At 48.9% G+C, this 142,847-nt stretch overlaps 3 protein-coding genes, 1 long non-coding RNA gene and 1 other non-coding gene across 8 annotated transcripts; 3 read left to right on the top strand and 2 right to left on the bottom strand.

Annotated features, from left to right (window-relative positions):
* The first annotated feature begins 26,969 nt into the window (after positions 1 to 26,969).
* LOC116940795 (uncharacterized) lies at positions 26,970 to 72,695 on the top strand. The gene is made up of 48 exons (XM_032950999.2): positions 26,970 to 27,081; positions 27,906 to 27,959; positions 29,119 to 29,163; positions 32,625 to 32,678; positions 33,027 to 33,080; positions 34,725 to 34,778; positions 37,063 to 37,116; positions 38,747 to 38,800; positions 38,930 to 38,974; positions 39,999 to 40,052; positions 41,299 to 41,343; positions 42,620 to 42,673; positions 43,819 to 43,917; positions 44,464 to 44,508; positions 45,571 to 45,669; positions 46,286 to 46,339; positions 47,683 to 47,790; positions 48,704 to 48,757; positions 50,606 to 50,704; positions 51,416 to 51,469; positions 51,965 to 52,063; positions 52,663 to 52,716; positions 53,309 to 53,362; positions 53,712 to 53,765; positions 54,028 to 54,081; positions 55,011 to 55,055; positions 56,074 to 56,172; positions 56,902 to 57,009; positions 58,210 to 58,263; positions 58,370 to 58,423; positions 59,204 to 59,257; positions 59,411 to 59,464; positions 60,707 to 60,814; positions 60,924 to 60,977; positions 61,262 to 61,315; positions 62,000 to 62,161; positions 62,519 to 62,626; positions 63,861 to 63,968; positions 64,862 to 64,915; positions 65,203 to 65,310; positions 66,206 to 66,259; positions 66,667 to 66,774; positions 67,348 to 67,401; positions 67,856 to 67,963; positions 68,945 to 69,158; positions 69,651 to 69,838; positions 70,400 to 70,633; positions 71,680 to 72,695. Exons 1-48 carry the CDS (start codon positions 26,989 to 26,991, stop codon positions 71,824 to 71,826), a joined length of 3,918 nt encoding a protein of 1,305 aa, XP_032806890.2. The 5' UTR covers positions 26,970 to 26,988; the 3' UTR covers positions 71,827 to 72,695.
* Positions 72,696 to 80,518: 7,823 nt separating this feature from the next.
* Positions 80,519 to 116,420, top strand: ANKIB1 (ankyrin repeat and IBR domain containing 1). Of its 4 annotated transcripts, none has more exons than XM_032951000.2 (21): positions 80,519 to 80,634; positions 92,580 to 92,689; positions 94,977 to 95,243; positions 95,391 to 95,667; positions 97,614 to 97,802; positions 98,317 to 98,434; positions 99,961 to 100,148; positions 100,564 to 100,649; positions 101,660 to 101,804; positions 102,129 to 102,283; positions 105,816 to 105,904; positions 106,622 to 106,752; positions 107,682 to 107,816; positions 108,346 to 108,432; positions 109,709 to 109,775; positions 110,131 to 110,270; positions 111,264 to 111,439; positions 111,829 to 111,880; positions 112,473 to 112,581; positions 113,227 to 113,348; positions 114,315 to 116,420. In XM_032951000.2, the coding sequence occupies exons 3-21, from the start codon at positions 95,056 to 95,058 to the stop codon at positions 115,062 to 115,064; spliced, it is 3,204 nt and encodes a 1,067-aa protein (XP_032806891.1). In that variant the 5' UTR covers positions 80,519 to 80,634; positions 92,580 to 92,689; positions 94,977 to 95,055; the 3' UTR covers positions 115,065 to 116,420. The 4 variants fall into 4 exon arrangements, with proteins under 4 accessions (XP_032806891.1, XP_032806895.1, XP_032806892.1 ...); XM_032951001.2 differs by lacking the exon at positions 80,519 to 80,634 and adding an exon at positions 83,353 to 86,649; XM_076066220.1 differs by lacking the exon at positions 80,519 to 80,634 and adding an exon at positions 86,903 to 92,387.
* An 850-nt stretch (positions 116,421 to 117,270) lies between these two features.
* Positions 117,271 to 120,295, bottom strand: LOC116940798 (uncharacterized). Its single transcript, XR_004402595.2, has 7 exons — positions 120,166 to 120,295; positions 119,199 to 119,237; positions 118,509 to 118,540; positions 118,276 to 118,304; positions 117,998 to 118,057; positions 117,613 to 117,660; positions 117,271 to 117,398 (listed from the first exon to the last, which is right to left on the bottom strand). It is a non-coding gene; the product is annotated as an uncharacterized LOC116940798 (long non-coding RNA).
* Positions 118,383 to 118,470, bottom strand: LOC116941159 (small nucleolar RNA snR60/Z15/Z230/Z193/J17). Its single transcript, XR_004402647.1, has one exon. It is a non-coding gene; the product is annotated as a small nucleolar RNA snR60/Z15/Z230/Z193/J17 (small nucleolar RNA).
* A 7,567-nt stretch (positions 120,296 to 127,862) lies between the features above and the next one.
* Positions 127,863 to 140,687, top strand: LOC116940799 (lysosomal thioesterase PPT2-like). The gene is made up of 8 exons (XM_076066219.1): positions 127,863 to 128,146; positions 129,880 to 130,033; positions 131,645 to 131,740; positions 131,881 to 131,985; positions 134,762 to 134,845; positions 136,956 to 137,040; positions 139,586 to 139,640; positions 140,309 to 140,687. Exons 1-8 carry the CDS (start codon positions 127,958 to 127,960, stop codon positions 140,450 to 140,452), a joined length of 912 nt encoding a protein of 303 aa, XP_075922334.1. The 5' UTR covers positions 127,863 to 127,957; the 3' UTR covers positions 140,453 to 140,687.
* Positions 140,688 to 142,847: the final 2,160 nt, after the last annotated feature.

Genomic DNA, 142,847 nt, shown 5'->3' with positions numbered 1-142,847 from the left:
AGTTTGTAGGTGGGGGAGCTGATAGTAGAGACAATGGGACGAAGGGGTGTATCTTCTTTGTGTATCTTTGGAAGGCCATATAATCTTGATGGCCTTCCAAAGATACACAAAGAAGATACACCCCTTCGTCCCATTGTCTCTACTATCAGCTCCCCCACCTACAAACTGGCACGTTTTCTGGCTGATATACTGCGACCTTTCACTGGAAAAACCACCTCTGCGGTACTAAATTCTACTCACCTGGTATCGACAATCAAAGACATTTCCCTGTCCCCAAACGACCTGCTTGTCAGTTTTGATGTGGTGTCCTTGTTCACCAAAGTCCCGGTACCTGACACCATCGCTATCATTGAAGACCTGGTTCATCAAGGACTGCATACTGATGTACCCCCCCTGGTGAGACATTGCTTAACCAACACATACTTCACCTGGAATGGAACTTTCTACAAACAAACTGAGGGCACCCCAATGGGCTCCCCCCTATCTCCGGTTGTAGCCAACGTATTCATGAAAAAATTTGAAACTGACGCCATCCAGACTGCCACTCTACGCCCGACCTTATGGAAGAGGTACGTTGATGACACCTTTGTCATCTGGCCACATGGCCAGCCTGCTCTAGACCAATTCCGCGACCACATCAATTCCATACACCCAGCCATCAGATTTACCATGGAGGTCGAAAAAGATGGCAAACTACCCTTTCTGGATGTCTTAATTAAAAGGAGACATGATGGTTCAATGAGCCACTCTGTCTACAGGAAAGCTACCCATACAGATGCTTACTTGAAACCGGATTCCCACCACCATCCATCCCAGAAGAACTGCCTCATCAAGACTCTATACCATAGAGCCCAATGCATTTCCGACCAGGAACACATTACCAGTGAACTCAAGCACGTACACCAGGCTCTCAGGGCTAATGGCTACTCCGACTACACAATCCGCAAAGCCATCACTCCAGTCATGAAGAAGGATCCTCTTGTGGAGCCACTCAAAACCATCACCTTACCCTACATTGCAGGGGTCACTAAAAAGATCTCCAAAATCCTGAATAAACACAAGATCCAGGTCCGATTCAACACAGTACACAAAATCCGTGATTTAGTTCCATCTGTAAAAGATGCTCTTCCAGACATACAGTACCCAGGCGTTTACAAACTAAAGTGCCTCTGTGGTAGTAGCTACATTGGAGAAACCAAAAGACATATCTCGGACCGCATCCGCGAACATAAAGCAGACTTGAAACACGGTAAGACGAACTCCTCTGCCGTGGCAGACCACTGTTACAATTCAGTGGGCTCACATGACATTGACTTCTCCAAGACGGAGGTTCTTTGCAAACCAACCGGCTACCATGAGAGATTCGTTCATGAGGCCATTCACATATACAAGCACAGAGACAATTTCAACCGAGAAGATGGATTCAGGCTTAGTAACCACTGGAAAGATGTGTTAAATCATTTCTGTTCTTAATTAATTGTAATTTTACGATGTCCTTCAGACCGCAGCTCTTTCGCCAGCATTGCCTCTTAATACCTCTCACACCACGGTTAATGGTATGGTTTACAACATGGAGCATACTAGGGCCTCGCAGCTGTCTCTCTCCCCCTCCTCTGTTCCGACCATGGACGAACTCGTCCGTCTGAACGGGGCCCATAGCTATCCGTGGTACGGAAATTTGAGGGTAAGAATCCACCCATTTTTTCGCCATATAGCATTGTGATATATAACGACTTATGGTTGGTAGCTTAGCTGATTGGAGAATATAGAGTTTATTGATAACATGAAGGTAATTTATATTTTAGTTTTTATTGGTTCACTATATAGTACTGTGAATAGCTCAGATGTGTAGTCATTTCTGTGACCAGTCACTAGCAAATCACCCAGTTATTTCAATGCTAAATTCGCCTAGTTATTTCAATGCTAAATTCTCCTGTTTGATTTGTACTAAGTGCCTCGGTGAATGTGTATGCTCTGACTTCAACGTAGCTATTTCTGTAGCAGTCACAAGCGAATCACTCAGCCATTTCAATGCTAAATTCTATGCTAATCCCATTGTCAAGGGGTGCCTCTGCGGATGTGTATGCCTTAACTTAGCTATTTCAATGCTAAATTCTATGCTAATTCCTTTTAACAATGGGTGCCTCTGCGGATGTGTATGCTTTAACTTTTAACATAGCTATTTCTGTGACCAGTCACAAGCTAATCATTCAGCCATTTCAATGCTAAATTTTATGCTAATTCCTGTGTCAAGGCTCTTTGTTCCTCTCACACAGCTTAAAAGCCGTGATCTGAACGTGGCTCTCTCACTCCAGCGCTGTCCTACCAGACAGTCTCGCCCCCTTCACCTGATGAAGGCCGCTTGTGTTGTGGCCGAAACGTCGTGAGAATATTATTGTGTTATTTTATTTTATCAATTTATTATTTTATTCTCATTCTACGTGACTTTACCGAAAGAACCAAAGAAGATGAATCATTGCAGTCACGAAAGCTTTAAATCGAAATGTATATTTGATTGTGGGCAGGTCACGTCAAGAGATACGGTAATGGCCGATGGACGAGACTGGTGATGGAATGACAGCTAAAGGACAGACCGCGTCTAAGAGGGAGATGGAGCGATGAAATAAATTCATGCGTAAGGGTCAAGTGGATGAAAGCAGCACTGGGCCTTGACGGATGGTGACGGCGAGGGGAGGCGTTCATCCAGCGGTTGATAAATAACGGAAGAAGATGATGACGATGAATTCCATAATTAACATTTAAAAAAGTTAAACCTTTTTTTATTTTAAACTAAAGTGGAGTAATATAATTTAAAAAACAGGTCATACAATCATGTTTAAACTAAGATCGATTTAGTTCCTTCATCACTGCACCATCATGAGCATCCCTACCAGATTGGTAAAATCAGAAACAGCTGCTTCAGCTGCCCTGCTGGATGGGAAGCCACCCGTTCGTTCCATTAAGGGAATCCCTGCCATAAGAATGTGGAATTGACCCCACTTGATCAAGAGCAACAAGCGCGATGAGCACTGCCCAAGTCGTGCGACCGCCAGCACCCCTGCACATCCGATTAGCACGGTTGGCTACGTACGGCGCGAAGGAAGTTCAACATACACACATCATCCAACAACTAAAGTTAGTGATTAAGGCCAGCATTGATAATGAATAAAGACAATGATATGATTCTTATTGGGACACCTCGTTTGCAAGGGTGTCCAGTGTAGTGGCTTCTGCCAGTGACAGACGGCAATGGGGAAGTCTCCTCTCTCTATTTAAAGCTTTCGTGACTGCAATGATTCATCTTCTTTGGTTCTTTCGGTAAAGTCACGTAGAATGATAATAAAATAATAAATTGATAAAATAAAATAGCACAATAATATTCTCACGACGTTTCGGCCACAACACAAGCGGCCTTCATCAGGTGAAGGGGGCGAGACTGTCTGGTAGGACAGCGCTGGAGTGAAAGAGCCACGTTCAGATACGGCCTTTAAGCTGTGTGAGAGGAACAAAGCGCCTTGACAAAGGAATTAGCATATAATTTAGCATTGAAATGGCTGAATGATTAGCTTGTGACTGGTCACAGAAATAGCTATGTTAAAAGTTAAAGCATACACACCCGCAGAGGGACCCATTGTTAAAGGGATTAGCATAGAATTTAGCATTGAAATAGCTAAGTTAAGGCATACAAATCTTGACAATGGAATTAGCATAGAATTTAGCATTGAGATAGCTGAGTGATTAGCTTGTACCTGCTGCAGAAATAGAGCTTGTACCTGCTGTAGAAATAGCTACGTTAAAGTCAGAGCATACACATTCACAGGGGCCCTTAGTACAAATCAAACAGGAGAATTTAGCATTGAAATAACTAGGCGAATCCAGCATTGAAACAACTGAGTGATTAGCTAGTGACTGGTCACAGAAATGACTACACATCTGAGCTATTCACAATACTATATAGTGAACCAATAAAAACTAAAATATAAATTACCTTCATGTTATCAATAAACTCTATATTCTCCAATCAGCTAAGCTACCAACAATAAGTCGTTATATATCACAATGCTATATGGCAAAAAAATGGGTGGATTCTTACCCTCAAATTTCAGCACCACGGATAGCTACGGGCCCTGTTCAGACGGACGAGTTCGTCCATGGTCGGAACAGAGGAGGGGGAGAGAGACAGCTGCGAGGCCCTAGTATGCTCCATATTGTAAAACTATACCATTAACCGTGGTGTGAGAGGTATTAAGAGGCAATGCTGGCGAAAGAGCTGCGGTCTGAAGGTCATCGTAAAAATACAATGAATTAAGAACAGAAATGATTTAAAACATCTTTCCAGTGGTTACTAAGCCTGAATCCATCTTCTCGGTTGAAATTGTCTCTGTGCTTGTATATGTGAATGGCCTCATGAACGAATCTCTCATGGTAGCCGGTTGGTTTGCAAAGAACCTCCGTCTTGGAGAAGTCAATGTCATGTGAGCCCACTGAATTATAACAGTGATCTGCCACGGCAGAGGAGTTCGTCCTACCGTGTTTCAAGTCTGCTTTGTGTTCGCGGATGCGGTCCGAGATATGTCTTTTGGTTTCTCCAATGTAGCTACTACCACAGAGGCACTTTAGTTTGTAAACGCCCGGGTACTGTATGTCTGGAACAGCATCTTTTACAGATGGAACTAAATCACGGATTTTATGTACTGTGTTGAATCGGACCTGGATCTTGTGTTTGTTCAGGATTTTGGAGATCTTTTTAGTGACCCCTGCAATGTAGGGTAAGGTGATGGTTTTGAGTGGCTCCACAAGAGGATCCTTCTTCATGACTGGAGTGATGGCTTTGCAGATTGTGCAGTCGGAGTAGCCATTAGCCCTGAGAGCCTGGTGTACGTGCTTGAGTTCACTGGTAATGTGTTCCTGGTCGGAAATGCATTGGGCTCTATGGTATAGAGTCTTGATGAGGGAGTTCTTCTGGGATGGATGGTGGTGGGAATCCGGTTTCAAGTAAGCATCTGTATGGGTAGCTTTCCTGTAGACAGAGTGGCTCATTGAACCATCATGTCTTCTTTTGAGGGTAAGAATCCACCCATTTTTTCGCCATATAGCATTGTGATATATAACGACTTATTGTTGGTAGCTTAGCTGATTGGAGAATATAGAGTTTATTGATAACATGAAGGTAATTTATATTTTAGTTTTTATTGGTTCACTATATAGTACTGTGAATAGCTCAGATGTGTAGTCATTTCTGTGACCAGTCACTAGCTAATCACTCAGTTGTTTCAATGCTGGATTCGCCTAGTTATTTCAATGCTAAATTCTCCTGTTTGATTTGTACTAAGGGCCCCTGTGAATGTGTATGCTCTGACTTTAACGTAGCTATTTCTACAGCAGGTACAAGCTCTATTTCTGCAGCAGGTATAAGCTAATCACTCAGCTATCTCAATGCTAAATTCTATGCTAATTCCATTGTCAAGATGTGTATGCCTTAACTTAGCTATTTCAATGCTGAATTCTATGCTAATCCCTTTAACAATGGGTCCCTCTGCGGGTGTGTATGCTTTAACTTTTAACATAGCTATTTCTGTGACCAGTCACAAGCCAATCATTCAGCCATTTCAATGCTAAATTATATGCTAATTCCTTTGTCAAGGCGCTTTGTTCCTCTCACACAGCTTAAAGGCCGTATCTGAACGTGGCTCTTTCACTCCAGCGCTGTCCTACTAGACAGTCTCGCCCCCTTCACCTGATGAAGGCCGCTTGTGTTGTGGCCGAAACGTCGTGAGAATATTATTGTGTTATTTTATTTTATCAATTTATTATTTTATTATCATTCTACGTGACTTTACCGAAAGAACCAAAGAAGATGAATCATTGCAGTCACGAAAGCTTTAAATCGAAATTTAACCGCCTCTACGGGGAGGGATTCCACACATCCTTAAGATCATTCAACAGACTTCGGGATAAGAAGGCTCAACTGATCGAGTCTCTCACCTTTCTGAAGAGATGCCGCGACTCTAAGGTAATACCAACCGCATTTACACTAACCTCTGCTGTTGCAACTTCTCTCAATGCAAAACGAATTCTAGCTAGAACTAGCTTCACTCTTATCTCGGAAAAAATCAGACTTACACGCACCGAACTCGATCAGTTAGACAAGACACTCTACAAATCACACTTAAAATTGACAGCAACAATGTCTACATCGGATTGGGAACATGTAGACAATATGACTACCTCTTCGGCTGCCACTATGTCGAACAAATGTAGGGACAATTTGATTTCCAAATTCAATCACCTCTCCAGCAAAAAATCGGATCCACACACCGAAAAGATAGACGTCAACAAAGTCGTAATTAATCGCAGTAACAGTTCCATTTCTGATAGTCTGAAATCCGTTTTAGCTAAAGGTCTAAACTTTGCTGTCACACCGAGACACTTACCGGTTAATGATATCATTGCCCATGTCGACGTTGCACTCAAGGGCTTGAGTCACATCTCTGCAGACGTAGCAAGATCGGAAATCGCTGCAACCCTCAAAAACGCTAAGTTGCCACCCAGCAACATCAGCAAAGACGAACGTTTTGAATTATCTCAATTAAAAAATAGGGATGATATTGTCGTCCTCTCAGCCGACAAAGGCAATGCCACTGTCATCATGGACAAAACAGAATATAACAACAAAATTCAAGAACTACTCAACGATGGCAGCTACACAAAAATAAAAAGAGATCCCACCAACAGCCTGGTCACCAAAACGAACAAAATAATCTCTGATTCAACAGCATTAATTGATGAGATCAAACAGTTCTCGTTGAAGCCCTCTGCTGCCAGACCACCAAGATTATATGGCCTTCCAAAGATACACAAAGAAGATACACCCCTTCGTCCCATCGTCTCTACTATCAGCTCCCCCACCTACAAACTGGCACGTTTTCTTGCTGATATACTGCGACCTTTCACAGGAAAAACCACCTCTGCGGTACTAAATTCTACTCACCTGGTATCGACAATCAAAGGCATTTCCCTGTCCCCAAACGACCTGCTTGTCAGTTTTGATGTGGTGTCCTTGTTCACCAAAGTCCCGGTACCTGACACCATCGCTATCATTGAAGACCTGGTTCATCAAGGACTGCATACTGATGTACCCCCCCTGGTGAGACATTGCTTAACCAACACTTACTTCACCTGGAATGGAACTTTATACAAACAAACTGAGGGCACCCCAATGGGCTCCCCCCTATCTCCGGTTGTAGCCAACGTATTCATGGAAAAATTTGAAACTGACGCCATCCAGACTGCCACTCTACGCCCGACCTTATGGAAGAGGTACGTTGATGACACCTTTGTCTTCTGGCCACATGGCCAGCCTACTCTAGACCAATTCCGCGACCACATCAATTCCATACACCCAGCCAGCAGATTTACCATGGAGGTCGAAAAAGATGGCAAACTACCCTTTTTGGATGTCTTAATTAAAAGAAGACATGATGGTTCAATGAGCCACTCTGTCTACAGGAAAGCTACCCATACAGATGCTTACTTGAAACCGGATTCCCACCACCATCCATCCCAGAAGAACTCCCTCATCAAGACTCTATACCATAGAGCCCAATGCATTTCCGACCAGGAACACATTACCAGTGAACTCAAGCACGTACACCAGGCTCTCAGGGCTAATGGCTACTCCGACTACACAATCCGCAAAGCCATCACTCCAGTCATGAAGAAGGATCCTCTTGTGGAGCCACTCAAAACCATCACCTTACCCTACATTGCAGGGGTCACTAAAAAGATCTCCAAAATCCTGAACAAACACAAGATCCAGGGCGGATTCAACACAGTACATAAAATCCGTGATTTAGTTCCATCTGTAAAAGATGCTGTTCCAGACATACAGTACCCGGACGTTTACAAACTAAAGTGCCTCTGTGGTAGTAGCTACATTGGAGAAACCAAAAGACATATCTCGGACCGCATCCGCGAACACAAAGCAGACTTGAAACACGGTAGGACGAACTCCTCTGCCGTGGCAGATCACTGTTATAATTCAGTGGGCTCACATGACATTGACTTCTCCAAGACGGAGGTTCTTTGCCAACCAACCGGCTACCATGAGAGATTCGTTCATGAGGCCATTCACATATACAAGCACAGAGACAATTTCAACCGAGAAGATGGATTCAGGCTTAGTAACCACTGGAAAGATGTTTTAAATCATTTCTGTTCTTAATTAATTGTATTTTTACGATGACCTTCAAACCGCAGCTCTTTCACCAGCATTGCCTCTTAATACCTCTCACACCACGGTTAATGGTATAGTTTTACAATATTGAGCATACTAGGGCCTCGCAGCTGTCTCTCTCCCCCTCCTCTGTTCCGACCATGGACGAACTCGTCCGTCTGAACAGGGCCCGTAGCTATCCGTTGTGCTGAAATTTGAGGGTAAGAATCCACCCATTTTTTCGCCATATAGCATTGTGATATATAACGACTTATTGTTGGTAGCTTAGCTGATTGGAGAATATAGAGTTTATTGATAACATGAAGGTAATTTATATTTTAGTTTTTATTGGTTCACTATATAGTACTGTGAATAGCTCAGATGTGTAGTCATTTCTGTGACCAGTCACTAGCTAATCACTCAGTTGTTTCAATGCTGGATTCGCCTAGTTATTTCAATGCTAAATTCTCCTGTTTGATTTGTACTAAGGGCCCCTGTGAATGTGTATGCTCTGACTTTAACGTAGCTATTTCTACAGCAGGTACAAGCTCTATTTCTGCAGCAGGTACAAGCTAATCACTCAGCTATCTCAATGCTAAATTCTATGCTAATTCCATTGTCAAGATTTGTATGCCTTAACTTAGCTATTTCAATGCTAAATTCTATGCTAATCCCTTTAACAATGGGTCCCTCTGCGGGTGTGTATGCTTTAACTTTTAACATAGCTATTTCTGTGACCAGTCACAAGCTAATCATTCAGCCATTTCAATGCTAAATTATATGCTAATTCCTTTGTCAAGGCGCTTTGTTCCTCTCACACAGCTTAAAGGCCGTATCTGAACGTGGCTCTTTCACTCCAGCGCTGTCCTACCAGACAGTCTCGCCCCCTTCACCTGATGAAGGCCGCTTGTGTTGTGGCCGAAACGTCTTAAGAATATTATTGTGTTATTTTATTTGATCAATTTATTATTTTATTATCATTCTACGTGACTTTACCGAAAGAACCAAAGAAGATCTCCTCTCTCTCTCTCCTCAGGACAGGGTCACAAGGGAGGACGCAGCCTCTCCCTCTTATCAGGACAGGATCACGAGGGATGACGCAGCCCCTCTCTCTCTCTCTCACCAGGACAGGGTCACAAGGGAGGACGCAGCCTCTCTCTCTCCTCAGGACAGGGTCACAAGGGAGGACGCAGCCTCTCTCTCTCTCATCAGGACAGGGTCACAAGGGAGGATGCAGCCTCTCTCTCTCATATCAGGATAGGGTCACAAGGGAGGATGCAGCCTCTCTCTCTCATCAGGACAGGGTCACAAGGGAGGATGCAGTCTCTCTCTCTCTCCCTCTCATCAGGACAGGTTCACAAGGGAGGACGCAGCCCCTCTCTCTCTCATCAGGACAGGGTCACAAGGGAGGATGCAGCCTCTCTCTCTCATATCAGGATAGGGTCACAAGGGAGGACGCAGCCTCTACCTGAACTGAACAAAAACACTTTGGCAGGGATCCAGCCAACAGGGCTGACACTCACTGAGAATACGGCACCCACGTGTGCGGATGTTTGCCAATCCACTGCTGGATAAGGGTGTCTCCACGCTGTTTGTGTTGTGAAGAATGTGTGACCATACTTCACCAAGCTGGTCAGTGTGGGTGTCTGAAGCGTGGCCACTTTGGATTGGTTCAGCCCATCACTCTCCACTGATGTTGGTGTGACCGGAAATCACGTTCCCGTCGTCGGACTCGGAGCAGAGTGCGCGAACCACTGTCCCACCGCTCCCCCAGCTCACGCACTCCACGTTGAGCCGCAGATTGCCCAGCAGGCGCGCGCGACACGAGACACGGCACGAGTCGGCTCTGAGTTCAGTGGGTTGGAGTCGAATCAGGATACCAAGGAGATCTATTGCAGGAACGCGTTGTCGTGGTTACATGTTTATTCGTAGAATTAGCACAAACCCTGTCCCGTCAATGGTATGTTTTAGTGGTGTAGATTGGACGCTGTCACAACCTGCAGTGTTCATTTTAGGCGTATTTAATCCATCGCTAGGATGAATTTGTATTTTTGGTTTCTGAAGTGGCTTCATTCAACTTTAAATTGAAAAATACTACAATTAAATACGTATTCGTTGGGTCTTTCAGTAAAGTCACGTAGATAGGTTCAAAGCAAATAACAAAAAAACTACGATGTTTCGATCGCAACACAAGCGATCGAAACGTCGTATTTTTTTGTTATTTTTTGTTAATTTCTTTGGACCTATCTACGTGACTTTACCGAAAGACCCCAAACATATGAATTCCTGCAGTCACAAAAGCTTTAAGTCAAGAATGTAAACACGCATTGGGGTAGGCTGCCTCGTTTAAGATCAATAAAACTGATCCATACTCGATAGATGGGATTAGCAAATATTGACTTCATTAGCCCAGTGTTTCCTGGCCCGCTGAGTAAAATCAAGCCAGACTTCTCCTCCCCGCGCCACATGCGGAGGAGCATATTGGATGAATTTTATATTCTACAAAAAAAGCGGCAACTGCGCTTACGGCCAAACCACAAAGTGTCGCAAGCAGCCCCCCCCCCCCCCCCTTCCCCTTTTAGCGATCTGCGCCGAGAACCAACTGCGTGCGCAACTATTTCACTTTTGCGCCCTCGATACAGCGATGCATCTAAAAGCATTCGAGACGCTTGCACCTCGCACACCGTGAGCGGCGCCGCCGCACCTGGCGGACTCGAGGCCGGTGTCGTTGAGACGCGCGCCAGAAGGGGCCGCGCCGAGTGAGCGCACAACCCCACCGCAGGCTGGGGCCGTGCACCGCCTGACTGGGGCAGTGTAGCCCCTGACTGGGGCCGTGCAGCGCCTGGCTGGGGCTGTGCAGCGCCTGACTGGGGCCATGCAGCGCCTGACTGGGGCTGTGCAGCGCCTGGCTGGGGCCGTGCAGCGCCTGGCTGGGGCCGTGCACCGCCTGACTGGGGCAGTGTAGCCCCTGACTGGGGCCGTGCAGCCCCTGACTGAGGCTGTGCAGCGCCTGGCTGGGGCCGTGCAGCGCCTGGCTGGGGCTGTGCAGCGCCTGGCTGGGGCCGTGCAGCGCCTGGCTGGGGCTGTGCAGCGCCAGGCTGGGGCCGTGCAGCGCCTGGCTGGGGCTGTGCAGCGCCTGACTGGGGCTGTGCAGCGCCTGACTGGGGCCGTGCAGCGCCTGACTGGGGCTGTGCAGCGCCTGACTGGGGCTGCAAGACGCGCCCGCTGCACCGAGCGCCGGGCTGCCAGGCGTTTTGCGGCATGCGCGAGGAGCCTCGTGGAGAGAGGGGGGGGGGGGGGGCACGTGGCGGGCAGTGCTGGACACGTGCCGCTATCCTGGTGAAGCGCACAGAGTGGAGTCAACTCGCTTGCGCGTTCCTCCCAACCTTTCCTATGTGTCTCATGTGTGGAATGGTCTCACTGACTGCGTGGTACATCGTCCCATCATATTTGATTATATTTAATTATATATAAATATATTTCCCAATTTGACAAAAGTCAAACTCGGGAGAAGACAACTGAGAACTAAATCGGGTCCCGGTTAGCATCAGGGAGGTGAGACGAGCCTGGGAGAGAGACCTGACATAATTTAAACGCCAGATGGAGGAGAGTTGACGGTATGATGATATGACGGAATGAGTGGACACTCTGTGAGTGGGCAGACCAATTCTAGTGGATATGACCACGCTGGTGTGGAAGTTTGATCTCGGTCTGGAGATGGCATTCATTTTCTTGATCTAGTCGACTGTTAGTTGGTAAAAGGTGGTCTAGTCAGAGTCCAAATCAGCAGTTTATCATTTTATACACTTTTAGTCAACAGAGTTTAAAGTGTGGAGCTACATCGCAGATTTTGTGGACTCGTTGTCCACTGGTGTATCCGATCATCGCGCATCTTAAGTTTGGAATAAAGGCAACTTCGTTTTTTTTACAACTTTCGTTCTTAACAACATGGCTGAGGTGTGCATAATCTTACTCCTCCAGGTTATCTTATTTAATATAAGTAGTCACGGCGTTCCAATAATGTCTGTAATGTTTGTAGCTTCACGGTGTTAGAGATGCACAGGGCAGAGTGCACCGTGAAGCTGGAATCGTTCGGGAAATAAACAACGTCACTGTAGACAACAAACAACATCAGCTTCTACTGATGAACATTTAATGAACACATTAATATATATACATTCGCCGTTTATATTTACAATGGATATGAAAAACCCCACTATGGACATAAAGAAACCCCAAACAAAAGATGGAATTAAAAACACTACCGAGAAAACAATAAAAGATTAAACCCGTACAATGAATGCGCTGTTCTGTAGTTCGATCAGCCGGTCACGTCGATGCTGGGTTGAAGTTGAGGGTTGGAGCCCGGAGCTGCTGCAGAGCTGGGGGCGACTCGTGCCAGTGGTAGAGGGTGACTAGTGTCAGTGGGAGAGGGTGACTCGTGTTAGTGGGAGAGGGTGACTCGTGTTAGTGGGAGAGGGTGACTCGTGTTAGTGGGCGAGGGTGACTAGTGTTAGTGGGAGAGGGTGACTAGTGTTAGTGGGAGAGGGTGACTCGTGTTAGTGGGAGAGGGTGACTAATGTTAGTGGGAGAGGGTGACTCGTGTTAGTGGGAGAGGGCGACTAGTGTTAGTGGGAGAGGGTGACTCGTGTTAGTGGGAGAGGGTGACTAGTGTTAGTGGGAGAGGGTGACTAGTGTTAGTGGGAGAGGGTGACTCGTGTTAGTGGGAGAGGGTGACTAGTGTTAGTGGGAGAGGGTGACTAGTGTTAGTGGGAGAGGGTGACTCCTGTTAGTGGGAGAGGGTGACTCGTGTTAGTGGGAGAGGGCGACTTGTGTTAGTGGGAGAGGGTGACTAGTGTTAGTGGGAGAGGGTGACTCGTGTTAGTGGGAGAGGGTGACTCGTGTTAGTGGGAGAGGGTGACTCGTGTTAGTGGGAGAGGGTGACTCGTGTTAGTGGGAGAGGGTGACTAGTGTTAGTGGGAGAGGGTGACTAGTGTTAGTGGGAGAGGGTGACTCGTGTTAGTGGGAGAGGGTGACTAGTGTTAGTGGGAGAGGGTGACTAGTGTTAGTGGGAGAGGGTGACTCGTGCCAGTGGGAGAGGGTGACTCGTGTTAGTGGGAGAGGGTGACTCCTGTTAGTGGGAGAGGGTGACTAGTGTTAGTGGGAGAGGGTGACTAGTGTTAGTGGGAGAGGGTGACTAGTGTTAGTGGGAGAGGGTGACTAGTGTTAGTGGGAGAGGGTGACTCGTGTTAGTGGGAGAGGGTGACTCGTGCCAGTGGGAGAGGGTGACTCGTGCCAGTGGGAGAGGGTGACTAGTGTTAGTGGGAGAGGGTGACTAGTGTTAGTGGGAGAGGGTGACTCGTGTTGGTGGGAGAGGGTGACTCGTGTTAGTGGGAGAGGGTGACTAGTGTTAGTGGGAGAGGGTGACTAGTGTTAGTGGGAGAGGGTGACTCGTGCCAGTGGGAGAGGGTGACTAGTGTTAGTGGGAGAGGTTGACTAGTGTTAGTGGGAGAGGGTGACTCCTGTTAGTCCGTCCCGTGCTTGGTAACCCACCCGTATTTTAGCACTTTGTAAGCGGAGTTGGTGGATCCTGCGGAGATCATCGTGTGAGTGGAGCACTGAGCTAGCTACCTGCAGATGATCCTTCTTCCAGTGGTCTGCTGACTACTTAATTTGTGCGAATTAGTATTTCTGTTAACTCCTCCTGTGAGTGGTTCTAGCGAGGCACACTGACGTCTTCTCACAAGTAACATTTACTCACGATGACACATCCCATCATGACAACTGTTGAATAAGTGAATAGTGGCACTTGTGAAACATTGAATCTGCGACCAGTTGAATTGGCCAGCGGTTGAATTTTCGAACAGTTGAATGCGTGAACCGTCGAGTTGGTGAGAGAGGGTGGTAGGGTGCTGCCTGTACTGCACCCCCATCCACCCCCCGTGTGTTTTCGCGGTGGAGCCGTTTGGTTCAAAGCGCTCCTCGGCACGTCGTGCTGCCTGCCCGCGGCTCCCGCCACGTGTGTGCGTGCGGTCAGTGCGGAATGGCGCTCGCCACATTTGCTCCCCAAATGCTGCTCGCTCCCCCTAGCAGCAGCAGCGCCGCGCTTAAAGCGCCTCCATCTCCGCGATCCAAGCCCGTAGATCTCAGCGAGCCACTGTCTCTTATGCCACATTTCTATCCATGACGCTTTACAACGTCGCCTCTGTCTTCATAGAGGAGTCGATGTAGAGGAGTCTACATAGAGGAGTCTGTGTGGAGGAGTCGATGTGGAGTGGATGTCGAGTGGACGGCCGTCAGTGTTAAGGTCATCCCGAGAGAAGCCTGCACTACTGCAGCTTTTATAAATACCACAAGAACTTTAGAAACTGTGGTTTTAGAAAATGGTACTTTAATTAAGAAAGACTGCCAAGTATAATGCGCATTCTTTTCGTGTGCTCTGAGAATTATGGGTCCGAGATAGAAGATCCTGTATACAGTGAGGGAAAAAAGTATTTGATCCCCTGCTGATTTTGTACGTTTGCCCACTGACAAAGAAATGATCAGTCTATAATTTTAATGGTAGGTTTATTTGGACAGTGAGAGACAGAATAACAACAAAAACATCCAGAAAAACGCATGTCAAAAATGTTATAAATCGATTTGCATTTTAATGAGGGAAATAAGTATTTGACCCCTCTGCAAAACATGACTTAGTACTTGGTGGCAAAACCCTTGTTGGCAATCACAGAGGTCAGACGTTTCTTGTAGTTGGCCACCAGGTTTGCACACATCTCAGGAGGGATCTTGTCCCACTCCTCTTTGCAGATCTTCTCCAAGTCATTGAAGTTCCGAGGCTGACGTTTGCCAACTCGAACCTTCAGCTCCCTCCACAGATTTTCTATGGGATTAAGGTCTGGAGACTGGCTAGGCCACTCCAGGACCTTAATGTGCTTATTCTTGAGCCACTCCTTTGTTGCCTTGGCCGTGTGTTTTGGGTCATTGTCATGCTGGAATACCCATCCACGACCTATTTTCAATGCCCTGGCTGAGGGAAGGAGGTTCTCACCAAAGATTTGACGGTACATGGCCCCGTCCATTGTCCCTTTGATGCAGTGAAGTTGTCCTGTCCCCTTAGCAGAAAATACCCCCAAAGCATAATGTTTCCACCTCCATGTTTGACGGTGGGGATGGTGTTCTTGGGGTCATAGGCAGCATTCCTCCTCCAAACACGGCGAGTTGAGTTGATGCCAAAGAGCTCAATTTTGGTCTCATCTGACCACAACACTTTCACCCAGTTGTCCTCTGAATCATTCAGATGTTCATTGGGAAACTTCAGACGGGCATGTATATGTGCTTTCTTGAGCAGGGGGACCTTGCAAGCGCTGCAGGATTTCAGTCCTTCACGGCGTAGTGTGTTACCAACTATGGTCCCAGCTGCCTTGAGATCATTGACAAGATCCTCCCGTGTAGTTCTGGGCTGATTCCTCACCGTTCTCATGATCATTGTAACTCCACAAGGTGAGATCTTGCATGGAGCCCCAGGCCGAGGGAGATTGACAGTTCTTTTGTGTTTCTTCCATTTGCGAATAATCGCACCAACTGTTGTCACCTTCTCACCAAGCTGCTTGGCAATGGTCTTGTAGCCCATTCCAGCCTTGTGTAGGTCTACAATCTTGTCCCTGACATCCTTGGAGAGCTCTTTGGTCTTGGCCATGGTGGAGAGTTTGGAATCTGATTGATTGATTGCTTCTGTGGACAGTGTATTTTATACAGGTAACAAGCTGAGATTAGGAGCACTCCCTTTAAGAGTGTGCTCCTAATCTCAGCTCGTTACCTGTATAAAAGACACCTGGGAGCCAGAAATCTTTCTGATTGAGAGGGGGTCAATACTTATTTCCCTCATTAAAATGCAAATCAATTTATAACATTTTTGACATGCGTTTTTCTCGATTTTCTTGTTGTTATTCTGTCTCTCACTGTTCAAATTAACCTACCATTAAAATTATAGACTGATCATTTCTTTGTCAGTGGGCAAACGTACAAAATCAGCAGGAGATCAAATCCTTTTTTCCCTCACTGTACATTTCCACGCAACAAGCCACTTCGTTGAGCTATAATTTGCGGCCAGGTCGCTTCTGAAAAGAATCTATAAAGGTCAGTGGGTCTTACCTGGTAAAATAGAAATGTTTAGTGTTGTTTCTAAGAGGAGTTGTTTCTAAGACGAGTTTGGCAAGGAGGCGCGGCTCACCCCCTCCTCACGGAGCAGTCCGCCCGACCCCCACGAGCGCCATGTCGCTGCTGCGTGACTCCGTACTGCTCCTGGACTGCGCAACGGGAATATCGATCCTTCTAGCATCGGGAATATCGATCCTTCTAGCAACGGGAATATCGATCCTTCCAGCAACGAGAATATCGATCCTTCCAGCAACGAGAATATCGATCCTTCCAGCAACGAGAATATCGATCCTTCCAGCAACGAGAATATCGATCCTTCTAGCAGGCACTCTCGGTAGGGCGCTAAACGCTGGAGTTTCAAAAACATGGTCTATGTTAAAGTATTCATCATATTCAATTTTTTAAAGTAAAATGTTTTTACTTAATCCAGGTCTGTTTGTTGCTGTTCATATGTAATGTTCCCGATATATACTACAGGCGCTGGAATAATACGACAGGAGGGAGGTTCACCATAACCAAGCACCATAACCGTGTCTATTTCATGGCTCGAACTTTAATTTGGCTGCGATGGGGTTTCCCGTCGTCACAGATTCGAATGACATAAACTGTTCAATATGCATATGCCACGTCCTCTTCCCTTACTGCCAAGTAGCTTACCCGACACTTCTATGAGTGGCATCTGTAGCCAAGTCCCCTGCGTTCAAAGGCCACCCGCTTCTATCCCGAGTGCTTTGTTAAACCCGGCTCTCTGACCTGTACGGTCAGTCATCACTCCTGCCTGTTAACACCACCCGATGGGCGATAAACGATGGCACAGTTGCCATTTCTGCACCCCCGCTCTGATCACACTGCTACTCATTCTCACCATGCCATCACGATATTTACATAAACCTGCAATTGTAAACATGACTGGGTAACTCAAAGTGAACCACAGTTCATAAAGCTGACGGCGAAGATGTTTATTTGAATATTAACAGCGGTCCCAGCCACTGTTCACGTGCTCCGTGCACGCATTAACCCTGCAAGGTGAACTTCTTCTCAGCGGGGCATCACAGTGAATGTTAAACAGTCGATAATTTTTTTTTTAAACGCTAAACAGAGAATGAGTCGATATGCCATCGGCCTTCGTCTACGATGCGTTCCTTGAACTTAGAAGTTAAATCTCCACCGGTCTAAAATATTATACCAACATTCTATTGTACTTGACTATAAGAATTTATAGTGGGAATTGGTTCATGGGAGGGGGGGGGGGCAGTCCCCTCCCCCCCAACCACGCTGTGGGGCCGCGCGGTCCACGCGCCCCTCTCGCTTGCCACGTGACCCCCTCTCGTGCCACGTGACCCCCTCTCGTGCCACGTGACCCCCTCTCTTGTCACGCGCGACACGGGCAGCCCCATTCCCGTGACTTCGACGCTTTGGCTTTGAGAGGCGTTACTTTTGGTGTGGGACGCGAGAAGGGAATAGATTTCGCGCCGTGTTTGACGAACCACACACCTGAGATTGATTCCTGACCATGGCTAATGTCACTGATGTCTGAGTCGCGTCTGGTAATGCCGTGGGAGGGAGGGAGGCTGGCTGATCAGCAGGTGTGAGTGTGCGTGTTACCTGAAGTGGGGAGCGGTGGCACAGCGGTTAGCGCGTTGTACTGCGAACCTGGCCACACGAGTTCGAGTCCCGCTCATGGTCAACACCAGTGACGATAATCTGAACCGGTATTGGCCATCCCTATATTGAATCAGCCTCAAATGAATACCTGGCGCGATATGTAAACATCGCCACTCGGGAGACAAAGGCGGCCGAGCGTGGTGCAGGTCACCCACCCCCTCGTGTGCCGGGCCGGCCTTCTTAGGTGATCCTCGCTAACAGCACTTGCCCCTACAGTCTGTTAAGGATATACGGGGGATTTTTTCCCTTGTCTTTTGTAATCCGGAGTCGTCTGTTGTACCGGTTCGTGACCGGATAGAGCTCGTGAATGTTGGGGGCACTGCTGGTCGCCTTCCTACAGAGCACGATCCGCTCGCTATTCTTGATTTGTCCATGGCGAAGGAAGGCCACACACACTTTGATGTTGAGATGCGACAAAACGAAAATCACACATCTCAAAACAACGTCGATAAAACAGATTCGTCAATCAGTTAATATTTATGTAGACTTTTATGGAGTCAAATGGGTGATGTAAAAGATCACAGAGTTCCTAGAATATGTTGAGACTGTTCGTTTTAACTCCAGCAACGTGGCACGACGGCTGTGTCGTTTGAATCAAGCCACACACACACGGGATGTGTCACACACACACGTGATGTGTTACACACACACGGGATGTGTCACACACACACACACGTGATGTGTCACACACACACGTGATGTGTCACACACACACGTGATGTGTCACACACACACGTGATGTGTCACACACACACACGTGATGTGTCACACACACACACGTGATGTGTCACACACACACGTGATGTGTCACACACACACACGTGATGTGTCACACACACACGTGATGTGTTACACACACACACACGTGATGTGTTACACACACACACGTGATGTGCCACACACACACACGAGATGTGTCACACACACACGTGATGTGTCACACACACACGTGATGTGTCACACACACACACGGGATGGTGTCACACACACACGGGATGGTGAACAAGTATGGTGTTAACTACCGCCACGGCCGACACGGCGTGGGGGCCTTCATCCAGCAGTGAAGTGACACAGGAATATCCATAGTTATTTATTTTAAAGTGCGCAGGGCACCATACGCTGGCTGTCTGTACGGTCCCGTGTTTAACTGTTCACGTGTAGAGAAGGACGTTTGACGCGATCCACTCATGCACGATGAGCGCGCGTGTCTGTGTCCATGTAGGTGCTCGCTAACAGCACTTGCTCCAACAGTCCGTTCAGGCTATATGGGAGTACAGTATAAACACCCTGGCTGGAGCGGTAGCGTCACGGTTAGCGCTACGCTGCGCTACGAACTCGGCCATCCGAGTTCGATTCCCGCTCGCGGCCAACACCGGTGGCCGTTATCTGAACCGCTCCCGGGCCTCCCGTAGGTCGACTCAGCCTCAACTGAGTACCTGGTGCGGTGTGTAAATATTTGCCCCTTGGGAGACAAAGGCGGCCGGGCGTAGTGCTGGTCACCCACCCCCTCGTGTGCCCTGCTGGCCTTCATATAGGTGCTCGCTAACAGCACTTGCCACAGCAGGCTGTAAAGACTATACGGGGAATCTGTGTCTGTTTTGTATAAGCACCGCGCGTAGCGCTCGCCACTGCTGCTACTGGGGCACAGCTGCAGCGGTGAGCTTCTCATTTCCTCTCGCAGCGGCTTCCCCCAAGCTCGCACGACGCGTGTCGCCACAGCGAGTGCAGCTGAACACCTCGCCCCGTGACCCTCCTCGGCCTTCCCCTCGCCCCGCGGCCCCGCGGCCCCGCCGCGCCTCCCCTGCGGCCCTCTCGTGACCCCGACGCGCGCCCTCTGTCACGGTCACTGACTGCTCGGCCCTTGCACTGTGCCCTCACCATCTGCATCACTCTGTTTTGGTTACAGCTGTTGAAACTTTGTAAAGCTCATGGAGCTAAGGCGCTCTCTAAAACTATATATTATAATATATAAACTCTATATGTATTATATATAAATGACTCTACACAGTAAGAGAGACTGGCGGCCCGAGTGGTGTTGCGAGGACGGCAAGGAGTGAGGAACGCTTCTTGGAGCTCCGTTCACATCTCCCCGATCGGTAGGAGAGATCAATCGAAACGTCTCCTCGCTCACACCTTGGACACTCGGAGCCAGAGGTGGATTTTCCACATTCCCATGACGGGGTCCGCTCTGGGCTTCCCACAACTCATTCATTGTATCGACTATGCAAGAAGGATGGTGCCTGAAGTCGAACCCGGAGTCGGGTGTGAACCTGTAACCCTTCCGGTTACGAGCCAAGCGCTCTGTCCGCACGGCGGCACCCGGCTAGATCTGATGCAGTGTACACACAATACACGCGCGCGACTACAGCCATTCTCGATCTACTGTTCCATGAACCATGGCCGTAGCTTCAGCCGTAAATCCCATTTCACCACGAATTCCCAACACAGTAAGTGCTCCTGCTTCACTCTGTAAGCTCGCGGGTCATTGGTCAACTATTGAGCTTAACATTCACAGTGAACTCGCAGTTGTCACCGTGAAGTTCAAAGCTGGGCCACTGCCAGCAGGCTCAGGAAGCGTCGACCGCGCGCCAGGTGCGTGGCCGCGGTGCCGCCTCGGAGCCGGCGCGCTCGCTGCGCGCACCACGCCAAGCAATATACGAGCGCCGAGGCGGGCGGTGGGCTCACGTTACACGAGTGGGCAGGGTCAGGCGTCCGGCTCAATCGGATTGCCCTGTCGCATGGATCGGGAGGCGGGGCTCCACATATAAATTGTATTGCAAAGTAGAGTCCTGGGGTTAAAATATTACGTTAGGGGCCCGGTGCAGTGAATAAGGGTGCGTGTTCTCTTTGATGCTGGCACGGTTATCCGCAAAAAATTCTTCCCCGCAAGTGCGTGTCTAATATTTAGACATGCTCTGCTTTGTGGATACCCGGATATGGCTGCTGCTAGCGGCGTTACAAGCGATACACCTCGTCAGCGGACGGGAGGAGAACCGTAAGTGTCATCGCCTCACTCCGATGTTGTCACTCGCTCGGTCACGCGCCCGGGCCCGTCGATGCACGCGGTACCTCGGACAGCACCCGACGCCGGGCGCCACAGGTAGGCTGGGCCTGCAGGTCGAGTAGGGGGCGTGGGGGGGCAGTCGCACGCCGAGGGGAACGATGCCGCACGTGGTCTCTAGCCGCCCTCTGCGCTCCATCCGCGGTGCCATTTCATGCGACTCCGCTACCTCGCGCTCTCTCTCACGCGCGATTAGAATCGCCTCTCACTGGGTTTACAATCACAAGCAGTTGGCTAAGCTGACCGTTTTCCAAAACGGAATAGCTTATTTGGTATACGGTGCTATTGACCGTGGTTGGATGGAATCGGTCAAGTGTGCCGCATGTCAACTTAAACGCTCATTCATTGCGTCCTTAATGCATTAATTCGATCAAATATAACGGGCGCGTACGATGCTCTTCCTCTTCGCGGTTACGACGCGTGATGTGCAAGGACGTATTCTGTAGGTGTTTACCCCTACGACCGAGTTGATAAAACACATCAACAACAATCAAAAACCCTCGAGCGAGAATACTGTGCTCCATCGCGACTGGCAGCGCACGGGGGTCTCCTTCGTGTGCGGCAAGCGTCGTGTCGGGAGCAGAGCGCGACCTGCGAGGCACGTGCTCGATGCGAGTGGTGCGGGCACTCGAATCGCTCTGGACACAAACTCAGCGTCTCGATGAGCAGCAGGACGCGTGCCCACAGGACACTTCAGTGGCTTGTGGGCACGCACGCTACCCGACGATTGAAGTCATCGCGTCGGCGTGACTTTGGGACATTCGACACTCGTTACTGCTGCATTTTATTGGCCATATGTTTAAATAACGGTTTAGATCTTTACATCCTGCTCGTTATCATACACAATCAAATCTGTGGTTCAACCACCAGAGACAATCGTTTATAGCACTCTCTCGTTAAAAACGTGAACAACAAAGCACCCTATGACTGCTGCAGCAGCAGCAGGACACAAGGCGCGGGAGGACGGTGAGGCCAGCGGGGTATAGACCGAGCAGGTGGATCTCAGCTGGACACAGCGTGCACACAGCGTGCGCACAGCGTGGGCATAGCGTGTGCGCACAGCGTGTGCACACCGCGTGCACACAGCGTGGGCACACAGCGTGTGCACACCGCGGCAAGGGAGCTGCTAGAGTTGATTCTCACAACTTATACGTTGAGACGTTTAGATGAACCAACTTAGGAAAATCTATTTCAGCTGTAATTCAACCCAGTGACCATTACTGAGCTCTGTTTCCTAGCTGGAGCTGATTAGTGAGCCATGTGAAGCGCTGTGCTCCGCTATCGCCAAGCCTGCGGTCTCAGTGTGCGGGTCTGTTGCGCAGTTGCTAATGGGAGCCATTGCGCCTGAAGGTATCCTCTATGTTTGTATGTTGGACTTATTTCGCACCATATGTAGGCAACCGTGCGTTTGCGTGAGCGCCACAGTATATATACACACACACATACAACCACAGTACAGCAACTGTTAGAGAATATTTAACTGATTCACTCCAATGAGCTGTTTTCCAACAGCTTCAACTGCTCATAATATTTATTTTACGCGTGCAAATAAGCGCGGCTGCAATGACGATTCAAACTAAACACAGTTAAAAAAACAACAACCTGGTACCTTAACAAATCACTTTGCAAGATGCTATTTGGCCTCTTAATGTGGAATTCGGTAGAGGTTTGCGATGCAGCCCTCCTCACTTGTGACATCACAGCCTGCGCTCACCCACGAGGGGAGTGAACCCACATGCCCTTAGAGGCGAGCTTGCTATCCCTACATTGTCTTAGTAAAGCAATCACGTTGCATCGCGGCCTCTTAAATATAATTTATAATTCGATTTTGAAATCAGGTATCTTAAATAATGTCGCAACTTGTAAGCTAATGTAATCATAATCGTCACTAAATCGATAATTGTAATTACATCATGTTGTCATGTACCCTTGTGAATGGGAAATAGTTAATTCGGGCGATTATGATTAGTCGTTTGTTATTGCTTTCTGTGGGATTTCCTAAACTCCAGTTTGATCCCCCTGCACACGTGGCCACCACTGTGAGTCGTGTGAAGGGAAGTGATGGTTGTCCAACGGGCCGTCCAGCAGAGACTCTTCTCGGGGCAATGCCGTGAGCAGCGGTGCAGCCGCCTGCAGCCTCAACTGTGGACCCACTCCGTGTTGTGGGGAAATCAGTTTCTGGCCTCTGTAAAGAGGCTGGCCTCGATGTAAACGTCACAATGGCAGGTCCACAGAGTGATCGCCTCGCCGTCGAGTTGCTGGGTCAAACTAAAACACGAAACGATATTTATGGATTATCGTGCAGGCAAAAGATTAATTTCATTGGGGTTTGTTTTATGTTAAATCACTGGTTGCCCATCTTAAATGTACTGTGCATGTCCGAGAGGCTGATACGGAAGGCAATTATAATTGTCATTGTATATTTATGACATTTTTAAAATAAGGATGAATTACTTTCACTTTAATTTTAGTCTGAATACATTTGTCTTGTATAATGTTATCTTTTGACTTTGCCTGTTATACACAATGTGTTGTTTGCCCCGAAATGTCGAATCCTACTCCCTTCGCCTCTCTCGTATGCCTCGTCTTTACCGCACGTCCATCCTGTAAAATATACTTTTTTGTAGCAGATGGCGTTTATTTTGAAAGATAAAGGCTACGATTTATATAAAAAAGAATAAACTTTATTTTTCGATTTAAAGCTTTTGTGACTGCAATGATTCATCTTCTTTGGTTCTTTCGGTAAAGTCACGTAGAATGAGAATAAAATAATAAATTGATAAAATAAAATAACACAATAATATTCTCACGACGTTTCGGCCACAACACAAGCGGCCTTCATCAGGTGAAGGGGCGAGACTGTCTGGTAGGACAGCGCTGGAGTGAAAGCTGCGCTGTCCTACCAGACAGTCTCGCCCCTTCACCTGATGAAGGCCGCTTGTGTTGTGGCCGAAACGTCGTGAGAATATTATTGTGTTATTTTATTTTAGCAATTTATTATTTTATTCTCATTCTACGTGACTTTACCGAAAGAACCAAAGAAAATAAACTTTATCTCTCCCTATCATGATATATGCGACTTATAAATTCGCGATATCAGTTTATACAAAATTCTGTAGGCCAAAAGGACACAGAGTGGCTATTGCTCCAACGAAGTGGTACTTCAGATGCATTAACCAGAATATTAAAACATTGTGATGTGAACATTATTAACATTGTGATGTGAACATTATTAACATTGTGATGTGAACATTGTGATGTGAACATTATTAACATTGTGATGTGAACATTTTGATGTGAACATTGACAGAGATTACAACCTCAAAGTTCATTTGAATTTCTTGTGCAACGCTATAGCAGGGCAGGACACTTATTTATCTATCAGGGATGATTCATATTTGACGGACTGTAACTCATACGAGTGTGGTCTGCAGTAGTTATGATTTTTTTTATATTTCTCTACGAGTAGAGATGCATCTTGAGTGTTATTATTTATTCGTCTATGTTCACCTCGATGGCTCTCCAGCTAAGTCTACCATGGTAATATTCATCTCAAGTTAAACCTATCAAATCCTTCACGGAACTATCAAAACGTTACTAGTACAATAAAACCCGTATTTTAATCAATGTATTCTTGACCTGGGGGTTAAATTAAATAAATACAAATGTTTCCTTAATTGTAAACAATTAAAACAATTAAGTTTCACGTGGACTGGCATGAAAGCGCCTGCCATTCGCTGCCACGTGTGAGGCGTGGGTGGCGAAGAGCGAGAGGTAGAAACTTGAGCCGCGGCGCCCGTGCACCCATTCACACGATCGGACACACACGACGGCAGACATATCGATGAGTTCACCTATTTATGTATAAATAGACATCCACACACACACAATAGCAGGGCCCTGAAAGCGATGCTTCTCATGTTGCAGTGGGAGCTTTCGAGACTCGCTCGCTATTCTACAGTCAGGCATATTCTGTGAGGAGGAACTCTCCTTGTCAGCTTGTCCGACGGCCTTGCTCTGATTTTCACTTCTGGAGTGTGACCTTGCACACCGGGCTAAGTCCAACATTGCTCCCGTCATCCACTGCGATCAACAGCAATTACTCGCGAGAGAGAGTGAGAAAGCTCTTCAGAGATATTGGACCATTGCTTTGAAGATGCGATTCCACGGATGTAGCATCGTGTCCATGCGCACGTATTTTAGGCAGACTGAAAGAAAGACTGCAGTTTATTGAAACGTTGTTGAACAGATTTGAACCACAATTACAACTCGATTATTCGAGTCGGATTATACTTCCCCGCGTGGCGTTTTCTCACTGTAGGCTTGGGAATTGTACCCCCCAACATTCTCATTACACGCATTGTCATTTTTGACATTGGGAGTTATCTCGTACAATGGTTTCAGCTCGTACAAAAGACAAAATCGCAGACGTGCGGTGATGCCGCTCGTGGTTGAACACAATGTAACTCTCGTCTTGTTTGTGTTGTCCACGTGTCTCCCTCTGCCCGCCACACAGACGTAAGTAGCGTGCGCGCTGCTGTGCTGGGAGCGTTGCTGTCCGTGGTGCTGAACGAGGAGCGGGGCGCTGCGGGCAGGCCGAGTGGCCACAGCGAGACACGCGGCTGGCCGTGCCAGCAGCACGCATGGGGCTGCTGGCACTGCAGCCTGAACGTGGACGCGGTGTAGATTCGCATTGCGAATGTGCGGTAGCCACTCCACGCACATTTACTCCGCTGCTCACAGTGGGACGCACCGCCACGCCGGGCGGTGGTGGCCACGTGCGTGGGATTCTCAGGGTGCTCCGGTTTCCTCTCAAACTTAAATGCTCATTATATTGGCCGACAACACCTTAATACATAGAAGACCGCAAAGCTTGGCCAATTGCTGGCACCGGCTCAGCGCGTGGTTGCCTTCCCGCTCGTCTGTGGTTCCTCCTCGCGCCTGAGTCGTTTTCTTTCCACGACAGTGAGCGAATCCGGTGTAACGAGTTGCAAGTTGAGATTAAAAGCAACGAGTATACGCAGCATTTCAATCTAGTTGTTATTATGTGTCAATGCATCAGCTTGCCTATACATTGCGCATGTCAATTGATGTCCTGTTTAATTGAGATCATTATTTTAGTATAAAATTCCAATCACTGCATATGTGACTGTATGAATGGTGAACTGTAATTATAACAGGATGACATCATCATTAGACCTCTTTTGCCAGTACCAAAATGTAATAATAGGGTTTTTCCCCTTTTTTTCTGGCAACAAAACTGAAACCTTTTTTTTTACAAGGATTCATGTCTGCATTAACCACAATACAAGGATTCATGCAGACATGAATCCTTGTAAAAAAAGGTTTCAGTTTTGTTGCCAGAAAAAGGGGAAAACCCCTATTATTACAGGATGACATCAAGTAATGTTTAAATATATAGCGTCATACAACGTCTGTAGGTGCACGTTAAACAAAATGCTTTCTGCAATGTTTTATCAGCTTTATTTACCGATATTACACCTTCAATAAATATCGTACTCTCCTTTTGAATGCGTAAAATAATGCGTGAAAATAGAAAATCACTGAATAACAACTGCCAAACGTTTTGGGAAATTGGTTTGTAATCATAAGATTGGTCAATACAGCATCACGATCTACTTAATGAGAAGTGCTCGTGCAAAGCAAACTCACTCAGACGTAATCGCAGGCTACAGTGCAAAGTGAATAGCACAACACAACACTCTACCACGCTCCACAACACTCCACCACACTCTACCACGCTCCACCACACTCCATCACGCTCCACAACACTCCACGACACTCCACCACACTCCACAGCACTCCACCACACTCCACCACACTCCAGCACACTCCACAATGCCGTGTGAGCGGCGTGGAGGCGGCGCGCATGGGGCGACGCGTGAGCGGTGTCGTGTGCATTGCTGTGTGTGTCTGGCAGGAGAGTACAGATGACAGTCAGCTCACTCATACCATGGGCGAGGTGAGAGTCCGCCACCTACACACGCACGCGCACACGTGACGTACAAATGACACGCAACCTGCAGCACGTGTCTTACAGGATAGATATATGCACAGACAACATGCGGCAATACAGCACACAGCATGCAACAGTACAGGACGTGCAGCACACGCCAAAGGGAGTCAGGGTACAGAAGGCAGCGCGCTGCGTGCGCGCGTCGCGGGCGTGGCGCGGGTGGCTCGCTCCCTCGGCGTGTCTGGCTGGAAAGTTACATTTAGAAACGTGCTTGACATGACACCGACTTGTGATTGTGGGCTTCTCACGACAACCCAGCACGCTCCTCGTGCACCCACCACACGTGTTTCTGATGCGAAGTAATTGCATGAATGGCGCTATATAAAATGACATTATTATAATCTTAGTGACATCTTCATTAGTCCCTTACTCGTTCCCATTTCACTTCATTTCCCACGACTCCCTACGCGTGTAACCTTCAATCTCGAAGTGGGCGCATTTCCGTCCTTCATCTAATCTCCACGCCACGGGGTGGCGGATCCTCCTCATGCTGCACCCAGCGACTGCAGCAGCAGCAGCGGCGGCAGGGTTATTCCTCACCGCCAGCCAGTGTGCCCTCGTCTGGTGGGTCGTGCTTGGTCATGAACAGACGCGAAAGGTCAAAGTGCCCATTTAACCAACTTGTCCGATTCCCTGCAAACGACTCAAACAAGAGGACGTCAGTGACCTTACCCGTTGCTGAAACAGACGGAGACCCTCGCGAGTGTGGAGCACGGTCCAGGCTGGGCCAGGTCGCCCTGACGAACGCTGGCGACTCTTTGTCTCCACAGAGGTTCGCTGCCCAGTACAAGGCTCCCGTAGGACCGTCTCCTCCCGGCGCCCCGGTGAGCAATGCCGCCAGCACTATAAATATGAGTTGGACGCCACACACCGGTGCGCTGTCGCATGGTATTGTCAACAAATGGTCACGTGGAATCGATATTTACCCCGGATGAAATGCTTCCTAGGCAATGCCTGGTTGCCAGATTGCCAAGTTAACTTTAACCTATCCGATATAAAGAGAGCTGATTCCATGTTAAATACCCTGTGACATTACAAATGTCGAATAATACGTAAGCCAAAGCTTTATTTCACGGGGATTGCACGTGCATATCTTTGTTGAGTATGACAAATGAGTAAAAATAAGTTATCTTACAACAACATCGTGAATGAAATTATTTAATGTGAATGTTGTTTTGTGTTTGCGTGTGTATATCTGTATGTATTTATGGGGAGCGGTGATGCAGTGGTTAGCGCGCTGCGCTACGAACCCAGCGACCCGAGTTCGATTTCCGCTCATGGCCAACACCACCAGTGACGATTATCTGCACTGGTCCTGGGCTTTCCCTAGGTCGACTCAGTCTCAAATGAGCACCTGGTGTGGTGTATAGTAAACATCACCACGAGGGAGATAAAGGCGGCCGGGCGTGGTGCTAGCCATCTACCCCTCGTGTACCGTGCCGTCCTTCGTAGCGACTTGTTAAAAGCACTTGCGCCAAAAGTCTTTTAAGGCTATAGTGGGGATCTTTATCTTTGTAGATGTGGGTAGATGTAGCCGACGTGGCGGGACTTCACTTCTATCATGACAGCCACGGTTTGAATTCTGCCCATGACGCCCACTGGAGGCTATGGTTGTCTAAATCAGGCTTGGGCCCCCTGCAAGTCAATCTGTCCGCTATGGTCAATGTCAGCTGGGTGCCGGCCGTGTGTAACTGTGTGTAACTCTGTGTAACTGTGTGTAACCGTGTATAACTGTGTAACCGTGTGTAACTGTGTGTAACCGTGTGTAACTGTGTGTGACTGTGTGTAACTGTGTGTAACCGTGCATAACTGTGTAACCGTGTGTAACTGTGTGTAACTTTGTGTAACTGTGTGTAACCGTGTATAACTGTGTAACTGTGTAACCGTGTGTAACTGTGTGTAACCGTGTGTAACTGTGTGTGACTGTGTGTAACTGTGTGACTGTGTGTAACTGTGTGTAACTGTGTGCCCTTGTGACCGCAGGGACCCATGGGACCACGCGGACCACCAGGACCGGCCGGTGGCTCCGTGAGTACACGCAGCTCCCTGCATCGCACACGCAGCCCCCTGCATCGTACACGCAGCTCCCTGCATCGTACACGCAGCTCCCTGCATCGCACACGCAGCTCCCTGCATCGTACACGCAGCTCCCTGCATCGTACACGCAGCTCCCTGCATCGTACACGCAGCTCCCTGCATCGTACACGCAGCTCCCTGCAACGCGCTCACAAGAAACGGCCCAGCCACCATCGCGTTTGTCAGCGAAGAGTGAACGACGCAGAACGGATTTTATAATTTGTATTCGCCAGTTTCAGCAATGTTCCACAAAGACATTACAACCGGGATACTTTACTGATCCACATCCTTCTCACGAAACATCCGCAAAGCACGGGCCCCTTGGGTGAATGTGCTCTGAACGCGCTCACTATCCACTGTGACGTTACTGGCATGAACGATTGCCGTAACTGTGGAACAATACACAGGGGAGGTTCACTATGCTCAGCGCTCTGCATTTGCAGTGAACTTTTCTGGCGTGTGTCATGAGGTCACAGATCGCATGACACTTCAAACACTGAGATCGCGTTCGTTTTGGAGTTTGAGGTGCCCCTAATAGGCCGTCTCAATTAGCTGAGGGACAGAGTTTTAACTCGAAATCGGATTGTCATTGTAACCACGAGTTGACATCTCCTTGCATGTACAGGGAATAACAAACGTCATGGATCTCCTGCTTCTCGGGATTTCTGGCACTGAACAATACCTAGAGAGTTCAGATATCGAAACAATCCTGAGTGTTGTTGTGTAGAATACAAATAACAAAATAGATAAGCAGACAATATGTTAGTAGGGTGCTTGGGGAAGTTGCCTCTACATTTTCAGCTGCAGTCTTAGTTTTGTGGAATACAGTATACGGTTTAGCTTATTTGCATGAACTTTTATCGCCTACATACACTATACCATCGTTCGGTGTTCCGCCTCCCTCCGTCTCCCTTCGTCTGTCTCCTTCCCTCTGTCTCCCTTCCTCTGTCTCCCTCCCTCTGTCTCCCTTCGTCTATCTCCCTTCGTCTATCTCCCTTCCTCTGTCTCCCTCCCTCTGTCTCCCTCCCTCTGTCTCCCTTCGTCTATCTCCCTTCGTCTATCTCCCTTCCTCTATCTCCCTTCCTCTGTCTCCCTCCCTCTGTCTCCCTTCGTCTATCTCCCTTCGTCTATCTCCCTTCCTCTGTCTCCCTCCCTCTGTCTCCCTTCCTCTGTCTCCCTCCCTCTGTCTCCCTCCCTCTGTCTCCCTTCCTCTGTCTCCCTTCCTCTGTCTCCCTTCCTCTGTCTCCCTTCCTCTGTCTCCCTTCCTCTGTCTCCCTTTCTCTGTCTCCCTTCCTCTGTCTCCCTTCCTCTGTCTCCCTCCCTCTGTCTCCCTTCCTCTGTCTCCCTGCCTCTGTCTCCCTTTCTCTGTCTCCCTTTCTCTGTCTCCCTTCCTCTGTCTCCCTTCCTCTGTCTCCCTCCCTCTGTCTCTCTTCCTCTGTCTCCCTGCCTCTGTCTCCCTTTCTCTGTCTCCATTTCTCTGTCTCCCTTTCTATGTCTCCCTCCCTCTGTCTCCCTCCCTCTGTCTCCCTGCCTCTGTCTCCCTTTCTCTGTCTCCTTTTCTCTGTCTCCCTTTCTCTGTCTCCCTCTCTCTGTCTCCCTTCGTCTGTCTCCCTTCCTCTGTCTGCACGGCGTCCATCCCTCTCCAACATCGCCCAGCGTCGCCCATCTTTTTCTTCCTCTCCGTCTTTCCCCACAAATATTTCCCCCGACCACCTCCTTCAACTCATACCCTTTCACTCCTGCTACCTGGTCATTCACCTCCTTCAACTCATTCCCTCTCACTCCCACCACCTGTCCAATCACCGCCTTCAACTCATTCCCTCTCACGCCCACCACCTGTCCAATCACCTCCTTCTACTCATTCCTTCTCACTCACACCACCGGGTCAATCACCTCCTTCAACTCATTCCCTCTCACTCCCACCACCTGTCCAATCACCGCCTTCAACTCATTCCCTTTCATTTTCACCACCGGCCCAATCACCTCCTTCAACTCATTCCCTCTCACTCCCACCACCTGTCCAATTACCTCCTTCAACTAATTCTCTCTCACTCCCACCACCTGGTCAATCACCTCCTTCAACTTATTCCATCTCACTCCCACCACCTGTCCAATCACCGCCATCAACTCATTTCTTCTCACTCCCACCACCTGTCCAATCACCTTTTTCAACTCATTCCCTCTCACTCCCACCACCTGTCCAATCACCTCCTTCAACTCATTCTCTCTAACTCCCACCACCTGGTCAATCACCTCCTTCAACTCATTCCCTCTCACTCCCACCACCTGTCCAATTACCTCCTTCAACTCATTCTCTCTCACTCCCACCACCTGGTCAATCACCTCCTTCAACTAATTTCCTCTCACTACTACCACCTGTCCAATCACGTCCTTCAACTCATTCCCTCACTCCCACCACCTGTCCAATCACCTTAAACTCATTCCCTCACTCCCACCACCTGTCCAATCACCTCCTTCAACTCATTCCCTCTCACTCCGAGTCACCAGCCCAATCCATCTTCTCTTCCTCCTCTCCCGAACTGATCCATGAGTCCTTCACATTCTTCTCCTGCCCGATGTATATTTGTCTTCCTTTACGATAGACGTAATAGACGATGACGTCAGCACAGGTGTGAATTGGCGATGTGAATGCGTCGTCCTAAAGACACGGCTTGAGAAAGTCCAGCACCGCGTGGCAGGGCGACTGTGAGCCTCATGCCACCAGCGCCTGATGCGTCGAGCCCTCTGCGCATGTTCCGGAGTCTTCGTCGTCGGCTCGGCGTTCCCTGCTCGGCCACTGCTGAGGAAATCTGCCGTCTAAACATTACGGCTAAAATGCGACACACCCTCATTAGAAATGTGCTTTAGTTTGTTTATATTTATTTAGCAATTGAATTGGCTTAAACTCAACTGGTGCCAATGCGGCAGTTCGACTTTCAATTTTGTCTCCGGGCGAAACGCAGGAGGCCACTCCGCATGTTGACTTCCACAGCGCCCATTCGTTTGTCTTGAGAGGCTCCCACAACGCACTGCCTGGGTGACATCGGGTCCATCGGCTTGTCGCTTTGTGCATCGAGACGCGCGACCAAAAGCGAAATCTCTTTCAGATTTTCCGCGCGGATGGGGGAATCGATTTGGAAGTTTCACACAAGCTTCCACGTGCAGCTGCGCTGATGTGAGATCGTTAGACGTGTCCACGAGGGGAAGAGAGCGCGGTGTCTCTTCCACTCAAGATGTTACCGCCGCCGCCGCTGCTGCTGCCTCTTACTCAGCGTGATCCGTAGCACAGCGACGTGATGTCCCCACGACGTCGCGCAGGGCCACGCGGCACCCTCCCAGTTCGCGGCCTCCGCCTGCTGTCGCCCGCCGGAGAATGCACGGCCGTGATGTTCCTTTCCCTCGGTGTCCCGCAGGGTCCGCCAGGATACCCAGGCAGCCCCGGAGAGCCCGGCGAGAGCGGACCGAGTGTGAGTACGAGGCGACGCGCACGAGTGCCGGGTGTCTCGCCACCCCCGTGTCCTCCCGTGGCGCGATGTCGTCAGCGGCTGTGTCTGTCCCGTAGCCTCGCCATCGAAACCTCGGCAACATCAACAAGAGGGCACGAAACTAAATATATTGAACCATCAATCGCTCGCTAGCCACCCACAGTTCTTAAACTCAAATTACGTTAAAAGGTAATCAGTGCTGATATTCTTTCGAATTCCCACCGAATATCATGAGACGCGCGAGAATATAATTCATGGCGACGGGTGCCGATGAGAGTGAGAGTGGAGATGTTGCGGAGTGACTCGGTGCTAATGTCCCGTGGGGTGCAGGGCCCAGCCGGACCTCCTGGACCTGCAGGGCTCAGCGGCAAGAACGGAGAGGATGTACGTCAACATGGACACTCACACACACACCAGTACACACACACACCAGTACACACACACACACACCAGTACACTCACACACACACCAGTACACTCACACACACACCAGTACACTCACACACCAGCACACTCACACACACACCAGCACACTCACACACACACCAGCACACTCACACACACACCAACACACTCACAAACACACCAGTACACTCACACACACACCAGTACACTCACACACACACCAGTACACTCACACACCAGCACACTCACACACACACCAGCACACTCACACACACACACACCAGCACACTCACTCACACACCAACACACTCACAAACACACCAGTACACTCACACACACACCAGTACACTCACAAACACACCAGTACACTCACACACACACCAGTACACTCACACACACACCAGCACACTCACACACACCAGCACACTCACACACACCAGCACACTCACTCACACACCAACACACTCACAAACACACCAGTACACTCACACACACACCAGTACACTCTCACACACACCAGTACACTCACACACACACCAGCACACTCACACATACACACCAGCACACACACACACCAGCACACTCACACACACACCAGTACACTCACACACACACCAGCACACTCACACACACACCTGTACACTCACACACACACCAGCACACTCACACACACACACCAGCACACTCACACACACACCAGCACACTCACACACACACCAGTACACACACACACACACCAACACACTCACACACACACCAGCACACTCACACATACACCAGCACACTAACATATAAACCAGAACCCACACATAAATATCAAATATCTCACATTCGCCATGAGACCAACATAGTCCCAACCACACCAGCACGCCCTCCAGGCCCGGACAAACCATGTGCTGGGTGGAGGTGGACGTCGCGTAAGGAGTGGCAGAGTGACGGGTTGGTGGGTGGGTGAGTGGGTGAATGATGGGTTGGTGGGTGGGTGGGTGAGTGGGTGAATGATGGGTTGGTGGGTGGGTGAATGATGGGTTGGTGGGTGGGTGAGTGGGTGAATGATGGGTTGGTGGGTGGGTGAGTGTCAGAGTGACGGGTTGGTGGGTGGGTGAGTGGGTGAATGATGGGTTGGTGGGTGGGTGAGTGGGTGAATGATGGGTTGGTGGGTGGGTGGTTGAGTGGCAGAGTGGCGGGTTGGTGGGTGGGTGAGTGGGTAAATGATGGGTTGGTGGGTGGGTGAATGATGGGTTGGTGGATGGGTGAGTGTCAGAGTGACGGGTTGGTGGGTGGGTGAGTGGGTGAATGATGGGTTGGTGGGTGGGTGGGTGAGTGGGTGAATGATGGGTTGGTGGGTGGGTGGGTGGGTAAATGATGGGTTGGTGGGTGGGTGAGTGTCAGAGTGACGGGTTGGTGGGTGGGTGAGTGTCAGAGTGACGGGTTGGTGGGTGAGTGGGTGAATTATGGGTTGGTGGGTGGGTGGGTGAGTGGGTGAATGATGGGTTGGTGTGTGGGTGGTTGAGTGGCAGAGTGACGGGTTGGTGGGTGGGTGGGTGAATGATGGGTTGGTGGGTGGGTGGTTGAGTGTCAGAGTGACGGGTTGTTACGATGCGCGTTCATCCTCTGCTGCAGGGTGAGCCAGGCAGGCCAGGACGGCCCGGAGATCGGGGACTCCCAGGTGCACAGGTGAGACCACCCACCCCGCCCCGAGACCCAAGCACCGCACGTATTGCTCCCTCACAAAAACGAGTTGGTGAACGTGGAAGTAGGAGATCGTTGAACTAATTTAAACAGCAAGAAGCACGGTCAATACTCTTTACCCTGACGTACTGTACGTCTACTGCGTGTTCAGTCCCTTGTCTGCGTGTGTGTGGTGTCTGTCTGTGTTCACTACAGTGTGTGTGTGTTGTTCACTACTGCGTGTGTGTGGTGTCTGTCTGTGTTCACTACTGTGTGTGTGTTGTCAATGGTGTGTGTGTGGTGTCTGTCTGTGTTCACTACTGTGTGTGTGTGTTGTTAATGGTGTGTGTGTGTGGTGTCTCTCTGTGTTCACTACAGTGTGTGTGTTGTCAACGGCGTGTGTGTGTGTGGTGTCTGTCTGTGTTCACTACTGTGTGTGTCTGTTGTTAATGGTGTGTGTGTGTGGTGTCTCTCTGTGTTCACTACTGTGTGTGTGTTGTCAATGGTGTGTGTGTGGTGTCTGTCTGTGTTCACTACAGTGTGTGTTGTTAATGGTGTGTGTGTGGAGTCTGTCTGTGTTCACTACTGTGTGTGTCTGTTGTTAATGGTGTGTGTGTGTGGTGTCTCTCTGTGTTCACTACAGTGTGTGTGTGTTGTTAATGGTGTGTGTGTGTGGTGTCTCTCTGTGTTGACTACTGTGTGTGTGTGTTGTCAATGGTGTGTGTGTGTGTGGTGTCTGTCTGTGTTCACTACTGTGTGTGTGTGTTGTTAATAGTGTGTGTGTGTGGTGTCTGTTCACTACTGTGTGTGTGTGGTGTTAATGGTGTGTGTGTGTGGTGTCTGTCTGTGTTCACTACAGTGTGTGTTGTTAATGGTGTGTGTGTGGAGTCTGTCTGTGTTCACTACTGTGTGTGTGTGTTGTTAATGGTGTGTGTGTAGTGTCTCTCTGTGTTCACTACTGTGTGTGTGTGTTGTTAATGGTGTGTGTGTATGGTGTCTGTCTGTGTTCACTACTGTGTGTGTGGTGTTAATGGTGTGTGTGTAGTGTCTCTCTGTGTTCACTACTGTGTGTGTGGTGTTAATGGTGTGTGTGTGTGGTGTCTGTTCACTACTGTGTGTGTGGTGTTAATGGTGTGTGTGTGGTATCTGTCTGTGTTCACTACTGTGTGTGTGTGTTGTCAATGGTGTGTGTGGTGTCTGTCTGTGTTCACTACTGTGTGTGTGTGTTGTTAATGGTGTGTGTGTGTGTGGTGTCTGTCTGTGTTCACTACTGTGTGTGTGTGTTGTTAATGGTGTGTGTGGTGTCTGTCTGTGTTCACTACTGTGTGTGTGTGTTGTTAATGGTGTGTGTGTAGTGTCTCTCTGTTCACTACTGTGTGTGTGTTGTTAATGGTGTGTGTGTGTAGTGTCTCTCTGTGTTCACTACTGTGTGTGTGTGTTATGGAGCCCATTATGATGATCGGGTTGGTGTTGTTCACCTGCTGGCGAGTTCGTAATCTGTGGTGGCGGTGGTGGTATCAGAATCGGTATTCGTCCTGGAGAAATCTGACGAACCACGAAGCTCCTTTCCACAGACGTCTCGTCTGAGGAAGTCGTGGCCCACGCCAGTGCCGCCCGAGACAACGGAGACACACAGCGCGGGGCTCTGAGTGTCTCCGTTGTGCTTCTGTGCGAGCTCGTGGCGTGGTGTTGTCAACTTGTGGACAAGTTGGCGATTGTCCCCAGGGCCACTGATGGTGAACGAGAGCCGCTGGGGTCCAGCCGCCCGCACGCCGCTCGCTCGCCAGCCAGCGTCTTAGCGCGGTGGTGTGACCATTTATCCCGTACATTTAGATATCACGACATGGTACTCGTGACCGCAAGCGCTACCATTCACAAAGTGTCACACTATAGATTTATAAGAAATGGTGCTAGATATGATTATGATAGTATTGGTCATGTACAGTTTTGTGTATATATAAAATTGTACCTACAGATAATAAACCAACTTTTATTTGGAAGACAATGATCCTTGATTGCGAGGAAATAGCCTACGATGTTGTGGTGGTAGTGGAGTTGTAGGCACCCACTCGTGTGCCGTGCCGGCCTTCGTAGGTGTTCGCTAACAGCACCTGCCCCTAAAGTGTGTTGGCGCTATACGGGGGATCTTTGTATTTGCTGCGTGCGAGCGACCTGGTGCTCGGGGGCCCCGTCTCCTGGTGCTGGAGGGCGAGGGCTCTGTGCGTGCCTTCGCGTCTCACGTCTAAGACGTCTCTCTCATGGAACGCCACTGTCGCCGTTGTGTCTGCAGGGTCCCCGTGGATTCCCAGGAACCCCAGGTCTCCCTGGAATCAAGGGCAGCAGAGTGAGTGCCAACAACACACGGCTGCGCAACGCCACGCGTGCTCTTTCACACGTGGCCTGCCGAAGAAAACGGGAACTCTTTTTCGATTGTGGAGTTGTACTTATTTCTGAGGATGGCAATCTTATACCTGTCAGCCCCTTATCAGTGCCTATCTTATTACAGACCAATTCAGACCTTATTGGTCACCCCGTGCCCTTATAAATCTCAAGGTTCATCCTACAAAGTCCCATCACAAGGGAGAAACACAAACAGACAATTTATTTTGCCCGTATCGAAACGGCTGTACGCCGTATGGCCCTGAAAACTCAATTTCCTTGCACAAGAACACGGGGTAAACCGTATGGGTTGACGGGTATGCAATCTCAGGAGTTACATTGGAGTCAGCAAACAAATACACGTTAGTGTTGACTTCTGCTCAATAATAAAACAGCAATACATACTTCAGTCATTCCAATCAACCACTTTCTTCATATGAAATCTTTTATTTTAATCTTCAATGGTCAATGACAATTTAATATCTGATTTTCAAAGTAGTCCATTCGTGATAAGCCGGTGGCAGAATGTGGTGGGCCCATGTGATGAGGCGAATAACCTCCCAGGAAATCCTTGACGCCTGTTCTCGGCTAACAGCTAAAAGTACGCGCTCACAACAAAACAAAGCTCCATCGTCTTCACAAGGAGCCTTAAACAGGTTAAACCTATGTATTACTGTCATTCAATCAACTGATTACAGCAATCAACCAGTTAGCTTGAGAGGGCTAGACGTGAAAACAAGTTATCTTTTAGGTTATAAATATTCTTGGTGTTTCTGCAGAGCGAATTGAAATGCTGTCGTATTTGCGGCGCGGTCACACCCAATGCGTCTTGTCATTTTAAATATGAACGATTGGGAGTTGGGGCTTCGCTTCCATCGCAATGACGGCCGGGTGGCTCCTGAAGGCTCAGCCGCGTGCCATCAGGGGGCTCTGTCCCTCGAGCCGGGCCTGGTCAACACTCAGCTGTCGATGGTCAAAGGTTGACTGAACCCTCCAGGGAAAAAAAAACAAGTGGAAGTGTGTTAATTAACTGGTTATTTTACGAGAATAAACAACCCTTGTTGTTGTAGTAGTTGTTGTTTTAGTAGTATATATGAAGTAGCGTTGGCTAAAGATATCGGGCGACCTGCTGCTGTAACTCAGCCACCCCACAGCGCCGTGGCTGGCAGGGGGTGCTTGCCCCCCCCCCCCCCCCGTCACCTAAAGAGGCGCTTTCCTTTACAGCTCGGGCAGGACAGGCGACAGACGAGAGAGAGAGAGAGAGACAGCAGATGGCATCGTTGGGCTGTGACTTGTCCACAGTTTCACTTTGCCCGTGTGGCGCTCTGTGAGTTTGTGTATCGCTCCCCCCCCCACCTCCCCATCAAGCAAGGGCACACGCTAGGGGGTGCTGGTACAGAGAGCCACGACCGGTATGGTGTGAGCTCGGCTGTGCTTACAGCAGAGCCGGCTCGCAGTGTACCGCTGCTACTGCAGTTGAAGGGAACGCGAGAGGTGAGTGCGCGGTGACAGCGGTACAGCTCTACAGGGCGCTGTCTCTCTCTGTCTCTCTCTCTGTCTCTCTCTGTCTCTCTCTCTGTCTCTCTGTCTCGCAGGGATTCAACGGCAACGATGGAGCCAAGGGAGACACTGGCCCCGCAGGAGCCAGGGTGAGTGCGGCCTCTCCATCCCGGCTCACGGAGCGTGCGCACCCGTCCCACATTCATAGTGCGCTGTGTTGTTGTGTTGTTGTGTGCGCCCGGCTTGTCTCACTCACCCTGTGTGTTCACCTTCGGTAGGGCGAGGCTGGCACGCCTGGATCGAGTGGAGTCGTGGGCATTTCTGTGAGTTGTGCACTCCGTACATCGCCACCGTGCCAGTCAGCGTGCCGCGTGTCTCGAGAGTAGGCGGGGCGAGCGCCCTTTGGCGTTGGTTGAGACATCGAGAATCTGGGGCTGGGATTTCAAATGCTTTCGTTGGGCTCGTTCTATCGTCACCAATTGCAGGTCACGACCGTCATGTAACCAACACAACGGTGCTTCACCGAACCCATTTATTGTAATACATTGTTAATTATATGGAGAGAGGGGTCCACGCCAGAGGAATGAGGAATTTTCAATTTCTGGTTTAGGATCTCTGCTCAAAACGTGCATACTTAATAGCACACACTCAGGGGTGTGTATGATACCAGAGTTGACTCACATAGGAGTCCGCACACTTGTGTGGGAGGTGTGAGTTGGACCAGATGTGATCACGACCAATAGATGAGTGCAGATCTGACTACAAGTGATTGAGAGATTATGCAGCTGGTGGCATGATTGGTCGATCAGGATTGTATTATCATTTGTAATAATGTGTTGCAGACGCATGATTTTAAGTTCAAATTCATCGCCATAGTTTCGCCATATGCAAAATACTAGCGGGCAGTCCTAATCTTCTCAGCCAGTTGTATCGCGTTCATGACTTTATAATGTCACCTTTAGTTCTGTATTGTAAGCTATAACATGATGTTATCAACTACAGTACTCTAAAGATGTTTCATATTTATTTGGCGAGTGGGTGGCACCGGGCCTAGCGGCGACGTTTAGGAGAGGACAGCTGTGAGGTTTCTGACATGCGGAGCGCCGCTGTGAACCGCGGTGGTGCGAGCCACAGGCATCACCGTTAGACACACCCTGACCTTCAACACTCTCGCCGCTTCTTCACACGTATCACGCTCGCAGCGCAGGAGATCGTAGTCACTTCCCTTCACGGTACTCAAGTACAGAACCTCATACGGTCACAAATGTACGCGTTGGTGGTGCTCCGGGGCGACGACTGCGTGGCTGCGTGTGACGTGTGTCTGTCGCTCCGTGCGCTGTGCTCCAGGGTGGACGTGGGGCTCCAGGAGAGAGAGGCCGCCCCGGACCCAGCGGCCCGGCCGTAAGTCCCGAGCACTCCACGCGTTCTCCGCGAGCACGGGTTCCCCTGAGTGCGCATGAGCGATGATTGATGACGATGAAGACATGTGGAGGTATAGCAACGTTTTGCTATATGATCAGTTTTTAATACCCAGTCAAGAGCTTTGAGAGATTATTTAAAGGTAATAGCTTCTGAAGCCCTTCCTTCTAAGGGTCAGGCGCACAGCCCAATAAGCCCATCGATTTGTCGATGCCAACCCATCGTTGAGGGGACCTCTCTTGTGAAAGTGAATGTCTACATTTTCACTTACACGCTGCTTTGGTTTTGTTGAGATGCGTTGCTCTTGCAGCACACGCGTACACAAACACAATCACACGCGTACGTAAACACGATCGCACGCGTACACAAACACAATCACACGCGTACGTAAACACGATCGCACGCTTACGTAAACACGATCGCACGCTTACGTAAACACGATCGCACGCTTACGTAAACACGATCGCACGCGTACGTAAACATGATCGTACGCTTACGTAATCACAATCACACGCGTACGTAAACACGATCGTACGCGTACGTAAACACAATCACACGCGTACGTAAACACGATCGCACGCTTACGCAAACACGATCACACGCGTACGTAAACACGATCACACGCGTACGTAAACACGATCACACGCGTACGTAAACACGATCACACGCGTACGTAAACACGATCGCACGCTTACGCAAACACGATCGCACGCGTACACAAACACAATCACACGCGTACGTAAACACGGTCACATGCGTACGCAAGCACAATTGTTGGTTCTCGCCTCTCATCCGTGTGTGCCGCTGGACGGGAGGTGACGGATGGACTTTCGTGACGTAATCGTTATCAGAAGCCACGTCACGCTGGATTTTTCTGGTTCTGGGTTTCTTGCCTTCAAATGTAGGATGTGGGTGACCCCCATATCTAAAGGGGCCGCAGTAATCAACCACAAAGCCAGTACAGGAGTCGAATCCAATGTTTTGTTAGTTAATTGACATAGCCGTCCCGGCTCCATGTGGAACTGTATTTACGGACAAAAACAAATGCATGAAAGCAAATATATTCCGACGTCCACACGATTAAATCTCAACAAAAACTAAAATATGAATATTATGCAATTTCTGTCACAATGCGTGTCGTGTTTAACCCATGGTGCCTCTCCATCTTCCGCTGACCGTCCGTGTGCCCGCGGGCTGTGCGCTAATGCGAGTGTTCGTGTTCCCACAGGGAGGCCGTGGCAATGACGGACAGGCCGGAGCCGCCGGGGCCCCAGTGAGTGACCCCACCGTCCTGCTCTGCTTTACTCTCACCTGGGTGGCAGGCGGCAGGGCCACTATGTTTAACTCACCTTTTGCTCGTCCAAGGACGGGTGTATTGCAGTAAATATGAAACTTGCAAGCGAAAATCCGCGACGTGATATTCATTGCATCCATTCGTGTGCAATTTGTAAGGCCGCGGTGACACAGACTTATTTCATTTAAAGCAGGGGTGGGGAACGTCCGGCACGCGGGCCGTATGAGGCCCACGAAATCATTTGGTCTGGCCCTGCCAAGGCAACCACAGGCAGGACTCGAAATTCAATAAATCTAGGAGCAAACCTGGAAAAGCAGTTGCGAGTAGCAACATCATCAATGGCCGCTAACATCATCACACGCCTCGCCAAAGAGAAGCAGTTCCAGCCATCACATTAGGGGCGAGTTAATTAAATGTTTGACCAAATATAACGGGCTAATTTTTAAGTTGATAATTTTGTATGGCCCGCGAATGATGTTATATAAATATCCAAATGGCCCTTGGCAGAAAAAATGGTTCCTCACCCCTGATTTAAAGGTTATAATCCCTTGTTCATCACGACGTCCTTTTTACTTCTATATCTCAATAGCGTTACGGAGATCACGTGACGTGAGGGTTCTGCCTTTGTAGTGAGGGTTGTGAGTTGATGCCGAGGAGCGGGGAGGAGGCGCCTCACCCCCCCATGTGGAGTGACGTCAGCCACTAATTATTATAAATGGTCCATTTAAATGTGGTGGGCTGTTCGATGTGGAGTGACGTCACCCACTCATGATTATTAATGTGTTTCACCCGTTCTAAAGCTGCATTTATTTATTGATGGCCCCAGGCTACACCACCTATAAACTTTGGATTAATCTGGCCCACATTTAAACATAAAAAAATATCTCAAGGCATAGGTAATACAATATTGTACAATGAAATGCACCATAATTTAAGAAAATGTTGGACTAAATGTATCACTCATAAGGGTTTGCTCAGTGTTATTGTTTTTTCATGGGCAAGCAATGCATTGCCTGTCTGTAGGCTCTTAGCATCTCCGAATGGGGATGTGTCCACGTGTCCATGTGACAACATGGACACAATTACAAAAGAAAGCAGTGACTCATCTTCTGTGGGGTTCATTCAACCCGACCAGAGACCACCGCACACGTCGCAATCCTAACGACGAAATCGAGTTGACCGCAGTGACGTCTGTCGAGCCATGGCTGACACGAATAACCGCACGTGCCCTGTGTGACTGCGTGTGCCCTCACAGGGCTCAGCTGGTCCCGCAGGCGCTGCAGGCTTCCCAGGCGGCCCAGGCGCCAAGGTAATGCCCTTCTTGTCTTTACCGCGTCTCACAGCACGGCACCTTCCTCTCTGCGCTCTCATAACACGATCGCGCTCGTAGCAATACCTCGAGGTGAGAAATGGCCCCGGTGGCTTCACTTGGCCTCCACAAAGGCTTTCAATCGATGAGTCCAAGGTTTGTGACGCGCCATATTGAGCAAAACGTTGAGATGGAAGTGCGGATGGCACGGAGAAAAAATTAACTAAATTCAACTAAAACAGAAGAGAAAATAAATGTTTTTTAGTCCAATCTAAAAAGCACCGAGCGTCACGGCTGAGCGAACTTCAGTTGGCAGACTCTTCCAGACCGCCGGGGCGGCTGCAGATGAAAAACTCTAGAAAGTTTTACATCCTCTGGCCTTCATGAACGGAGTCTGAGGGATGGCTTTCCTTTATAAGGTGGTGTTCACAGATCAACTCATGAGTGCTTGGTTCAAAATGTGTCCTTTGCGTGCTGCGTTTCAAAAGCCACGCACACAAGGCAGACACTTTCCATGGGCGCGATCGCACTGTGTAGGACGAAGCGGCGTGGCATCTTGGCTGTGGCCCTGGCAGCTGAGACCAGGCCACGTGGTCCATGCCCGACACGCACGGGGGCTGTGCTCTTCTCTGCCGCTGACCCAGAGCCAATTGAGGATAGTCTTAGTTCCTATGACGAGAGCAGTCTCGGATCAAATCTGTGGAAATCGCAGCATGATGGGAGGACGAACAAAGCACCCTGCAGATCTGCCAGGATGATTGCAAATGTTCTTTGGTCAACCTGTCTTGAGGTATAAATATTCATTAAGACTAAGTTAAACAAACCTCAAGCAGCCGAGGCTATTAGCGTGCCTTCATCTCAAATGAGCAGTGAATAATGATCGTCTAATCAACAATGATCTAAAGTAGTCAGAGGAAACTCCCCACTCAGGTGACACACAAGCGTGCGTCTTTACTAATCACCAAGTATCCCACTTGAAATTATTTTACAGAAATAAACTAAGCTCGCTGGAAGTGAAATCTTTAAAACGAGATTGTGTCACAGTGTGTGGTGGTTTCATGGTGTGTGATGGTGATGGTGTCGCTATGGGTCGCGGTGATGATGTTATGGTGTCTGACGCTGATGGTGCCGCCACTTGTCTCCAGGGTGATGCCGGTCCCCCAGGCCCCCGCGGATCGGATGGAGGCGCTGGCGGCCGTGGAGAGATGGGCCCCGTGGGTCCCAGCGGCTCTCCTGGCCCTGCTGTACGTCCCCTCCGCTGCACGCACACACAGACAGCATCCGCACACACACAACATCCGCACACACACACACACAACATCCGCACACACAAACACAACATCCGCACACACACACAACATCCGCACACACAAACACAACATCCGCCCCTCGCTGCTAGGCAACGCTGATATCACCACAGCACTTGTGCCAAGCTGGGTGTATTTTGAGGCCACGTGACGTATCGAAGGCTCGCTGACAGGAGATCACCGGACCGACTCAGGCACTATGGGTTAACTAACCGAGATGATCGGCAGATGCACCACCTGTCCTCCCCACTGTATCAACTCAAGTTTTAGCCGCCCGGCACTCCACTTATTGGGAGTGACTGCCTCCAACTGCCGAGCAGCAACCTTCACAGGCCTCCTGCACAGAGGCCGACCTTGACGCCGTTGGGAGCAGTCATCACCAAGCCGAGCCTCGGCCTGCATGGGCACCCAGCCACAGGGCAGGCCTGGGTGGAGATGGCCGGCCCCTGGAACGCGTTTAACATCTTGCTCTTTTCCTAACAGGGCACGCCAGGTTCTGACGGAGCGCAGGGCCACAAGGGTGAGATTGTGAGTACAAGCAGGGGTCACGCGTCGACTGCATTGGATCTGCCATGTCACACGCTGCTACTCATCATCACCGCCACCACCACCTTCACCTACATCGTCTCCTCATTCTAATGAAACTGTCAGGGTCTACTGCACAGATTCCTCCACCTCGGTTATCTCTCCACGTGTTTCTCTCCTCTCTACTGCTGCCCTGCCACTAGTGTTGTTCGCAGCTTGTATATTATTATTCTATTTAGCAAAGCCGAATTTACTCGAATGTGTATTGCTCACGCGATAGCGATGTCGTGGACTCAATACTGTTCTGAAATCATACACATTGATAGTTTTATTTGATATACAGAAATGTGAATGTTGCAATAATTATATAGCAATCTGTGCTGAAATGCAGCTAAGGACTACACAGCATGTATTAATAATGCAATACTCTTACATGGTTAGAACTGATGTTCGAGCCTACTTCGATATTTTCCTGAGCACGTACAAAGTTATTTAAATACATTTTCCTTCATAATCTTTTGGGAGTTCCGTAGTTTTATAGTTACGGTACTTTCGATACATTAAAAATGTGGTCAGTTGTGTGATGATGCTGCTTCACCTGCCTGCACCGTTGTAAAGACGACCTCGCGATGAAAACGCAAGCGGGTCGGGATTTTGTGTGAGTGTGTGTGTACATGTGTGTGTGTACGTGTGTGTGTGTGTGTACGTGTGTGTGTGTGTGTACGTGTGCATGTTGAACTTCTCCCGCACCGTACGTAGCCACCCGTGCTAATTGGAGATGCTGGGAACGACAGCAAACTAAACAAAAAAGCAGTTCTAAAGAAATTAGTTTTCAAACTAAATGTTAAAGTGCATAGCTCCAGGGGCTTCCTAATATCGGAAGGAAGAGCGTTCCAGACGACCGCAGAAGCGCATCTGAAAGCACCACGCGATGCGGTGACCACCGCCTTTGTTCGATGGCGAGCCAAAAGCCGCTGCTGCGAGGATGACCGGAGTCCGCGTGATGGTGAGGCAGGGAGTGTGAGGCAGGGAGTGTGAGGTTGCGCTCTCGCCCGCTGTCTGCAGGGAAACGCCGGCAGCTCGGGAGCTCCAGGTTTCCCAGGAGAGCGTGGGGCCCCCGGCCAGGCCGGAGGAGTTGGAGCCCCAGGACCCGTGGGAGCGAACGTAAGCAGGGCCCAACGCTCACCCAGCCCTCGCTCACCACATCCATCGCACACTCACCACCTCACGCTCACTCCACTCGCCACACCTATCACGCGCTCACTGATTAACGCTCACCTCACCGCACCTGCGATACGCTCGCCCGCCCGCCCCACCACTCCTCCCGTGCGCTCGCTCGCCCCTCGCTGCTCCTCACTCCCACGCTGCGCCGCTCGCCGGTCACGGTCGCCGGATCTCGCCGGCGCTTCGTCGCCACGGTCTCCGTCGCCCGGCAACGATCTCCTCGAACTGGTCGACCCGGAACGTCGGTCCTCCTGGATTCCCCACCGCACGCCCCCTCACCGGCTTCTCTCACGCAAACGCTTCCCACTCCCTTCCCCTGTGCCCTGCTCTTAAACCCCCAACGTCTCTCGTCCCACTCTCATCCTCACTCTCACGTTCCCAGACGTGATGTTCACCGCCTGTGCTCACCGCCTCTGACGATGATGGGTTGAACAGACCCCAGGCTGGGATGTGAACTCCTCGGCGTGGGCCGTGCGCGCCGCGCGGCGCGACACGGCCGGAGCGTGCGCCGCACAGGGGCGCTCACACCCCCCCTCTCCCCCGCGTGTGCGTGCAGGGCGAGGCCGGGTCACCAGGATTCAAGGGCGAGCCCGGTGGCAGGGGAGACCCCGTGAGTACTCGCCTTGCTCGCCAGCGCGCCGGGCAACGCCACGTCGGGGATTCAAACAAACGCCACGGGTGCTCGCTCGGGTTGATCCGGTGGGGCTGTCCGCACAAAGATAAAGATCCCCCGTACTGCCCGTAACAGACTGTTGGGGCAAGTGCTGTTAGCGAGTAGCACCTATGAAGGCCGGCACGGCACACGACAGGATGGGTGGCCAGCACCACGCCCGGCCGCCTTTGTCTCCCCAGTGGCGATGCTTTCACACCGCACCAGGTACTAAAATTAGTTGCCCAAGGGGAGGCCCAGGACCGGTTCAAAAAATCGTCACCGGTGTTGGCCGTGAACGGGAATTGAATTCGGGTCGCCGGCTTCGAAGCCCCGCACGTGAACCTGTGGCACCTTCACGCTAAGTGAGGCTTCCTCACCACGGGTACAGTGCACATGCTTTCTACACGAGGGATCGTCAGTCGTCAGCGACCGTGGTGTTGTCAGTGATGCATAGACACAATATCAACAATAGTAAACTCGATGGCGAGGGGACGCCCGGTCGTGCGTCCGGTTCCCTGCGGTCCTCGGCTGCTGGCAGCGGCGGTGACGTGGCGCCCGCTTTTTGCAGAGGTTCAAATCGAGCGGCCGCCCCGGTAATCACTGTGGGCGTAATCGCCATAGCGATGCCACGCGGCGTCTGCTGCACAGTGGACGTTAAAGATCCCCTGACGTCGTTCGCAAGGTGAAGGTCGTCGTGTGCCGGCATCGGGATCCAAATTTGTGAAGTTCTAACATGAAAGGGCGTGTTTGAGATGGGACGTGATGCTGAAGCGCTCTGATATGCCCCAGCATATAGGGCAGTATTATATCAAATACAAATCAGAATTCTAATTTTAATTATTGGCAGGGTTCACTTTGCTGTCGTATCAGCTGAGGCTCAATTGAGAGTGGGGCGACGGTCGTCTCCGCTGGCGCTGTTGAGCCGCTGAAGCTCGTGCTGTGCGGTCCACGTGCAGTGGAAGGTGCTGCGTCAGCGGTGTTCTCGTACGCGTCAATATAGCCCACATCTGTGCGCGTATTCCAACGAGGCAGATTAATTTGTATCGTTTTGCAAAGCCTCTTTAGTCTCTAGACAGACCGTGACAAATCAAGCTCCGAGCTCCGATCAGTTTAGCTCGAAAAAGCTCCCACGCCGCGTGGTTGCAGCTCGACTCCTACAGCTGCCGCCTCACGGATCCGCACTCGGCCCGCCGGCTTCGAGGTGGCGTCCGTAGCGATGCGGCGCTACCCGCAGCGCGCTCCGCGTGACCTCTGACCGCCACCACCCCCCCGTTCGTCCCCCTCGTGCCCCCCACCCCTAGGGCCCTGCTGGATTCGCCGGACCCCCCGGCCCGTCAGGACCTGAAGGCCGTCGCGGCGCTCGCGGGGAGGCAGGACCGGCAGGGCCCCCTGGGCCGACTGGAGAGAGGGTAGGCCACCGTTCACGCGCTCGGCAAACCTGATGATGCAGTGCTTCTCATTTCACTTGACGTCGACTGTTACACTGGAAATGTTGTTTTCGAGATCAAGGGCGGCAACTGTTAGATTTTCACAATAAACAAGAAAGGGGCACTGCAGTGGCGACAGGAGGGCGTGGGTTCGATCCTGGCCCCTGACTCCGGTATATTTGGAGTTTGCGTGTTCTCTCTCCGCGTGGTTGCGTGGATTTATCTCTGGGTTCGTCCAGTTTTACCCTCAACATTTTGAAGCGTGCGTTTGGATTATTTGGCTCCGACTATGAATTCTCACGTGTGATGATATCGGCCACTTCGATGAGATATCGCGTGTGGCCAAGTCGCCTTTGAAAAAAAGCTAATAGCTCAGTGGTCTTCACCTGGTAAAATAAAAGTTTAGAAATAAATAACACGTCAGAGACACGGCACCTGTACTGTTGTAGTTGAGGTCAGCAGAGGTCACCGGTTACATCTCTTGACGTGGTAGTTTCTTAAATCTCCCCCCCTTGCGTCTGTCCACCCAGCAGTGTGAATGGGTTCGCCATAGTCGACCGGTGGGTCACGTGTGGTGGGGTAAAGTGTGGGTACTCGCACCTCTTCCAAGATGTCTGACCAGCGTGGAAAAGCAGGCTAAATACCCTCTATAGGGGTCCTCGAGAGCTCCCTCTAGTGGACGCCTCTCCGTCAGCAGTGGTGTGAGCAGGGTAATTGAGGGCTGCGCCTTTGCCTTTTAAAGAAGATGATTGAAGTGTTCCCGTTTGTGATAGACAGCCTTGTAAGACCGAGTTGCAGAAAGCTCGGAGTTGGCCTGCTCGTGACGAGTTTTGTCAAATCCGCACGTGCATCCGCTCTGCCGCTGCTGCCGCTGCTGTTGCGTGCGTCTGTCTAGGGGTCTGGCGGTTCTCCAGGAGCTCCAGGTGCTGACGGCCTTCAGGGTGAAAGGGTAAGCACCGACAGCGTTCAACCCTCACACACAAAGACAACATTCCCCTATATATCCTGAACCAGACTGTTGGGGCAAGTGCTGCTAGCGAGCACCTATGAAGGTCGAAAGGGCACACGAGGGGGTGGGTGTCCAGCACCACGCCCGGCCGCCTTTGTTTCCCAAGTGGCGATGTTCACTACACACTGCACCAGGTACTCATTTGAGGCTGAGTCAACCTAGGGGAGGCTCAGGACCGGTTCAGATAATCGTCGCTGATGTTGGCCATCAGCGGGAATCGAACTTGGCTGGTCAGGTTCATAGTGCAACATGCTAACCGTTATGCTACCGCTCCCCACAGAGGTTGAGCAGTTAAGATCCAGTGGCCGCCCCGTTATAACTGTATCTAACTACCATAGTAATAATACTGAGGGCTGCTTCATGGTGGACGTTAAATTTCCTCTGATGTTATCCGTAATGACATCGGCCATTGTGTGCCGATGTCATGGTCCAAATTACCAGAAAATGTACTCATTTTGGATCACACACAGCGACCATTGCAGCCTAATGTGACAACTGTGCAGGATGCTGCTGGAAAAGAGTCATGAGACTCAGCGAGGCTTTCCTGGGTAAACCAGCGTAATGATAATAACAACAACAATGAACACACGTGATCACACAAACACCCACATACGCACTTGTAACAACAACAGCTGCCATTCGCCACTAACGTATTTTCCCGCATATAACCCGCATACGCATATACCCCGCAAAAATAGCGTTTTGTTTAAAACAAATTTCAGATAGCCCACACCTCCATATACCCCACATGCATTCATATCTTTAACGTCGTTACCGCAGCTTCATTCCATCATATTAATACGAAGTTTACATTTGTAATACATTCCACTATCAATTGTTAACATTACAATCATAACGTGCACAGAGAAAACAAACTAACCAGAAACGAGTGAACTTAAACAATAAATAAGTAACAAAAGTAAACATCCAATAAATAAGTAACACATAACTGGTAGATAAGTAAGTAAGCATACTGTTAGGCTTACCAGCATTCGACCTCATCATATTACAGCTACTGGACCGGTAGTTACCCCTGTACAGTTTTAGCACTGGTAGATTGCGCACTGCGCAGACAATAGCGGCACTACGGTAACGCCATTGCCTCCTGGCAACAAAGCCATTGGAAGTTTGAAACAAAGCTCATGGTCGCGACTGTATAGTGCTCAGCCAATCACAGCGGCCGAAGGGACTCAGCAATTATGATTCCGCGTCTGGTAGACACTTGTTAAGGCCCTTCCCATTGTGCAATCCATAGCCTCAGCTGAAACTTTCGCACCCCCCTACAGCCACTGAAAGTGTTACGGTAAACAAAGTGCGTCCACTTCAAACATTGTCGTTTCATTGTACAAACAGTTCGAATCATTTAAAACGTGATAACATGTGCAATTTTAGTGAGAGTGGTTTATTCAGCAGTCCTTTATTCAAAGGTAAGTGTTGCATAGTGGATAGTCCTACCATGAAAACATTAAACGAGTTATGACAAGTCACACGTGTAAAATCTTTTTGGGATAGCCCGCACCTCCATATACCCCGCAGGATCTTGTTTTGTTTGTAAAAAATTGGTATACTCCGCGAGTTATATGCGGGAAAATACGGTATTTGGCGGCAACGTCACGACGACGCCTGTGCCACGTGAAGTGTCGAAGGCTCACGGACAGGAGGTCACTGGACAGACCCAGCAGTGTAGCAGCGGTGTCGTGGGCTCGGAGGCACCAGACACCTTCGGCGTGAAATCGTTTGGTTCAATGGTGAGGAAGCTTCTGTGTGCGCGTGCGTGCGTTCCGGCAGGGCGCTGGTGGGGAGGTTGGGCCTGGAGGCCCCGTTGGATCCAAGGGAGATTCTGGAGAGCCCGGCATCTCTGGCTCAGCAGGCATCCCCGGCGCCAGGGTGAGTCCGTGCCGAGCCAGCGCGAGCGCCGTTGCCTCGGGCCTTCCCACGTCTTGCGGCTAGGGGAGACCTCATCGCCGTAGCTCGTCTGGCACGGCGGCGCGGTGGGAACACCCTCTCCACACCGCAAGAATGCCTGGGTTTAATTCCAGACTCGGGTGCCTTTCTGTGCGGAGTGTGTATGTTCTCCCTCTGTTGTGCGTGGGTTTCGTCCGGGTTCTCCGGTTTCTTCCCCAAAAAACATACAACGTAACTAGTATTATATTCTTAGCTCTTTCGGTAAAGTCACAGCTACTTACAAATAACTCAATAGGGATTACAAATAGCAACCACAACATCGTCCTCCTACTGCGGAACCTTGGCAGGGCCCTCCTGATAAAGAATCTTGAGACTCGGTGAGGCTTTTCTGGGTAAACAAGTGTAATATATCGATAAATAATTGCGAAACTTGTGAACATGACCCTTCAAGTGCTTCCCTGAAAAGTTTTAGATTTCAGACGATTTGTTTTATTTGTCAATCACTTGACAGGATGTCATTTCGTAGGCTCATTGCCAGAACATGTGAACTATTATTCGTGCGTTGTTGACATTGTGCTTATACACACATTCCTGTTCGATTTCTTACGCTGACTTTCGTAACGACGCGAGGTGACACGCGCGATTTGTTTGAGCTAACACATCGGATGTCTCTCACACGGATGTCTCTCACAGGGTCTGACCGGCAGCCCAGGAAACCCCGGACAAGATGGGAAGCCAGGACCCGCGGTGAGCCTATGGAGTGATGCTGAGATAGTGCCGCACGCACCCCCGGCATCAGCCCCGGACCACTGCGTGCCTCCGGCGAACGAGGCGACGCAGGCTCTCACTGGGGCCTAGCTTGCACTTGGAGAATCACGGAACGTTCCGAATGCCCATTTGTCACCAGATACCACGGTGTGACCGCACTGCGGTGTTTTTAGTCTTAGCGGTCCCCACGTTTGTACCTCACTTGGCCGCCCAGGTCAACATCACACTCCTGAGCAGCTGTGATGCGTCCTTGTGATAGAGGCGAGGCATTCCAGCGAGCATCACCTGCGTACACCGGAGACCCTCTCTCCCTCTCATCGCCTATAGAGTTATTTGGCAAAGCTTCTGCGGACACAGAGAATCCGCCACCCTCTTCGCCACGGAACGGCTCGCGTGAGATTTTGACGAGAGCTGCGGTCGTGACGCGGGGTGCCGTAACGCCCCCCCCCCCCCCCCCGTGTGTGCCGCGCGCAGGGCCCCGTCGGTGGTGACGGCAGCCCAGGCTCCGCCGGTCCCCCTGGGCCACGTGGCCAGCCTGGAGTCATGGGCTTCCCTGGAGGCCGTGGTGCTGCGGTGAGTCGCACGCCGCACACGGCGGTCTCTCGGGGCTCAGGGAGACGTAGCTTTGATTCCGGCTCCTACCGCCGTGGTCGTCGCGCATGCCTGCAGGGGCCCAAGGGCAGAGAATTAGGATTTCCGTTGCCTCTTGGGTTCCATGGTGGCTGCACAGGCCTCACACCTCTGGTGGTCTGCAGTTGTACTTGTGATTGTTATTTAAATGTAAAACTAGGCACGTTATAATAATGATGATAATGACAAATTCTTAAGTGCCGTAACATGGCAAGCCATTACAAGGATGGTATATTGTGATCAGTTTAAACCCAAGAATCATTTTCATTGCCCAGGTGCTCGTTTCTCCGTGCGTGCCTTCTTCTGAGTTGCTCGAGTTTCAGTGTTCCCACCAAGGTGCCTCACTTTTGGGCCCATTTTTGGGCCCAAAAAATGTACTCATAAAGTGGAAATTATTGCATGAGCATTCAAATCTGTGGTTGACCAGTCTGATGTTTTGCCGTATCCGTGAAGGTGTGTGTGATGTACGGTTGCATGTGTCAGCATGGCGTGTGTTGCCGTCCATGTGTTTTGACGGTGTGTTGATCTTCGTGCACGTGCAGGGAGACGGAGGGAAGTTGGGAGAGCGTGGAGATGTGGGCCCAGCCGGTGCCGTGGTAAGCTTCTCTCTCCTCACATCCAGAGCCCCGAGCCGCATTGTCCGCAACCGCCCAAACGGAATGAACGCCGCTGGCGTAGACGAGCAGGAGGTTGAGAAGCTAGTTTTGGTCTCCATGTCACGCGGTGGTGGACGCTGCTACTTGACCCACTCAGCAGTACTGTTCCCGGGGTTCCAATCAGGGCAGTGATCTGGATTAAGTTGGTCCTGAGGTGTAATGTCTCATTGTAACTCGGTCACCTGCTACACAAATCATATCCCGTTTCCTAACTACAGTGAAACACTTGGCCCTGTGCACCTGATTTGCTCTCATAGAAAGGACTGTTGCTTAAATAAGATTCCGTACAATGTGCGTGTCCTCTCATTGCGATAACCTATTTAGATTTAAATTGCATTCTTAAAGGTGATCTGCGCATATCGGCTGTTGGGTAAAATGACTCCCAGCCGTTTCCAGAGGGCAACATTGATAACGTAACGAGCACTTAGCTCTGTCGACTTCTCACGTTCGCTAGGAATTGTGACCGGCGACGATAGCAGAGGTGAGGCCTGTTCAATCTGACGTGCCGCTTCGTTCCTCCCCCCTGACACAGGGCCACGCTGGCAAGAACGGAGACACCGGCGCCCCCGGCCCTGCTGGACCAGCTGTGAGTCCGGCTGCACCGCACGCAGAGTGACCGCACGCACCACACCCAACGCACGCACCGCTCGCAATGCAACCGCACGCAACGCAACCACACGCACCGCAACCGCCAATCGATACCGTGTGACAGGTGTGTGACGCGCGTGGTGTGACTAGTGTGTGACATACATGGTGTGACGTGCGTGGTGTGATGCGTGGTATGGCACGCGTGTGACGCACGTACTGTGACTCGTTTGGTGTGACATGTGGTATGACTGTTGTGTGACTGCGTGGTGTGATACGCGGTGTGACACGCGGCGTGACGCGCGTGTGTGATGTGCGGCGTGTGACGCGCGTGGTCTGTGTGTCTCCAGGGAGCTTCTGGCGAGAAGGGAGAGCAGGGAGCCGCAGGTGGCCCCGGGTTCCAGGTACAGCAGCGTGTAAACGTTTACCTTCAGCAAAACATTAAATTTATATTCCCTGCGAGGTCACCGTTATTTATGTGACATTTTTATTTGCAATGTTAACGATACACAAGACAATAACATCTAAATTCAGAATGTATACTTTTCATAAGAGGTAGAGACGAGGTATTTTGCTGTGCGCCGCACGGAGTCACGCGGTCCGTGGCACCAGGGTGGTGCCAGTGTGGCGTGCACGATGCTCACTCTGTGCCGTGTGCTCCCGCAGGGTTTGCCCGGCATGTCTGGAGCTCATGGAGAGGCTGGGTCACCAGGAGAGAAGGTAACGCTCCTCATAGAGGCCCTCGCCAGGCAGTCGGACTTCAGGGTTCTTGTGAGGCCTGTGACATAAGAATAAAATAATATAATAATCATAAATCAGTTTTCCACAACTGTTCACAGCAACGGTGTGTTTTTGTCGAGTGAAGCGGCGTTTATAGAGCATTGTGAGCACATCTCACTGTGGACTTGAACGGGCTGAGGGAGCTCGCAGCATTGGCGGCTGAGCGTTGGACGAGGATGCTTTACGATCACCCGTCTGAGTCGAAAGCTTGAGATTTCCTTTTGCAAACAGAGCGATGGTGTTATTGATGAACGATATTCATTCCACTCTGGTTGTCAGTGAATGGGAAGTTTACCAGTTGTGCCGAATATTTTCAGGATATCTTCAGTTAATTGAATAATTTTACTGTGATCCTCTTCCCATCAAAACTTCGCAAGAGGATGGTGTCCACATGACGCCACGGTGCACGCTGCCATGCTCAGCCGTACATGTACTGTACATCACTGCTCGATTTTCTATTTGGTTCTGCCCACAAGTACAATGATGCGATTGCTGTACTGCTCTCCGCTGGCCCCACCCCACAGTCCAGCTGTGTCATTGTACTCAACTCAATCTCTTCTAAGTTTGCAATCCAACCCGACCAGCCCCAGTTCAACACCAACGCAGCATCAATAAGACCTCAGCTGCATTAACAGCATGGGCTAGCGGTGATCACGTGAGCATCCTTCGACCAACAGTCAATCAGAACTCGCCCGGAGCCCGAGCTCTTCTGCCCTCTACACTGCCAAAACACCAACGCCGAGTGGAACGTGAACGCTCGCTCACCCGCACGGCGAGGCGGGAGCACTGTGTGAGCCAGGGTGAAACCCGGATCGAGACGTTCGGGTGCGAATGGATCTCGGAGTAAACGCCGTGCCGTGTTTTCCCAGGGATCCCCCGGTGAGTCTGGAGGACCCGGGCCGACTGGATCTAGGGTAAGGAGCCCTGACTGCACCAACGCACGGCCACTATGCAGCATCGCACAGCACGCAGCATACACTCAGTGTGTAGCATCACACAGCACGCAGCTTACACTCAGTGTGTAGCATCACACAGCACGCAGCATACACTCAGTGTGTAGCATCATACAGCATGCAGCTTACACTCAGTGTGTAGCATCACACAGCACGCAGCATACACTCAGTGTGTAGCATCACACAGCACGCAGTATACACTCAGGGTGTAGCATCACACAGCACGCAGCTTACACTCAGTGTGTAGCATCACACAGCACGCAGCATACACTCAGTGTGTAGCATCACACAGCACGCAGCATACACTCAGTGTGTAGCATCACACAGCACGCAGCTTACACTCAGTGTGTAGCATCACACAGCATGCAGCATACACTCAGTGTGTAGCATCACACAGCACGCAGCATACACTCAGTGTGTAGCATCACACAGCACGCAGCATACACTCAGTGTGTAGCATCACACAGCACGCAGCGTACACTCAGGGTGCAGCACATGCTGGGCGTGATAACTCTACAATAACTATCGGGTTAACCACGGGAGTTCTCCTAGTGCTGTCGCGATCTCTACAGCCCTCGAGGCCGAGCGAGACGTCGAGCACAGCGCTCGCTCGCTCGGCGTGGTGTTGGCGTCCCTCCCGTCGGTGCCTCCGTGGCACCCGCGTTCCGAACCGTGCAATTCACTCCCTGCGCGAGCGAGATTCTTTCTCAAACTCACGACCTGCGGTGAATAAGAATCAACTCGTCAACAGCTGACGCTTTCTCTCGCGCCATGGTGCTGTCGGCAATTCGACATTGCTGATGATATTTAGGCCAAAGACCGGGCCTCATGCCGGTCTCTGCTCGGCAATGTTGCATTTATAGAGAACTCTGAGACTGTTTTGGTCGAGAATCTCTGCGAGCAGTTTGAATGGCGCCAGTGGAGATGGTAGCGACCCTCGCTGTGACTCACCGAGCGGCCGCCTGTGCTGTGGCTGCAGGGCGAGCGTGGATCTGCGGGACAGAGGGGAGAGGGTGGACCTGCTGGCCCCACCGGCGCCACTGGAGCCCCCGGATCCCCTGGAAATGATGGAGCCAAGGTGAGGCCACCAGCCACGCCAGCAGCCGCAGTAGCGGCAGCAGCAGTGGTTTCACACAGTCCCCCCCACCCACTTGATAATAATTGTAATCATAATAATTGAGTACGTTGGGTATTGGTGCCGTTGCAAGCCTATCACGAAGGAAGGCGCTGCTGCGGTTCGCAGACGCAGTCCGCGGAAGTGTCGCAGTCCGGGCGATGTTTCCGCGCGTGATTCCAATGGAGTCATTTGCGGTGTGATTTTTGAATTTTGACAAAAATTGGACCGTGACGCCGGCACACAATGACCTTCCGATTTCTGATGACATCGCCGGACCTTTAACGTGTCGTGTGTAGGTCTAATGTGCGAACTATGTTATGGTTAATACACTCGCAGTATTAACCATGGCAGTCGGCCGGTTTAGAATCGGCTGACTCCCATCGGCCCGCGTCACCACCCCCAGCCACGATAGCAGCCACAGCAACTCGGCAGCGCTCGCTGCTCTGGAGACAGAGCTCTGGCCACGAGCTCTGGGTATAGTTTAAATCTACACAAGGCCCGAGCCTTCTCTAGGACACAAGCCTAAAGTTCACTACCTGGGGTGGTGGAAACCTCGGCACCGGACGAGACAAGAGAGGCTGGCCAGAGTGCCGTCGGCAGTGACGGCCTCTGCTCGCTGTGCCCTCCGCGCGTGCCCCAAGAGTTCACGCTTACCGTTCGTGTTTGCGTGTGCCCGGTGCGTATGTGCAGGGATCCACGGGACCGTCCGGACCTCCTGGAGGCCCCGGAGCCCCTGGTGTGCAGGGCATGCCCGGTGAGGGAGGAGCGAACGGAATGCCGGGACCCAAGGGAAACCGCGTGAGTCCCACACGTGCACACGAGAGACGCACGCTCCGAGTTTGGGTGCATCCGCCTCAACCCCGCGGAGGGGTGTGTGCGCGTGTGTGCGTGCGTATTCGTCCCTGCCCTGATAATCGGTGGACATCGTGCTGCTGCTGAAGATGGCAGCATGTGTGCAGAGCGGCTGTTGTTGAGGCCGGATACTGGCTCCGTGAACACGGCGCTTTGAGAACGATTGCCTTTTGCCACGAGGAAAGAGAGTGCCGTGCCACTCGTTAAATAGAAACACGCGAGGGAAAGAGGGAGTAGTGGCGTGCTCGGGCACCCCGCTGCATCGAAGCCAACGCTGCACGGCCACGTGCTTTGGAAACCACAGCAAAGCACCTGACCACAACTCTAACCACACAAAAATCTGGTTTTAGCTCTGGACTATTAAGAAAATATGTCAAAACGTAACGTTTTCTTCAGTGCTTACATATATATGAACTACCAAGAGCTATGAGAGTTACATGCTCTTAACCTGTAGTTCAAAACCTTTCTAAAAATGTATTATTTAGGTGTGACATGCAATATATGCCATACTAATTACTGGCATTGCCTCCCTCAGCATCGCTGTGCTTGTACGCATTCGAGATCGCTTGAACGTACACATTTGCATGTGCGTGCGTGTGCGTAGACACGAGTGTGTTTGTGTGTGTAATGTGCATATGTACCTCTGTGTGTGTGCGCACGTATATCTGTATGTATTAATCTGTGTGTATATCTGTATGTATTTATCTGTGTGTGTATCTGTATGTATTAATCTGTGTGTGTATCTGTATGTATTAATCTGTGTGTATCTGTATGTATTTATCTGTGTGTGTATCTGTATGTATTAATCTGTGTGTATATCTGTATGTATTTATCTGTGTGTGTATCTGTATGTATTAATCTGTGTGTGTATCTGTATGTATTAATCTGTGTGTGTATCTGTATGTATTAATCTGTGTGTATCTGTATGTATTTATCTGTGTGTGTATCTGTATGTATTAATCTGTGTGTATATCTGTATGTATTTATCTGTGTGTGTATCTGTATGTATTAGTCTGTGTGTGTATCTGTATGTATTTATCTGTGTATGTATCTGTATGTATTTATCTGTGTGTGTATCTGTATGTATTAATCTGTGTGTATATCTGTATGTATTTATCTGTGTGCGTGTCTCTGCGTGTTTGACAGGGCGAGCCTGGTCCAAGTGGCGCTGATGGCGGCCCAGGGAAAGATGGCCCCCGGGTAAGAACTGCACCGCCTCGTTGCACGTGGCCTCCACATGGCGCGCCCACGAGGCTCTCCTGTTCCCTCCTGCACGTGGAATTAACTGGCATCTGCTGTCTTCCAGGGTCTGACCGGTCCCATTGGTTCCCCCGGAGCAGCTGGGCCAAGTGGAGAGAGGGTGAGTGCGTGTGTGCGTGCGTATGTGTGTGTGCGCGTATGTGTGTGTGCGCGTAAGCACAGTGTGGACTTAAAGTCATCACTCGCCACGGCTCTCTGGTGTCGTGCAAAAAAAATTACTCGGTTCATATCTGCAACTTAAAAAAAAAATCCTCACCATCCCACAAGCACAGCTGACTATAACATCACCAGGTACGGAGTTCCACACTGCGGAAACAACTCGGCTCGTGATTGGCCGAGATGAGATTAGATTCCGGGGACAAAGAGGACCATCGGGGATCTGATTGGAGGAAGGTAGCCGAGTGGCTCGTGAGGTCCGTAGCACTCACGCCAGGGCATTGAGGCAGCACCGCCGAGTGTAGGTTTGTATTCCAGCGGCAATCTGTGATAAATGCGTCTCCTTAGGGACAGCAAGTTCACAGTCTCAGCCTTGTCACCAATCACGGAATAAAACCATTACATTTGCTCTTTTTATTAATTCAGTCCATCCCAGCTCTGAGATTTGCACATACAGTCCCGCTACTGTACAATGTACAGTATGTGATTACTGATCCTGCGATTTAGTCTTTATGGCGCAGATTCCAGCGTTGTTGTCCAGAGTTGGGTGAGACCGACCAATGTGACTCGCAAGTAGTTCTGCGGCGTCTTCTTCCAAGCTCACCCCTCGACGATCCCAGGATGCTCTGCCGTTGGTAGGAGCTCCGGGAGGAGGTCGCCTCTCCGGCGCCGCGAGTAGTCGTGTTGACGCCGCCGTGCCACCTTCCCGTTCTCTTCCCCGCAGGGAGAGGGGGGCCCCCCGGGCCCCGCCGGTCCCATCGGCAGCCGTGGATCTCCCGTGAGTGCGCCGCACCGCCACTGATCGACGCTCGCGTGGCAAAAACAACGAACGGCCACAAGCACAGCACGCGCCCAGCACCACAGCGGCACGCTCGTGCACACGGTTCCACGCGCGCTCACGCGTGATGTCGTCTCGCGTGATGTTCCGCAGGGTGAGCGCGGAGAGGGAGGCCCCAGCGGTCCGTCTGGCTTCGCCGGTCCCTCCGTGAGTCCACGCACGGCCGGCGCCGCCGCTCGCGGCAGCACCGCACGCGCGCACCAACGCCGCTTCGCGAGTCTGAGTTTGAACGCTCAGTCGCCGGGGTTGCACGGTACCGAGGCTGCTGGGTACAGGAGGACGTTGTGTTCATCAGCAGTGATTGACTCTACATAGTGCACAGAAAGCCCACAGTATTGGAACCCAACAGATGTATTGTTAGCGTTTGGTGGCACACTCACACTCGTGGTGGCAGAGACTATCGACGGAGTGGCAGCCAAATGAGAGAACTCGCCAGAGAGGACGCCCACCGACGAGGAGACGGAGCGATGGGAGTGGCTCCGTGTGCAGATGGATTGTTGCATCGCAGGGCCATGAGAGGCGGTGACAGCTTTGGGAGGCCATGATGCAGCAGGGAATAGATCACGGCTAAAGATGAGTATTAGTTTAAATATCCTTGCCACTACGGAACCTTCAAGATCTTCTGCATATTTAAGAAAAAAATATGATCACCCTTTTTTCCAGCTTTTGTTTCTGACTTTACGTTGAGTTAGAATAAGAGAGATGTAGCCGATACTGCCTCAACAGGGACTGCAGCCACACTGCTCAGTTCACGAGCTTGAGATTCGTATGCCGGGGGTTTCAATGGCGTTTAGACTGCCCATACATTCACGATGAATCACGGTGCCGTGTACGGCATGAGCAGTGCGTAGGATAGCATACCATGCACAGCGCTGCTGTGCTGCGTTTAATGCCGCCAATTGAACATTAAACTGTGTCCTTAATGTACGTTTGGGAATCGTAGCGCGCAATAAAGCGTATTGAGCCTTTGTAATTCGCGTTTAGGGTTCTTACGTTTAAGGTAAATACACCCAAGACTCAAAGAGATTCTTGTTGTGCAGCCGACAACTCCGAAAATCCTTGTTTCAGCCACAGCATTATGATATCAAACTGGACAGGAGAATGTTCCGTATCAGGTGATACTCTCCGGGATTGCGTTCACAGCTGCCATGCTGGTTTCTACTGTGACAGCGAAACGACTCCCGTTGGTTGTGCTCACACAGCGGTTGTGCAAGCCGAACGCCGTATTATTATTATAACATGACATCCGTTCCGTATATCTGCCGTGCGTGCTCCGAGCTCCGGCTGCGCCGCCTGCTCCAGCGAGCGTGCGGCCGCTCGTCCCCGCCCCGCGCGCTCGCGGAGCTAACCGTGGCCTGCGCTCCGCCCCGCGTGCGAACCTCTCCCCAGGGTCTGGACGGGCTGCCCGGTGGCAAGGGAGAACCGGGAGAGACCGGAGCCCGCGGAGAGTCGGGGGCTGCCGGCCCAGGCGGCCCCGCAGGAGGCGCCGGTCCCGCGGTAAGCGGCGGCGGCGTCACTCGTCGGCTTGTCGGGGGCCCACGCCAATTACGACTGGCGAGAGCGCGGCTGTCTCCGTGGCTGAGTGTCGTTCTGCGTGTCCCCGCAGGGTCCTGCCGGGTCAGCCGGTCCCAAGGGTGATCGCGGTCCTTCTGGTCCAGGGGTGAGAACCTACTCCTCCCTTGTCTCCGCACATAGCTCCTCCTCACCCTCTACACGGCTCCTCACCCCCCAGTCTCGACCTCCCACTCCTCTACCCTCCTCCTGCTCTGCCTTCGCAACCTCAAGTCGGTGGCTTGTCTTCATAAATGCGTATAATTTGTATGTTTTCTGTAAGTACAGTAGCGATTAGCAATGAGGTGTGTGGTTATGTATCGGCGTGCCTGTGTGTGCCTGTGCGTGTGTGTGCCTGTGTGCGTGTGTGTGCCTGTGTGCGTGTGTGTGCAGGGTGTATCTGGATTCCCCGGCGCTGCCGGTCGCGTGGGCGCTGCCGGCCCCGTTGTGAGTAGCCACCACGGCCGCGCGGTTGCCGAGCCACTCGCTCGCAGGGAGTTGCGATCCCACTCGGCGTGACGTCGCCCTCAATGGCAGAGGCGGGGCAGGGGGGGAAGTGACATTGTTGCGATGTCGGTGGACGTATGCAGTGCGTAGATTTGTGATTTATACATTGGGACATCTGAGTGCTGCACTGATGTTCCCCACCTGTTTAGGAGCACACCTGCAGACTCCTGCGGTAGCGCCCCTAACGGAATCGATGCAGGACATCGCTTGTTCACAAAGTGCCGCCCTCTACCGTACATTTACTCGAAAGCTCTTTACCACGTGGCCGCTGAAACGCAGGCTTCGAACCCACACACTAATGTGGATTGAATGAACATCAACTAAGACTGCAGCAGTCTTTAGTGGAGGGTTGCTTCTTGTTGAATCGGAGAGCACCTTGCAAGTTCACGTTCCTCGATGTAACCGGTATTGGCCAAACATCTCAAAGTGGAAATATTATCCTCAAATAACTCAATTGGGATCACACGTAACAATATCGCCCCCTACTGCAGAAACTGAGACTCGGCGAGGCTGTCCTGGGTAAACAAATAACGAGTTGTCTTTAGGAGCCTCAGCGTCATGCAGATGACAGCAGGAGCCACGGAGAGCGCTGCGAGCAGTGCTGATGCTGCTGCCTCTGTGCAGGGAAACCCCGGGCCACCCGGCCCCTCCGGCCCCGATGGCAAGGAGGGCACCAAGGGCCCTCGCGGAGAGACCGGGCCCCCAGGAAGCACGGGAGCTCCAGGCCCTGCTGGAGTCACAGGGCCCTCGGGCGAGAAGGGGGCGCCGGGAGACGACGGGCCCGTGGTGAGTGCCGCCCACGTGCAGCCCGCTCTGCGCGGCTCTCCGTCGTCGCGGCGACGCTCGCGGCAAACTGCACCGAAACAACGCGCGACAAACTTGCATTCAAGTTCAGTGGCCACGCTGCATCGGAAGAATGCTTTCAGGGCCGCTCACGTCGTTTACGTTCATCGTTAAGCACGTGCACTTTGGTTTTTGTAGACTGTTCAGTCGGTCCTCGACGCGCGCAACGGCAAAGCGTGCGCTGTGAGGAATGAAGCCGGCAGAACCACCGCGCATCGGTTTGCCGACGCGCAGAGCGCTGGCACGCGCGTGTGATTGTGCATAATCTGTGTGCGTGTGTGTGTATGTGCGCGCACGTAGGGAGCGGAAGGTTCCCCCGGCCCCTCGGGATTGGCTGGTAGCCGTGGTGTCGTGGGTCTGCCCGGACAGCGTGGAGAGAGGGGATTCAGTGGCCCTGCTGGTCTTGTGGTGAGTGCCGGTCACCACACCTACAGCGCCGTCCGCACGCAGCAAGTCGACGCTCTAGGGAGCGGCGGATGACCCCCACGAGGCCGGGTCATTTGTATGCGCAGCTCCTTCCTCTTCTTCATCAGTCGATGTTGATCCAGCCTCGTAGAACCCCTTGTCTTTTCTCCCAGCCGTGCGTTCATATGACTTCATTGCAAATTATAAACTTGCTTTAGCCACAAGGGGAAGTTACTGAAAGGCACTCTTGTGATGATCAGGTGGTATGTGACCAATTCAAATGTGACATCATGACCCGCGGCCATGGCAACTCAGCACTTGTTTAAACTGTAGCACTTTTACCATCGGATGATTTTCCCCATGGTGTGCTCATAAACCTCATTGGCAGTTTACTGAGCTGTGGATATTTAAGAACGCCAAGAACATAGATCATACTTCCAGGCCTCTTCCACATTTAAACTCTGCACAACTGACATTTAACCATCGAATGTGATGCGGCAAAGGCTCCGAATGAGATTCTCATTGTGAATTCCGTTCTGAATTCTTTGCAAGGTCATGTCTGTGGCGTGAATACATGTTATGACTGTTATTTACCTAAGCTTTCTTCACTTTGCAGTTACCACACAACAAAATAATTTCAGACGCCCTGTATAAACTCACAGGGTTAATCCCTTTCAATGTGAATAAGTGATTATTTTACTTGTTAGGGAGTAGCACTATCGTGGTTATGACACTGTGCCTGAACCAGTTCTTGGCAATGCCCAAATTGATTCAGTGCCAAGTGGGTGGCTGGTGCGGTATGTAAACACCAGCACCGTCAGGTGAAAAGCGCTGGGGCCTGGTGCTGGCCACAGCGCCCTGCCGTGCGCCACGCCATCCTTGCCGCCGCAGTGTGCCTCACCGCAAGTCTCAGTGGGGCGCGGGGGGGGTTCTCCGGATGCCCTGGTGACATCATCCCCATTATGGTGGTGAATGGCAGTTGCGGTGCGTCGTGGGTGCTTGTGTGTGTGTGCGTGCGTGGTTAGCGCGCTGCGCTACGAAACCGGCGACCCGAGTTCGATTCTCGCTCATGGCCAACACCAGTGACAATTATCTGAACCGGACTTGGGCCTCCCCTAGGTCAACTCAGCCTCAAATGAGTACCTGGTGCCTTCGTAGGTGCGACTCGCTAACAGCACTTGCCCCAACAGTCTGTTAAGGCTATACGGGGGATGTTTGTGTTTGTGCGTGTGTGCAGGGGGAGGCTGGCAAGCAAGGTCCCGTCGGCCCGAGTGGAGAGAGGGGGTCAGCCGGTCCCGCCGGTGCCATGGGCTCCGCAGGATCCCCCGGTGACAGTGGCCGTGACGTGAGTGTTCCCAGCATACGCCGAGCGAGCCGGGGTCAAGCAGTGTCACGGGGGTCAAACGGTGTTATCGGGGTCAAACGGTGCCACCGCGGTCAAACGGTGTCGCCGAGGTCAAACGGTATCACCGGGGTCAAACGGCGTCCACAGGGTCAAACGGTGTCGTCGGGGTCAAACGGTATCACCGGGGTCAAACGGCCTCAACAGGGTCAAACGGTGTCGTCGGGGTCAAACTATGTCGCCGGGTTCACGTGTAGCGGTTGCCTCTGTTGGCACTGCTGAGCCAATGCTGAGATTTTTACGTCCCTTTGGTGAGGGACCAGTCCCAGCAAAATATCTACATTGGTGACTTCTCACCCGCGTGGAACAGCTGATCAGGTGGACTTGTTTCACTGGCTTCGGAGAGATGGGAGGCTGAGTTGGCCCTGGCTGGAAATTGAACGTGTCTCCTTTCAACGGAGAGCTTTCAGCTCAACCAAATGAACGAATTAGCGTGAGGTTCACTAACACCATGCCAGCAGAGCGTGTGTATGTTTGTAGATTCCTGTAAAACGCTGGCAACTCTCACGGGGCCAGAGTAAGGTTGAAAACTATTGGTTGAATTAATTCGAATAGAGTACCCCAGGTTATAATTTGTATGTTACTATTCGAGTGCCTAATTAACACTAATTACCAGATGAATTAAATAAAATATGTATCTAGCATCTGAAAATGCAGATACTGCACAGAACACATTTATCATGACATTTATAATTTTCATGACTCTTACATAATACAGCATATGAACATCTGAAATATAACCCTTTTTAATGTAATGACAGTCAACTTACTCTTGGAGTGATCGCGATGGTGACCCGCACACGTGTGTGGCTGTGGCACTCTGACCGTGTGTTCAGGGCGCTGCTGGAGCTGATGGCCTGCCAGGACGTGATGGACCTCAAGGGCCAAAGGTGCAGCACCAGTCACCCACTCACTCACTCACCTACCCACTCACTCACCCACTCACCCATTATTGTTGGTTGTGGTGTTGTTGATGGTATTGTTAGTGCTACAGATACTGTCGCTGCTGTTGGTAGTTGCGTTGGCCTTTGTGTTGGTGGCATGGGTGGTGGAGATGAGGGTGGAGGTGTTCATGGTGGCGGTGGCGACGACGGGGGTGGTGCGGGTGGGGGCGGCGTGTCGGCCGGGATGGTGACGGTGTGTGGGTGTCGTCGTGGCGGTGTTACCGTGAGTGCAGGGAGACCGTGGTCCCCCTGGCAATGCCGGCCCCGCTGGAGCCCCGGGTGCATCTGGTCCTAGCGGCCAGGCAGGATCACCAGGCCGCACTGGAGAGAGGGGAGACGTTGTAAGGACTCGCGTGGAGCGTACACACTCGCACGCACTCTCGCACGCACACATACAGGCACTGGGACTGCCCTGTCCAGCGTTACCTCTGCCTGTAGCTCCCTCTCTCTCCTGGGTCTGCAATCCTGCGTGATGCCCTGATCATTTAATACATTCATCTGTTCCTTTATTTATAAACAGACAAGAGCCCATCGGAACTAAATTTTCTTTTCAATGCTTTTCAACTCTGGTTGAAAGCATTAGCAATGCATTAACTCCGTGCGCTCTCTGTAAGAAGGGATCACGATAACTCTCGTACCAAATGATTCAGCACAATCGGACTTTAGTATCCAGTTGTGTTGCTGTAAGGAGCTTGCCAAAAAAAGTTGGCCCAATTGATCAAAGGGTCGCCCCAATCGTTGAGACAAAGTTCAGCGCTAAATGCACGCGGGCTGATCTCCCGGCCCTGCCGGCATGGCCTCCTGGACTTGCCGGCCGCGGCCCGTCTCCCTCCCCACCCTCCCCCGTCAGCAGCGACGGTGATCCGAGCCGTGTGCCTCATCACGGGCCTAGGCCTTGGGACGCCGTGGCTTCTAGCTCCTTGTGCGAGCACCACTACTATCGCTTATTTAATACTTCCGAGGACAACCGCGTGTTGGAAAGCGTGACTGCAGAACCTGTGCATAAGCGTTATTTTTCCTCCTTTATTTTAGGGAGAGCTGGGTCGTGAAAGTAATACAGTGCATGTGCAATAAAAGATTTAAAAAAATAACAATGTATAAGGTCAAAATATCAAACAATACAGATACAACTCTTAAACGGCATTTGATATTCAGCAAAGCACTGTGTGTGCTGTGCTGGTAGTGCGGAGTGTGTGTTGAGCGGGTCGCTGCATCTAACCTCCCGTGTGCCTGCAGGGCCCCGCAGGGCCATCCGGACCTGCCGGACCACCTGGACCCCGTGGCCCCGTGGTAGGTGGCACCTCTGCATGACAGAGCTCACTCACGCGTTGACACACGCCACACACGTGCGCAACGTCACACGTCGCACAACGCATCCACCACGTGGTCACGCGCGGTCGCGCATCCACACGAGTTGACTTTCACAAACTCAACACGCGCAGTCACGCACACACCAAGGTGGGCACTGCCATCTGCAACATGAACAACATGAACAACACGATCTCATAAATCGTGCACACAGTTGTGCGCTCGCTCTTACAGTTACATACAATACGTAACCCAAGACACAGTCGAGCAGACTATCACACCTATGATCGCACTTGCACACAACTTGATAAATCACGAATGCACGCTCTCCCGCACAACACAGGCTCTCACATGTGTCATCACGCACACGATCGTTTCGTGCCGTGCAGGGCCCCTTGGGCGGCTTGGGAGAGCGAGGGGACAACGGCGCAGCAGGAGAGAGAGGACACAAGGGCCACCGTGGATTCGCCGGTCTTCCTGGCCCACCAGGCCCACCAGTAAGCCGCACATACACAGCCACAATATATTCTGTCCAACTACCGCGAATTCATTGCAAATATATCAAATTATATATTTTGAAAACCTCAATTTTTTTCATCATCATCATCATATATTAGGCTTCAATAATGATGATCATTCATGTCATAATGTCCATATTCATTATCCTTTTTTCAAGATCAAGCAAGTACATTGACCAGAATTTTTCCTCAACGTATCTGTAATCGGCACCACCTATGTCATCGTTACCAGCAGCGTCCATTCCGGACCCCTCCACGCTGAATGGCTGTCCGTGTCGGCACGACCAGAGCTGCGTTCCACGCGGCCGGAACGCGCCGACCGGCTGTAGTTTTCCCCGCGTTGTTTTTCGCCGTTCCTCTTCGGTTTTCGCCGCGTGCTGCACCGCGTGCCGTGGCCACGGCGTCTCACCGGCAGGGAGTCGCTCTGCCGCCGTGCCGCGTGCCGCCACGTCCGCACGGTCACCGCCGCCGCGGGGAACGGTCTTGTGAGTGAACGCACCGCCAAAGGAACTAACCACTCGTGTCTGTGTGCAACCTCCTCCTCCCGACCAGGGCTTGAGCGGAGAGAGCGGCACGCCCGGCCCCGCGGGCCCTGCTGGAGCGAGGGTGAGTGCACGCTGAGATGCAGCAGCGAGGTCCCCCGTTTCAGAATCGTGTAAATAGGAGAATCCTCCGAATTGATGAACTCGGAGAACCAATAAAGTAAATGTGAATGTCTAAACAACAGAGTGACGTTGCCGATCAGGCACTTTTTATTTGACCAGCTAAAAGGGGCTAAGTTAGCACAGCAAGGACTCTAGATCAGAGAGGTTGATATCGTGCAAGGAGCATCTATAGCGTAGTGGACTTGCCATTGGAGTCAAGCTCAGGGTTCTGCTCAATTATGCTACGGGGAAGCGGGGGGGGGGGGGGGGCAGCCGTCGGCACCGGCATCACGAGAGGGCAGACTCTCACCAAACCAGGGGTGGCAGCACTTCGACAATGCTCATCTCACCGCCACTGTTGTGTTGCTGGCGATGTTTGTTGAGGATGTGAGTGCCTCTGCACATGCCTCCTACAGGGTCCCGTTGGTGGCGCTGGTTCCCACGGTAAGGATGGTGCCAACGGTGCTCCTGGTCCCCTCGGTCCTGCCGGCCCCCGTGGCCGCAACGGAGAAGCTGGCGCCGCCGTGAGTGCCCCCACATCTGCATTCCATCAACTGCCAGACGGTTTATCTGCCGTCTTTATCCAGCCAAGCAATCCAAACATCAAACTAATAGGCCAACTACTTTCAAGTTCACCCACCTTTGAACCCTCCTACCAGCTCACCCATCAGCCCATGCATGAATTCATCCATCATGAACCCACCTAAGTGCCGCTCGCTTAACAACCCACCCATTTGCTCTCATTGGCCACCCACGCATTGGCCCATACACAAAACCTTCAATATTTCTTTCAATATCGAATACATCTACCAACCCATATGCTGAGTAGGTTATCCCCAACTAGCAGCTCACCCACCTCCTAAACCCACGTACCAACCTCGTCAGCAGCCAATGCATGCCAGCATACCCACTCTCACTGCTTGGCGCAGAAGTCCTCATTGATGACAGTCATGGCAGATGGCAATTTTCTACTTTTGAAATAAGTTTTTCAGCTATTCCCTAACCCAGTTCAATTGATGAATTATTAATGGGCAGACAATATTAAAAGTTGTACGTGATTGTGAGCGGCCTTCATCTGGATGGCTGCTGTCCCATAATATTGCATGCAACTGACTGTCATATGTGAAAATAACATTACTGCAGCGAGTATCATCTACAACAGAAGGTAACATTGCACACTCAGATCAAATGACAGGAGGTGGATGTGTTCAACACTGTACGGCACTGGACCGTTCGGATCGGTGTCAACCAGCCCCTGTCGTTGTTCATCAGACAAGTGACGAGCGTAACGCAGGGCCGTGCGTAACGAAGCGTGCGCCACGCATACGCCACGTGTGCCCAACGCGTGCCACGTGTGCCCAACGCGTGCCCAACGCGTGCCCAACGCGTGCCACGTGTGCCCAACGCGTGCCACGTGTGCCCAACGCGCGCCACGTGTGCCCAACGCGTGCCACGTGTGCCCAACGCGTGCCACGCGTGCCCAACGCGTGCTTGTGCCCCGGCAGGGTCCCCCCGGTCCCCCCGGCCCCCCAGGGCCCCCGTCCGGAGGCTTCGCCGCCGACGAGGCTCAGAACCAGGGCGAGCGCAATCTGGAGCTGGAGGCCTCCATCAGCTCCCTGAATGTGCGCGTGGAGAACATGGTGAGCCCCGACGGCTCGCAGAAGAACCCGGCACGCACCTGCCGCAACCTCAAGCTGTGCTACCCCGACCTGCCCAGCGGTGCGTAGCCCCCACCCCCACCCCACCCCACCCCCCACCCCACCGCATCGACACGCCGCAGCGGCCAGAGGCGGCATGCACACGCGGTGTGGTGCAAGGTGGATGGATGATTCGTCTAAAAAGCAATGGCAGTAAACGTAGATGTTAGCGCCTGCAGGGGTTATTTCAAATAGTGCAAATGACCGTTTTACAGCTATGTGCAGCATTAATTATAAAAAAGTTAAAACGTGACTTAGTAAAAAAATGACTAATTTAAATAATATTTTAATTTAATGGAGTAACTAAACATAGATTTCCCAATCATAAATGAACTTGAAAGTCGTGGTACTTTTGATAATTCAAAGGTTTAACTGGGCAATTGCAGTAAGCTAGTAAAATTCTCACCACCTTACCTCCAACACATGTGCCGCCTTCACTTACCACCATTCAAATATTCCACACGTGGCATTGTCGCCCCTGCTGTGGCGTAACGGTGCCCTCCTGTCCCACCAGGCCTGTACTGGATTGACCCCAACGAGGGCTCCAAGTCGGACGCCATCCAGGTTTGGTGCAACATGGAGACGGGAGAGAGCTGCATGAACGCCGACAATCCCAGCATCGCCCGCAAGAACTGGTGGCTCAAGCCTAGCGGGAGCAAGAAGCACGTCTGGTTCGGAGTGACGATGAGCCCAGATGCCCAGGTCATTGCTGCTGCTGCCACGCGTCCAGCCACAGACACACATACACGGCCCACTTGGCAATGGCGCAGAGCGCACGCGATGCTGCTGCTGCTGCTGCTGCTTCAGAGGTGCGGGGGGTGGCATTTGCTAATGGGAAACAGCAGAAAGGACATCAACGCGGGTTGGTAACGTGGAGAATTGGCTCTTCTCGTGGTCCAGTGTGTGCCCTCGTCATTTGTACACCATGGCTGTTAGTCATTCAGCTTTCTTCGTCCATTTAGTTTGAAAAATGCAGAAGCAAGAGCTCGCTCCTTTGACTCTTTGAAGAGGCTAATTAGGGAGGTTGGCTCTTTAATTGCTCACACAATCTAGTTGCTGCCTGGGCTTGATTCCTGGCCTGAGTCTCACCGAGGTTATCTGATCCTACAATGAGGATTTGGTTCCAAGTGTCCATACTCGTTTCCGGGTGAATTTCTGGATTTATCACCCATCCGTGGGCTGATGCGGTCAAAGTTTGTGCGTCTTTGTCAACGAGAGGGTAACTGTTCAATCGAGCGAATGATTTCCCCCTGTTGTGCACAGTTCACGTACGGAGAAGACAGCCACAGCACAGAGATCCAGCTCACGTTCCTGCGCCTCTTCTCCACGGAGGCCTCCCAGAAGATCACGTATCACTGCAAGAACAGCGTAGCGTACCAGGACGGAGCCGTTGGGAACCTGCAGCAGGCGCTGCTGCTGCAAGGCTCCAACGAGATGGAAATCCGTGCCGAGGGCAACTCCAAGTTGGCCTACTCTGTGCTGGAAGACGGCTGCACCGTAAGTGCCTGCACCACTTGGCGTGCGTACACGCGTGCAAAGACAAAGATCCCCCGTACAGGGTTAGCAGACTGTAGGGGAAAGTGCTGTTAGCTAGCACCTATGAAGGCCGGAATGGCACAGGAGGGCGTGGGTGGCCAGCACCATGCACGGCTGCCTTTGTCTCCCTAGTGTTGACATTTACACATCGCACCAAGTACTCATTTCCAGGTGAGTCGACCTAGGGGAGGCCCAGGATCGGTTTAGATAATCATCGCCAGGTTCGTAGCACAGCGCACATGCACACTCATGCCACACTCAGAAAAAGCAAAATAAAACTTGTGCGTGCTACATATTTGGCCAAATGTATTCGCTATAGTCACACGCAGCCACATTCATAAACACACAGGTACCACTCTACGACATGGTGTCACAGACAGGCACACCCGCCCTCTCACACGCATCGCACACGACCTCACTAGACAAATGTTGCCATGCGTAGCCGCACACACAACTCAACACAGCGCCACATGTCAATAACCCTACGTGTGTATACTCTACACCCTCAAACTCATTACAGCCTCGCATACTCACAGTCACACACGCTTGACAATGTGATATTAATCAAGTTAATTGTTCACGTAAATGTGTACATGGACAGCACTTTTGTCAATCCACTGCTGGACAAAGGCCTCCCCTGCCCTTCGGTTTGCAGCCCACCGGTGGCGCGTTTCCTGCTTATAGCAGAGGCTCACGGTTCGAATCCAGCAGCCGCCCTGATTAATACTGCCGAAGTAATGACCATAATGATACACGGCGTCTGCTTCACGGTGGATGTGACTGATCATCGGGGTCCAAATTTGCTCAATTTAAAAGTGACACCACACATTGCTCAATTGGGATTATACATAGAAATCATCGCCCACTAACGGCTCCAGGTCACCGTTGCAAGTGAGATTATTCTCGTCTCTCGAGTTCTCACCTGGTGAAACAAAGTCACCTTGAAACTTGAACGTGAATGTGTAAGGAGGCTCTAAGAGTGCGTGCGCCTTTGCTCCTGTTCGCAGATGCACACCGGCCAGTGGGGCAAGACGGTGATTGAGTACAGAACACCCAAGACCAGCCGTCTGCCTATTGTGGACATCGCACCCAAGGATGTGGGTGGCCCCGATCAGGAGTTTGGTGTAGATGTTGGCCCAGTTTGCTTCCTGTAAAGGGACACAGCCCTCTGTACACATCTCCAGAACTGCTGCACTGAAATGGTGATTCCTGTCCAGAAACGGTCCATCCACCCGCTTGCATTTTGGATTTCATTGTGAACAAGGAACGTTCATCTACCCCGCAGAAGCCAGCGCAAGGTGGTTTCAACTGACGCTAGTGCTTCAAGTGCCAGAAGTTTTCATGTAATGTTTACACCCGGTCGTGCTTTGTGCCTGTTGCGTTTTTGAGTCTCGTTAAGGTTTCCCAAAGCACGTCGATGGGGAGTATAGCCGTGTGTAATATATACGGATCTTAACCTGCTCGGATTGGAGGTGCTACTTCAAAGCGTCCTCACAGATGCAGCTACCTCAGTAAACAAAGAAAACATTCAAGCTATTCAGAGGGTCCCTGTGGCACTACAAACATGAGGGTTCTAGACCAACAGTGCTGACAATTGCAGAACTCGGAGAATGCGTTTGGTGCTATTTCAGGTGCTTAGTCGGCCTGTAGTCCGACCTCCTGCATGTAAACGAAGTCGATGCCATTTTATTGACCACTTTCCCATGTTTTCCAAAATGTGGCCTGTGGATGACTGATTTATGTTTTTTACTCTCCTGTCGACCAATTATTTGAAGAGGACAATGATGGACACTTTTCAGGGCATGAACACTAAAGTATTTACCAAATTTTGATTGAGAAGAAAAGTAATGTCAATTCCCAAACCATTGTTAAATTAAATTGAAATAACTATCCCTTGTAATATCATCTCTCTACGCAAGATGTTTCTCCCATTGTCTTATTTGTATTGAGTTCATGTGTTTAATTCCATTAATGTTAACCAAATCTGGGATGTCAATAAAAAAATAATAAAGAAAACTGTAAATTTGTGCGGTGTTTTATTCTGGAATGACAGTTTTTTGTTGATGCATTCATTTCAATCTCAAAGCTCCTCATCATGCCTCGCTCATCGACACATTTTATGTATCACGCTGGAGATCAGCAATTCTGAGCATCACCCATAGGTGGCAGGGCGGCGCAGCGGTCACACTGTGCGACCGAAGCAAGAAGCATTCCATCCCTGACCTGGGCGCCTCTCTGCGTGCAGCGTGGACGTTCTCCCCCTGGTCTGCGTGGGTTTCCTCCAGGCTCTCCGTTTTCTTACCGTAGCTACTACAAAAAGAATACCTGCAAATTATTCAAGTGGGGGGATACGTAGCGATATCACCCCCTTACTGTGAAAACCTGGCAGGACCAGCCTGAAAACGAATATTGAGGCGGTCGTGGGTAAACAAACGTAAACATAATAATATGCACACATTCTCAAAGATGCTAAGATAAATATACGAACAGCTTTTTGAAGTCTGAACCACCTAGTTAGCTTAAATACCTTTACATTCTTCATGAGCTTGGTGGCTGTGTTTAAGAGTACAGAGGAGGTAGACTTACACGTGACAATGACTTCTGTTTTAGCCACATTTCACTGCAGGTGAAAGCCAATTTAAGATGACAACGCATCCAGGCAGTTTGGAGCGTAGAGTCGATTTTACTAAAATCCCACTGCGTCCCATTCACGAGGAGCGGACGTCGAGGATTCGCCTCCGCTGTCAACATCACTTTGGGTAGTCGTCCCCCTCCAATGGAGCCGATCAGGTTACAGTCCCGTCCGACATAAGTACGTTCGTACATGCCAAGCCTTGTCTATGTATTTTATACAATGGTGTGGTCATAACCCGTTTCTAGTCACAAAGCACCGGTCTCCTACTCTCTGGAGCCAAATGTTATGAAGTTCCTCTAGCATCTGATGGCCCACATTTCTCCATCTCGGCAAGCACACTGCTCACTGCTGTTGCTATTCGCAGCTATTTTACGACTGCGATATTTGACATTATCTATGGCTACTCCACCATGTGCGCGTTTCCCCCTTCTGCCCCTCATCACTGACTGTTTAGGTTCCTTCCCGGCCGAACTGGTTAGACCGGCTCTGCCAACATTCATGATTTCCTTCTTTAAATCGTTTGTGCTTCTCATATCCCAAACTGGTTGCATACTTATACAGTATATTCTTGGTTCTTTCAGTAAAGTCTCTTCTACGTGACTTTGCCGAAAGAACCAAGAATATGAATCCCTGCAGTCACGAGAGCTTTAAATAAAAAAATACTCATCTTGTTATTACGTTTACTATACAGAACTAGCTCTTCATTTTGATGTATACCTCAACAATCATTCCAAACCTGATCAGTCCATGTTTTCTTGTCTTTGACTTATATATACTTAGCTCCGTCCTCTCTTACTCTTCCATAATATTCACAATAACGTTTGGGTTCGATCACATGAATGCAAATGTGCTGTAAACCCACCTCCAACGGTTGTCACGTGAACAAAACATGCAAATTAGTTACTTCAGCACCACTGGTGTGTTGGAGAGCAAACCCACAACATTTACAATTTGAGTTTAGGACATTTCATTGGTGATTACAACCAGCATCATCAGGCGATTGCCGCAATTGTGAAGACGTCTTCCTGTTTATGGTCTTCAAGGGAGTAAGGTGATGTCATCACTGCGGACTTACAAAGGCCAAGAGGGTTTCATGCAGTCATATACATTATACTTGTTATGTTAATATGCAATTATGCGACACATGTTACTGGTTGGGTTAGTCACAGTTTATCAATATAATGACATGAATAGGCATGGTGTGTAGTAAATGCAATGTGCGTGTTTGTGTAGTTTGTGTTGTGTGCGTGGCACGTGATTGTGGGAGCTATGTGCGGGTGTGTAGTGCGCGTGTTGTGTGTAGTTATGTTGGTATTGTGTGCATGGCAATGATCTTCTGTGGTGACATTTAAAGTAAGGGTGTTGTGTGCATGGAATGTGGTGTGTGTTGGGGGCCGTCCATAAATGACGTCACGCACCTAGGGCGGGGGGGGGGGGTCAGACATTTGTGACGAGGAGGGGCGGGGGGTTTGAGAAATGTGACGTCACATCAAAATGCGCAACTTTAAATAAATAAAGACAACACGTTCTACCTAATTAAATAGACATTTGAATAATGTTTTCTCCTACAACTTCAGAGTGCAGCGCCACATAAAATACGCACTACAATGACAATAGTTTAAAGCGATTTGAAGCATGTTTATATTTTTTTGGGGGGGGGGGGCAGAGCTGTCATATTTGAGGGGGGGTCTGACTTTTTATGACGCCGTGTGACGAGGGGGGGTCAAAACTCGTAAAAAATCGCGTGACGTCAATTATGGACGGCCCCTTGTGTGTAAGATACTACACGTTTAGTGGTGTTATATTACAGCTATGTCCGTTTCAAATAAGGTGCATTCACTATTTTGTTAACGTTAACTACAAATACTTTAAAAAAATTTACCAGGTAAAGCCCACTGAGCTATATAGCTCTTTTTCAGAAGCGACCTGGCCATAAATGATAGCCCAATGAAGTGGCTCATTTTATGTAGAAATGTCTAGCAGCCAAACACTCTAAACGCGTGACGCTGATTCTAAATGTGGAAGGAACAACGGGAGGACCCGGAGAAAAACGCACGCAACCACGAGGAGAGAGACACGCACACTCCAAATATCGAGGCGTCAGGGTCGAGATCGAACCCACGCCCTCCTGTACACCAGGCGAGGTTGTTAACATCTCCTAGCCACCGTGGCATTAACGATACGCTTTCAAGAAGCACATAGCCCTATAGCGATGAAAATGCTGATAGCATTGTTTTATTCATCTCAATTTCAATAGATGTTTTAATCAACGTTATCAAAATAAATTAAATACCCTTTTTGGCAGGTTTGTTCTGCAACTTTTGACAGTTGTGTTTGTATTTCAATGGACTACAGAGCGTTTTGATACACGAGCAAATAATCGAGTGAACACCTCTCCTGGTGTTAGCTTCGGGAGTTCATCTTCAGTACCAGACATCAGCTTTTGTATATGATGTATAGTACTGTGTCAAATTTCACTCGATTGTTTTTCTGTCTCCAATCATCGAGCTCGTTTTATCAGTTATGTGGGGGCCGGCGTCCACCCCCTCCACTCCCTCCTCCACCACTCCACCCTCCACTCCCTCCTCCACCACTCCCCCCTCCACTCCCTCCTCCACCACTCCCCCCTCCACTCCCTCCTCCACTCCCTCCTCCACCACTCCCCCCTCTACTCCCTCCTCCACTCCCCCCTCCACCACTCCCCCTCCACTCCCTCCTCCACCACTCCCCCCTCCACTCCCTCCACCCTCCACTCCCCCCTCCACTCCCTCCTCCACTTCCTCCTCCACCACTCCCCCCTCCACTCCCTCCTCCACCACTCCCCCCTCCACTCCCTCCTCCACCACTCCCCCCACCACTCCCCCCTCCACTCCCTCCTCCACTCCCGCGTCCATCGGCCCCCGCCAGGCCCCCGCCGACCGGGTGATCGGCCCCTCCGCGTGAGCGCCCCCTCTGAGGGACACCACTAAAGTGCTGGTTCGCCGCCGCACGGGGTTACTCCGTGCAGGCACACACACCACACACACACCACACCACACACACCACACCACACACACCACACACACCACACCACACCACACACCACACACACCACACCACACACACCACACCACACACACCACACACACACCACACACACACCGCACACACACCGCACACACACCACACACACCACACACCACACACCACACCACACACACCACACACACACCACACCACACACACACCACACACACACCGCACACACACCGCACACACACACCACACCACACACACCACACCACACACACCACACACACCACACACACACCACACCACACACACCACACCACACACACCACACACACCACACACACACCGCACACAAACACCACACCACACATACCACACCACACACACCTGTTCCTGGGGGTCGGAGATTGGATCACCATCACCGTTTTTCCCCTAATAATGGTAATATGTGTGGCGCTGCAGGTTACTTTTTTGATGGAGTTTAAATAGAGATTTGTGATCGCGGGCCACTGAGGCAGACTCCATCTCCTCAGCAACCCGCGACCACCACCCATCCTTGCAGCGCCTCACGGCTCTCCGAACCTCCGAGCGAAAGCTGCGGTAAGCCTCCTCATTCTCTGAGTAGTCGATGACAGTGGGCCTGTCGCTTTTTCTCAACTATCCTGAACACCTCCTCTGTCATTCAGGGTCTCTGGGGAGGTCTGGACCGCGTACCCAAAGCAGCCATTGCAGCTGCATGAGTCACAGTCCTAAACCTCGCCCATTTACCCTCAACATCAGGAGGAGTGGGGGACGATGCCAACTCCAGCCGCAAGCGATGATGAAATTCTCGCTTGCAACTTTCATCAGATAACTGAGACCAGGCCACTTTAGGTTGGAATGGGGTCCTGGGTGTACACCCACCACCAGCGTGGAAGAATGGCAGGCGCATCTTACAGATGACTAGTCGATGGTCAGAGGGCAGATCAGCTCCACGGTAGGTCCTGGTGTCAAGGACATGGGCTCGCATCCGCTGGTCCGTCACTATGTAGTCCAGCAGATGTTCTTGCTTGGACCCGGCATGCATCCATGATGTTGTGTGGATGCGCTGATACCGGAACAGCGTGTTGGTTATTACAAGCCCATGGGCTGCACACAAATCTAGCAGCCTCCTACCGTTGTTATTGAGCTGATCTGGCCCATGCCCTCCAATCACTCCAGACCAGGTGCCAGCATCATGACCAACTCGGGCATTAAAGTCACCCAACAAGATGACTCTATCCCGAGGGACCACTTTAGCCAGCACCTGTGACAGGAGGTCATTGAAGGCATCTGACTCATCGGCTTTGCCTGCATCCCTCCACGGATGTTCGTCTTCGGTGGGGGCATAAGTAACCACGACCACCACTCTTCGCCTCCGGTTGATGGGAAGGCGAGCCCAAAGAAGCCTGGGGCTTCCAGCTTCCCACACCTCACCGCCACGCTCCCATGCCCCCTTCATTATTTTGTTCAAAAGAAGAGCCACACCCTGTTGTTTGGCAGTCTGCTGCCCTGAGTAGAGGACTGTCCACCCTTCATGGTGTCAGGAGCCAGAACCGGTCCACCGGACCTCCTGAATGCTACAGAGATCCAGGCGGTACCGGTCCAGCTCCCAACAGGAGTGGCAGCCTCTCCTCCGCAGTGAGCGTTCGAACATTCCACGTAACCACACGAAGTGGCTTTTCGTTGTTTCTGGAGGAGCCCCGAGGGTAGAGATTCAATCTCCTGGCTCCGCCAATTGGGGTTTGGCCAGGAGACGTCATAGACGCCTGGCCCCCCGGGGCCTCCGGCACAAGCTTATTAGTAAAAATTTGTATTCGTGGTTTTGTGGTAAAATTTTTGAAGGTGTAGGGGTTACCAGCCCCTCGCACCCATCCAGAGCCCCCCATTTAGCCACTGTGGTGGTCACAGACGCCATGAGAGGAGGGGCCAATCAGAATTGGCCCTCCCCCCACAACACTGTCCACGACAGAGTTGCCCGTCCGGCACCGCGAGGAAGTAGGGGGTTGCTTTGCCGGATACACCACACACACACACCACCACACACCACACCACACACACACCAACGCTCATGCTACAGTGACTGCGTGAACGCGCGCTCCTGCGGGCAATTATACTGCAACACACGCCCCCACAGCTAACACTCCAGCGACTGCGCGAACACGCGCACATCGGTGGGCGGCTGTATCCCAAACCGCGCACCCACTAACGCTGTAGTGGTGGCGCGAACACGCGCGCCCCTGCAGGCGATTATTCTAACGAGCGCTCGGGCTGCGGTTCTGCCCTCGCTCTCGCCGCACGTCTGCCCACGCAGCTGCTCCACACACAAATCACACTGCACCGATGCTCTGTGCTAACGTTTATTCACGGCGCAAAAGCCTGCATTGCCCGGAGGAAATATTCTGCGAGCAGAGCCTATCCTATCCCTACCTAATTCCCCAAATACTCGCGCGCCCTGTGACGTACTTCGCAGCCGTTCTCACTGCGTCGCACGGACACGGAGAAAGGCGGAGGACGGAGATGGGACAGAACCTCGCCTATCGCCGTCTCGTGGTTGCACTCGCTGGCGTCGCACGGACGCTGCGAGCGGCTCGAGGAGGCAGGCAGGGAGTCAGTCTCGGCCACCAAGCGGCTGGAGATCAGAAGACGCTTGAACCGTTTCGGGTTCCCCTTTTTATGCCCTGGAATTTCGAAAATCCAGGGTTACATTACGTCATCCTGCACAGCCAATCATGCGCCTACCTTTTGATTTTCAAACGTTTCGTTGCCGTTAGCTAGGGCATTACGTCACGCTATCCCCCGGCCCATTGTCTCCGTGCCCGAATTCCCTACCCCTGACTCAGCCAGTTAACCCTGTGCGGCCGCCCGCCGAATATAAACCCGCCGTGTGCACAGGCATTTCCCTCCCACCTCCTCGTCTGCGCTGCAACCGTAATATTTCACCTTGGCCCCTCCACGCTGCTGTGAGCGTCTCATTGCGGCTAGCCCAGTGAGCTTCTGTGCGTCCATGCAATTTTAAGTCAATTTTGGGGGGCCGCAATGTAATTTGTCCTGGGGGGGGGGGGTCGGCCAATCTCCTGGCACCGGGAAACCGTGAGACTTCCCCTCTAGGGGCCCTTCGGATGAGTCCCGTGGTGCCAGGCGATCCCCCGCCGGGACACTCCGTGTGCGCGCTGCGTGTGGGTGCGTGTTTAGTGCAGGGCCGGCACCACAGTTACTCCCGCAATATACGACATCTCCACGAAGGCAGCTCCATTCTAGTCTTGCATTTTGAGCAGACATTTCTTGAGTTTCTCTCTGGCGTAATCATCGTCCGAGTAGCCGCACTGTGGTGGCTGTGCAAGTCGCCCTCGTCTACAGCCGGGCGAGTGGCTGCTGGCTGAGTTGGAGATGGCCATTCCCTGCTCGTGGGGCTGCCACGCAACGGGGACCACCGCCACGTGGGGATCCTTGAGGATGTGCGGTCCTGGACTCGAGAGAAAAATCCTCGAGGCCTCGCCTCATGGAAGTGGCGAGCAGGCGACGTGCAGCCTCTGTTAACAGCAATTGTTGTAACCATTCCATCTGTAACGCGCCGTCTGCGCGTCTTCCGTGAGGCGACATCATCAACTCCCTTAGGCGCGTGACGCGGACGTCACGTTTAGGTTTCCAGAGACCTTCAACGTTTAGTCGGTTCACTCGAATACTTCTCCGATCGGCTCTTAAATAAAAGTGGCATTCATTCATTGTCAGCATTCAGCTCTCCTGACCACTGCCTGGATTCGAACGAAGCGACGTCCATTTAGCCCGTACGACGGCCTTCGTCGTGTTAGGTAGCGGCCCTCAGTGCGGCCCCTGACCACAAACAGTGAACCACCACCACCACCCACAAGGGTTTCAAACGTGTGGCGGCCCTCACACTGATGATGTCTCAGGTGGCACGAGGACGCGTGACGACGGTTGGGGCCACCCGAGAGGATGAAGGCCACGTCGCCCACTCCACGTTCCCGCTCGCTCGGCTCAGATTTTATTAAACAATCGATTCTCTCGGATCCCGTGCAAAAGAATCGCGACGCGGAATCGAGGAGTCGAGCACTCGAGTCCCGTGGCCGTGACGTCACCGCCCCCTCTGAATTTCCTAACGCGGATAAGCGGCGCTCCGGCGTCTCCGCCGCTCCCATTGGTCGCAGGGTGCTCGTGGTCGGCTCAATGACCAATGGCGACGCGCGGGGCCGGTGGCCGCGCGTGCGTGCTGGGAATTGTGAAGGTGGAGAGGGAGGCGACGTCGCGGGCCTCCGGCCGCGTCCAGCACAGCGCGGTGAGGAGATCCAGAGACTCTGTCCGTCTCTCTACATAGACACACTCTGTCTATCTACATAGACACTCTGTCTACATACACTCTGTCTACATAGACACTATCTACATAGACATACACTCTGTCTATCTACATAGACATACATTCTGTCTACATAGACACTGTCTACATAGACATACACTGTGTCTATCTACATACACTCTGTCTACATAGACATACACACTGTCTACATAGACACTCTGTCTACATGGACACACTGTCTACATAGACATACACTATGTCTACATAGACACTGTCTACATAGACACTGTCTACATAGACATACTGTCTACATAGACATACACTGTGTACATAGACATACACTGTCTACATAGACACACTGTCCGTCTGTCTACATAGACACACTGTCTGTGTCTCTACATGGACACTGTCTACATAGACACTGTGTACATAGACATACTGTCTACATAGACATACACTGTCTACGTAGACATACTGTCTATGTACACAGTGTCTACATAGACACACTGTCTATGTAGATACTGTCTACGTAGACACTGTGTTTACATAGACATACACTCTGTCTACATAGACACTGTGTACATAGACATACACTCTGTCTACATAGACACTGTGTACATAGACACTCTGTACATAGACACTGTGTACATAGACACTGTCTACATAGACATACATTCTGTCTACATAGACACTCTGTCTACATAGACACTCTATCCGTCTGTCTACATAGACACACTGTGTACAGAGACACTGTGTACATAGACACTCTGTCTACATAGACACACTGTCTACATAGACATACACTCTGTCTACATAGACATACACTGTCTACATAGACACCACTGTCTACATAGACATACACTCTGTCTACATAGACATCCACTGTCTACATAGACACTGTGTACATAGACACACTGTCTGTCTACATAGACATACACTGTCTACATAGACATACACTCTGTCTACATAGACATATACTGTGTACATAGACATACACTCTGTCTACATAGACATACACTGTGTACATAGATACTCTGTCGACATAAACACTCTGTCCGTCTGTGTCTACATAGACACACTGTCTACATAGACATACACTGTGTACATAGAAACTGTCTACATAGACACTGTCTACATAGACATACACTGTGTACATAGACACTATGTCCGTCTGTCTGTCTACATAGACACACTGTCTACATAGACATACACTCTGTCTACATAGACATACACTGTGTACATAGACACTGTCTACATAGACATACACTGTGTACATAGACATACACTGTTTACATAGAAACTCTGTCCGTCTGTCTGTCTACATAGACACACTGTCTACATAGACATACACTCTGTCTACATAGACACTCTGTCCGTCTCTCTGTGTACATAGACACACTGTGTACATAGACATACACTGTGTACATAGACACTGTCCGTCTGTCTGTCTACATAGACACTGTCTACATAGACATACACTCTGTCTACATAGACACTCTGTCCGCCTGTCTGTGTACATAGACACTCTGTCCGCCTGTCTGTGTACATAGACACTCTGTCTACATAGACATACTGTGTACATAGACACACTGTCTACATAGACACTCTGTCTGCATAGACATACACTGTGTACATAAACACTCTGTCTACATAGACATACACTGTGTACATAGACATACACTCTGTCTACATAGACACTGTCTACATAGAAACTCTGTCCGTCTGTCTGTGTACATAGACAAACTGTCTACATAGACACTGTCTACATAGAAACTCTGTCCGTCTGTCTGTGTATATAGACACACTGTGTACATAGACATCCACTGTGTACATAGACACTCTGTCCGTCTGTCTGTCTACATAGACACTGTCTACATAGACATACACTGTCTATATAGACACTCTGTCTACATAGACACTCTGTCCGTCTGTCTGTCTACATAGACACTCTGTGTACATAGACACTCTGTCCGTCTGTCTGTATACATAGACATACACTGTGTACATAGACATACACTCTGTCTACATAGACACTGTCTACATAGACACTCTGTCCGTCTGTCTGTCTACATAGACACTGTCTACATAGACATACACTGTGTACATAGACACTCTGTCTACATAGACTCTGTTCGTCTGTCTGTGTACATAGACATACACTGTGTACATAGACATACACCGTGTACATAGACATACACCGTGTACATAGACACTGTCTACATAGACATACACTGTGTACATAGACACTCTGTCTGCATAGACACTCTGTCTACATAGACACTCTGTCCGTCTGTCTGTCTACATAGACATACACTGTGTACATAGACACTCTGTCCGTCTGTCTGTGTACATAGACATACTCTGTCTACATAGACACACTGTCCGTCTGTCTGTGTATATAGACATACACTGTGTGCATAGACACTCACTGTCTACATAGACATACACTGTGTACATAGACACTGTCTACATAGACACACTGTCTACATAGACATACACTGTGTACATAGACACTCTGTCTGTGTACATAGACATACACTGTACATAGACATACACTGTCTACATAGACACTCTGTCCGTCTGTCTATGTACATAGACATACACTGTGTACATAGACACTCTGTCCGTCTGTCTGTCTACATAGACATACACTGTGTACATAGACATACACTGTGTACATAGACACTGTCTACATAGACACTGTCTACATAGACATACACTGTGTACATAGACACTCTGTCTACATAGACACTGTCTACATAGACGTTTACTGTCTACATAGACACTCTGTCCGTCTGTCTGTGTACATAGACATACACTGTGTACATAGACACTCTGTCCGTCTGTCTGTCTACATAGACATACACTGTGTACATAGACACTCTGTCTACCTATGTAAATACACACACTGTGCATATAGACACTCTGTGTACATAGACACACTCTCTACATAGACACTCTGTCCGTCTGTCTGTGTACATAGACATACACTGTGTACACAGACACTCTGTCTACATAGACACTATGTCCGTCTGTCTGTCTACATAGACACACTGTCTACATAGACATACACTGTGTACATAGACACTCTGTCTACATAGACACTCTGTCCGTCTGTCTGTGTACATAGACATACACTGTGTACATAGACACTCTGTCTACATAGACACACTCTGACTGTCTGTGTACATAGACACACTCTGTCTGTCTACATAGACACACTCTGCCTGTCTGTGTACATAGACACACTCTGTCTGTCTACATAGACACTTTGTCTGTCTGTGTACATAGACACACTCTGTCTACATAGACACTGTCCGTCTGTCTGTGTACATAGACACACTCTGTCTGTGTACATAGACACACTCTGTGTACATAGACACTGTCTGTGTACATAGACACACTCTATCTGTGTACATAGAAACACTCTGTCTATCTGTCTACATAGACACTCACTGTCTACATAGACACTCTGTGTACATAGACACATATAGACACACATAGACACAATCTGTGTACATAGACACACTTTATAGATAGACACTGCCCGTCTATCTGTGTACATAGACACACTCTGTCTACATAGACACTCTGTCTACATAGACACTCACTGTCTAAATAGACACTCTGTCCGTCTCTTTGTGTACATAGAAACACTCTGTCTATCTGTCTACATAGACACTCACTGTCTACATAGACACACTCTGTCTACATAGACACTCTGTCTGTCTGTCTGTGTACATAGACACTCACTGTCTACATAGACTGTCTGTCTGTGTAGATAGACACACTCTGTCTACATAGACACTCTGTCTACATAGACACACTGTCTACATAGACACTCTGTGTAGATAGACACTCTGTCTACATAGACACACACTGTCTACATGTAGACACACTGTCTGTGTCTACATAGAGACAGTCGCTCTGCCTGTCTGTCTACAGAGACAGTCACTGTCTACATAGAGACTCTGTGTCTATCTACACAGAGATACAGTCACTCTGTTTACACAGAAAGACATTTACTCTCTGTCTCTACATAGAGAGACATTCACTCTATACAGGGACACATTCACTCTCTCTACAGGGACACATTCACACTCTCTGCAGGGACACATTCACTCTCTACAGGGACACATTCACTCTCTCTACAGGGACACATTCACACTCTCTACAGGGACACATTCACTCTCTCTACAGGGACACATTCACACTCTGTACATGGACACATTCACACTCTCTACAGGGACACATTCACTCTCTACAGGGACATTCACTCTCTCTACAGGGACACATTCACTCTCTCTACAGGGACACATTCACACTCTTTACAGGGACACATTCACTCTCTCTACAGGGACACATTCACTCTCTACAGGGACACATTCACACTCTCTACAGGGACACATTCACTCTCTCTACAGGGACACATTCACACTCTCTACAGGGACACATTCACACTCTCTACAGGGACACATTCACTCTCTACAGGAACACATTCACTCTCTCTACAGGAACACATTCACTCTCTCTACAGGGACACATTCACTCTCTACAGGGACACATTCACTCTCTACAGGGACACATCCACTCTCTCTACAGGGACACATTCACTCTCTACAGGGACACATTCACTCTCTCTACAGGGACACATCCACACTCTCTACAGGGACACATTCACTCTCTCTACAGGGACACATTCACACTCTCTACAGGGACAGATTCACACTCTCTACAGGGACACATTCACTCTGTCTACAGGGACACATTCACACTCTCTACAGGGACACATTCACACTCTACAGGGACACATTCACACTCTCTACAGGGACACATTCACTCTCTCTACAGGGACACATCCCACTCTCTACAGGGACACATTCACACTCTCTACAGGGACACATTCACTCTCTACAGGGACGCATTCACTCTCTCTACAGGGACATATTCACACTCTCTACAGGGACACATTCACTCTCTCTACAGGGACACATTCACACTCTGTACAGGGACACATTCACTCTCTCTACAGGGACACATCCCACTCTCTACAGGGACACATTCACACTCTCTACAGGGACACATTCACTCTCTCTACAGGGACACATTCACTCTCTCTACAGGGACACATTCACTCTCTCTCTACAGGGACACATTCACTCTCTCTACAGGGACACATCCCACTCTCTACAGGGACACATTCACACTCTCTACAGGGACACATTCACTCTCTACAGGGACACATTCACACTCTCTACAGGGACACATTCACTCTCTCTACAGGGACACATTCACTCTCTACAGGGACACATTCACTCTCTACAGGGACACATTCCCACTTTCTACAGGGACACATTCACACTCTCTACAGGGACACATTCACTCTCTCTACAGGGACACATTCACTCTCTCTACAGGGACACATTCACTCTCTCTACAGGGACACATTCACACTCTCTACAGGGACACATTCACTCTCTCTACAGGGACACATTCACTCTCTCTACAGGGACACATTCACTCTCTCTACAGGGACACATTCCCACTCTCTACAGGGACACATTCACACTCTCTACAGGGACACATTCACTCTCGAGGGAGATTCACCCTCTACAGAGAGAGACGAGAGTCAGGCGAGGAACGTTGAGATTCACTGTCTCGTCAGTACAGGGAGTGACTGTCTTTATAGGAGCAGATGAGACACGTTGAGGTTAACCGTCTCATGTCCAAGGAGCGACTGCCTTTATATATCTAATATATACCCATGTATCCTGGTGAGTCCATATCGAGAGTCTCTTCTACAGCGGGTGGCTGCGTCCGCTATCGAACCAATTGAGCCGCCCTGGATGGCTGTCTGTATAACAATAGTCGTTGTAGAGCCGGTTGCGACCACATTTAGAGTCACTGTCTGCTATGGAGACACACTGTACTGTATAGAAGCAGGTCAGTCGCGCTGAGATTCACCGTCTCGTCTCTGGAGCGTGACTCTGGAAGCAGGTGAGACACATTGAGATTCTCTACTCATGATAAAGACTACATGGGGTGACTGCCTCCACTCTTGAACCAGGTTAACTGCGCCAATATTTAGTGTGTCTTCATGTATAGGGCTGATGTCTTACTGGTAGGAACGAAGTTGTAAACTGAGTGTACCAGCCTGCAATAGATTAATGCGTCCGTCCGTCCCCTTTCAATACTTTAAAGAAGTGAAATCTCGTGCTGTTGGGTGTAAAAAAAAAATTCCAATGTTCCTACCAGCCCACCCTGCAAGGACCTGTTTATAGACCCATGTTAGACATTGGGGATTCATTGTGTCGTATGTATACGGTTAACGTCTTTAAAGAAGCAGGTCTCCCGTCGTATGGTTGGCTGCAGAATATTATATTTCTTGTAAGGGAGCAACGAAGTTGTCAAAGGTTTCTGTCACAGTTCTTTAGGCAATCCAGGGCCTCCGGGGTGAGGTTGTGGATGAGTTCGTTACCTCCGAATGAGCGGGAGGCGTACGGATTGATGATGTATTCCAGTGTGTGGTGTATAACTTCCGCAGTCATAGTGGGCTGCTTTTAATCTTCCACTTGTTGTGGAGGAGATAAGCGCAGTTACCTTGAGGTGAGAGAAGCAGATGGAACACATTGAGATTCTTGGGCTCATGTAGAGGGCTAAATGGCTTTTTAGAATAGGGTGAGACCGTATTGAGAGCAACTGTGTTGTACAAGGAGAGATTGTCTTTAAAGAACCACGTGAAGCTTCACTGACATTAGTTGCCTACAGGGACTGTCTTCATATAGCCCGTTGATGGCAGTTTAAGATTCACGATGATAGCCACACGCTGGGACTGTCTCTTTATAACCATGTAGAGCTGTCTCCTACAGGAGGTAACTTGCTTTATAGAACTAGGTGAGGCCCCCCTATACAGCTTACTTGAACCTGTGCCTAACTTGCTCTGGCACTTCTTGCTCTCAGATTATATTTGCGCTGTTTATTTGATTCGTGTGTATTTAATTTACGTCTGTTAAATGCCTCTTTTTTCGTGCAATGTTCTCGAAGGACCCTGTATTCGTTCTCTGCAATATTTGATGTGTTTTTTTTCTTGTCGCTGTGTTCACACACCACCCAGCTCCCTTCTAAAATTGCCGGGCAACTGGCTAAACAGGATTATCCGTGCAACAAATAAAATAAGCTCAAACTCAAAACCCATTGATACTTCCACTTGCAGCGAGTGATTTCTTACATTAAACCACGTTCGTTTTTACTTTGAGATGACCAATTTTGAAAAATGAATCATTGTCCCTTCTACCATTGCTTGAACTGTGTGGTGCAGTGTTATTGACTGGTCTGTGGAATAAGAAAGTGCAGTTGTCATGCAGATGGGGCTCTTTGTAAACGCTCTTCACTGGAACATTTCCCCTTGTGGAGTGCACACTGTCACTCATTACCCTACGCTAATGAATGCGCATTGGCCTATACTTCATTTTGTACATGCAAAAAGGGTTTGTTGTATAACAATAGGTTTTACCCTTTCCTTGAAAAATGATTCTGTTTGGTGTTTTAACATCTTAACACACCTGCTTTATTGCCAGGTAGGGTAAAGCCTATTGTTATATTTTGATACTGGCAAGAAAGATCCCGTAGGGTTTGTTGTATTATGTGCGGATGATGTCACGTGTGTTTCATGGTGTTCCTCGTCTTGGTTAAGTGGATGATGTTGAGAAGGCATTTGTTGGAAACCCATCCAATGAGGTTTCAGGCTCAATCCTTTGTCTTCGCAAGTGAAATTGGTGGTGTTGGCACACATGCAGAGCAGTGGGAGGAAGAGATGTTTGTGGGGTTATCACTGAAATATGTTTTCAACTGATGTAAAAAAAATACATTTAAACACTACCTGTGTGTGTGTGTTTTTTGGCCCCATACTTTTTAGAAGTAAGTGCAACTGTGAGTGCATGTGGAAGGCACATCTTTGAGGAGTGCGATGAAAGATGCAGCTTTGGGAAGTGTCCCTTCCTCAACCTGGGAAATGAAGGTTGTTGGACCAGCTGCCCCAGTCTAGGCTTGTCGCGTCCAGTTTAATTTGCAGTCTCAAACAGTTGGGGAACACTCATTGCTTCAAGGTAAGCCATGTACTGAGTGGTTACACTATATATAAACAATGAGTGGCATTTAACTTCAGTGCGTAATAATACACGAAGCAATGTTGCTGCAACAGCTCAAGTTAGCGTGGACAGAAAATTGGCGCATGTGCTGTGAAGGAGTGGTCACGTGATCCGTGGGGTCCGTGGGGTCCGAGGGGGCATTTGTTAATGTGTGCCTGCTAAACTACGACCAAGAAGGATTTATCTGTAAAAAGCCAAGAGTGGCATGAGAGCATGCACGAGGCCGTCATTCGGTCTCAGCCCAAGTTGTTATGCCATTTGTGAGATGCAAATAACCCAGGCTTTTACCAATACTGTCTTGGGAGGCTTTTATCCAGCAGTGGATTGATGCCATTACATTGAGAAATAGTCAGTTAAAATCTATTCTGGGCATTGTTTCAACCGGGTCTGTTCGGGTCACCTACAGGAATATATTTCCATACTCCGCACGTGATATCCAGTAGAACTCTCACTATAGCCGTGGCTATAGTCACATGCCTGCTCCACTCTACTAGTGACCCAGAAAATATTCGGTGAGAAATTAGGCTCTGAGTGTATTGACATATGCATTTTACCACTCATTGATTATTGTATAGGGGCCTGAAATTGGGATTTTTTTTCGTTTTCTTCATGCATAAAATTGAGCCACATTAAAATTAATTGGACAATGTACAGTGTCCACAAAATTGTTTTAAATGAGCCCAAATCACACTTCAAATACACGAATAAACTACAACAAATGTATGATTATCGAGTTTCATTGAAAGTGTGTAAGGTTCAATGAGCATAAACAAGGTGACGTAAGAAAAAATCAAAGCAGTGGGAGAAACCTGTGCCAGTTTGCGATGTCGAGGTGGGGTTCCAGCAGCTCCCTTGTGTTCACCACAAATAAAAGTGGTTGCATCACCCCACATCGATTTTAATTTTTCACTCTACGTGTTTTTTTTTCTCCAGCGAGCTCTGCATCATCACAGAACGGTGCAATTGGCTGGTTATGCTTAAGTGCTGTGTTTACATAGCCAGCCGTGCGGTAAACACTATAAATAATGATGAGGCTCCACCTATGACTGAACCACGGCACTCAGGCATGGGAGGCTCTCACTCCGCTTCATAAAATAATTATTCCCTGTGATGGTGTCTCTGCCTGGCGTTTCTTCCCTGGTGTTAGATCACAACCGTACAGTGAGACGCTGGGGTCTTACAAGATCTTTAGCCTTGGGCCCATGGGACTCGTGACATTAATCTGTGATGAGACAAGGTTGTATAAACATAATGATACCAATGGTTAATTATTGTTTTTGGATCACAGTGGGATGTGACAAACAGAGCTCTTATCTTACCTGCAAATTATCTTATTCGTGACCCTTGCCCATCCCCATTCATTGCAGAAAACATAATTATTTTTGAAATAGTGGCTTGATAAGTTTTTGGATTTCAAAGGCTAAACAGGTTATCTTCCTAGCCCCGATCCCCTGCTTGGTTTGGGAGAGATCTTGGCCTTGGGCCATCCAGGCCAGGAAATATCAAACTAAATTTTTCACTGGGTCGAATCCTCCAGGGGATTTGGTTGCATTTACATGAATGTCAAATCCCATACCAGTAACTAATGAGATAAAAAGTAAAGACGTCATTGTAGATATTGACTGTGCAATGTGCAACTGAACACAAGCAATTACAGGTGCAATGTTTAACAGATTGTTCCACAACGAAAAAATATATTAATTTGATGCCTAAAGTTTTACTTAAAGGATGACATTACCCATAAAACAAAATCATTAACCTGTAGTTACCTCCTAGGCTGTGTCCTGGGCTGTCCGATGTGAGCTTGAAGGTTTATTAAAGCAAAAAACAACAACACTAAAGTCATGGTCCTACGATCTGTCGTGGCGTCGTTCTATTGACATCACCGTATTGCTGTGTTACATTGTATTGGAGTGATCCACCAGTGACGTCACTGTATTACTGTGTTACATTGTATTGGAGTGATCCACCAGTGACGTCACTGTATTTCTGTGTTAAATTGTATTGGAGTGATCCACCAGTGACGTCACCGTATTGCTGTGTTAAATTGTATTGGAGTGATCCAGCAGTGACGTCACCGTATTGCTGTGTTACATTGTATTGGAGTGATCCACCAGTGACGTCACCGTATTGCTGTGTTAAATTGTATTGGAGTGATCCACCAGTGACGTCACCGTATTGCTGTGTTACATTGTATTGGAGTGATCCACCAGTGACGTCAGTGTATTGCTGTGTTACATTGTATTGGAGTGATCCACCAGTGACGTCACTGTATTGCTGTGTTAAATTGTATTGGAGTGATCCACCAGTGACGTCACTATATTGCTGTGTTACATTGTATTGGCGTGATCCACCAGTGACGTCACTGTATTGCTATGTTAAATTGTATTGGAGTGATCCACCAGTGACGTTACTGTATTGCTGTGTTACGTTGTATTGGAGTGATCCACCAGTGACGTCACTGTATTGCTGTGTTAAATTGTATTGGAGTGATCCACCAGTGACGTCACTAAAGTGCTGTAGCAGAGGTCCTGACACGTTTTCAAGTATTTTATTTCGTTAATAAAGCTTGAAACTCATGTCAGACAGCAGGGACACACAACCTGGGTTACGCACCTGCAGGATAAGAGCTGTGTGTGTTCTGGGTTGGGTCTTCCTACAATCTGGAGATTTATTTGTATTCTGATAATTTATTAAAATTTCCTTATTGCAAATTACATGGAATGGTGTTGCACAAAATAATCATAACATATATAATGTAATTTTTCCTGGCTGTCTGATAATTTTACGTGACATAAGTTGTCTTTAAGGAAAAATACGATTTATGGTATTTATGAAACGTTGTGCAAGGGTTAATCCATATTTGACTACGATTTAGGTCCAAATTTTATCTTAAGACTTGGAATATTGCAGACTAGTTTATATTTTTCTCCCAGACAACTTGAGTAATGTTGTGGGTGATTTAAAAAAAAAACGATGTAGAGGGAACATTGTGCGCCTGCTGCAGTTAGTTTTTAACTTTTGTGCTGAAGAGCGATGCTTGTTCTGGTGGGGACAGGGGGCCACGTTCGTAGCGATGCAGATGGCACAGACAACTTCATTCTGCTCGTTTATGTGCACCCTGGAGCTAAACTTTGTCTGAATGAATACATTTACATATTTTTGCCATTGTAATTCTCTACAGGGCCAATTAATTTTATTGTATTACATTTGATTACGAGTATGTATGTACAAGGAGGATCCTTGTCTTCAAACATCGGGTAGTTCACTACAATTGGTTTAATCAAGCCTGTCTGTGTATGTGACACTGATTGTCGGAACCGGTTCAGAGTCTGCTTGCATTGAACCAATGGTGTTGATCAGAAGCATTCCCAGAAGGCTTTTCATCCAATGAGTTTAAAAAAAAATATTTAACCTGTTATCTGGTGACAAGCTTGAGAAGAAGGCGGTATTTACGTCTAAAAAGTTGGCCACAATGCCACAGTACTTTAATCACAAGTGATTATGTCATTGTTTGTCACAGGGGACTCTTGGATGTTGTTTACTCATTCAACCCACGTGACGTTTGCAAACTCTTGTCAAAAAAATGTGAGCCTCTTGTTTTGAGTTGCCATTTGTCAACAGAATATTTTACTGATAAAGCACTCTCATGCACACATCTATATTGCTGAAATTCTTGTTGCCATTCGGAGAGTTGTGTTGTAACATTGCAATATTACAGTACAGTCATTTTTGTGGTCCCAATGGTTTTCTGCCTTTGTTTCATTTCATCCTGCTCAGATGGAGCGAGGGAAGCAGTAGCCACCATCGTGAGGCGCAGCTGATGCAAACGAATTCACCAACATCGGCAGCGCCGCCTTGTCCCCCACGCTCGCTGGCATCCCACCCTGGTGCGATCGCAAGGCCCGCCCCACGGTGCCCCCCCCCCCTCTCTCGCAGACAGCCGTCCCTCTCGTGCCTTGGGCTTTAATGCTGCGCTTGTAGGAATATGGAGCGCCTGCTGATATCTTGCGTTCGAGTACGCCCGAGAACCTGTCCTTTAGGTTCGGTCACAGAGACTGCTTTGAACAGAAGAATATTCACAGGACAACGTTTTGGCAGTGCCCCTTGCTCAGTGTGGAGTGCAGGAAGCTTTTCATGGCTGCACGCATTGTTGTGGTGGTGTCAGCATGGGTGTTTGTCTCGATCCCTGACAACATCACCTCTCCACAGAGCCCCACACTCCCTTGCCCTCCACATTAACGCCCACCCAGTCTATTGACCGCTTTGCCTTCCCTGTTAGGCAGGAAAGATAAAAATACAATCTTGAACGAATAATTTGTGGATTATAGTAATAATTTTCAGTCATTGCAAATCTACTGCTAAATGAAGGCCTTCCTTGTTTGCCATATTGGTCATAGGGATTTTTTTCTTCTTCTTACTTCAGGATTGATATGAACTTGGCTTACTGTCACTCCCAAGATTGATGGGTGTTTTATCTGATTTAGCTGCACTCATGCATTGCTAATATTCATGACAACCTCGTAATTATGTCATTACTCTTAACAGAAATAGCCTCATCCTATATAATTGGCAACAAGTATGGTGCATTCCGTGGAAAGCCGGTGGCAGTTTTTCTCAATTTAGATGTCTGGCGAATGTCTTTTTTGAACATATATATGAACAGGCCAAATGATGACTCCTGATATATTGAGGCAGTAATATATTCCCTAGTCACCATCATCACAAGTAATTGCTTTGCCCAAGTTGCTATTGTCTGCACATCCTAAATTCCCAATAGGTGGAAACTATTAATCACCAATGTCGCAATACAGTCCAGAATATAATTCAGATAGTATAGATTGCTTAGAATTGTGGCCAGATCAAGAATGCAAAGTGTGAATTTGTCACTAAAATTTTATGCGGCTTTACCTATTTCTTGCATTCCACATGTTTCTGTGATGTGTCATCGGTGGTGTGTGTGGATTATTATAATGCATTGCAATGTTATTATTTTCTTTTAAAATGCTTTTATAATATTTTTTTAAGCGCTTAGCATTGCTGGCTTCTGTACAGTGCAAACTCCGTGAATTGAGTGAATAGCGTAGCTGAAGATGGACTCGTATAGAAAGGTAGGTACAGTGATACGATTTGTTCTTTAGTTTTGCATCAGCACATATGACCATGATCTGTTTGCAGATATTGAGGATCAATATCTGCAAACATTTTCCTGTCTGTGTGCGTGAGTAGTTATATAAATGCTATAGCCTTTAATCTTTGCCTTTGTTCTGAAACTAGATAACACAATCTTGATTTGAAGCTTTCGTGACTGCAGGAATCCATACTCTTTGGTTCTTTCGGTAAAGTCACGTAGGTAGAAAAAATAATAATAGATCACCACGTTTCGATCGCAACACAAGCAATCGTCATCAGGTGAGACAACTGTAGCAAGAAAAAACTGCTGAAGTGGTCAGCAGTTTTTTTTAACTTCTGAGTACTTCAGCACTCCACGTTTTTTTTTTTAAACTGCTGAAGTGGTCAGCAGTCTTTTTGCTGTAGTTGTCTCACCTGATGACGATTGCTTGTGTTGCGATGGAAACGTTGTGATCTATTATTGTTTCTACCTACGTGACTTTACCGAAAGAACCAAAGAGTATAGATAACATAAATATTTGGTGATACAACTCCATGTCTTATAAACCAAAAGAGAATAAACACACGGGAGGGAATTAAAGTTAACTCTTGTTTATGTGGGCAGGTTATCTGGGTTATAGATTAACCGTGGTTGTGAAGAAATAAATAAAATATCTCTACTCTCACTCGCTGATTCTATTATTAGCTGCTGCTTGGAGGGTCAGTGACTCAGTGGCCACATCCAAAGTAACCGTAAACATGGGGGTTTAACAATGCTTGAAAAATGTGACATGGTTGAATTTTCTTTCTGTGTGTAATGAAGATTTACTGTATACGTAACCTGTTTCCTACATTGCCTTGTAGAATAACGATTTCGGCGTCTCTTCACCCAATGCTACGTAGGCAAACGGCACGTTTCACTTTAATTGCATTTTTGCTTTCACCTGAGTCATCCGTCTCCCCACAACCGTGGATAATTGAGAGTGGTGACCGCTGTGGAGGAAGAGAGACGCAGCGCGACCCCGTGGCGACGCAGGCGTTTTGTTGCGTGGTCTGCTCGATCAGCGCCGCCATGCTCCGGCTCGGGGCTCCGTAGTCGCGTGGACGCGCAGCGGCGAGCAGCGACGGCGGCGCCGCCACCACCATGGGGAGCGCCTCCACCAAGTTCCGCAAGGCGCTGCAGGCGGGCGACGAGGGCCTGGCGCTGCAACTCTACTACACCAATGTGCCGCTCGCCCAGCAGCTCGACCCCAATGCCTCCTACGGGGAGGCCTACGACAACAACACGGCGATGCACTACGCCACGCGGCATGCCATGCCCCGCCTGCTCTCGTGAGCGCACGCACGCACCACGCACGCACCACGCACACGTGCCCATGCGCAACTCGGACGGCAGTCTGCCTTGTAGCCTTCAACAGACTTGGGGCACAATCCGTGCGTGTGTGTGCGTGCTTGTATGCGTCTGTGTGTTCCCTTCAGGGTGTTCTTGAGGGAGAAGGAAGGCAATCCCAACAAGCGGAATGGCCTGGAGGAGACGGCCCTGCACTGCGCCTGCACACCGCTGGCGGTGCTCATCGTACCGCCTTCGGGCCAGCAGGAGGAGCGCCGGCTGCTGTGTCTGCGCATGCTGCTCGACTGGCAGGGGCCCCTGCTCGGCCCGCAGCAGCGCGAGCGCGCCAAAGTCGACGCACGCGACCACCACGGGAACACGCCGCTGCATTACGCCGCCTGCTCCGGCATGAAGCGCTGCGTGGAGGTGCGACGCGCGGCGTGACACGCCGTGCCTCACCACGCCTCACCACGCCTCACCACGCCTCACCACGCCTCACCACGCCTTCACCACGCCTCACCACGCCACGCCACGCCGCACCTCGCCACGCCGCGCCTCGCCTCGCCACGCTGCAACGGCAACAGATAATCTGCCTCTGATAAAACAAACCTCGTAGCGTGTGACCTAGTGCATCTCAATTGTTATTGACAGCCGTCTCGTCACAGTGGACATAGCACCTAACGGAGGGCGTGCCATCATCGCATGTGCATTTCACGGCAACTTGTTTTTCCACATTGACAAACGCTGCAGCCGCCAATGACCACGACGAGGTGGAGGCTATGTCCCTGCAGCTCCTTAGCTAGAATTAATGCACTCTGAGCCCACTTAAAGTGGTGAAGGTTTGCTGACAGATTCCAGGGCAGGCCTCGTTGTTGTGGATTATCAAAAACCAAATTGACTTGATTGTCAGTTACATGCCCAGCCCACCAGTTTGCTGTGGGCTGGCCGACCAATGCTCTACCTCATCTTGTCAGTATTAGCCGCCCCCAAGTGCCTAGCGGCGATGTTAATGGGGTTGCTGGCTGCATCGGCCGTGGCTCGCGGAAGAGTTGAATTGGTGGCTGCAGATAGATGAGTCGTGGCCGTGCTCTGCCAGTTCAGTTGCATCTGTTGTTGAGATGTGGACCTCTGTGTTCGGGTGGCATTCGTCGAGGTGTTATTTGTTAAAATATAAAGCGTTGCATATTTTAAATTCTTCTCAAGGGCTAAACTAGCTAAAATGTAAGGTTCGTTTGTATCATAATCACTTGCTTCAGTCATAAACCCTGGGACCTAAATAGCCAATATAAAGTCACGGTTATGAGCCTTGGGGCTTGAGCGAAGCACCCCGTATATTCTGAGTGCCATACTAAGGCATAGTAAGATGATTATGGTGCAGTGGAATTTCCTATGGCACAACAAGAACCAACAAAATATCAGTGAATGACTGCATAAGCTGAAGACTTTCATCACCTCCAAGCGTGTGGGAGATTCTTTGCCAGCCAAAGACAAATTCGTAAGCTTCAGTTGAAATGTCTAAAGCACAAATATCTACTAAACTAAACCAATCTTCTGTGAATGCATCAAGTAGTGACATGAAGGTACTATTCTGGCCTGCACAGCTGCCTTTTTTATAGAGTGCTTGCATTGTTTTGCTCAAATTGGCTTGTGTGCAAGTGTGTGTGTATTTGTGTACGTGTGTGTGTTTGTGGTTGTCTGTGTTATGTATGTGGTATGCATGAATATTACAGAAGATTAAAATGGTAAAACTGGTGGGTTATCGTCTATACATATTTTTCATTCAAGGAATAAATGAACTAATGCTGAAGTCAATTGAGTGTTTGATTGCAGTAGCATATGGGACTCTGACCTGGCTGCAATGCGCAAAAGGTCAACCTAATGAAATGTGGCCTTGTCTGTTGGACTATCTGCAATGTTGCTATTTCAAACTGAAATTCCTGCAAAGTACTTGAGTTAACGTTTACAAAAAGAACAAACTTTAGTTTGAATGAAGTGAATTTGTCTTAATGCATTACTTTCCTGTCAACACTGTTTGCTGCATTACCCAGACTTTACTCCTGCGTGTAGTTCTTGGACCGTTGCTGTGCCTTGTGTGGTTTTATTCAGCCGGTACTCTCCCCCCTGTGGCTGTGAGGTGAATGCCCCGGCTGGGTCTGTGTTTGTGCTCTCCCCAGTGTGGTTTTGTGATATTAATTCCCCATTTGCGGTTGTGTAGATATTGGTGCAACGTTCTCCTTTGTGGCTGTATCCGTGTGAGTGCTGTTCTCTGTGTGTGTAAGTACGAGCATCGTACGCTGTGGGTTACCTCTATCTGAGTGCTGTTCGCGGTGGGCTCTTGTCCGACTGCGCTGCGTTTTCCTGTGGCTGCGCAGTTGCTGGTGGTGCGTGGAGCGTCGCTGTTCGTGGAGAACGAGGACGGTGCCACCCCATGCGACCGTGCCGAAATAAACCGGCACTACGAGGTCGCGCTGCACTTGGAGTCACGCATGGTGCTGGCGCAGGATTACCCTGACGGGGATGGGGACGAACCCCAGGAGCCGCTCGCTTCCGGTTGTCGAGAGGTAGCGACCCTCGCCCACGTGGACTCGTCTGCCCTCCGTGTTTGCCTCTTCCTGTCGTGGTTTGTACACCCAGCCCCCTCTCTCTTCAGCACGGCTGCTCTTCATGATTGAGCTCAACCTCGCTCAAGGTGCTGGATGTATATGGTCAAACGCCTCTTATCTGCGCTGAAGTGGGGTGCACTGTCGCAGATAAGCAGATAAGAGGAATGATCATTCTTTTATCCTGTTAGCCTAGACAATGAGCTCCATTGTCATGCAATTATCCGTGGATAATCCCAGATGTTAAGATGCATTGAGTGCTAACTTACAGCAGATCTCCGTGATTAAGATGAGCATAAGGAGGCTGGTATCTCGCCTTTTGCCAGCAGCATCACTGAGGTCATATATCGGTCCCCTGACCATAGTCTGAAGTCCTGTTATCTGCTGAAGGTGCAGATAATGTGATGAGTTAGCCTCACCGCCTGCCGCGACCGCTCGTGGTGGTAACGTTGCCTTCTCTGCTCATCCCCCACAGCCGTTCGAGGGCCTCCGTGCGCAGGAGCTGCGGGAGCTCAAGGACCTGCTGATTGTGGAGACGGCCGACATGCTGCAGGTGCCACTCTTCACCGCCGAGGCCCTGCTGCGCTCCCACGGTACCCACCGCCACCGCGCGCCACAACCCTGGGGTCAAAAGGTCATCGTGGCCAATGCCATTCACACCAACCTAATGTTCGCAGTTTAACACGTAGGTTTCGCGACCAATATCGTCCTTAATGCCACATAGGGACATCTGCCACTGGGGGGGTGCCCTTTAAAATGTTTAATGGTATAAAGGGTGCTCTATCAAAAACACATCTTTAATGAACCTGGAATTGAGCTTAGGATGGTCATCGTGAATGGTTCAAGCTGCAAGCTGGTGCTTGCAGCTTGATTGCAGCTTAAAATACAGTCCAGTAGACTTTGCATTGAGAAGTTGTCCCAGTGCTGCATCTCGAGACAGCCTCTGGGTTTCATGTGGAATAACAGCTGTACGCTGATATTGAAACGGCACACATCTCGTTCAGAAGGAAATCTTGACCAAAAAGTCTCAGCAGCACTATTCTATTGGTATAATATATATGAAATTATCAGTCATATACTCTAGTTTATACTTTAATCTATGCGCATATAAATATTGCTGCCAAAGCTGTTTCAACCTGTGTCTGTGCTGGTGGGTGCCTACTTGTGCCTGCACGTGTCTGTGCTGGTAGGTGCCTACTTAAGCCAGCATGTGTCTGTGCTGGTGGGTGCCTACTTGTGCCTGCACGTGTCTGTGCTGGTGGGTGCCTACTCGTGCCTGCATGTGTCTGTGCTGGTGGGTGCCTACTTGCGCCAGCATGTGTCTGTGCTGGTGGGTGCCTACTTGTGCCTACACGTGTCTGTGCTGGTGGGTGCCTACTTGTGCCTGCACGTGTCTGTGCTGGTGGGTGCCTACTTGTGCCTGCATGTGTCTGTGCTGGTGGGTGCCTACTTGCGCCAGCATGTGTCTGTGCTGGTGGGTGCCTACTTGTGCCTGCACGTGTCTGTGCTGGTGGGTGCCTACTTGTGCCAGCATGTGTCTGTGCTGGTGGGTGCCTACTCGTGCCAGCATGTGTCTGTGCTGGTGGGTGCCTACTTGTGCCTGCATGTGTCTGTGCTGGTGGGTGCCTACTCATGCCAGCATGTGTCTGTGCTGGTGGGTGCCTACTCGTGCCAGCATGTGTCTGTGCTGGTGGGTGCCTACTCGTGCCAGCATGTGTCTGTGCTGGTGGGTGCCTACTCATGCCAGCATGTGTCTGTGCTGGTAGGTGCCTACTCGTGCCAGCATGTGTCTGTGCTGTGGTGTTGCCGGTGCACCTACAGCAGTGGAGCGGTAGTGCAGTGGTGAGCGCACCATGCTCCGAGTCCTGTTTCTGTTCACGGCTAACATCAGTCACCCATATCCCAACTGTTCCTGGGCCTCCCCTGTGTTGACTCGCTCTCAAATGAATATTTGGTGTAGTATGTAAACAGCCTTGGGGAGGCAAAGGTGGCCAGGCATGGTACTGGCCTCCACCCCCCTTGTGTGCTGTACTGGCCCTTAATAAGCGCTCGCCGACGGCCGCCTGCTCAAGGCTACGTGGTGTGGAGCTCTGTGTTTGGTGGCGTGCGCGCTCCCCAGGCTGGGACCGAGAGCGGCTGCTAGAGGCGTGGATGTTGAACTCTGACGAGTGTTGCCAGCGCTCGGGGGTGCAGCCTCCTCCGCCACCCCCCACCGGGCAGAACAGCTGGGGCACCATCCCCGACTCGCGGCCGCCCCTGCGCTCGCCCATCACCCCGCCCGGCGACCTGCGACACGGGCTGAGCACGGTAGGGGCGCGCGAATCGCTCGTGACGCAACGCACGAGCGCGGCGAGAGAGCTGAAGGTAGGCGAGGGGGGGCGCTCACTTGCGCGCTCAGAGGCAAGGACACGCCCTGATGAACAATGTAGCAATGCGCAGTCACGCCAAGTCTTTCTTTTACAGCAGCGGTGTACCGTCAATGTATATTTATGTACTACACAAGCGGTAGTGAGGAGTGGCAGTGTAGTGGTTAGCTATTGAACGGATTCTGGTCCCCCCCTAGCTCATCTAGGCCTCAAATGAGTACATGGCGCGACGTGTAAAGTCACTATTGGGGAGAGAAATGCGGCCGGGCGTAGTGTTGACGTGCCGGCCTTAATAGGTACTCACAGCATCTACCCTGGGGCTGAGTTGGATCCTTGTTGTGTTTTTGTTTGTGCAGTGTGAGATCTGCCTGGGACGGATGCCCGAGTCTGATCCTGTGGATGTCCCTTGCGGGCATCTCTTCTGTAAGAAGTGTTGGGAGGAGTAAGTGGACTTTAACTCATTTCTGCACGGTCACTGATGTGGGGTGGACTCGGAGTGAAGATAACATCCTAAATGATATTTTTTTGGTGGGAATCGTTAAGAATACATACATTTTAATTAACTTTAACAAAGGGTATCGATGTCAAACAGGTGTGGGATGAAGACAGTGGGAAACCCAGCAGTGACATTTGCTCATTTGCAAGATGACGCAGGCTTAGTAACCAACACAAGATGACGCGGGCTTATTAACCGACACAAGTATTTGCCGTAGCCCTTCACGAGCCAGTAACCGACACAAGTGTTTGCCGTAGCCCCTTCACGAGCTTAGTAACCGACACAAGTGTTTGCCGTAGCCCCTTCACGAGCTTAGTAACCGACACAAGTGTTTGCCGTAACCCCTTCACGAGCTTAGTAACCGACACAAGTGTTTGCCGTAGCCCTTCACGAGCTTAGTAACCGACACAAGTGTTTGCCGTAACCCCTTCACGAGCTTAGTAACCGACACAAGTGTTTGCCGTAGCCCCTTCACGAGCCAGTAACCGACACAAGTGTTTGCCGTAACCCCTTCACGAGCTTAATAACCGACACAAGTGTTTGCCGTAGCCCTTTCACGAGCCAGTAACCGACACAAGTGTTTGCCGTAGCCCTTCACGAGCTTAGTAACCGACACAAGTGTTTGCCGTAACCCCTTCACGAGCTTAGTAACGACACAAGTGTTTGCCGTAGCCCCTTCACGAGCCAGTAACCGACACAAGTGTTTGCCGTAACCCCTTCACGAGCTTAATAACCGACACAAGTGTTTGCCGTAGCCCTTTCACGAGCCAGTAACCGACACAAGTGTTTGCCGTAGCCCCTTCACGAGCCAGTAACCGACACAAGTGTTTGCCGTGGCCCCTTCACGAGCCACTCTGGGAAAGGCACTAAATAGCGCCGACTTAGGATCGTTTGGAATTTTGAGGTTGAGGTTTCCAACCTTGACATTGTATTGTCATTCTGTGCTGTTGTCTTAGGTACCTGAATATGAAGATCCAGGAGGGCAAGGCACACAGCATCCTCTGCCCAGCCTATGACTGCTATTCGCTCGTGCCCATTGAGACCATCGAGGTGCTGGTGTGCAGAGAGATGGCGCGCCGATATCTCCAGTTTGACATCAAGGTACTTCACTCGCAGTGCACTAGCAGCCAGAATAATCTCTTTCTCCTAGGCAGTTGGTATCAACTAGGATTAGCCAATACACCAGGTTCACTATTGCAGAGATCTCAGCACTGAGATCTGTGCTCATTGAAGTATGTATGTTGAATTTCTTTCACACCGTACATGGCTAACCGTGCTGATCGGAGGTACGGGGGAAAGACAAGAAACTAAACACAAAAATCAATTCTAAAGAAAATAAATAACGCTTGTGCGCACGTGACGCTTGCTCCGCGTGTGTGTGTGTGTGCCGCTCCACCGCTTCCCCGTGCCACCCTTGCTTGGCAGGCGTTCGTGGACACCAACCCTAGCATCCGGTGGTGCCCGGTGCCCCGCTGCGAGCAGGCGGTGCGCCTGGCTTTGCCCGGCGCCGCGGGCGGCTCAGCCGCGCGTGCCCACACCCCCACCGCCGTCGACTGCGGCAGCGGACACACGTTCTGCTGGTATGCGCGGGGGGCACCCCAAGCGGGGTGGCGGGGTGACGCGCTCGTGACGCGCAGCAAGAAAGTCCTGGGTTCAACTCCCTACTCAGTCGCTTTTCTGCGTACAATTGTATGTTCTCCCTCTGTTCTGCACGGGTTTCTTCTGGGTTCTAGATTTGAAGCTTTCGTGACTGCAAGGATCCATACTCTTTGGTTATATTCGGTAAAGTCACGTAATTTCTTCTGGGTTTTTCGATTTCTGCCTACAGCAAAAAAAACGTACATTGTAACTGGTTTTGGCCAAACATCTCCATGCTGAAAAATGACACTGCAGATTGCTCAATTGGGACCGTACATAGCAACATCGTATCCGACTGTGAAAACAAGGCAGGACCCTCCTGAAAATGAAGCTTGGGACTCGGTGAGCTTTTCCTGGGTACACAAGCAGAACAATAATAATAATGCTGAGCTTTGCCATTACCCAAAGCCACGTTTCTATGAGCAGTTCCTAGTCCCTGGACCAGAGCCAGAATGGCACCAGTGTGTCGCCGTGCGTGGGAAGTCTTGTGCGGCATCACAAGCCCCTTTGATGCAAGCAGGCTGGTTGAATGTATGACCGGGAAACAGTCATGATGTTAAAGGTCACGAGTTACAAGGCTGTGATGTTTCCTCCAGAAAATAGTGTTCACCTGTTTCTTGATCATCACCTGCTCCATCACTTAGACTCCTGCTCAGCAGATGTGTTTGATCACTGGGCTGCAGAGAGATTAGAGGAGGAGCGAGGAGGTAAGATAAGGATAAGGTCATGCTCCTTGTAGACGTACTTTACTATATGTCCCTTTGTGATGGATTGTATCTAATAAAATAATACAGATTTTGATTTAAAGCTTTCATGACTGCAGGGATTCATATTCTTAGTTCTTTCGGTAAAGTCACGTAGAAGGGAAACAATAAAATAATAAAAATATAAAACAATAAAATTCTCACGACGTTTCGACTGCAACACAAGCAATCACATTTCTTGCTGTGGTTTTCACACCTGAAGACGATTGCTTGTGTTGCAGTCCAAACGTCGTGATAATTTTATTGTTTTGTATTTTTGTTATTTTATTGTTTCCCTTCTACGTGACTTTACCGAAAGAACCAAGAATAAAAATAGTACAGGTTTCTTACCACACGTAAACATTATTTTTTTGACAATCAGGTTTTTGGCCATTTAGACCAATGTTACAGCACCAATATATGTTTAATCAACCCAAATGGACTGGTTTCAAGTCTCCCGAGTCTCACCAGCACTACAGTGAGGGAAAAAAGTATTTGATCCCCTGCTGATTTTGTACGTTTGCCCACTGACAAAAAAATGATCAGTCTATAATTTTAATGGTAGGTATTTTAACAGTAAGAGACAGAATAATAACAAGAAAATCCAGAAAAACGCATGTCAAACATTGTGTAAATTGATTTGCATTTTAATGAGGGAAATAAGTATTTGACCCCCTCTCAATCAGAAAGATTTCTGGCTCTCAGGTGTCTTTTATACAGGTAACAAGCTGAGATTAGGAGCACTCCCTTTAAGAGTGTGCTCCTAATCTCAGCTCGTTACCTGTATAAAAGACACCTGTCCACAAAAGCAATCAATCAATCAGATTCCAAACTCTCCACCATGGCCAAGACCAAAGAGCTCTCCAAGGATGTCAGGGACAAGATTGTAGACCTACACAGGGCTGGAATGGGCTACAAGACCATTGCTAAGCAGCTTGGTGAGAAGGTGACAACAGTTGGTACGATTATTCACAAATGGAAGAAACACAAAAGACCTGTCAATCTCCCTCGGCCTGGGGCTCGATGCAAGATCTCACCTCGTGGAATTGCAATGATCATGAGAACGGTGAGGAATCAGCCCAGAACTACACGGGAGGATCTTGTCAATGATCTCAAGGCAGCTGGGACCATAGTCACCAAGAAAACAATTGGTAACACACTACGCCGTGAAGGACTGAAATCCTGCAGTGCCCGCAAGGTCCGCCTGCTCAAGAAAGCACATGTACATGCCCGTCTGAAGTTTGCCAATGAACATCTGAATGATTCAGAGGACAACTGGGTGAAAGTGTTGTGGTCAGATGAGACCAAAATGGAGCTCTTTGCCATGAACTCAACTCGCCATGTTTGGAGGAGGAGGAATGCTGTCTATGACCCCAAGAACACCATCCCCACCGTCAAACATGGAAATGGAAACAATATGCTTTGGGGATGTTTTTCTGTTAAGGGAACAGGACAACTTCACCGCATCAAAGGGACGATGGACGGGGACATGTACCATCAAATCTTGGGTGAGAACCTCCTTCCCTCAGCCAGGGCATTGAAAATGGGTCGTGGATGGGTATTCCAGCATGACAATGACCCAAAACACACGACCAAGGCAACAAAGGAGTGGCTCAAGAAGAAGCACATTAAGGTCCTAGAGTGGCCTAGCCAGTCTTCAGACCTTAATCACATAGAAAAGCTGTGGAGGGAGCTGAAGGTTGAGTTGCCAAACCTTAATGACTTGGAGAAGATCTGCAAAGAGGAGTGGGACGAAATCCCTCCTGAGATGTGTGCCAACCTGGTGGCCAACTACAAGAAACGTCTGACCTCTGTGGTTGCCAACAAGGGTTTTGCCACCAAGTACTAAGGCATGTTTTGCAGAGGGGTCAAATACTTATTTCTCTCATTAAAATGCAAATCAATTTATAACATTTTTGACATGCGTTTTTCTGGATTTTTGTTGTTGTTATTCTGTCTGTCACTGTTCAAATAAACCTACCATTAAAATTATAGACTGATCATTTTTTTGTCAGTGGGCAAACGTACAAAATCAGCAGGGGATCAAATGTTTTTTTCCCTCACTGTATGTGACCTATTCATATTCTTAGTTTTTTCGGTAAAGTCACGTTGAAGGGAAACAACAAAATAATAAAATATATATAAAACAATAAAAAATGTGACCTGTTGAACAATGGTAACGTGTTGCCTGGAGGAGGAGAAAAGAGCCTTCCTTGAACCCTACGCAGCCCTTTTGTCGCCATAAAATAACTCTTCTAACAGCTGTTCTGTGGCCGAGGAAGAGCTGGCTCTGCTGTTACCTGGCTCTGCTAATTTGCTTTTTGTGCACTATACATCTCCCAGCATGCTTGACCCAACAACAGGCTACATTACCGACCATGGTTGGATGTTGCGATGGCCAGTGTACGCCTTAAGTATCAGCTGCACAGCCTTCTACTTGAGCTCAACCAAGTTTAGCTTCTAAGATTTTGGGCAGATGGAGTGCATTCCGGGTGATTTGGTCATAGGCTTTGATAATTGTGTATATATGCTAATTGTCAATTATGGAAAAAAATCATGATTTATATGGTTCCATAAATCTGGTACTATGTTTGTGAGTGTATCTGTAACCACCTATGGGAGAGAGCATATGTGCTTGTGGCCTTACCCGTGTGTGTGGTGTGTGTACGTATGGTGTGTGTGTGGTGTGTGGTGTGTATGGTGCGTGTGTGGTGTGTGTGCGCGTGCGAAGGGAGTGTTTGGGAGAGGCCCACGAGCCGTGCGACTGTGGCACCTGGAAACAGTGGCTTCAAAAGATCGTGGACATGAAGCCAGAGGAGCGTGAGTACACGCACCAGGCCAAACACCCATGATCTAGAGTCACCGTCTCTGTGCCTCTGGGATGAATGAAACATTCCTGTTGGAAAAAAGCTGTCCTGCCCTTCATTTTGCACATTTCAAGGGAATATGCTACAGACTCAGATTCTGTACCCTAGATTATTATTATTATTGTACACGCTCGTCCACCACGTGCGTGTCTTTGTTGTTGCCCTGTGTACTCGTGTATCTGTGCATATTGGATTTGCGTTCTGCCACATGGTGGTGACATGGTCCTGTGGTAGCACGTTCATCGCTGATTGCAGGGGTTCGAGTTTTGAATCTGACCGTCCACCCTGGTTATTACTGCAGGTGTATGAACCGTAAAATATGTGCCATCTGATTCACTATAGAGCAGGTGATTGTGTTTGGCATCGTGGTCCAAATTTGTAACATTGCCCCCGACTGTGAAACGACTGCCGACTGTGAAACATAGCGCCTTCATGATAGCCTTGCGTTTTCAAATAGCGTGCATAGCAAATATACTACATTATTATTTATGCCTTGTGTTTGTGGGTGTCTGCGTGTTCATGTGGTTGTAGCCACGCGAACACGCAGACGTAGCGCTGGCCACTCCAACCCCTCGTGTGCCGTATCGGCCTTCATAGGTGCTCGTTAACAGCGCTTGCCCCAACAGTCTGTTTAAAGATATTCGGGGGGGATCTTTGTCTTTGGCTGTAGTGAGTGGCGTGAGCGTTGCAGCGGAGGATGCTGCCAACTGCCTCTGGCTCATCTCCAACTCGAAGCCATGCCCCAGCTGCAAGTCTCCTATTCAGAAGAACGATGGGTGCAACCATATGCAATGTACTAAGGTGAGTACCACCAATAACATTGACACTTTTTCACCACTTGGGAAACTTTGTTTCATTTTGTTGATTCAGTCAACAGTGGGCAATTTTTCGGTGGCTAACGGCAATGCATTATAAAAATAAATCACGTATAAAAAACAACAAGTTTTCGTAGGTGAAGCTTATCATGAATATTTTTTATTTAGATATAGTCATGTTGGTTGGAAAATCCACCATTTATGTTACAGGGGGGCTCATTCCAGTCATTGGCCATATACTTCATGAAACTGGATTTTCGTTTATCAATGTCCCAGTTTTTGTTAATCTCTTTTTTTTGTCGTGGTCCTTTGTATCAGTGTAAGATGGCTGTTCAATCCAATCCAAGCTCTATTTCTTCTGTACTTTCTAGAGACAATATGCAGTTTAAAACTGATTAATCATCATCAGATTAATCCACTAATCCTTGGGGAATCTATGAGTAATGTAAAGAATTGCAGAACCCTCTGGGTGCAGAACCCTCTGGGTTCTGCAAATAATAAGATTTTCAGAACAGAAGATTATTGATTTGAGGAGTTTGACTCTATTGGATTCCAGCCCTCTCTAAATTATTGGTATCCATTTATTTCCATTTCTGGCTCTTGGTGTGCACCTCATGACAGAAATAATGTACGCATGTGTGTGGAGGAGATGTGATGTAGTGATTAGCATACTTCACTACAATTTGCGATCCTAGCTTATAATTCTTGGCATGTCAAAGTCCAGTGGACAGTCAGAGAGATCCTGGGCCCCTATTAAGCCAGCTCAGACCAACGTGAATATCCGGTGCAGTGTGTTGACGACATCAACGGGCATAGTTCTGGCCGCATGCCTCTTGTGTTCCCGGGCAGTTCAAACAGCGACAGCTGTCTCTAGTTATGGGTGCTGAGGGAGGGTTGTCGGTCTCTGCTGGGCAGTGTAAGCACGACTTCTGCTGGATCTGCCTGGAGGAGTGGAAGAAGCACAGCTCATCCACGGGCGGCTACTACCGCTGCACGCGCTACGAGGTCATCCAGGCCGTGGAGGACTCGTCACGGGACGTGGCAAACGAGGTGACATCACGCACGCGCTGCGCGGGGCATTTAACCACTCCACGCATACACACATATATATCACATACATATATATATCACATACACACATATATATATAAACCTTTATTATGGACATACACATATATATCACATACACACATATATATCACATACACACATATATATCACATACACATATATATATCACATACACACATATATATAAACCTTTATTATGGACATACACATATAACACATACACACATATATATCACATACACACATATATATATAACATACACACATGTATATATCACATACACACATATATATATCACATACACACATATGTATATCACATACACACAAATATCATTATTTTATCATTATTACTACCCTGGAAAGCCTTGCTGAATCTGGACTCTTTTCAAGGGGGTTCTGCCAAGTGTTCACTGTTGGGTACGTGTAATCCCTGTTGAGTAATTTGAAGGTATTTTTTTCGGCTTTGGGATGCTCTGTGATGGTTGACATTTGCTTTTGTGTTCAGGCTGAGAAGAAGCACAAGAAGTTCCAGGAGCTTGATCGATTTATGCACTACTACAGCCGCTTCAAAAACCATGAGCACAGTTACAAGGTTTGGCACAACACAACTGCCTGGTACACACTTAATAATAATAATAATTTGCGCTTTTCAAGCACCTTTCACGCGGAGGTCACGAGGTGCTGTACAAGACGCACACGTGGGCTCACTCCATTAAAGTCCGATCCTAAAACAGAGGATCAAAGAAACAGAAACAGCCCTTGAAAATAAGTTGCCTCTGAATGCGCGATTTAAATAAGAGGAGGGGGGAGTCAGCGGAGCGAGCCTGCAGTGGAAGTGAATTCCACAGCCTGGGGGCCACAGAGATGTGACCTCGGCACACATAACAGGCCAGACTCGGAAGACCGAAGTACTCTTGTTAAAACGTATGGGTGAAGGAGCTCCTGTCTTATGTGAGGAAGCAGCAGTCTTCAGAGCCCTGTAGGTGAGGAGGAGGAGGAGAATCTTGACCTCTGCGTGAATCCGGAGCAGCAGCCAGTGGAAGGAGGCCAGCACAGGGGTCCGTGCGTTCACCGGGAGGCGCTCGCACGGCGATCCTGGCAGCCGCGTTCTGTGCACGCGTTGCAGGCGGCTGAACAGTCCAAGGGGCATGCCGGCAGACGGTGAATTACAAAAGTCAAATCCAGAGAAAACGAACGCATTGACCGTCTTTTCAGTGTCCGTTTAGCACGTAGGCTTTCGCGACCATTATCCATAATAAAGTCAGAATGATGCACTGTTTTATGCAACTAAAACATTAACACTTGGAGAAACAAGGGAAATGACAAAATCAACACAAGGGGACACATTTGGAGAAATGACGAGATATAAAAAAAAACATACAGATTAAGGAAACAATCAGAGCTGGAGTTATATTTAACATGTGTTTCAATTAATATAAAAAATATGATTGTCAGTCGTTTGTATTGTGTGCATTTATAGCGAGCACGCTTAGTCGGATGTTGTTATGGGGGTCGTGTCAAACCAGATTGGGAAACTCGTTGCAAGGGCTGGTACAGGGATTCAGCTGAACACTCTAAAGCACAAACAGCTGACCCGTGCTGATGTGTGTACCACATCAACACATCAGGAAATTCTGTTGTGGCAGTGACACGTGGCAGTTGAATTTGCAGAGCCCCGAAACCCAGGTTTGTCAGTTTTACGTGGAGAGAGAACAGCAGAAGAGTGCCAACTTATTGCCAGAGAAAGTGAAAGCGTCGTGCATCTCTCCACTTCTCAGTGCAACGTCTTTGCCTTAGAGGACAACCCGAGCGCATGTCTGTTAGTGCCGGTGTAGGCGTTCACTCTGCCCGCCCGTGCCGCTTCGCAGTTGGAGCTGCCACTGCTGCAGACGGCACGAGCCAAGATGGAGATCCTGCGGAGTGCACTGGAGAACAGTAAGGAGGAAGAGCAGAGGCGGGGTGGGGGATAGATTAGGATACACCGTGGTTGGTCTGAACGTCCACGTTGCTAATCCAATCCTGCCATGACATTCATAACATTAATCCACATGCACCTGTATGCAAAAGCCTGATGTTTTTTTTTATCTTTAAAGTCCACCTCTGACCCGGCCAAATAATGTTTCTGTGTGTGTTGAACTTCTTTCGCACCATATGTAACCCACCCCATGTGAGTAACTCGTGGGTCATTTTCAAATTTGCCACATTTGGACTCTGATGGCAGCACACAGTGGCCTACTTGTTTCAATCAAAATTTTGCGCACGAACACGAAGGTGGTCTTTGTGTGTGCAGTGGAGGGCGTGGACACCAGCTTCATCGAGCACGCGGTGCAGGAGCTCCTGAAGACGAGGCGGGTCCTGCGCGGCTCCTACGGCTACGGCTACTTCCTGGAGCCGCACAGCACGCAGAAGGACATCTTTGAGCTCATGCAGGTGTGGCACAAGCACCGTGGGCGGTGCCCACCGCACGCGTGTGTAACGCACGCGCTGGTGTGCCCCTTGGTAATCATGTTTTTGACTCCTTTTCATACAATTACAAGTTGTGTTCTTTTTTATTTCTACACGTGGTAAAACTGTTATTTTAATGAGATAATAAGTTAATGAGCTTACAGGAGTTTTGCAGGCGAGGGATTTTGTTGGAATAGAGGACAAATGATGTTCTGGAACATTTTTTTATTGTTCATCTTTTCTGCATGAAAAAACCAAAGCCGACACCTGTTGCTTTCACGACAGTTCATATTTAGATTTTGATTTAAAGCTTTCATGACTGCAGTGATTCATATTCTTGGTTCTTTCGGTAAAGCCACGTAGAAGGGAAACAATAAAATAATAAAAATATAAAACATTAAAATTCTCACGACGTTTCGACTGTAACACAAGCAATCATCATCAGGTGATGATGATTGCTTGTGTGATGATTGCTTGTGTTGCAGTTTCCCTTCTACATGACTTTACCGAAAGAACCAAGAATATAGTTCATATCTAGTGAAGTGTCAAAGCATCCAATTACAGGGAACTATGAAAGGTTTTCAGACCTCATCATTAACAGCAATTTAATGGGTGTCGTATATCCTGTTTCTTTACTCTTTGGTTCTTTCAGTAAAGTCACGTAGGTAGAAACAATAATAGACCACGACGTTTCGATCGCTACACAAGCAATCGTCATCAGGTGGGACAACCACAGCAAGAAAAACCAGCAGTTTCTATTATTTTTCTACCGACGTGACTTTACCGAAAGCACCAAAGTGTACGGATTCCTGCAGTCACGAAAGCTTCAAATCGCAGATCCTGTTTCTTGACGTAACTTGCTGGGCATAATGGGCCTCGAGTTCCTTGGGCCGCTGCCTCCCCCGGCGCTGGCATAATCCCTCGTGACGCAGCGTCCGCATCCGTGAGCACCGTGCCTCCTGACCGCCGCCGGTGCAGATGGACCTGGAGATGCTGACGGAAGACCTCGCGCAGAAGGTGAACCGGCCGTACCTGCGCACGCCGCGGCAGAAGATCGTGCGCGCCGCGCGCCTCGCGCAGCAGAAGCGGCAGGAGTTCCTGGCGTCCGTGGCGAGGGGCGTGGCCCCGCCGGACTCGCCGCCGTCTTCTCGCAGGCACGAACGCACGCCGAGGCGCGAGGCGACGCACGCGGCCGCGCGCGGGCAGGCTGCGGACACGCGGCCGCACGCGGCAACACGGAGGCAGGCCGCGCGCTCGTGGGAACGTGCGGGCACGCACGGGCGGGCTGCGTGCACACCGGGCGTACATGGAACACGTGGGCACCGCAGCCATTTTACACGGACACAAAGTCACGCTGCGTGCGCAGACGCATACAGGCACATGCGGACGAATGAACACCGCGTTTTATTTTCCTCTGCGACAAAAAAACACCTTGTTCATTGTAACGTGAGCTGTTCTCTGCTGCGTTGTGTAGTTTTAAGTACAATGATGTACGCGAGACGTTAAGGGCGTTCTCGGTCATCTCCGCGTGTGCCCTTTACAGGCTCGTTGGGCGGCCGTGGGAGTGGGAGTTCCTGGGCTTCTCTTCTCCAGAGGTGTTTCACACCGTCAGTCACACATGGACACCTTCAATCATACACGGCTTGCAACGCCTCCCATGTTTATGCTCCAGGTTTTCATTCTCGTGTGTTCTCGTCATGCCCCGTGTTATTCGTCACAATGTCTGAGGTTTCGCTCCACGCGCTCCACGCGCTCCACGCTCCCAATGTAAGCAATCCGTGGCGATGTAGAAGTCTGGAGAATGCAAGCAATGTCTTTGTCTGAATGGGGGCAAAACCACGACGTCGTGAAAAATAATGTTGATGTTAAATTGTAATAAAGCAGAGATGATGCTTTTGGGACCTCAGAATCAACAAAATACCATCAATCTGTCTGAATTATCCCTGCACTGTGGAATGATTGGCAATGATGAGAAGCTGGTGCGATGTACAAACGTCAGCACGGAAGAGAAAAGGTGGCTGAGCGTGGTGCTTGCTACACCACCCCCTCATGTCCTGTGTTGGCCATCATGGGCGTGCGCTACCCGACAGTCTGTGTAGGTTATGCGTGGATGATTATTCTTGTTGTTTCAGTGTGTGGCCGTGACTGTGTGTGCGTGCTCTTGACCGCCGGCTTCTGTCAACGCAGGAGTACGAGGAGGTGTTGGAGCGGCGCAGGCGTCGCAGTCGAAGAGGAGACCCTCGCAGCAGCCACAGCCACCTCACTGACCCAGGGCTCCGCGAGGAGTCGTCCACCGGTAGGCCGAGGCTGCACATGTATCCCTCGCGTGCCATGTCGCGGCAAGAGAAGCTCCCTCTTCTTGCCACGTGCCCCAATGTTGCAGAAGCTAATAGGAATGTGACATTGAACTGTTTGACCCATTTAGTTTGACAGGCTATAATTCATAAAAATTGCTGTGCTCCAGACTAACTGATTTTTTATCATTGCTTAAACATTTTAAATTAGCAAGCTTTGGGTTATAGTAATGTTACGTCACGTATGATACACGCAGTTTCGTAACGTGGAGCTTATGATATATTCCGTACGATTGACTAAATTGTGCATTTGCTTGCATCTGTGTGCATGTTGCATGTTTTCTCCATCGCACCCATCACTGCATTGTACATGTGCAGCTCCCCAGATACACGTGTGCGCGTGGTGCACCGGATTGGGGAGCGGCAGCGTCGTGGATAGCGCCTCGCGCTACGAACCCGGCAATGCGAGTTCAATGCCTGGTGCGGTGTGTGTAAATATCAGCATTGGGCAAAGGTGGCCGGGCGTGGTGCTGGCCAGCCACCCCGTGTACAGTGCCAGCCTTCAAAATTGCCTGCTAACACCGTATACCCCCATCAGTCTATTAACGGCTGCACGGGGGATCTCTGTCTTTTGTGGCGCACCGCAGACTCGCCTCTGAGTGGACGGAGGGCTCGCCGCATGGAGAGCTCTCGCTCATTCAGCCACGTGAGCAGCCTCTCTCTGCCGGAGTACTCCCCACCCAGCCTGCCGCGCCTGCGCCGCTCACACGTACGCACCTGCCTACTTGGCCCATCACCTCTGCGGGGGTCGATAAAATTAGTATCGTGTTGTGGGATGTCCTTGAGATGCCGGCGCCGCCAGGGTGATGTGGAATTCTCACCACTATTTAAATGCCGTAAATGCAAACGGGCGTCTTTCTACACTCGTTGGAGCAGAGGCACATTGGGCGACACGTTCCACATGCCGTGTCTTCCTCAGTGTTGCATTCGTGGCAATAATGGTGCCTTGTTTCGATCACAGCAATGTGGCAAACCACAAAGAAAGTGTGTTTCACCGTTTCGTCCACATGTGAGACTCAAGTAAAATCCAGCATTTAAACTCGTCCACTGTTCACTCGAATCGAGTCTTTATTTGACACATCAGCTTGTTACATAACACATGACACAAACTGTAGTGATATGAGATCATAACGTTAGATCTATTTAGCCTTATAGACTGTAGAGGCAATTACTGTTAGCAAACACCTAATCAGGCCATTCAAAAGCTATAAAACCAAAATATTAGTTTTTTATTTTTGTTAATGTACTGTTAGTTCTTTACCATATCCATTATACTTTCATAAGTCTGTTGTGTTTTACTTATAATCTTGTTATTGTATGGTATCAAATATATTTTCTCGAATTTAAAGAATTTTCTATCTTGATAAGTATATTTCCAATTTGCATGTTTGCTATGTTTAGTTACGACTCATATTCACATCAATTCCTATTCTCTTCCATTCTTTTGCAGATTTATTTTCCCCAAGAGAGGTTTTTCTCTCATTGAGCTTTTGGCTGCTGAATAAAATCAGGTTTCTGATCGGTTTCACAAAGGCGCCCCGCATTTCAATTGAATTTAAGTTGCGATTGGTTCAAGTAGCGGAGCGTACGTGGAGATGATTTGCTAAATGTTGCCGTTCTGCCGCTGAGCCTCTCCAGATTGAGTTGCGTCGTGAATTGCATTTCGTGCAAACAGGTTCCAGGCTTCTTGGAGGAGGAGGACGCGGACATGCTGCTGGCCATCCAGCTGTCCCTGCAGGAGCTGGAGCCTGCGCGCCCGCCGGCCCCACCAGGGCTCTCTCCCTCCGCGTCGCCCGGCCCCTCTGACGGCACGGACACCTGGCCCGACGGTGGCGCGCGGCTCTCCTCCTCGTTCCCTTTGACCTCTATGCCCTGGCCCCAGACCACGGCTTCTACCCCCTCCCACGTGTGGACAGAAATAAAGGCCGCCGCCGCCTCCGCCGAGGCGGCCGCCGTGCGGGACGACTACAGCCTGGAGTTTGGCAGTGCCGAGGGCTCCCTGGGCGGCTCGGCCACGGTGGCCGAAGATTTGGCGGCCGGGGGCGGCTCGGACCTGCTCGACAACCTGCTGGCTTGGTTCCACGACACGCACTCGCAGCACCTTGCCTCGATCCCCACCCTAGGGGCGGCTGCCGGGGAACTCTCCCCCGGCAGCCCGGAGAGCCAGGCCCTGCCGCGCGCAGCCGCGAGGGCCGAGCAGCAGCCCCACGGAGCGGCGGCGGCGACTGCCGCTGCCAGGGAGGGCCCCGAGGTTGGGCGAGAGGAGCCCTATGCGGACGAGTGGGAATACTCGGCAAGTTTACAATTGGGCGGAGACGGGAGCGACGCGGAGGCGAGACTTGCACCGGCGAGGACCTCCTCTCCCTCTAATGACCCAGACCTTGCACTCATCCTGCTGCGTCTGCAGGATCAAAAGAATAAATGACTCGAGTCACTTTAAAATGGGCAGTCTTTTGTGCACGATACACAAAGAAGCCACAACTGTCAATTGGCTTACGACAAAATTTTCATCAAGTAATCTGAATAATTTCATTGTAATTTATTCAAAATATTGTTTGGTCTGTTGATGTGTGAAGAAACATTGACTGCATGGTGTTCGCCACATCACCCATGACAGAGTGATCTTGGACTTTGTAATTAAGAGTGAACAAATTCACTTTTTTTGTGGACCAAATCTCTCATCTGAAATCTGAGTAGTGGGGCTGAGCAGTGCTGTTTGACTACCAGCGGGCACTGCTTTCTCTCCCCCTTATACCCTGCCTTGTGATATTGATTTTACCCACAGGGGTATTTAATTTAACTGAACTCTTGAATTTGGTCCTATTTCATAACTTGGACTGCTTATAATTTTCTTTATTGGTGTGGTTAATGCACTTAATCCACGGTGCATTATGGTTTTACAGTGGAAGTCTTTCATTACAAAGTAAAGCAATGTACTGTAGCGTACAAAGTGCATGTGTTGGTGCAAATGAATAAGTGGAAAATCCTTTAATTTACATGGCAGGGGCTTTAATTTCAGTGCCATCATTACAAATGACAGCACTTACAAAGAACATACTATGTTAATTAAAATATCTTGTTGCATTGCTTATTCAGTCATCCCCTGCATTGGAAATCACTGGAGCTTGGGTTAATTGTAGTGGTGGGGTTTCGCCAGGGTTCAAGTCCTTTTAAAAGTGGTAAATTCAATTATCTCAATATATTTGCCAATGTGTTACACGCACAATGAAACGAGGGTGTTTGGCTCCTCAGCCCCTTCTACTGATGCCGTGTTGTATTTTTGATACACCGTTTCCTCAGTTAAAGGCCTACTTGTAGTCGACAGGCCACATTTAACATTCATTTCCCAAAGTTAATTTGTACTATTGGTGGTTTTGTTTCTACCTGAACTACGCATTGGCTTTTATAATTTTTACACGATTTGGTCTGCCAAAACTGGCAGGATGGAGCAAGTTGTTTTGGCTGCAGGACCACCCACTGAAGCGTTAATCCGTCACCTCATTTCACATGCGGTCGGTTGGGCCCTTTCTGAATTCATATATACACAAGGCCACCACCATGTCCACTACCTCCACCCTGCAGCATTCCGGTGCTGTGGACCGTTATCTCTGAACACTGGTTGAGTCGCACATCAAAAAATGTTACAAAAGAAATTGCCAAACTCTTGAGCATCGTTAAATTAGTATTGAAAGTGGGACTTTCCCAGTTGAACAAATAACCATCCCAAATGTTAGCATCGACTTCGATATCCTTTTATGAATAAAATCTACGTTTTTTTACATCCAAGACTCCCCTCGTGTTTCAAATATATGTAAATACCCTGGCATACCACTTAAATGAATCGGCATCTGAACGTTGGTTTGATAAGTGCTGAAAATTGTTCCAGGGTGCTGCCAGGTGTACAATGGCTGTGGCCCTGATTACTCAACCTGCAAGGCTCGAATTGACGTAGGTAGTTCCCACACCAGGTAAAATGGACCTCGTTTGTTAGTTCACACTGGCTGGACGTATGAAGTTACTGGCTCTCAGAACGACTATCAAATTCAAATGTTGAAGAAACACTTGAGGTAATAGAAAGTTGTTCATGTTAATCAACGTTTCTGAAAGGGTCACCAGGCCTCGACAGTTTTGTACAATAACCAGCCTATTTATCTTTCACGGAGGCAGTTGTAATTGTTGGGATGAGTTGATTAGTGTGCCAATGGCTATACCCCAAAGCTGCTCCCAGGACTCACAACCAGAACATTACTTGCCATAAAGGCGTCGACCTATAATCCAGTCACCTAGGCAAGGGTTGTCGACCTTAACTTGAGAAGGCCATACCATACAGCAAAAATAGGGACCTCCCACCAGGACTATGGGATAGTTTGCACATGTAGATTCTCTAAGTTTCCAAGCACAAAGTTGGCCATAACACCTCAGGACCCTAGGACCCAGAGCTTGGAGAACCTTTTGGAACCAGCTCACATAGCTGCCGGTCCATCGGTTCCTCATGCCAGTCGTTGCGAGTGAATGCTGTGCACCTTAAGATTGTAATTATGATTACAGCTATTCCCTACAAGGCATAGTTTGGCAAAACGCAATTGCTTTCATGCACCTTTGACATCGTTTCAACAAGAATGCACACCGTGTATAAAAATCAGTTTTATTTGTTCGAAGACAAAAAAAATTATTGAAACCAGCCACGTGCAATTTCATAAACAGTTGTAAAGTTGAAACAGCAGCACATTCAAGTGGAGTTTGCTTCAGTCTTCCATACCTGCAACACAAACAAATTGTGAGATTTTGGATAACTTAGTGCCAAAGCACCAAATACTCGTTAACAGCACAACACAATGCCTCAGGAATAATGGAACGGTGTTTTTTTGAATCATGGAATTCATATGGCGAAATCTGGGTTCATCATTGGCAAGCATGTGCTTCAAAAAACAATGGAAGGCAGTTAAATGATATTTTGAACTGGTGAAACAAACCTTGAGCTTATGAACTCTACGCAAATGCTATCCAGCAAGCACCAGGACCTGAAAGGAGATAAGTGTTCAAGACATTGTAAGTGGCCTGAAATTCTCAAATATTATTAGTCAACTCAAAACAATAAAACTGACCCATCAAAGGTCACACCCAAAACGTAAGGCAATGGGTGGGAGTAAAGAGTACAAAGTACTATGTACACGATTAAAATCGGTTTTCTGGAAATCTCCAGTTGCTCAAGCACGCTAAAACACGTGTCACGCACATTCATGCCATCAGAAGGTGTAAATGTTGTCATCAATGTCAGAGACCTGGTTTTTGATCATCATCGGCACTACAGACTGTGCATTACAGAAATACATTAACGAGCAAAGGGGGCATATTTACCTGTGGTCGTTGAAGCCACCACTGGGGCTACAAATGCAGGATGTTCTTCACATCTTCAAACTGCAAAATTAACAGCACAATACTGATTGAGATTCCAAGTGCAATCGATAGTGAAAATGAAGGTAATGGCGGTAGAAAATTATAACCTACAAACTGAACTTTACAAAATCACGCCTGATTATACGAATAAGCGAGGCATTTCAGTTGCCTAAAGGCAATAGAGTTGACAACTGCCCCATTTACCACAGGAACTATAAAAGACCAGGAAAGAAAATTACCTTCAAATTGAAGCATCCTCCTTTTCTACCTGGAGGGTCAAAAAGAAGCAAACGTGCAGAACTTCAGTCAGAAAGTTTTAACCCGGTAAGACCACGACTAACTGTAGCAGGGATATCAGATAGGAGCGAAAGACAAATCAAAATCTCTTCAAAGATGCACTCAGCTGAACTATGAAATCATCACGTGTATCCCCGACAAATTTAAGTGCAGCTGTACACAAGCTACGCCTTACCTCGGAGGGCGTCTTGGTAAAAACCCGTACATCTGCCGGAAAACAAAACCCATCATGATAGTCAGATTTGACTTGACAATTAATGTTGGTTGTAATTTTTTAAAACTGTTTCAGACACAAACATTCCATCACAGCGGATAGGAGAGATTCCCATTTGTAAAGTCATCATCATCAGCGAAGTCAACTACACATGTAGCAATGTTCCTACTCGTGCCAAGCGCGTGCACAACAGTTTTGAGTGCACGCCTCCCCCTCCCTAGCGGCTGGATAGCTGCAGAGCGATCACGTCCCAGGTTGCAAGGGTCCGAGCTTGCGACAAAGGAGTCCTAACATTTTGAATGTGATATTTTTTTTACCACCCCCTAGCACTGCCAATAAAATGTTTAAGGCCTACTCCCCACGCAGCATGGCTCTGTTTGACCACACTTCACCACAAGTCGATTGCGCACTGCGACATGATTACGGCGTACTGCTCGCGTGCTCCACCCAGAGACGAAGGCACACAAACGTGGCGCGTGCAACGAGGCCCAAGTTATGTGTGTCAAGACGTCACCAACTCATTTGCAACCGTGCAACGGGATGAAGCCCATAGTCTGCATTACTTGTAATATTACAATACTGCACTGGAAAACTACTACGTGTGTAGTCGCGCCTCAACTTAAAATAACAAAAACACGAATTTAATCTCACCTTAAATCTTCAATCAAGTCGCCCTGCCTCTTCTCAGGCCTGAAAGAGCGGGTGACCAGGTTAGTCCACAAGCCTCCACACGTGGGAGCTGTACTGTACTCTGCGCAAGTGGGCCATGGCGCACCCACGTGCAAGGTCGCGCTGCACCGACCCACGTGGTGCGGTCAGTGTACACCATACACACCAATTACAACCGCTCACTCTCAGGGCATCATTATTGTAGGCGGCCACGTGCCCGAAACGTTGTCTAACGCACGCAATGCATAGTGCGGTAGTTATGTTGAGGCCTTTGCCAATCCACTGGTCGAAGAAGGCCGCACCACGCCAGCGTAGGTACGAGCCGTACCCCGCGCCGCTCGGTGCGGGCTGATGGGGACAGGAATCCAACTCTGGTGGAAGTGCCGATGGACACCGCGCTATCAGAGCAATGCAGTTCATGGGAAATGCCCCAAAATGTTGGCCTACTTTATATATTTTATTACAAGGCAGGGTTGCTAGAACAGTGTCTAACTCCGCACATGCATTGCTGTTCGTGCCGCTTGTTGCTGCCGGGCTTTAACACTGGCGGCGGGTAATCTGCACACCGAGCTGACACTGCTGCAGTCAAACTCTGAAGCGTGTTCGTTTAAAAAAATATTCAGCCATGTGGCCAGTATTAAAAAAATCAAGCGGAGTGCCTCAGACAAGACAATGGTGGTTAAAAGGCATCGTCATCCAGGCAGTCGAGAGTAGCAAATAAATGTCATCATTGTAGCACTCGCTTGATGTTAACAGCATTATAGGTGCCCAACTTTTAACATTCTGCGATAGGTTGACACGCGCCCGCCCTCACCATAAATCAGGCCTAACAAAAAAGGCCTCGCATAAACATCGCAATGGAACGACGACAACAACATAAGTAACTTCAATATCGAGTGCCGCGCACTTGGCACAACCAGGTGAACGCTTTGAACACCGCGCTAATTACCGATGGTGCGCCTTGCACGGCGATGCACGAGGATGGAGTCGTCGGCCATGAGAGAGCAAAGTTCTCCACGTCGCAGTGTCCCGAGCCAAAGAGACCGTGTCCGCCTTCACGCGCGCCTTATATAGCAGTACCCCTACCACGTGACGCGGCCACTCGCCCCGCCCCCACCCTCCCTCTCTGCCACGATTCGGTTCGTGCGTGTGTCCATTGTGGGGATCGATCCGATTCCATAATCGATATCTCGCTTACAAGAGCAGTTTAAAGGTTTTTATAAAGGTTAAATGATGGACAATGTCTCCTTCAGTACGCCCGTGTGTCCACATAAACACACAAGTATTCTGCACACAACTAATCGGCTCCACGACCCTGTGGGAGTGAATAATGTCAGCAGAATTGTTTCAGTAAAGCACCAGTTTCAACACGCGGTGTCTCATCAGCAGTCAGGATTGGTACAATGAATGCTCAAGTGCCAGACGTTACATTTCACGTATAACCATACTTCACCAAGCTGGTCAATGTTGGCTGATGAAGGCAGTAGCGTATAGGTCGGATCATAGCAGTGCAATTCAACCATGCAGCTCGTCACTGCACGGGTCTCCTGCCCATCCATCTGTAAATGCAGTCCACGTGGAATGTATGACTGGCGGCCGTCTGGATTGCTATATTTTGCTGTATGTAGTATTTTTTTAAATATAAATAAACCAGTGTGTATTAGCAGACATTCTGTTAGTGTGGCAAACCGCTCACTGCGTTTTACCGTGTGGCTTCTCCATGCGGTTACCAGTCCTGTATTGTTACGCAAAATCACGACTTTAACCGCCCTAATGAGGAACAAAGTAATCTAGGGGAGCGGAGCTCTTAAATTTCACTGCACGGCGCTCACTTTGGAGCTTCCTCCATGTTCGCAGTACGTGGAACCGATAAATCACTGTGGGCCATTCATCCAGCAGTGGAGTGATCATGGCTGATGAAGAAGATGATACACACGGCACAATGAAATGGATTAGGGAGTGGTTCTGGTCACCCACTCCCTTGTGTGCCGTGCCAGTCTTATTAGGTGCTCGTTAACAGCACTTGTCCCAGAAATTCTGCTAAGGCTATAATGGGGGATATTTGCATTTTTGCAGCTACAACATTTGTAGTTGTCTGGTATAATGTCCTTCAATTTTAATCTCGCAACTCAAATCCGTCTGAGGAGTTACCGTGGAACACCGAGAGACGCCTCTTCATGCTTCATGGCAGTTGGGATGCTCCTGCGACGTGATACCACGGGGTATGATTAACATTGCCAAGAAAACAAAACAATAATCAGGCGCCTTCGAGGACGACACTCTAAATAAAGTATCAACACTAATGTGGGAACCAGGAATGCAGCGGCGGGCACCGGGTTCAAGGAACAAGCAACAATAACATAAACAAAAAACAGACAGCCACTTTGGATTACGCAAAAACCGTTCAGCAGTCCCTGAAGAATTGAATTTCGATTTTCTTGCCTTAAAAGATCACCATGAAAATACATATGAGCAAATGTTACCTACTGACAGCAGCAGTGAAACAGTGATAGGCCGGTTTCGTGCTTATTACCGCTCATCAGCACCGACTTGAAACTCAGGCTGTCCTGGCTTAACAAGCTTAGTACTATAGTAGTAGTCATAATAATAAAGCAGACCAGCCGCCACCGCAAATATGTTTAGAGAAGTCCCTTGCTCCATACACACTCTGGGTCTCTCCGTGCTTGGAGGGGGGGCTTGAGAGGGGTCTCCAGTTTTTGTAATGTGCACATTTCATTGGCGAATATTTGCGTAATAAAGAACCTTAACAACGAGTTGTTGATTTCGAGAACCCTCTATAAAATCCAAGATTTGAATCACAACGCTTCTGCTTACACAATAAATAAGTACAGTAAATAGGCAAATAATTGACGTAAACAGTTTTTGTTCAATTCCTAAGCTCAGGAGATGGGTTGATGTGTGTTGTTAAGCTGGTGTTTACATGTCGCGTGATAAGTCCATTTACTGTTGGTAAACAGCACTTACTCCGCATGTGTAAGTGTGTTGTTGTGCAGTGTAATGTTCAGTTATATTTATTGTATTATATTTACTGTATTATTTTGCGGAGTTTAGATTGATACATTTAATTGTATTAGATTTTTTCTCACAAACTCAGTTTTTCATATAAATGTTCGTCTGTACAGACACTTTGCAGTGTTTACAGTGTCCACAGTGTTGGCAGTGTTCACAGTGTTCGCAGTGTTTACAGTGTTTAGCTTGCTCGATGAGAATCCTTACAGCCAGTCTCCCATCCAAGTACTAACCAGGCACCAACCTGCTTAGCTTATGAGATCCAATGAGATCGGACGCATTATGGGCGATTTAAATTGGACACATGCTAATAATAAACGCTTCTTGAAATGGTATCGTTTGACGTTGATCCTGGTGGTTATTTGAGTTGGGCCAGGGCATATTTCTTTCCCCGGTCCACCCCTGATAGTTTATTTCATAATGGCACGTCGGTGTGATATGCGCTCTCTTTCTGAAGAGTCTGTAGATGCGCCCCGTAGCTTAGAACAATATTGGCTTTATTACTGTTACCGAGATAATTTGGGATATTCCCATATAACGATAATGATGGGCCTTTGTCAATCTACTTCTGGGTGAAGACCTCCCCAGGCCATGTTGGGTCATGGCGGGTGTTTGACCATGCCTCACCACGTGAGCCAGCATCTGTGCGGGGGTTAGGGAAAGGGCTGAGCCTCGGATCGATTCAAACATCACTCGCAACTGCCGTTCGCCATGGCCAGGAATAGATTTTCAAGTAGTTGGACTCATTGTGTCACGCACTACTGGACATCTGTGAAAAAATAGCTTCATAGCTCAAAGGATTCCTCCGGTGAAAAAATACAAATTCTGATTCCGAATCACTATGTGACCACTCCACCCCATCTGAGTAAACAGTGCATTGACAAGTCAAAGTCATTGTGAAAGGTCGTTTTTCATTGTAGAACAACAGTTATTGACGTGTCAGTGTGCAATCAGCCGTCATGACCAAAAATAGATTGGACTTTTGGCAATTGCGAGCGAGCCGTGTTGGCCTGGTCCCAGCTGCAGGGTAGTGGTTTGCTCACTGTCTGACTGCGGCTTCACTGAATTCGCGCACACGCGGGAAGAGAACTCTGAAGTTCGGACTAAAGGGGAAATGCTCCGACCACAGTGACATTTGCCTTTTTGGTGAAAAATAAAACACACAAATGACCAGTGGACAATGGCAGGTATTACTTTAACTGTGTGTCTAATTAGGAACCAAGAATGATAGATGTACTGTAAAGAGTGGTCCAGATGTCGTGTGACCACAATTCATTCTCTAAAACGTAATATATTTTTGAGTATTGTTCATTTAAAACATACATTAATGTGCAATGGAAAACATTTTGGGGTTAATTAATTGTGGGTCAGAAGACATCTGGACCGCACTTACATAGTGAGTTTAATTGCTGTGACGACTGCAGTGATGGTGATGATGTGCAGCTTGCAGACGTTCGTCAAACGGTGACACATCCCTGTGAGACTGTGGATATGGATTTACAGAATTTCAGGACAAGAAATAAATCCAAGATAAAATGTGATAGAAGTTAACACAAATGCGTGTAATATACAATAATATGGTTTAAGTCTAACAAAGTTGCAGAACAGCATGATCGACGTTTTGTTGGTCCTAAGTGGTGTGGTCTATCGAGAGGGGTCACAAGAGTCGTGACACATCACGACGTTAGAAGTTGCTTGGAGTCAATACTTTCCAATTGAAAACACAGCACAACTCATTCCCACACGCTTTGATGAACAAAACAATGGCTTACATGTAAGATGAATTAATGAATTACACATGTGTGGATTTAATTCAATTGAGTTGAAATCGACCGTACGGCGGCGTTCAAGTAAATTGCGGCACTGTCCACATCCATTGCCCTGGGCTCGACACCCACCCCATTCACAGGGCGCGACTAACGTGGAGGCAGCTGGAGCCAGGGCCCTGCAACACAAGCTCCCTCTCGCCTCTTTCTCAATGGGCATGGGGAAAGCTCCATCCAGCAGTAGATGGATCATGGCTGATAAAGCTAATGATTTTATAATAAGAATAATATGGTGCTGTGTACGCCACCACATACAACACCCACGTACATACACAATGACTCTGCTTTATTATTTGCTTACTTATAGGATAGTTGTAAGTATCTTGAACGTCTTTCGCACCGGAGCATTAGGCCGCTGTTCTCCCACAAGCATTGAAGAATGTTTACTCGATTTGGTGCCTGGCTAGCCTATAAACGGTGGAAAGAATCCTACAGCGATAGTATCTTAGATTCAATTAGAATAGTTTGTTTGATTATTACATGTTCATGGCAGGGAACATTTCTCTGTTTTTTTAATCATTGCTACAAACCAACATTTTGGCACAAAATATTTCACAATCAAGTTCATACGCCAGAAAAAAAAGATGTTTAATGAATGTGATAAACTTTCCCGAATGTCCCCCCGTTCTTAGCTGTTTTTGCCAACAGCCTTCATCACAATCATGGCTCGTGTCGGCTTCGTGTAAAGTGACAGTAAAACACGAGCGAAGAGTAAAATGAGATGTTTTTTAAAATTAAACAAAATCTGTTTTTGTACGCTGTCAAACACTGCTCAATCTTTTTCGTCGACATGCGCTAGTCATTCTAATTAACCCTTAGAAGGCGCCTTTCACAAGAGAGTTGTAGGGCACCGTGCATGAGAAGGACACGGATAATAAAGAAGGAACAGGGCGGCAAAGTAATAGCCAGAGAAGAGCAAAGCGAATTAGTGGCAAATCTAACTTAAACAGATCGGTGTGTTTAGTAGGCAGCTAAATATAATAGCACTGGTGGAGAGCCTGGACTCGAACGGCACCACCAGGAGGGAGTTCCAGACCTGGGGGGTCACCAGGAGGGAGTTCCACAACTGGGGGCCACCAGGAGGGAGTTCCACACCTGGGGGGGCCACCAGGAGGGAGTTCCACACCTGGGGGCTACCAGGAGGGAGTTCCACACCTGGGGGGTCACCAGGAGGGAGTTCCACACCTGGGGGTCACCAGGAGGGAGTTCTACTTTTGGGGGGTCACCAGAAGGGAGTTCCAGACCTGGGGGGCCACCAGGAGGGAGTTCCACACCTGTGGGTCACCAGGAGGGAGTTCCACACCTGGGGGGGCCACCAGGAGGGAGTTCCACACCTGGGGGGTCACCAGGAGGGAGTTCCACACCTGGGGGGGCCACCAGGAGGGAGTTCCACACCTGGGGGGTCACCAGGAGGGAGTTCCACACCTGGGGGTCACCAGGAGGGAGTTCCACACCTGGGAGTCACCGTAGTAAGGCGCCCGATCACTCCAAGAACGCAACCGAGATCGAGGTATGCACAGAAAGGGAGTATCGGCCGATCATAAACACCACAAGAGGTACACAGCAATAGAGACACATACGTGGTTGGTCATTATGGCCCATCAACATGTAATATCTAGCTACGGACGACCAAATGTAATTAGACGCATTTATCGCGTGCTCCAGTTGACAATCTGTTTTTTTTACTCATATTCTTGGTTCTTTCGGTAAAGTCACGTAGAAGGGAAACAAAAAAATAATAAAAATATAAAACATTAAAATTCTCACGACGTTTCGACTGCAACACAAGCAATCATCATCAGGTGATGATGATTGCTTGTGTGATGATTGCTTGTGTTGCAGTCGAAACGTCGTGAGAATTTTAATGTTTTATATTTTTATTATTTTATTGTTTCCCTTCTACGTGACTTTACCGAAAGAACCAAGAATATGAATTTTGATTTAAAGCTTTCGTTACTGCAGTAATTAATATTCTTAGCTATTTCGGTAAAGTCACGTTGAAGGGAAACAATAAATAATAAAATATATTATTGTTTTATATATTTTTTATTATTTTATTGTTTCCCTTCTACGTGACTTTACCGAAAGAACCAAGAATATAGTTCATATCTAGTGAAGTGTCAAAGCATCCAATTACAGGGAACTATGAAAGGTTTTCAGACCTCATCATTAACAGCAATTTAATGGGTGTCGTATATCCTGTTTCTTTACTCTTTGGTTCTTTCGGTAAAGTCACGTAGGTAGAAACAATAATAGACCACGACGTTTCGATCGCAACATGAGCAATTGCCATCAGGTGTGAAAAACCACAACAAGAAAATTTGAAAAAAGTGGCGTTTTTTAAAAAAGTTAGCACCACGGAGAGCGATTTGGCAGTTTATTCAGATGGACGAGTCCATCTATGTTCGGAAACGAGGAGGGGGGAGACGAAAATAATGGATGCGGTCTGAGACCCACCGTAAGCGTGAACAATCAATTAAGACCCGAAATGGTTTATCAAATCCTTCCAATGATTGCTAAGCCAGAATCCATCTTCTCTGTTTAAATTGTCTCTGTGTTTGTATATGTGGATAGCCTCATGAACGAATCTTTCATGGTAGCCAGATGGCTTGCAAATAACCTCTGTCTTGGAGAAGTCAATGTCATGTGAGCCTACTGAATTATAACAGTGATCTGCCATGGCGGAGATCACAAAAACAGATCTCCAAAATCTTGAATAAACACAAAATCCAGGTCCGATTCAACACATTACATAAAATCCGCGATCTGGTTCCGTCTGTAAAATATGTGATTACGGACACACAGTACCCTGGCGTCTACAAACTAAGTTGGCTCTGTGGTAGTAGTTACATTGGATAAACCAAACGACATGTCTCGGACCGCATTCGTGAACACAAAGCAGACCTAAAACACGGTAGGACCAACACCTCGGCCGTGGCAGATCATTGTTATAATTCAGTAGGCTCACATGACATTGACTTCTCCAAGACAGAGGTTCTTTGCAAGCCATCTGGCTACCATGAAAGATTCGTTCATGAGGCTATCCACATATACAAACACAGAGACAATTTAAACCGAGAAGATGGATTCTGGCTTTGCAATCATTGGAAGGATTTGATAAACATTTCGGGTCTTAATTGATTGTTCACGCTTATGGTGGCTTTCAGACCGCATCCATTATTTTCGTCTCCCCCCTCCTCTTTTCCGAACATAGATGGACTCGGCCATCTGAATAACTGCCAAATCGCTCTCCGTTGTGCTAACGTTAAAAAAACACCACTTTTTTCAAATTTGCTTGCTGTGGTTTTTCACACCTGATGATGATTGCTTGTGTTGCAGTCGAAACGTCGTGAGAATTTTATTGTTTTATATTTTTATTATTTTATTGTTTCCCTTCTACGTGGCTTTACCGAAAGAACCAAGAATCTGAATCTGTTTTTAATCACGGGCAGCTGAAACTCACCAGACTCGACACCGGGATATCAGCCAGGGCGCCGGCTCCACAACCTTCTGACCTCTTAGCCGCCCGGCCACCTCTGTCGAACTTTGTCTGGTTCTTGGCATGTTTATTTTGATTACTCGAATAACCTGTGAACGCGATCATGACAACAAAATGTGCGCGATTGTCGAGAGATTCGCCACCGCGTTATGTGGCCTAAAATTGTGGTGAAACATTTTAGACTGGAAAATTCCAATCTCAAATCCACCCTCATTATAGACGCTGCAACAACATCCGAGCAAGCATCTCCCCACCCCGCCCTTCTCACATACCACAGCAAACGAGTTCCTCTCTGACAGGGTATAAATTCCACCAGCCAACTCCAAGTCCTCAACGCACGGTCAGCTTCGCGGAGCTGTTCCGTTTGTTTTGGTCCATGAAATTAAATGTTACACTGTTGTGACACCATGAAGTCCATTTCCATGTTCTCCGACAGTAAGTTCATCGTGAGTGTGACACTGTTTGGCCTAAGTGCCTTTGTCGCCGCTACTGCTGCATACAAGCCGATCGTCATTGTTCACGGCTTGTTCGGGAAGCCGTGCAACTTCCACGTGATGGCACGAAGAGTCGAGCAGGTGAGCGCGTCTCTGGACAGGGAGTCGATCTCACTGCTACATCACCTTGGGTGCGAGCTCAGCGGCTCGTGTGCTCTGCAGTAGAGATGACACTCTCAGAGAATATATCTGCATAGTTTGTTACGATGTTTTATTTATACGTAATTTATATGTATGATGATTATATCTAGTATGCACTGTGTTTAGTGTCGTCAGGCGTGATGAGCTACGCGTTCAAGAAACTCAACGTGGATCCCGAATCACAACATTTTCATGAATGCAGTCTTACTGACGAGTGTGTCGAGTGTTTTTATTGATTAGTGTATAGAGTGTTTATATTGATTAGTGTATAGAGTGTTTATATTGATTAGTGTATAGAGTGTTTATATTGATTAGTGTATCGAGTGTTTATATTGATTAGTGTATAGAGTGTTTATATTGACGAGTGTGTAAAGTGTTTATATTGACGAGTGTATAGAGTGTTTATATTGATTAGTGTATAGAGTGTTTATATTGACGAGTGTGTAGAGTGGTTATTTTGACGAGTGTGTAGGATGTTTATATTGACGAGTGTATAGAGTGTTTATATTGACGAGTGTGTAGAGTGTTTATACTGACGAGTGTTTAGAGTGTTTATATTGACGAGTGTGTAGAGTGTTTATATTGACGAGTGTGTAGAGTGTTTATATTGATTAGTGTATAGAGTGTTTATATTGACGAGTGTGTAGAGTGTTTATATTGACGAGTGTGTAGAGTGTTTATACCCACATATACAAACACAGAGACAATTTCAACCTAGAAGATGGATTCTGGCTTAGCAATCATTGGAAGGATTTGACAAACCATTTCGGGTCTTAATTGATTGTTCACGCTTACGGTGGCTTTCAGACCGCATCCATTATTTTCGTCTCCTCCCTCCTCTTTTCCGAACATAGATGGACTCGTCCATCTGAACAAACTGTCAAATCGCTCTCCGTGGTGCTAACGTTAAAAATAACCGCCACTTTTTTCAAATTTTCTTGCTGTGGTTTTCAAACCTGATGATGATGATTGCTTGTATTGCAGTCGAAACGTCGTGAGAATTTTATTGTTTTATATTTGTATTATTTTATTGTTTCCAATCTACATGACTTTATCGAAAGAACGAAGAATTTGAATCCTTGCAGTCACGAAAGCTTTCAATCAAAATTTGAGTGTGTACAGTGTTTTTTCGTTGTGAACGTTAGGATGTGGCGGTCCACTTTTGCCGGTTGCTGAACGAACACATGATAAGGTCGCACTCATTACACACGAAGTGCTTGTCACGAATGAACCACAATACCTCGCTGATCTCGTCAAGGAGCATGAACCACCATCACGCAGACTGTGGTCATCCTCGCAGCAGCTGATTTTGGCTGCTGGCAATCTAATAAAGACGGTCACTGCATCGCGCGCATTCAGATGCGCTTCCGTGGCCGTCTGGAACGCTCTTGCTTCCGATATTAGTATGTCACTAGAGCTATGCATTTTAAAATCTAGAATTAAATCTAATTTATTTAGAACCGTATTATTGTTTGTTTGTTGTCCTTCCCCCGCACTATCCGATGAGCACGATTGGCTGCGTACGATGCGAGAAAAAAAGACAGCTACACACACACACCGACGTGGAAGCTGTGAAGCGGCGGGTTGCCTTCAGCTGTTATCAACGCGCATCAGTGACGAGTTGACTGGAGCGAGCTCCCGCGTGCCTTGTCCGACGGTTCGTGTGGGGCCAGGCGCACCCGGGCACGGAGGTGTCGACCATCAGCCTCTACGACGGCCTCAGGAGCCTGGCCCCCATGTGGGATCAGGCGCGGGGCCTCATCCACAAAATGCAGCCCATCATGAGCCGCGCTCCCCAGGGTGTGCATCTCCTCTGCTACTCACAAGGTGCTCGCCACACCCTCACCTGCCACTCACAAGGTGCTCGCCACACCCTCACCTGCTACTCACAAGGTGCTCACCACACCCTCACCTGCTACTCACAAGGTGCTCGCCACACCCTCACCTGCTACTCACAAGGTGCTCGCCACGCCCTCACCTGCTACTCACAAGGTGCTCGCCACACCCTCACCTGCTACTCACAAGGTCCTCACCACACCCTCACCTGCTACTCACAAGGTGCTCACCACACCCTCACCTGCTACTCACAAGGTGCTCGCCACACCCTCACCTGCTACTCACAAGGTGCTCACCACACCCTCACCTGCTACTCACAAGGTGCTCACCACACCCTCACCTGCTACTCACAAGGTGCTCGCCACACCCTCACCTACTACTCACAAGGTGCTCGCCACACCCTCATCTGCTACTCTCAAGGTGCCCACCACACCCTCACCTGCCACTCACAAGGTGCTCACCACACCCTCACCTGCTACTCATAAGGTGCTCACCACACCCTCACCTGCTACTCACAAGGTGCTCGCCACACCCTCACCTGCTACTCACAAGGTGCTCGCCACACCCTCACCTGCTACTCACAAGGTGCTCACCACACCTTCATCTGCTACTCACAAGGTGCTCACCACACCCTCACCTGCTACTCACAAGGTGTTCGCCACACCCTCACCTGCTACTCACAAGGTGCTCACCACACCCTCACCTGCTACTCACAAGGTGCTCACCACACCCTCACCTGCTACTCACAAGGTGCTCACCACACCCTCACCTGCTACTCACAAGGTGTTCGCCACACCCTCACCTGCTACTCACAAGGTGCTCACCACACCCTCACCTGCTACTCACAAGGTGCTCACCACACCCTCACCTGCTACTCACAAGGTGCTCACCACACCCTCACCTGCTACTCACAAGGTGCTCACCACACCCTCACCTGCTACTCACAAGGTGCTCACCACACCCTCACCTGCTACTCACAAGATGCTCACCACACCCTCACCTGCTACTCACAAGGTGCTTACCACACCCTCACCTGCTACTCACAAGATGCTCACCACACCCTCACCTGCTACTCACAAGGTCCTCACCACACCCTCACCTGCTACTCACAAGGTGCTCACCACACCCTCACCTGCTACTCACAATGTGCTCACCACACCCTCACCTGCTACTCACAAGGTGCTCACCACACCCTCACCTGCTACTCACAAGGTGCTCACCACACCCTCACCTGCTACTCACAAGGTGCTCACCACACCCTCACCTGCTACTCACAAGGTACTCACCACGCCATCTGCAGATGATGAGACAGGATGACGTTTAAAGTTACACGACGTTGTGATGTGAGAGGATGCAATGCCCCTCCACACGCTGCATGTGATGGAGTGAAGACGACGTCTCTCGCCCCGTCTCTGTATTTAGTTCGCGACTCTTTTGCAAAGACATCACCTCGAGATATCCAGCCAGGTTATTCTTACGCACGAGACGATGGGCCGTGGCTGGCCTTCAGCGAAGGTTGCTGGGTTTAGTGAGAGAGAGAGGGAGGGAGAGAGCCACTCCTGTGGACGTGACGCCGATGGTTTTCCACCCTCGCCCGACCAGGAGGCCTCCTGTGTCGCGCGGCGCTGTCTCTGCTGGCTCTTCACAACGTGGACACCTTCATCTCGCTCGCGTCCCCGCAGATGGGACAGTACGGAGGTAAATGTGTCAGAGGCGGGCCTCGGTTCCTCGCCGGGGTCACCGCGTGCGGTTCACCGACGCGAACGCGACGGCTCGGAGTGCCGCCACCGTCCTCATCGACGTCTCTCTCTCCCCCAATCACGCAATCTCCTCTGCAGTTCCAGCTTTGTTCCAGAAGGCCTTGCCGATGGCCAGGACGCATGTCCACAACATCTGCTACAACGGCCTTGGACAGCGCCTTTCGATATGCAACTACTGGAACGGTGAGCCGGGCCACGTGCCGTGCGGTGGCGACACGCGTGGCGCTTGTTGTAGTTGCTGACGCCTTGTGAGTCACCTACTGGCAGGTGTTTAACGATTCATCAATTATCATCGATTGTCATGCTCACATTAACGTGCATCAGACTGAGCATCACGTGACTAGTTTTTATTTTATTCCTGCAAGACGAAAGTGGGTAGCAGAGACAAGACGGACATCAGTGAGACAACACAAACAAGACAACACAAACAAGACAACACAAACAAGACAACACAAACAAGACAACACAAACAAGACATTGTAAACAAAACAACACAAACAAGACAACACAAACAAGACAACACAAACAAGACAACACAAACAAGACATTGTAAACAAGACAACACAAACAAGACAACACAAACAAGACAACACAAACAAGACAACACAAACAAGACAACACAAACAAGACAACACAAACACGACATTGTAAACAAGACAACACAAACAAGACAACACAAACAAGACAACACAAACAAGACATTGTAAAGAAAACAACACAAACAAGACAACACAAACAAGACAACACAAACAAGACAACACAAACAAAACAACACAAACAAGAGAACACAAACAAGACAACACAAACAAGACATTGTAAACAAGACAACACAAACAAGACAACACAAACAATACAACACAAACAAAACAACACAAACAAGACAACACAAACAAGACAACACAAACAAAACATTGTAAACAAGACAACACAAACAAGACAACACAAACAAGACAACACAAACAAGACAACACAAACAAAACAACACAAACAAAACAACACAAACAAGACAACACAAACAAGACAACACAAACAAGACAGCACAAACAAGACAACACAAACAAGACAACACAAACACGACATTGTAAACAAGACAACACAAACAAGACAACACAAACAAAACAACACAAACAAGACAACACAAACAAGACAACACAAACAAGACATTGTAAACAAGACAACACAAACAAGACATTGTAAACAAAACAACACAAACAAGACAACACAAACAAGACAACACAAACAAGACAACACAAACAAGACAACACAAACAAAACAACACAAACAAGAGAACACAAACAAGACAACACAAACAAGACATTGTAAACAATACAACACAAACAAGACAACACAAACAAGACAACACAAACAAGACAACACAAACAAAACAACACAAACAAGACAACACAAACAAGACAACACAAACAAAACATTGTAAACAAGACAACACAAACAAGACAACACAAACAAGACAACACAAACAAGACAACACAAACAAAACAACACAAACAAAACAACACAAACAAGACAACACAAACAAGACAACACAAACAAGACAGCACAAACAAGACAACACAAACAAGACAACACAAACACGACATTGTAAACAAGACAACACAAACAAGACAACACAAACACGACATTGTAAACAAGACAACACAAACAAGACAACACAAACAAGACATTGTAAACAAGACAACACAAACAAGACATTGTAAACAAGACAACACAAACAAAACAACACAAACAAAACAACACAAACAAGACAACACAAACAAGACAACACAAACAAGACAGCACAAACAAGACAACACAAACAAGACAACACAAACACGACATTGTAAACAAGACAACACAAACAAGACAACACAAACACGACATTGTAAACAAGACAACACAAACAAGACAACACAAACAAGACATTGTAAACAAGACAACACAAACAAGACATTGTAAACAAGACAACACAAACAAAACAACACAAACAAAACAACACAAACAAGACAACACAAACAAGACAACACAAACAAGACAGCACAAACAAGACAACACAAACAAGACAACACAAACACGACATTGTAAACAAGACAACACAAACAAGACAACACAAACAAAACAACACAAACAAGACAACACAAACAAGACAACACAAACAAGACATTGTAAACAAGACAACACAAACAAGACATTGTAAACAAGACAACACAAACAAAACAACACAAACAAAACAACACAAACAAGACAACACAAACAAGACAACACAAACAAGACAGCACAAACAAGACAACACAAACAAGACAACACAAACACGACATTGTAAACAAGACAACACAAACAAGACAACACAAACAAAACAACACAAACAAGACAACACAAACAAGACAACACAAACAAGACATTGTAAACAAGACAACACAAACAAGACATTGTAAACAAGACAACACAAACAAAACAACACAAACAAAACAACACAAACAAGACAACACAAACAAGACAACACAAACAAGACAGCACAAACAAGACAACACAAACAAGACAACACAAACACGACATTGTAAACAAGACAACACAAACAAGACAACACAAACAAGACAACACAAACAAAACAACACAAACAAGACAACACAAACAAGACAACACAAACAAGACAACACAAACAAGACATTGTAAACAAGACAACACAAACAAGACAACACAAACAAGACAACACAAACAAGACAACACAAACAAGACAACACAAACAAGACAACACAAACAAGACAACACCAACAAGATAGACGGCACAAACAATGCATAACAAAGTAAATATATTTTAATCTTAAGTCAGAATTCACGAGACCCCGTGCTGGGACGGGTGGCAGGGGATCATCACCGACATATCGACTGAGCACTTGACAGATTACGCTTCTGATCATTGAAAGCGACTTGTAGGTGTGAGTTGCAATTGTATCATTGTGTCCAGATCCTCTTCATCAAGAGAAATATGAGACAAACAGCAAGTTCCTGGCAGTTATCAACAACCAGACGCACAGCCCTCATGCTGACGGTATGTCACCATTCTCGGAAACACTATTCTGCAACATCATACATCCTAATTAAGCCAAATATCCGTACAATGTGTTTCATTCAATCTTTAGCATCGTACAAGTGTAAACAGCAGTAATGTAATAATCTTGGATATCACATTTATTCCAAAATCTAATTAATGCAATATGTACTTTACTGCTTATGGAACAAGTTTGTATTAAGATTGTATCAGAGAAATGGCAAAATTCGTTAAACATGGCACCATAAACTTCTCCTGTTATGCAACCACAAGTTGTGTTTGCCACTGGCTGCATAGCAGAAGCACAGATGTGTAGAGGAATTGAGACTGGTTATGAAAGGGATACAGATGTGTGCGTATAAATCACGAGTGCCATCTGCCACGATCCTTCCTCCTCACTTGCTGACGGGAGTTCTACCAAAACTCTCTGCGTTTCCTAACTTCCGAGTTCGAGATGAGCTCCAACTCAGATTTTACAATCATATATTAGGATTCCTAACATATTTATATGGTTACAAAATAAAAAATCTGAAATCGTATTTTTTTAAGCTGTTAATTTTAAAATAAATAATGTTACAAGAAAATTCATCAAAATATGTATGTTTTACACAAGAATGATTAATGCACGTGTGTATACTTAGACGTTACACAAACTGCAAGATATACTGCGATGATTGTTTGGTGGGAATAGAGGTAAAATAAACAGACATGCAGCTGTTTTAGCAAATTATGATGATACAATATTTGACTCCCATAAATCTTGACAAACCTCAGAATCCGTCTTTCCCTGCTGTTCTTGTTGAAGCAGACTGACCACCCCTGGACTGTTTACACTACAGAGTCTCACCAGCAGAGCGCGTGCTGTTAAACAGATGCTGCCAGGTGCCTGGTACAACTGCCTAAACATTGGTTCACAACCCCCATAGGCTCCTGGACGATGATATAACCTTACATGAACATGCAGTGCAGAGACCACATTTTATATACATATATTTTTACAATATATTGATAACCCAGGCGAATGTACCACACATATATTCAACTTTCGCATTCAAATTTCTTATCATCACTGTGGTCAAGGTAATCTGTTTTTTTTCTTGCATTCCACACATTGACCTTGCTTTATCTGCAAAAATATAGATAACTCGCCTTTTGCCCGTCCAACGACGGGTGTATTGCAGTGAATATGAAACTTGCAAGCGAAAAGCAGACCGCGACGTGATCTTCATTGCATCCATTCGTGTGCAATTTGTAAGGGCGCGGTGACACAGACCTATTTCATGTTAAGGTTATAATCCCTTGTTCATCACGACGTCCTTTTTACTTCGATGTCTCAACAACAGCGTGACGGAGATCACGTGACGTGAGGGTTCTGTAGTGAGGGTTGTCAGTTGACGCCGAGCAGGGGGGAGGGGTCGCCTCGCCCCCCCCCCCCCCACCATGTGGAGTGACGTCAGCCGCTAATCATTATTAATGGGGGGGGGGGTCCATTAGGAGGATGTCACCTTATAATGATTGTTAATGAGGGGAACTGTTCGATGTGGAGGTACGTCACCTGCTCATGATTATTAATGAGGGATGGGTTCTCCATGCGGAATGACGTCACTCGCTCATGATTATTAATGAGGGGCGGGTCCATGTGGAGGACGTCAGCCGCTCATGATTATTAATGGGGGCAGGTCGACGTGGAGTGACGTCACGCGTGGGACACACAGACATTCTTGGTTCATCATAGTAGTCTATAGTGACTTAAAACTTTCGTGACTGCTTTTATTAGTTAAAAAAATATATATTTTCTATCTACGTGACTTTACTGAAAGAACCAAGAATATAGTGGTACATAGATCTAGGTGGAATGATACCAGGCCTGGTACTGAAACCTTCCTGCCCTCTGTGTCATCTGCGGATGTGGTAAAAGGCAGCGCAGTCATACAGGGTGGTGCAGCCCTGATGATAGGCTGGCACGGCATCGCGGATGGCCAACACGGCATTGGGAGGGAAGGTCTCAATCGGTTTGAGAAATTCGTTTCAGATGTCGCACAAACACGACTCCAAGTGTTTGCATCAACAAAAGATTAATGTTCACGTTTGACACGTGTGAATCCTGCAGCGTGGAAGAAAAATTTCTTGCGCATCAAGAACCTGGTGATGGTCGGGGGACCTGGCGAGGATGTGGTGATGCCGTGGCAGTCCAGGTGAGGGCCCTGGTGGGGTTGGTGGTCGTGGTGGTGGAGGTTGTGGGGTTGGTGGGGGTGGTGGTGGAGGTTGTGGGGTTGGTGGTGGTGGTCGTGGTGGTGGTGGAGGTTGTGGGGTTGGTGGTGATGGTCGTGATGGTGGTGGAGGTTGTGGGGTTGGTGGTGGTGGAGGTTGTTGGGTTGGTGGTGGTGGTGGTGGTGGAGGTTGTGGGGTTGGTGGTGGTGGTCGTGGTGGAAGTTGTGGGGTTGGTGGTGATGGTCGTGGGGGTGGTGGAGGTTGTGGGGTTGGTGGTGGTCGTGGTGGTGGTGGAAGTTATGGGGTTGGTGGTGGTTGTGGGGTTGGTGGTGGTCGTGGTGGTGATGGTCGTGGTGGTGGAGGTTGTGGGGTTGGTGGTGGTGGTCGTGGGGGTGGTGGAGGTTGTGGGGCTGGTGGTGGTGGTCGTGGTGGTGGTGGAGGTTGTGGGGTTGGTGGTGGTGGAGGTTGTGGGGTTGGTGGTGGTGGTCGTGGGGGTGGTGGAGGTTGTGGGGTTGGTGGTGGTGGTCGTGGGGGTGGTGGAGGTTGTGGGGTTGGTGGTGGTCGTTGTGGTGGTGGAGGTTGTTGGGTTGGTGGTGGTTGTGGGGTTGGTGGTGATGGTGGTCGAGGTGGTGGTGGAGGTTGTGGGGTTGGTGGTCGTGGTGGTGGTGGTCGTGGTGGTCGTGGTGGTGGTGGAGGTTGTGGGGTTGGTGGTGGTTGTGGGGTTGGTGGTCGTGGTGGTGGTGGTCGTGGTGGTCGTGGTGGTGGTGGTGGTGGTGGTCGTGGTGGTGATGGTCGTGGTGGTGGTCGTGGTGGTGATGGTCGTGGTGGTCGTGATGGTGGTGGAGGTTGTGGGGTTGGTGGTGGTTGTGGGGTTGGTGGTCGTGGTGGTGGTGGTCGTGGTGGTGATGGTCGTGGTGGTGATGGTCGTGGTGGTGGTGGTCGTGGTGGTGGTGGAGGTTGTGGGGTTGGTGGTGGTTGTGGGGTTGGTGGTCGTGGTGGTGGTGGTCGTGGTGGTGGTGGTCGTGGTGGTGGTGGAGGTTGTGCGGTTGGTGGTGGTTGTGGGGTTGGTGGTGGTGGTGGTCGTGGTGGTGATGGTCGTGGTGGTCGTGGTGGTGGTCGTGGTGGTGGTGGTGGTGGTGGTCGTGGTGGAGTTTGTGGGGTTGGTGGTGGTGGTGGAGGTTGTGGGGTTGGTGGTCGTGGTGGTGGTGGTCGTGGTGGTGGTGATGGTCGTGGTGGTCGTGGTGGTGGTGGTGATGGTCGTGGTGGTGGTCGTGGTGGTCGTGGTGGTGGTGGTCGTGGAGGTTGTGGGGGTGGTGGTCGTGGTGGTGGTGGTCCTGGTGGTGGTGATGGTCGTGGTGGTCGTGGTGGTGGTGGTGATGGTCGTGGTGGTGGTCGTGGTGGTCGTGGTGGTGGTGGTCGTGGAGGTTGTGGGGGTGGTGGTCGTGGTGGTGGTGGTCGTGGTGGTGGCGGAGGTTGTGGGGTTGGTGGTGGTGGTCGTGGTGGAGGTTGTGGGGTTGGTGGTGGTGGTCGTGGTAGTGGTGGAGGTTCTGGGGTTGGTGGTGGTGGTCGTGGTGGTGGAGGTTGTGGTCGTGGTGGTGATAGTCGTGGTGGTGGTGGTGGTCGTGGTGGTGATGGAGGTTGTGTGGTTGGTGGTGATGGTCGTGGTGGTTGTGGGGTTGGTGGTGATGGTCGTGGTGGTGATGGTCGTGGTTGTGGTGGTCGTGGTGGTCGTGGTGGTGGTGGTGGTGGTGGTCGCGGTGGTGGTGGTTGCGGTGGTGGTGGTCGTGGTCGCGGTGGTGGTGGTCGCGGTGGTGGTGGAGGTTGTGGGAGTGGTGCCAGGACTGGGCACAGCCCGACGCAAACTGCACAACTGGGAGGGTTCGGTACAAGACTAAAGCCCGACCGAACGTGCGATTGAGCGCTGATAAAAGTGGGGGTTATTTCACGTGTAGTGTACTCACGCGCAGAAGCGACCTAACAGTTTCACTGTCTCTTGGATAATTCCATATCACTTGCAATGACAACATTATTCAATGCATGTTTGTGCTCTCATTTAAATTGTGTGTTGCATTTGATGAGAATGAAGAGAGGAGTCCTAGGCCTGACGAGATATATTTTACACATGAGTGACCAACGATGCGATCTGAGTGAGGCAAAACACACACACCGGCTTCGCGACCAATATTATTAATGATAGAGTTTTTTTTGGGTTAGATCACGTACATGTAATTGTGTCGTTAAATTCGCCACCACCCGACACAGCCAATTAGTGAGGTTTATCAAGTAAACAAATTCATTACGAGTACAGCACACCGGTGTGTTGGAGAATAAACCCACAATATATTTATAATTCGAGTACGAATTTTCTCCAGTAACTACCATCATAGATGAGATATTTTTTTTACAAATGAAACTGAATAATTGCGTGTGTTTTTTAATGTGGTTAGCGCCGTGTGTGAAGGTGATCGTTTTGGCAAGTTTTCACCACCTTGTTGAATGAGGCAACCTTTCTCTTCAATATATTCACAGTTTCTTTGAGTCGTATGACGAACATCTGGGGATCTTGGGCATGACAGAGCAGCAGGTATCGTCAGTTGCATTGAAATCCGCAGCATTTCATTTCCACTCTATGCAACGAAGCAACAGTGCATATTAATTACAGTAGCATAAAATCCCGCCACAGTTGTATGCACAATGTAAACATTGCACTGAATCCAGTAATTATTAAAATACTTTAACTAACTGCTAAAGTGAATAGTGTTGTTTTTAAGTTAAAATGTAATTTATGAGAAGCATATAAAAAGCTTTGCCATTTCCCAGAAGGGACCAGTGGAACTTACCACAGCCAGGAAGGAGTTTTCCCTCTTGCCAAAGTGAGTTTACAATGATCTGGCTTCGGTGTACAGGGCAACAATGCCCAATGAAAAATAAAATGTCCACACATATCAATGTTGACCATTCCTGGACAAGTTTGGACACCTGTTGGACTTGTGAAGCACCCACATCCATAACGATGCTACTATCGCCCTTCCTGGCGTCTTACACATTTGACATAAGTACTTTTAACAATGTTGCAGGGATTAAAAACACTACTGTGTGTATATTTTGATATATCCTGAGTTTCACAAGTTAAAAATGCCCATCGTACACCACTGCGTTGTGATTGGACGTGCGCGCGTGTGTGTGCGTGTGTGTGCGCGTGTGTGTGTGCGCGTGTGCGCGTGTGCGTGTGTATGTGTGTGAAATCTCTAGGTGTATACCCAGGACTCGTTTGGACTGCGCACTTTGGATGAAGCTGGGAACCTCACCAAGTGTGTCGTGCCATACGTGCGCCACTTGCAGTTTCCCTTTGATCGCTACACGTTCGAGAAGTGCATCTTGCAATGGCTCACATAAGGCACGCTCCTCCGTCACATATCCCACGCACATATAGCTAAGCTTAATGGTTTAACTGACTGCAATGTAACAAAGCAGACATTTATATTTTTGCAGAAAATTAAATTTACGTAACATTTTGCACGTGACGAACAAGAATGATTGTGGTTAAATGTTCAATTATTATAGTCATTACATGTATTCACTAATCAGGACACACGTTGTTTAACATTTTCATTAAATGCTATCAATCTGGCTATTGTGTCGGCCATATTGGCAATATTTTTTATCGATATCAATCTTGGTAAAATTTTAAATATTAATAATGTTCTCATGCTTATTATCTGGAAATTTTGATTTAAAGCTTTCGTGACTGCAGGGATTCATATTCTTGGTTCTTTCGGTAAAGTCACGTAGAAGGGAAATAATAAAATAATAAAAATAAAACAATAAAATTCTCACGACGTTTCGGCCACAACACAAGTAGCCTTCCTCAGGTGAAGAAACAGAACTGTCGGAAAGACAGCGCTCCAATGAACACTGCTAAGCTTGGCAGCGTCTTTTATGCTGGGTGGGAGGAGCAGAGCGCCTTGACAAAGGAGTTTACATATCAACAGAATAATTTAGCATTGAAGTAGCTGTGTTAATGTGTTGGATTAACAAGGTGTTAAAGTCAGAAATTAGCATGCAACTGGGAGATTAGCATGATGTTAGTGTGAGGGATTAGCATGTAACTGGTCACGGAAGTAGCTACAGTGAGGGAAAAAAGTATTTGATCCCCTGCTGATTTGGCAACTCGAACCTTCAGCTCCCTCCACAGAGTTTCTATGGGATTAAGGTCTGGAGACTGGCTAGGCCACTCCAGGACCTTAATGTGCTTCTTCTTGAGCCACTCCTTTGATGCCTTGAACGTGTGTTTTGGGTCATTGTCATGCTGGAATACCCATCCATGACCCATTTTCAATGCCCTAGCTGAGGGAAGGAGGTTCTCACCCAAGATTTGACGGTACATGGCCCCGTCCATCGTCCCTTTGATGCGGTGAAGTTGTCCTGTCCCCTTAGCAGAAAAACACCCCCAAAGCATAATGTTTCCACCTCCATGTTTGACCGTGGGGATGGTGTTCTTGGGGTCATAGGCAGCATTCCTCCTCCAAATACGGCGAGTTGATGCCAAAGAGCTCAATTTTGGTCTAATATGACCACAACACTTTCACCCAGTTGTCCTCTAAATCATTCAGATGTTCATTTGGCAAACTTCAGACGGGCATGCATATGTGCTTTCTTGAGCAGGGTGACCTTGCGGGCGCTGCAGGATTTCAGTCCTTCACGGCGTAGTGTGTTACCAATTGTTTTCTTGGTGACTATGGTCCCAGCTGCCTCGAGATCATTGACAAGATCCTCCCGTGTAGTTTTGGGCTGATTCCTCACCGTTCTCATGATCATTGCAACTCCACGAGGTGAGATCTTGCATGGAGCCCCAGGCCGAGGGAGATTGACAGTTATTTTGTGTTTCTTCCATTTTGAGATATAATTGCACCAACTGTTGTCACCTTCTCACCAAGCTGCTTGGCAATGGTCTTGTAGCCCATTCCAGCCTTTTGTAGGTCTACAATCTTGTCCCTGACATCCTTGGAGAGCTCTTTGGTCTTGGCCATGGTGGAGAGTTTGGAATCTGATTGATTGATTGTTTCTGTGGACAGGTGTCTTTTATACAGGTAACGAGCTGAGATTAGGAGCACACTCTTAAAGGGAGTGGGAGCCAGAAATCTTTCTGATTGAGAGGGGGTCAAATACTTATTTCTCTCATTAAAATGCAAATCAATTTATAACATTTTTGACATGCGTTTTTCCGGATTTTGTTGTTATTCTGTCTCTCACTGTTCAAATAAACCTACCATTAAAATTATAGACTGATCTTTTCTTTGTCAGTGGGCAAACGTACAAAATCAGCAGGGGATCAAATACTTTTTTCCCTCACTGTATGTTAAAATCAGAGTTTACATATCAACAGAGGCATTTACTATGTTGACGCTAAATAACTGCAACTACCCAACTATCATACAATAAACCGATGTGAAAGAACTAAATATAAACTACATCAATATAATCAATGTACTCAATATATTCTCCAATAATCTGAGCTATTAACATAAAGTAACTGGGTATACACTACACTATATAATGAATACCATATAGTAAACTGATAAAAAAAAACTAAAATATAAACTACGTCAATATTATCAATAAACTCAATATACTCGCCAATCAGCTGAGCTACTAACAATACGTCATTATACATTACAATTCTACGTCGAAAAAAGTGGCGGTTTATTTTTTTCCTCAACGTTTGCACCACGGAAAGCGACGAGCGTTGTTCAGACGGACGAGTCCATCTATGCTCGGAACGGAGGAGGGG

Source organism: Petromyzon marinus, chromosome 10 (assembly GCF_048934315.1).
Source record: "Petromyzon marinus isolate PM22_M1 ecotype Great Lakes invasive population chromosome 10, UKy_Petmar_22M1.pri1.0, whole genome shotgun sequence".
Lineage (NCBI taxonomy): Eukaryota > Metazoa > Chordata > Hyperoartia > Petromyzontiformes > Petromyzontidae > Petromyzon > Petromyzon marinus.
This window is presented reverse-complemented; position numbering and strand designations above follow the sequence as displayed.

Excerpts from the sequence above, each read along its gene's own strand:
- LOC116940795 (XM_032950999.2), top strand. The coding sequence starts at position 26,989 with ATGGGGCGACGCGTGAGCGGTGTCGTGTGCATTGCTGTGTGTGTCTGG. Across the intron at positions 38,801-38,929 it reads CTGGCCCCGCAGGAGCCAGG|GGCGAGGCTGGCACGCCTGG; the intron begins GTGAGTGCGGCC and ends CACCTTCGGTAG. Across the intron at positions 69,159-69,650 it reads CTACCCCGACCTGCCCAGCG|GCCTGTACTGGATTGACCCC; the intron begins GTGCGTAGCCCC and ends CTGTCCCACCAG.
- ANKIB1 (XM_032951000.2), top strand. The coding sequence starts at position 95,056 with ATGGGGAGCGCCTCCACCAAGTTCCGCAAGGCGCTGCAGGCGGGCGAC. Across the intron at positions 98,435-99,960 it reads GGCCCTGCTGCGCTCCCACG|GCTGGGACCGAGAGCGGCTG; the intron begins GTACCCACCGCC and ends CGCGCTCCCCAG. Across the intron at positions 100,149-100,563 it reads TGCGACACGGGCTGAGCACG|TGTGAGATCTGCCTGGGACG; the intron begins GTAGGGGCGCGC and ends TTGTTTGTGCAG.
- LOC116940799 (XM_076066219.1), top strand. The coding sequence starts at position 127,958 with ATGTTACACTGTTGTGACACCATGAAGTCCATTTCCATGTTCTCCGAC. Across the intron at positions 130,034-131,644 it reads TCTCCTCTGCTACTCACAAG|GAGGCCTCCTGTGTCGCGCG; the intron begins GTGCTCGCCACA and ends TCGCCCGACCAG. Across the intron at positions 139,641-140,308 it reads TGGGCATGACAGAGCAGCAG|GTGTATACCCAGGACTCGTT; the intron begins GTATCGTCAGTT and ends TGAAATCTCTAG.